This window comes from Saccopteryx leptura, chromosome 3 (assembly GCF_036850995.1).
Source record: "Saccopteryx leptura isolate mSacLep1 chromosome 3, mSacLep1_pri_phased_curated, whole genome shotgun sequence".
Classification (NCBI taxonomy): Eukaryota; Metazoa; Chordata; class Mammalia; order Chiroptera; family Emballonuridae; genus Saccopteryx; species Saccopteryx leptura.
In genome coordinates, this window is record NC_089505.1 from 105,604,258 (window position 1) to 105,748,436 (window position 144,179).

Here is a 144,179-nt window from a genome sequence, read left to right on the forward strand (position 1 = left end):
GATAAGGAATGTACCTACCTATATAGTTTAAGTTTAAAAAGTTTGGCTCTCAAAAGAAATTTCAATCGTTGTACTATTGATATTTGGCTCTGGTGACTAATGAGTTTGCCAACCACTGGCTGGGCCCATAGTAGGTGCTTCCATCAGTTAGAATGTGTTGAGTATAGAGCAGCAGAAAATCCAATAAAAATGGCTCAAGCAATGGAGCCATGCAATGACTGTGCACACAAAGATGTCTGGAGAGATGTAGTTCTAGTTAAATACTCAGTGATGCCAACAAAGACCTAGAGTCATTTCCACTTTCCTATTTATTATTCTTGACTATATTGGTATTTTTCTTAGCTTACTGCCTCATGGTTGCAGGATGGCTGCCACAGCTCCAAACATTATGTCTCATCTACAGCATTAGAGTCTAGAAGAAAGGAGTGGAATATGGCAGAAAAAAAAAAATTTCCCAGAAGTACTCTCCACCAGCAGATTTTTCAACACACCCAAAGGCCAGATCTAAGTCACATGCCCACTCTTAAAACACTCTCTGGAAGAGGCTTGGCTTCACCTCAGGACTGGGAAGGCCTACCAGGTCTGAGATGATTGTTACAGAACAAACTTAGAGTTCCAAGAGGGGGTGGCTGCTGGGTGGGCGGCAAGTTGTGTCTACTGCTCTCTCATCAGCGCTTACGGTTGTGTCCCAGACCATGTGTGCTCTGGAGTAGTGTCCAAGCCTGGGCCCTGGAAGCAGAAAGCCCTGCTCTGATCTTCTGTCCCCTGCAGGCTGTGTGATCTGGGATGTACTTGACTCGTTCTCAGCACAGCCTTCCTTCATGCGGAGTGGGGACCGTAACAACACTTGCTGTTATGACATAAGATCATGTGTGTAGGTGCCTGGTGTAGGGCGTGTGACCAGCTGTTGGCTGTTGCAGCGATGAGCCATCTGTAACAGTCCTGGGGGTGACAATAGCAAGAGTATCAGTTCACACATGTGAACACCTCTTACGTGCACTGGGCGCCCTTTACTGACACTCACTCACTTCATTCTCAAAACTACCATAAAAAAAAGAGTGGTTCTCACTCTCATTCTCACAGCCGAGGACACTGAGGCTCAGGGAGGTGACCCCAAGTCAAGGAAAGGCAGATGGGGCTCCCGGATGGTCAGACTCCAGCCCCTGTACTCTGACCCATTGCACTATCTGGGAGGAGTCAAACAAGCAGGTGCTCGGGCAAACCCTCCCTGCCCTGCTGACTGTCGCCCAGGTCCAGGGGGTGGCTGGGGTGACCCCTCTCCTGAGCCTGCTCTCTGCCCGTCCTGGAGCTCCGGGACCCAGAACCTGCCTGAGGCATGGGAGATCTGCCCACTGTCCTGGCTGCTCCTCCTCCCCAGGGTGATGAATGGACACATTCTGTGTCTTTGTTGGTGGGGGACACATGTCAGGCTGGTGTCCCTGTGTCTGGATGATGTATTAACAACTTGCATTCTTGGGGAAACAATCTACACTTATGCAGAACATAAGCATATGCTGACGATGGATAATTACACCGCACATTTATAGATTTCTCAAATACACAAAACCACTTCTGACAATTAAACACCTACAGGTATATCATAGTTTAGTAACAGCACACGAGGGTCCTGGCCAGCACCACAATGTAAGCTTGGGCAGCAAATGTGTGCATAGGGCTGCTGCCAGCCTGCCACTCAGACCTGTATCCATAGCCACTGTTCCTAGTCTTCCTGGTCCTGTGGGCTTCCCAGATGGGGCTTGTGGGAAATAAACCTAGAAGAGACATTGAAGACCAAAGAGAATGGCTTCCTCCTGTTCCAGATGTGGAACCTGAGACCCATTCACCCATTCCCTGTTTCTGCCAATAGTTTACTGAGGGCCAAGTGCCAGGCTCTGTTCTAGGCATGAGGAATCCCACTGCTGTTCTATGGGGGGGAAGGCAGACAACGCCAGGTGGCGATGGCAGTGAAGAGACCTAAAGTGGGCGGGGAGAGAGTGATAGAAAAAGACTTGGGGGTGGGGCACGTGGGGAGGAGGCTGTCCCTGAGCAGGTGACACTGAGCAGAGAACTGAAGGAGGTGAGGGTAGAGCCCTGCTGGTCCCTGGGGGAGACCATGTGCAAAGGCTTGGTGGCCTGGGTGGGGGTGGGTGGGGGTGGGGTGAGGGGCTGAGCCTGCCTGGGGAGGGTGTACCTTCCCCACTCTCAGTCTCCACGCTGAGGGCAAGGGGAGCAGAAGAAGGTAAGGGTGAGTCTGTCTTCAGGGCCTCCTCGGGACATGGGAACTGGATAACTGAGGACAGTCCCTGGTGGTCAAGGTGCTGACGGCGGGCGGGGATGTTGCAGCAGCTGAGAGACGCAGAGGCGATGCCAGGTGGACCTGACAGGCCCGGGCTCAGTTCTTGTGCTGACGCTTCCTTTTTCAACATCCTGAGCCCGTTTCTCCATCTGCACAACGGGGAGCTTGGCGTTCATAATGTCTTCCCCATGGCACAATGGATGCCACCACTGGGCCATGAGCTGGAAGGGCCTGGGATAGGTCAGCCAGGGACATCTCTGACATGTCTGCCCCCGAGGGTTAGGACCCACTGCCCTGTCCTGCTCAGACACCCAAAGGTACCCTACAGCCTGCTGGAAAAGTCCCAACTCCTTCTGCTATGCTAGCAGGGCCCTAGGACTGGGGCGCGCCTCACTGTCCCCCACCATCTCCTCCATTCCCCTGCGGGCCTTCCTGGCCAGAGGGCAGAGGAAGTGTGGCTCAGTGGAGATGGAAGGAAAGGTTCACTTTGGAGCCACTCTGTGCCCAGCCTGTGCCACCACAAATTCATAGTCCTTCTTGAGACTGGCCCTGCTCCCACCCTGCCCTGAGAAATGGGAGGCACAGGGGTTCTAGGGAAAGAATTTCAATTCCCATGTCTTCATTTGAGGCCAGAGTTGCTGCTGTCTCTGCCTCTTGAGCTTCATTCTTTATTCATCTGTTCATCCACTCAACAGTATTTACTGTGCATTGACTCTGAGCCCAGCTCAGTTCTGGGCTGGTATGCAGCAGGGACAGATGCGACCCGCCCGCTGACATGCTGACGCTGCACCTGCTCGGGGCCTGCTCTAAGCCCGTAGGCGATTCCGGCAGGCAGGCCCAGGGTTAGACGCTCCAAGAATTCCTTCTAGTCCTGACATAAATCTACCTATTTATCTCATCTTCATCTATACGTTTATCAGTTACAACAGGTGCATAACTTCCTGTCTGCATCGTCCACCCACCACAATATTCAGGACACACAACCCCCATGAAAGAAGCCTCTACTTTTCAGACGAGGTTGCTGAGTGATCCCAGAGCTCCTAGCAGCAGTGCTGACTAAATCCAGGCCCGTATTTGACCTCTGTCTCACTACTTGCACCTCGCTGTGCCCCAGAGACAGCCCTGCTGTTTCCAAGGTCTAGTGGTGTTAATAGTCTACAAGTCCAGGAGGGTCCCATTCTTACATCTGGCTGTCCTTCTAATGTAGCCCTTACGTTATGATTGTGACAATTATCTTATGCTCTGCATTGCTAATCTTCAGTGATTTAAGCATATCATTATCCAACTGCACTTCACATGCTCCCATTCTAAAATCCTGTGAGTGCAGCTCTGAGTGAATCTGTGAAAAGACGCCCCATCCCCAGAATGCACAGCCAGTCCCTCAACCTGAGCCCCCCTGTTTCCCTCTGAGTCCTGTGCATGCCATCCAAGGCCTCTCTCTTCTCTTATTTTTGGAGTTTATGGCTGTCACATAACATTATTAGCCATGACAATGACAATTAGAACAATTATGCTGGGTCATAAACTTCTGCAGGATTTAGGGCTGACAGTGAGTTTCTGGAGCTGAGGTGGCCGCCAGCCACCCCAGTGGAGCCGGAAGGGCCTCTAACAGGCGGACAGCGTTGGGCAGAGTCACGAAGTGATGCTGCCCCTTTGGAGCAGCGCTTGCCTTCATTACTGGGGGTGGGGGGCTGCAGGGAGCCCACCAGGCCAGGAGGTCCTTGGCTGTTTGGGTTCCCGGATCCCCCTCCCTTCCCTCCTCTGATCTCCCTGTTCTGTCCCCTCCCTGCTCCCAGGACAGCAGCTCACCTTTTACCTCTGGGGGCCTCTCCTGGAGGATGTTGTTGTATTTTGGTTTCAAACCCTGATGAAAGAGACTCGGTATCTGTTCATGGTCCAGAGCCCCAGTCTTGGTAGAGGGAGACTGTGAGTGTGGCTCATTGTTTAGGCCACTTGCTTTGGATGGCCCTGGTTTTACCTGGTCTTTACCATTTCCTTGCTGTGAGATGGTGGGCAAGTTACTTAACCTCTCTGAGCTGCATCAGTTTCCCTTCTGTATCATGGGCACCATAATTCTGTAATTCTGAGTACATCTGGTGGTGGTAAGGATCTGACAAGATAGAACAGTGGGAGGCAGCTTCTTTCCTTCTTTCTTTCTTTCTTTCTTTCTTTCTTTCTTTCTTTCTTTCTTTCTTTCTTTCTTTCTTTCTTTCTTTCCTTCCTTCCTTCTTTCTTTCTTTTTTCCAAGTGAGAGGAGAGGAGATAGAGAGACAGACTCCTGCATGTGCCCTGACCAGGATCCACCTGGCAACCCCCATTTGGGGCTGATGCTCTAGTTGTCTGGTGCCATGCTCACAACCGAGCAGTGGAGGCTCCATGGAGCCATCCTCAGTGTCTGGGGCCGATGTGCTCAAACCAATCGTGCCATGGCTGTGGGAGGAGAAGAGAGACAGAGAGAGAGATAGAGAGAGAGAAGGGGGAGGGGAGGGAAGCAGATGGTCCCTTCTCCTATGTGCCCTGACCAGGAATTGAACCTGGGACATCCACACACTGAGCTGATGCTGTACCACTGAGCCAACCAGCCAGGGCCTAACAGCAGGAGGCAACTTCTTGCACTCACACAAAACTTGCAGGCAGCACTTGGGGGTGGGATCCTCTGGGAAAACCTGGGGTCACTCTGTGCCTAGGATTCTCACCTGTAATATGGTGACTATGACAATCTCTGCTGCAGAGGACATTGTGAGAACTCCACACCTTAATGTGAGTTAAATACCTGATAAACAGTGAGCCCTAAATACATGCTAATTGACATTGCTACTGTCATCGTCGACATCATCATCATCAACATCATCATGCAGGCAAACACCCTTGTCTTGTATGCGTATCAAGCCCCCAGCACAGGTTGGGCACAGCCAAGGCTGACACTCAACAGTGCAGGAAGAGCAGGGACTCGGGGACAGACGGCCTGGATTCAAGGTCCTGCTCCAACACTTCTGAGCTGTGTGAACCTGAGTTTCTAAACCTCTCAGCACTTCAGTATTGTCATCTGTAAAATGGAGGGGATAGCAACAGAGTCTCCTTCAAAGGATTGTTGAAATAAGTAAGTGGACCAATGTCCACTAAGTGCCGGCTTTTGTTATTCCAGCCCCAGGGGAGTGTTGGCAAAGAGCCTCTTAAAAATCTCCCTCTCCACCACCACTGCACTTAGAGATGAAGAAACTGAGGCCAAGAGACACTAAATTAAACGTCTGAGAACAAGACAGTAGATGGCCGTGCTAAATTATGCAGGGCGGACAATTAGAGAACAAAACGGTCTATAATAAAGGGCTAATTGGGCAGAACGGATGCCAAGCGCACCAGGAGCTGGAGGGGAGGGGAGACCAGCGCAGCCGGGACGGGCGGCCTCGGCCAGAGCCCAGGGACCTCGTTAATAACACTGATTTTTTTCCCTTTTAATGTAAGTAATTATTATTATTACTTATTGTAAAACACTTAGAATGTACAAAATAGATATGAAACACTGACTTCTCACCTACAAAGATAGTAGCTGATACCTTTCTTTTTTCTTCTTCTACTTACACATGAGGACATATTTTCTTTCTTTTTTTAGTGTGGAGGGAGGCATACAGGAACCAACAGACAGGAAGGGAGAGAGATGAGAGGCATCAACTCATAGTCGTGGCACATTAGTTGCTCATTGATTGCTCCTCATATGTGCCTTGACCGGGGATTCCAGCCGAGCCAGTGACCCGTTGCTCAAGCCAGCGGACCTTTGAGCTCAAGTCAGCAACCATGGGGTCATGTCTATGATCCTACACTTGAGCTAGCGACCCCACGCTCAAGCTGGTGAGCCTGTGCTCAAGCCGGCGACCTCAGGTTTTGAACCTGGGTTCTCAGTGTCCCAGGCCTAAGCTGTGCCACCACCTGATCAGGCAAGAACATATTTTCATAATTGATTTTCCATTGGTGTGACTGTTCTGATCATTCCCTAGCCACCCCACCCGTGAGGGAGGGCTTGCCTATCCTAAATACAATGAAGTGATTAAACATGCAATAACTGTGACTGGACAGATGAGAGGGACAGCACATGCACTCACAGCCTGGAGGAGGAGGATGCTACATGCCACGCAGGACCACAGGAGGCTGGCCCTCAGGAGCAGCGGGACCCGGCAGGGCTGTGGAAGACGGCCTTTGTAGTAACAAGAGGGTGAGGTGCCCGTCAGTTCCTGGGAGAGAATGTGAGTGGTTTGCGTGAATAAGTTCACACTGTCGGGTGAGGATCTGGTGAGGCCTGGCTGTTCTAGGTGACAGGGGACCAGTTGGGTGGGGAGACTTCCCTGCTGGGTGAGAGGCATATCTGCTGGAGCAAGGAAACTCCGACAGGCCTCCGAGGTCCTGTGAGGTACAAACAATGTCAAGGCCGCACATGAAATTTTAGAACTTACAATACGGACTGTCAGGATAAGTAAGCTGGGATATGATGTGATAACCTCCTCCCTGCCCTGAAGCCACAAAGGTTATTTCTTGCTCATGTCACATGTCAGCTGTGGTCAGCAGGGTGGGCTTTGCTCACCGTGGACACTCAGGGATTTGGGCTGACAGAGGCCCTACTCTCTTCAGATGTCAGCATGTACACATGTACACGTGTGTTCCCATGGCGACCTCAGCAGGGGCAGAAAGGACAGGAGCACACATCTTAAATGCTCCCTCCGGGAAGCAGCACTCCCCACTTCTATTCATGTTCATTGGCCAAGAAGTCTCATGATCACCCCTGACATGAAGGTGATACGGACGTGCCGTTCTCCTGGGGGCCCCCCGGGGTGAACTGGGTGCTGGTGGACCCACCTGCGTCCTCCACATGCCTTACATACAGATTAGGGTCTTTTTTACTGAAACTCTGGTCTGACCAGTTTTCCATCTTATTATATATTCTTGGAAATAGTCCATTTAATTAATGCTCCATGAGTTATTTGACTAAACTCCCACTTTAAAGATATGGATGATTTCAATTATTGAATTCTTATGAATAATATTGCTATGGATTTTATTCCTGAATCTTTCTTCTCTAAGGAGATGCTCAGTAAAATAAGATGAAGTTTAAACAACTAACAATACTGAGCATTAATGAAGTGAATAGTCCCAGGTTCTGTTTGCTCATCCTTCACGAAACCCCAGGTCCAGAATTGTCTCCCCGGCTCCAGCCTCTCACCCTGGTTCCAGCACTATCTCACCTGGGCCGGGACCTGGTCCCTGGCCCTGCAGGGCTGGCCCTGCTCTTGTCACTCTTCCTGTGAGACTCAGGGCAGAGCTGTCTCTTCTCTGCTCCACATTTATGGCTCCTGCCTCACTTGGGTACAGTCCACCCTGACAGTGGCCCCAGGCCGTAGTCTCCAGCTCCACCCCCTACCATCCCCTGCCCCCATCGCTCCCCTCCAGCCCTCGGACTCGTCCTGGACCTGAACCTTTAGCATGTTCTCCCCTCAAGGCCTCACCCTACCCCTTCCCTCCAGTTGGAGCCTCCTCCCCATGTCTACCCTCCTCCCACCTCCCCTCACTCATGTTTTTGTCCCAGTGTCACCTGCTCCAACAGGCCTGGAAGCCCAGGCCAGTCTGGTTCCACTCACCTCTGCCACTTGCATTCCTCTCGTTCAATATGGGCCAGTCAGTCACAAAGGTCTTTCTTCTGCTACTTGGGAACCTCTGAGCCTTTGCACGTGTTGCTCCCTTTGCCTGGAGCATCCTCCAGGACATCTCACCTGGCTGACTCCTATGTGTGTGTCATATCTCAACACAGAAGTGTCACTTCCTCCAAGAAGCCCACCTGAATTGCCCCCTCAACAGGGTAGGTCTCCTGTAGTCTTTAGGTAGTTATTGCTTTCATTTCAGCCCGTCCTTTTTGAATGGAAACTTTGCAGGGCATTGACTGTGTCTGTCATAGTCACTGCACACCCCAGAACCTAGGTCTTACTTGATACAGAGCAGGTGTTTAAACATATTGGGGACTTGCCCTGTCCAGGGACCTGTCCAGGTAAGTTGAGTGGGGGAAGGAATGATGAGGACAGGGGATGGGGGGCAATGTAGGACAAACCCTACTTTTGCTGGAGGATGCAAAGGACCTACCTGCTCTGTTCACAGCTGCCTGAACCGTCAGGACAGGGCAAGAAGACACAGCCCTCCACAGACAAGGCCTGATGGGCACTGGCTACTGGGCAGATGTGAGTAATGAGGTCACGAGCCTTCCTAACCAGGCAGGGCTGCTGGTTCACCAGGAAGTTCCTCATGGAAACTCTCCTGGCTAAGGGAGGGCAGTGGGCAGCACTTTGATCTCAGTCTCCTCCCCATCCTCAGAGCATTTGGGGCAAATTAAGCCGTTCTCCCAACATGGCCAAGACTCGCATCTCTGCTCATAGCTGACAGCAGGTTCCTCTGAGCCCCTCTGGCTTTACGCTAAATGGTCTCTGAGTTTTTGCTGGCGTTGGCCCAATTTTTGTGGGCAGGGATCTCAGGGGCCTAGGGCTCAGGGCCGGATGAAAAATAATAAAGAAAAACTCTCACATCACAGGGGACAGTGAAGATGGTTTATTATGAAGTGAATGGAACTAACTCTTAGCTAAAAACTAAACCACTAGCTCATATCACCCCCTGTAATCACGCTCATGCATGTCCGCCTTTTTCTTTTTTCCTGTTTCCCTCTCTTCTTTATACTTTTCTCCCTCTTATTTTTTTGCTTCCCCAGGAGACATTATTATTATTATTATTATTTTTCAGCATTATTTTTATGAATTTCTCCCAGGGCTAGATAAGGAAGAACCCCAGCAGAGATGATAATGTAGCTTTTTTCACAGGAACCAAAAACGCCATTTTCAAATTGCAGAAAATGACTAGAAACTAGAACGCCATTAATACCAATTACAGCTGGAAATGAGGGAGAGGTTTGTTTTATCTTCCCTAACCAAGGACTCTTACAACGAAATAGTTTACACATTCCAGGACATCCAGGGGCAGAACAGCTTCTGTCCTGGGGTCCTCTTTAATAACATTCTTCTTTTTTCTTAAGTAAAAAGTGAAGAGGCAAAGAGTCAGACTCTCGCATGTGTCTCAACCAGGATTCATCTGGCAAGCTCCCTACCAGGTGATGCTCTGCCCATCTTGGGCTGTTGCTCCATTGCTCAACAACCAAGCTATTTTAGCACCTGAGGTGAGGCCATGAAGCCATCCTCAGAGCCCGGGGCCAACTTGCTCTGATTGAGTCATGGCTGCAGGAGAGAAAGACAGACAGAAAGATGGAGGGAAAGGGTAGCGAAGCAGATGATTGCTTCTGTGTGCCCTGACCAGAAATCAAACTTGGGACATCCACATGCTGAGCTGATGCTCTACCACTGAACCAACCAGCCAGGGCCTAATAATTTTCTTTTAAAAAATAAAACTAAGCAGAAAATAACCCTGACACTTCTTTTCATACATTTTAATAAATCAACATATTGTCGGGCATACCTGGAAAGCTAACAGATATTCTGTTAAGATCCTTCCCTGAGAATTCCCCTAGAATTCCTATTGGTTAAAGAAATGTAAAAAACCTCAAGACAAAGAACCCAAGGGCACTTTCTCTGTGGAGCACACCCATGCCTTTCTCTCTTACTCTATGGCAGGGGTAGTCAACCTTTTTATACCTACCGCCTGCTTTTGTATCTCTGTTAGTAGTAAAATTTTCTAACCGCCCACCAGTTCCACAGTAATGGTGATTTATAAAGTAGGGAAGTAACTTTACTTTATAAAATTTATAAAGCAGAGTTACAGCAAGTTAAAGCATATAATAATAATTACTTACCAAGTACTTTATGTCGGATTTTCACTAAGTTTGGCAGAATAAATCTTTAGAAAACAACTTACTATAGTTCAATCTATCTTTTTATTTATACTTTGGTTGCTCCACTACCGCCCACCATGAAAGCTGGAGCGCCCACTAGTGGGTGGTAGGGACCAGGTTGACTACCACTGCTCTACGGGTTCCTACGACTTGCAAGGAAGGGAGCAGCAGGCAGCGGCAGCTAGTCCTGGACTTACTCCTTGAACTTGTCTCCAAGATCCCCTTTTCTTTCTGACTTTCTAGTGATCCAAAGCAGCCCTACCTAGGCTCTCCCCTCTTGCTTTTTCTGTCCTAATCCCTTCCTTCATTGCACTGTCCCAAACTGTAATAAAATACTCTCAACATCACCTGGGCTCATGTTGTAAAATCTTTCCTGCATGAAATCAAGAACCCACACACTACTAGCCAGACAGAGGCACATCAACCAGCTCCTGGTCCAGTCTCTGCCTGATAACATGACTGTAGTCAAGACAGTGTGCTGGAAAGCAAACCAGTTTTTATTCATTGAGCAACTGTTATCTGCCAGTCACTGTTATCTCAGCCTGTCCTTACAGCAATCTCTTCTTACAGTCAAGGAAGCTGCGGCTCATGGCTCAGGGCTGAGGTCACTCAGCACCCATTCTGGGTGTCTTGGTCTCCCAGGGAGGGTCTAACAGACAGTGACATCACTCAGCCAGCTCTGTCTCCCCAGTATAGACTTGCACTCTGCTCAGGGGACAGTATTGTTACTGCTGCTGTGATTGTCATAATGAACAACCTTGTTTCAGCAACAAGAGCCATAGCTCTTCTTCCTTAATGAGCCTACCAAGGGACTGCTACTGTGTCTCTGCTCCTATGATGACCTTTAACACTGTGCAAGGTAAGACTTGGCCCTGGAGACAGATATGGATCCGTGAGGCTAAGGATTTCCCAAGAGCACCAGCAACCCACGGGCTGAACCAGGACATGAACCCAGGTCTTAGCCCTTCAACTTTGCTGGCCTTAGATACAAGGTAGTGTGATTTCAAGAAAGGGAGAAAGGCCATGTCTAAGAGGTAAGTAGAGAAACTGAGAAAATTCCGCTGCAGAAGGAAGCTGGAGTCAGAAGAGCAGAGTAGCCAAGATGAACCCAGTAAGAGAGGGGGGTGGACAGGGCTGCCGTCTCCTTTCATGCCAGAGACAGACCCTGGAGCCGGTCCTGGCCCCCTCCCTTCCCTCCGCCTCCATTTTTCTTTGTTTAACTAGACAGAGTGTGTTCTCCTGTTACTTACAAGGAGCCCTGACTCCATGCCAAGGGAACCTGTTTGTTTGTTTTTTTTAATCTGCATTAAAGAAAGCTCCGTGTCTAACAGTGAGTGTTTCTCAGAAAGCCTTCCTAAATAACAGAAAAGAGGTTTTTGCAAACCTTTATGGAAATTAAACCTGCAATCTGGGCACACACTTGTTTAACAAGTGATAATTAACTGCCGACAATATAATTTCAGCTGGGATGCAAACATCTTTTTCATTAAAAAGTAATTGAAGCTCCTTGCGTTGGGGAGTCTGGTCGCCTCTGCGGAGCTTGGCCTCTCTGCCGAGGGTTTCAGAGTTGGACTTGAGGGTTCGCTGCTCCCTGACAGGTGGGATTTGAGCCCCAGAAGTGATGCTGGATGAGATGGGTTTTCTGGGCCCCACAGACTCTGGGAAAATTCCCAGGAGGGGCTCACCAACCCCACTCTTACTAAGGGTCCTTCTTCTTTGGGTGTCCCGAGTACAGAATATACCTGAGACCCTAGGGTCGAGACCCTGCACCGACTACAGCTTCAGCATTTTGGAAGGCACTTTGGTCTCTGCAGCCCGCCCCCCATGCCTCAGGTCCTGTAGGGTCCTAACCCATCCTTCATTTCACAGAGGAGGAAACTGAGGCTCAGAAAGGTGGAGTCACTTGCTCAAGGCCACACAGTTGGTGAGACACGAACTCTGTTCTGCCTGACTCCCAATCCGTGCCACCCCACCCCATCTCCAGCTCCTTTTCTCTAATGCACTCATCTATTCTGTGCTTCAGTTTCCTCATCTGTAAAATGGGGATAATACTAGCACTCTCCTTATGAAGTTGTTTGAGGATGAAATAAGCTGATATATATATATATGCATATTATCTATCTATCTATCTATATATGATAGATAGATAGATAGATAGATAGATAGATAGATAGATAGATAGACCTCACATATATATTTACACACACAAATCTTAGAACAATGCCTGGAAAATACTCTTGGAACAGTAAGCCTTCAACACATGTTAAATATAATGCATAGTAATTATTATTATTATAAACTTCATAGAATTCAATGATTAATATTGTTACCATCCTCAATAATTACTAATAGTATGAATTATTAATATTAATAACATCAGCTAAATACTATTATCAATTATTTAATAATTAACATTAATAATAACGGCATACTAACGCACTAGGTACATTTCTTTCCTCCAACCCAGAGTCCACATGGTCCTGCCCCTTTAATATCTGTGTCCCCTTTGGGACTCTGTCCAGATTTCAGCAGCCGTTAGTGAGGGAAAACTGAAAGGGACCATGATGCTGAGTGTAGGGTGAGGAGCTGCTTCCTGGTTCTTGAAGGTCTAAGTCCTCTGAGAACAGACATGTCCGTTTTCCTCCGGCTAGCTTCACAAAACCCCTGCGTCTGTGACCCACACTCAGGTGCAGCCAACTGTGAGCTGTTGGAGCATTTTTGTCTCCATTGCCCTTCCCTGGGTCTTCTTAGGGGTCTTCAGAATGTACGCCCTCTCCCGCCACACCAGCTACACCGAGCCACGCCTTGTTCCCAGAACATTCCATACCCTTTAATATCTACAGCCTCTGTATATACTATTCCTCTGCCTGGAAAGCTTTTCCTTCCATTTCTCACCTGGTGAAATTTTATGTGCTGAGGCTCAACCATAACCTGTCTTTCCTGATGACACCTTGAGCCCAAGGTCTGTCTGCCCAGAGCACAGAACAGACATTTCCTCAGGTGCCCAACTCAGTACATGGACTGTGAATTAGCACGAGCTTTATAACACCCTTACGTCAGCTTTATAGTCTCCCGTGGAGGCTCAGGGAAGAGAACCGACTTGCCCAAAGTCACATATCTAAAGAGTGCTAGAGCCCAAGTGCAGACCCAGGTAGGACCAAACCCTGGGCTATGGCTAGAACCCCAGGCTACCTCCTTTCCACTTTAGTTCATATGAATCCCTATGGTTCCTGCTCTAAAGGCTGTAGGATGTGGTGCCCCCATAAGTTTGCGCTCATATCTGTCAGATGAAGAAGTACATGGAGCTGCCCGTGCAAGCCCAGACCCACACAGACACAGGAACACACCCCAAACACATCCCTGTGGGTGAAAGACATTGGAAGGTCTTCATATTCAGAGGATGGGGGGAGATATTGATTAGCTTTAGACTGTGCTATATCTAAATACTATAAATACATTTCTTTCATTTAAGGTGGTTAATAACAGGAGAGAAATAGAATGCAGACTTCTGGAACCAATAAAAGGTTAATGAAGAATACTTCATGGATATAATGGACGGAAGAAAATGTGTATAAAAGACAGCAAAGAAAGAAGCAAAGGAGGAAACCAGGATGGATAGAAAAGCACAATGAGAGGAAAGAATCTGACTCTGCTCTTTATCACCTTGTAAGTTCAGCAAGTGGCTCTACCCCTTTGGGCCTCAGTTTGCTCATCTGCAAACTGGAGATAATGGCCCATTTTGTTAAAGGGTTATAATAGCACATTCTTACTGGGAGGATTAAGTGCAGCAAGCACCATATAAAACGCAGGTGCTGTCATCTCCTCACAGTCTCTCTGTGCCAGGCACAGTCCCGTGTGTGTCCTCCTCACCATCTCGCTTACCCCTCACCACAGCCCCGTGAGGTGGGCACTGCTGTTATCATTCCTGTACTGATGAGGAAAGAGCTCAGAGGTGAGAGGCTTGCCAAGATCACACAGCTGGGGAGTGGCCAAGCCTGGACACAAACCGGAGTCCTCTGACCCTGAAGCCACTTGTTGACTCTGGAACTTTGAGCAGCTGACATCACCTCTCTGGACCTCAGTTCCCAATCTGTGCATTGAGGGTCACAGGGCGGTCTAAGGCTGGGCAGAGATGAAGCATGTGAACCCTCAGCACCTTTCCCAGCACAGGGTGACTGGCCAATACGGCTGTTATCGTCTGCACTGCACCGACAAGGAACCCGAGGCTTAGACAGGCCGAGAACTGATCTGTGCTGACCTGTAGGCGTCAATCAGGCTCTGGCTGCAGAGTGAGCTCTGGGAGGGGCTTGTCTGTCTGGTTTCTCTGATTTATACATAAGGCTGACCTGGAGAATGAATGAATGAATGAATGAATGAATGAATGAAGTGTCCTTGGGTCCTACTCCACACATGCATTATTCTCATAAGAATGTTTCTTATGCCCAGGGCCATCCTAGCAGGAAGCAGCTCTGAGAAGCCTCATGGTGGCAGGACACAGACCAGCTTGTCATTAGGACAAACAAAGCCACCTGATGTCCAGCTGTAGTTTTCTCCTTTGAACATATCACCACCTGACACATTTTATACTTTCACCCATGGTCTGTGTCCCCCAGCTCCATAAGAGCAGGGACTTTGTTCACTGCCAGGTCTCACGTGGTGGGTGCTTGGAAACATCCGTTGTTTGTTTGGTGTTGTTGAGTGATGTCACTTCCTGGGCCTCAGTTTCCTCATCTGCACAATTGGAAGATGACACGCCCATGTGGCTGTTGTGGTGGCATATACAGACTCTGCCCATCCTGTCCCCAGGGCAGGGTGACACAGGCCTGGGCCAGTGGCTGCTCCTGGGCTTGTGTAAGAAAAGAATATTATGGGCCTCACAGTAATAATAAAGCTTTCATGACAAAGCTTTCTGCAGTCATGCTTTATTTTATCAGAAGAATAAAAGATCATCAAACTGGTTCAAGCAGTTCATCAAGGACATTTCCAAAAGGGTGAAGAGGCAAGAAGCCTCTCTCCTAACAACCACCGTTTTATCTTTATTCTTTGCTTTGCCGAGAACAGCAGCAACCGCACTGTGAGTGTTTGCAGTGTCCCAGGGGCTGCGCTGTTTGACCCACGTCCTCTCACTCACACCTGTGAGAGAGGCACCATCTCCCACGTTAGTGACGAGGAGTCAGAGGTTTGGAAGGTGAGCTGAAACCTGTGTAGGGAGTGGCCCGGCTGAGACCGTCTGGGTCTGTCTGACTCTCTTAAAGGACCCTGTTCTCTGTTCTTTAAATACTCAGAAACCTCTACTCCTTTCCTGATCAAATATCTACCCTCCCAGGAGTCAGAGCATCGCCCGACAAAGACATTTTAAATGCATGTGTTTAATTGTGTAGAAGGAAACTTGATCTCACTGCTGCTTATTTCTTCTTTAATTTTTGTAACTTTTTTTGTCTCTAAGGGCAATTTGTGAAGATTAAGGACAATTTGAGGAATGTAGCAAATATATAGAAGGGGATCCCCAGCTGCCCAGACACCTGTGTCATTGGAGGTGTCCTTGGCTGTCTTGGAAAGATGAGCAGGGATCCCTGCTCCGGTTTCTGATGAGCCTGCTAGGGCTGCCTGGTGAACTTGGATGTGCTGGCAGAGCAGAGCCTGGAGGAGACCGAACTGAAACAGCCCCACTGGGCCGATCCCCTGTGGCTGACCAATCGGGATGGTCACTTGGTCAATGTGCTCAACACCATCATTGGAGATGGAAGACAGGCAGGTCCTGGAACTGGTGGAAGGTCCTCTAGGTGAGAGACCCAAGCTAACTCAGAGTCGTGTGGTTCCCTGGGCTCAGGTTCCTGAACTTGGACCAGGGTGCTGCTAAACTTGGCTGCACAGAATGAGTGCTGTTCTCTCCCCTCCTGCCCCTCATTGCTGATGGGATGGAGTCCCAGGGTTTGGGCGCTGTATCACTGGTTCCTGCTTCCCTCTCAGGCTGGTCACCCCCCCACACACACTACTGCCACAGTCAATTCTATCAGGGATAACTGGGGAGGGGTTGGCTGTCACCCAAATGGTCAAGAAGGTCAGACAGACAAGGGAATGACAGACTCTCCATTGCACCTGCAGGTGTGACCTTGTTTGGTCCCTTAGAGAGAAGGGACAGTTGTAGTGAGCTGGATGACTTAAGAATCAGACTCTAAATGCAGGAAGAAATTCTGGAATCGCAGGTGTGTATATGCAGAATGTAGTCCACATGGAGGACAGCAAGGCTGGCACTGGACCTTTGGTCAATGCAGGAGAGGGGAGCCCCAGAGATGTGATATTCTTTCATGTACTTTCTTCACCCAGAGCAGAATCCCCATCCCTCATCAGAGCCCACTGATACTTAACTTTATGCACAATCATACCAGCTTGTTCGCATACACGCCAGGCCCCCAGGTATTAATTAGAGCAGCACACAAGGAGTGGGAGAGGGGCTGAGACAGACAGGCACGGACGGAGTAAAGAGAACAAATGGAATCTGGAAAAGCATTGGAAATGGAACAGCTGTGATAAGCTCTGTTGTGGACATTGCTGAGGGGCCGTCTGCTTATCAGATCTCGAAAGCGGCTTAAGTCGGCTTCTACAACCCATACTTCACAAGATCCCTTTGATCTGCCCACCACCTTTCTGTGAGTACCTACTGCCTGCGGGCACTGAGCCCTCACTGAGGTCCTGCCTTCAGTCTGAGAGTGGGGGGGACCGCGGGTCAAAAGGAGACCCTTATCCCATAATGATGTGCTCCAGCACGAAGTGGGGACCATGAGACACGCTGACCAGAATAAGAGTCCCCGATTCCCCCAGGGAGGCTGCGAATTAGGGAAACTGACTTCTTCTTGTAGGGAAGGGACTGAGGCCCAGATGGGTGGGTGACTTGTTCAGTGCCAACGGCAGAGGATGGGACTTGTGAGTCCCCAGACTGAGTCCCATGGACCACATGGCCGTCTGGCAGTTTCACAGGATGATCACAGCGACAGTGCCCACACAGCAATCTTTCCCTTGTGACATTAATTACTCCTTCTGGAGGTTAATGTGCGAGGAGACAGTGGAAGTAGTTATTTTAATGGTGATTATTAAAATCATGCTGGGCTTGTGCTACACGACAGGAAATTATCTGTGACCTAATTGTGAAGAAAACGTAGTCAACTCCACTTAGCTCTTCCCACTGGACCCTGCTGATCCTGGGGTGTGGCTCCTTCCGCGCCATCGTTAATCATCGCTAAATAATGTCCTTCTTAAATCCAAACTGAAGTCACTTTAGGAAGCTTCTCTGAGAGGAACACACAGATTTGCCAAGACCCTGGCCCAGGGGTGGGTAGAAAATTCTCCTCAGAGTTGAGCTTTCTGCTCTACCAATACTTCCCCCTGAAGTCCAGCCGGAACGCATCGAGCCACTTATCCACGTGCACGTGTACCCAGTGATTCTCTGCTCACTGTTTCTTATACTTTACGCCTACTCATTCAGTCCTTCACATCCTCAGCTTTTTGCCTCTGTTTATTGTTTCTTTCATTTATGCCTTCACATACTCATTCCCTTGTTAATTTATTCCTTATTCCATTCCTTGGGTCACTCATGCCTACTTCCAGAAGACGTGTCCTTTTATTCAATTTTCCTTCCATCGCTCATTTTATGCTCAGCTCCTTGCTCAGTCATCAGGGATTTTTTCTTTCATTGGTTCATTCATTCACTCATTCCTGAATGTGCTCATTTATTTATCGCCTCCTTCATGCATTTGTTCATTAGCCTTTGGCTCATTAGTTTCCTCAATGGTTCACAGACTTTCCAATTAATTAACTCATTCACACCCCCATTTGACAAATAAACATCTTTGTTCGTGTGTTCTGCGTGCTGGGTGTCCGTCCAATGTGACTTGTTCCCCATCCACCCCCTCCGGCATAATCTTGGCATCTCAGTAAAAAAAAACCCCTATTCTCTTTATAAACACACTTTTTACTATGGTATAGTGCAAAATGTACATAGAGGAGAGCACACACACCATACACGTACACATATAAGATCTCCCCAAAACTGGACACACCCACAATGCCCCTGTGCCCTTCTGTATTTCTCAGTTATCATCTTAGTTTTGGGTCCCCTGGCAGCAGAACCTATGACAAGAGTTCAGGGCTGGAGATTATGTTGGGAGGTAAAGGAAACAAGGGCAGTGAGGAGATGAGACGGGGAAGGAAACCCTCCAGGAAGGGCTGTGTTATCACTTCCGTTACCACTGTGGGTGACCGGAGGGTGACCGGCTGGGAAACGAGGAAGCAGTGTGGAGTCCATGCATCACAGATCTACCCACCAGGATGGTGGGAGAACTAGGTATTGATATACAGTACTAGTGACCCTGGCATTGGTTGAGGGCTCTTCCCAAGGCAGAGGCATTATTGCTCAGATAGTTAAGTTCTGCCACTCAGGGCATCAGGGTGGGATTTGGTAACCAGAGAAAGACACCACTCTCTTCCCCCTAAGCAAATGCAGGGGCTGGTGGTTGACAGTTGATCCTGGACTGAAGTGGTTAAAGCAGGATGTTCAACAGTGGCCTGTTCATTTTGGTCATCCCTCCCGCTTCCTCTCCGGTTGGGCTCCATTTGGACTTATTCATTATCTGGTTCGATTCAGAAAAAATCTTGGACCCCAACTGGCCCAGTAGCTCTATTTTATACATTGGGGAAACTGAGGCTAAGGAGAGGAAGCAGTAGTTCCAGATCACCCCGCAGGCAGCAGGGTATAAAACCCCACTTAGGAGTCTGGTCCTGCCCTGCTCCTGCTCAGATGTGGCGTGCCCTCTGTGCTCCCGGGTGTGTGTGTGTGTGTGTGTGTGTGTGTGTGTGTGTGTGTGTGTGTGTGTGTCTGAGCTCACCTCTCCATTCTCTCTATTCTCTCTCAGAAACATTCATAGAGAACAAAGCCAGCCAGCAAGCAGAAAGTGCTGCCTTTGAAAAGCTGAAGGCTGGTTTGCCCTGAGGCTGTCTTTGCTTTTTAGAACCCCAGCCCCCAACACACATACTTAAAAGCCACATTTGCTGATTCAAAGTGGCTGTCAGTCTCACACCAAAAGAAACATATGTAATCTCTCGCCCGTGTGAACATAACACGCTATTGATGTAATTACATCCAGTTAAAATTTCATCCAGAAAATATATCACAGGGGGAAGGGGTTTGAACTGGGAGAATTTAGTTACCACGTGGACTTTGATGCCATAAACTTACTTTATTTAAATAGAGAAGAGGACATAGCCTTTAAAGGTTACCTCCTCCTTCAAAATGCATGAGCACATGTTGAACATGCAAAAGGTTCGTGTTTCTCATGTATCTAATCCTGCCCTCTTATCTTTCTCTACTGCTGTGAAGACCTCATCTTTGGTACAAGGGACTCCCTCCTGTAATTCATCATCAGCAAATTTTTTTGCAGCCTCAGAGTTTGTCTTTATCTCCTTGGAGAGACTAGACACAGCTACTGGGCCAAGAAACATGAGGCCAAGCAGCTGAGAGATTCCAGTTCAGGTATCTGATCTCTATCCATGTACTACTGATGACAACTACCATCTCCTGAAGACCCACTGTGTGCTAGGTGCTGTGCTGGGTGCTTTCGACAAACATTCATAGCAGCCCTGCAAAGAGGAGGTTTCTTCATGCTCCCACCATCATCTCTTACCTGGATTATGGCCAAGTTTCTCAATTGTCTCTGATGCCACAGCTCCGCCTGCCTGTCACCTGCCCTATCCCAACTGATCGTCCACCCACCCTAATTTGCTATCTCTGAACACAAGAAAACCAAACCAGCCTTGTTCTCAGAGTGAGTTTTGGCCACTGAGCAAGCAGGATGGGTGCTGAGCTCCTCCCTGATCTCTCTGATTTGGGGGTGGGGGGTGAGTGGGGATAGGCAATGAGTTGTGCGTGGCCTGGCAGCCTACTTCGGCAGGAAGAGAGCGCATTCCAGCTGGCACCTCATGACTGGCAATGGCTTCAGTGCCCAAGGGGAGACCAATATCCGCTGGTCAAATAATCTAAGGAAATTTGGCCTTTGGGTCATCCTTGGCCCTTAGGCCAGGAGTCATGAGCAATGGCTCAACCACCAGATGTATCTGTGACAATGGGCATCTTCTTCCTCAAGGCCATGTGATTACTAGAATAACAATAACAATCACCATTTGTGAGCATCTATTTCACTCATTCAACAGCTATCTATTGAGGACTCACAACCTGTTGGGCAAGAGACCCCCGCTAAGCTGGCAATGATGGAGAGTCCCTGTTCGGCCCACTGTCTGTCACCAGGTGAAAGCTCCCCTTTCCCGCTCCAGCTTCCCCTGGTGCTCCGTGTCAGGCACTGATTCCCACCCCACGCCCATCATCGCTGGTCTCTGATCTTTCTGTCTCCTTGGAGACTGGAACTGGGTGGGGAGGGGAGGGTAAAAGGGAGACATATCACAGAGCCAACTGAGGATCTCCTTCTTGTTTCTTCTCCTAAGAAGTAAGTTTTACATGTGGATGAAAGAAGGGCCGCCACATGCTGAAACTGACAAGCTCATGGGAGGCCTGCATGGCGGCCTGGCAGACTCAGAGACCTAAAGTAACACAGGACGGTCTGCAGTGAAAGCTTTCTAACTAAAAGCAGTTTGCGATGTGTAGTCATGTCTTACGGACACCTCTGTCATTTTTCTCTAACAAGGGTCAGGGCTTACCTTAATCAAGCCTGTCTGTTGCCTCTTATATCTACACTAATGTTACCTCACAACATGCCTTTAAAATATAAGGGTGGCTCTGGCTGGTTGGCTCAGCGGTAGAGCGTTGGCCTAGCGTGCGGAGGACCTGGGTTCGATTCCCGGCCAGGGCACACAGGAGAAGTGCCCATCTGCTTCTCCACCCCTCCCCCTCTCCTTCCGCTCTGTCTCTCTCTTCCCCTCCCGCAGCCAAGGCTCCATTGGAGCAAAGATGGCCCGGGCGCTGGGGATGGCTCTGTGGCCTCTGCCCCAGGCGCTAGAGTGGCTCTGGTCGCAACATGGCGATGCCCAGGATGGGCAGAGCATCGCCCCCTGGTGGGCAGAGCGTCGCCCCATGGTGGGAGTGCTGGGTGGATCCCGGTCGGGCGCATGCGGGAGTCTGTCTGACTGTCTCTCCCTGTTTCCAGCTTCAGAAAAATGAAAAAAAAATAAATATATATATATATATATAAGGGTAATCTTCTTTTCCTGCCCCCCCCCTCAGGGCAGGAATCCCACCAGAACAAAAAACAAGAACCCCCCTCATTGTTATTATTACCATGTTAACTAACTATTAACTACCTTGTGTAAATAAAGTTTCAGTATATACAGTTTTACTTTTTATCCACTCCCAGACATTTCCCTGCTTCACTTTCTCTTGCCTCTCTAATCCATCATCCATCAATTTCATGTAACTCCCTTATGTTATGGCATCCCCTTTGATTCTGATGTAGAAAATAAGTGATAAAGCTGCCATTTTCCAGAGCATTTTCTCAGTCTGTTGAGACTTTGCTTCCCAGCAATTGTCGACAGTTTGGCTCAAATAAACTCATAAAAATTCTTACAGGTTTGGACGTTTGTTACATTGACATACACAAATTAATTTAAGCTCAGCCCTCAACTAAAAAATGAAGAAGCCGATTAGATTCATTTTCTTAGCTTGTTCAAGTCTAGGATTAATCTACTCATCAACTTAGTTCATCAGGAGAAAACATGCTTCTTCAGGAGTTTTCTAACTGAAAATAAATGCCTCATTAAGTTAAACGTATTAGCTTAAAAACAGTATTGCTGTCAGACAGACTAATGAATGTCATTATATGGAATATACAATAGTCTTCAGAGGGACCCATCCTGCCATTAGGAATTCTCTGCAAATGCGTTCATTATCAGCTATTGGACAGGGACAGAACCACAGAGAGTGGGGGGACGGGAAGGAGCTGGTTTGGAGTTGTGGCCAGTCCTGGAAGCAATGGATTCCGTCATCTTTGAATGTTGTGAAGGTGCATGGTGGCCAAGGGAGGCACCATGTGTGACATGACTCATTGTTGGGTACAAGGGGAGGAGGCTGGCTTAGCTTCTACAGAGGAGGAAGGGCAAGAAGGTCAGAGTTTGGGCATCAGAACACAGGTTCTAGTCCCAGGTCATTACCTCACAGGGGGCGAGGCTTGGTTTCAGCCAGTCTTCACTAGGCTGAGCGCTGGGCTGGGCACTTTCATATGCAACCCTCGCAGAATACCAGGGAGACAGGTCTTTTGGCTCAGGATTACATATGGGGAAACTGAGGCCCAGAGGAACTAAGTGGTCAGCAGTGTATGGGCGAGAGAGCTGAGGCTGAGACCCAGGCTGGCTGACCCTGGTGGAGATATTGTCCTCCAGCCCCGCCTTACCTCTCCCTCCTGTGGTCTGTCCTCAAAGCCCTCCCCACTCCACCCTCCAGGGCCCGGGAAGACCTTAATCACAGCTGTGCTTGGAAGAGCTCTCTCCATGACCACGCAAACCCACCGCGGTATAAAGTGAATCAGGGGGCTTAGGAGCCAGGGAGACCTTGATTTAAATATGTTCCAGGAACACACCTGCCATAAGCCCTGGGCCAGTTAGTGCTCTGAGTCTCGGTTTCTTTACCAAAAGAAAAAAAAATGGAAATGGTTACTTTCACGCTACAGGCTTGTGATGATCAAATGAACTAATAATAAATGGAAAGTTCCTGATGTATAGTAAGTAGGTGATCCTACTGTGTGCTGGACTCCTGGTCCATCCAGCTGGATTTGGTCAGGCAGTGAAATGCAAAGGGGCAGAGATGCCCTCACCATGGTCTCCCAAACCAGGGCATTCACATCCAAACGGGGGGAGATGAGACTAAGACATGGGAGAGAATCCAGAATTCGTATTTACAGTTATCCAAACTCTTAGCCTACCTTCCGCATCTTCCTCACCATTGATTTGTGAGGGAATGAATATATGTGAGGCATGTGTCTGAGCCATCACGTTGAAGATCTCATTTGATTCAATCATAAAACAAACCCTGAGAGGTGATTATTATTAGTCCATATGTCCAGTGAGGAAACTGAGGCTCAGAGTTGCTGAGTGACTGCTTGGGGTCATACAGCCATAAGAGCTGGATTTCACACCCATATCTGCCTGATCCAGTGGCCATGATTTCCCCACTGGCCACCGTGCCTCTCATACCAGCAGATCCAGCTGGACAGCGTATGTTCCCCCTGCAGACTACAGACATCCAGAAAATGTTTGCTGTTGTCCCTCCCCCCACCCCGTACCCTGAGGGCTCTAAGGTTGGATGCATCTATGGACAGGAGACTGAAGACCCATGAACTCTCCCCAGCCTTGCCTGTTTAGAGGCAGGCTCTGCCACCACGTGTCAGCACAACACCTGTGGTGACTCCTCTGACCCAGAGCCTGTGCTCCCACCTCGCAGAGCGAGCCCAGCTGTTCACTCAGGGGTGTGAGCTCCCCGCACTGTGAGTTCTGCTCTCTCCTGAGGTGGGCTCTGAGCATGCCGCTGAGCGCTGTGGCTGCAATTTAATTGCAGGTATTGAATGGTGCAATGTTGTGTTTAATTCTGCTGAAAGTATTTCTGCTAGTATGTGTTTAGCACCATTCTCCCCTTAAGTTTTTCCTTAAAGAACTGCACCCTGCTTTGTCAGAACAGATAAAAAGAGACGGGAACCCCAAGCTTGGTCAGAGGAGAAGGTTGCGTGAAGGATGTGTGATGAATAATGCTGAAGGCAATAGGGTTGGTTGTTGAAACGGGAGGTGAAAACCCCTGTAGAGGCAAGAGAGTTATCTTCAAATACAAGAATGGCTGCCACATGGAAGAGGAAGTTACCATTCTCCATGTGACCTGAAAGACTTTTCATTCCTTAAAGCTGTCTTGAGATGGATAAGCTACTTTGACGGATGGTGAGTTCCCCGATCTTGGGGGGGTGTGCAAGTAGGAGTTAGATGACTACTTGTTGAGAGGCCTAATATGAGGACTACCTGGGTTTGAATCATGTCACAGCTTTTGTGTGCTTCATGACAAATGATTTTAAGTCTGAGCCTCTCAGTTTCCTCTTCTGTAATAATGTTACTTACTACACTATGATGTACTGCACTATTCTGTGGTTTAAATAAAGTAACATATGTAAAGCCTTTAGCACAGGGCTGGGAACCTAATAAGCTGCCAGTGGCTGGGCTAGGAGTTGATCTTAATTCTACAAGGTGTCATTTTTATTGCTGGGATTCTGACATCATATGAAGCTTTGGGCCTTTGTCCCTTTCCAGCATTCAGAATCTTTGAAAATCATGCCATTTTTCAGATGTTCTAAAATTAGAGGAGTATCCCTTCCTCCCCTTACCCTCCATGGCCTATAAAAATGGTCTCTGCTGGCTCAGAATGCCCGCTGATCCCCTTTCCCGGAACTGAGGTGACATTTTGGGTTTCCTTGACTCCCACTGCCCCTGCCCAGGTAAGAATTCCCCGTACTCAAACCAACCTTGATGGAAGGAGAGGGGCTCTGGGAACCAGAGGCAGTTCTCTGACATAGTCACCACATTTGAGGAACACAGAACCTTTGAGGATAATCCGTGAGGGCCCCTGTTGGGCAAACTAGTTTGTAAAGTGTGTTTAGATTTGCTAGCTTGTATGTTGCATTGGCTTGGGGCAGCGCCATATGTGTGCGGTCTATGGAAGGTTGCAGGTGCTTGCCCTCTGGGCAGCAGATTGCAAATTGGAGATTGCCTGCCTCCATGGGAGGGGTGATGATTTGCTAGTGTTTGCCAGAGAAGGAGTATTTCCATTGGCCTGTTTGGCTGGGGAGTGCTGAGGCTGCTGGGGGCCTGTGATTCCGGGGAGTCCGGAAAATGACTCCAGTGAGTGCTGAGGGGCTGGGGAGCCCTGAGAGAGAGGGAAGTGACTTTCCCTGCCTGTCGATCTTCCCTGCCTGTTTGCTCCTCCGCCGTATGAGACTCTAATAAACGGAATTGGCCCACCATCCTCTGGCTCCACAGTTCCATCTGCCCGAGTCCAGAGGGAAGCTGCATGTGCACGGCCGCGGCGCCGGCCTCTGGACGTACAGGCCCCCTTTTCATCACACGGGGCTGATTTATTCTCGGATGAGTCTCCCTTAATCTTCTTCTCCAGATTCAGAACTGAAGTTTAATTTCAGCCACTGGGGGGAAAAATGAAACATCAAGACTCATAAAACTCCTGTGGAAATTCCACTTTAGGGCCCCCCGGCAGAACAGCCCGCCAGCCTTCACATTTCTTGGTCTTTGTCAAAGGCCTTTCCTTTAGCAACTGGCCACTTTTCATTTGTTAATAGATTTAATTTCCGCAGATGCTAGGTGTTTTCTTGGAATTGATCTTCCTTTGAAAAATATGCTTTGGAGACATGAAGGAGCCATCAGAGGGCCTTAAATGAATCACACTTGAATCAAGCGGAGGAGAAAACAATGCACTTTGAAACGTGCGATACAAGGGAAACGGAGCTCTGGGGCGCTTTCGGGGAGGAGGGTTGGCGGGGGGGTAGGGGGTGGGGGGAACTGCGCGCGCTGTTCGCTATGGGAACACAAGTCTGCATCACTGTCTCAGCCCTACGATGCTGTTCTGTGAATAAATGTTATTGGACACACTCTAATGAAGGAACAGGAGGCAGAGTTGCAGGTGTCCTCAGGGGGCAGCCTTCCTTGGTGTGTGAGGGGATAAGGACAGGGCACCTGCAGGGTCTGCAATCACTAGGAGCCCTCTGTGCATGGAGCACCCGGGGCTCAGAACCAGCAAACTCCACCTTCCCATGACCAAGGCCAACCCGGCTTCCGCTAGAGTCAAACATGCCCTGGCACTGCTGCCGGACCCGCCCTCCTCAAGCCCCGCCCACCCTGTGGGTAGACAGAGGGTTCAGCTGGGGCTTCTTTGCTGTGTCTCGGGTACTCTTGGGTCCCCTCTTTCTGGTTGCCAGATGGTTCCCAGCCCAACTTGAGTTCAGCAAAGAAGAGAGAACTTCCCTACTTTAATAACTGATAGAAACTTCTGGGCCCAACTCCCACTTGGCCCCCCAAAAAGATTGGAATTTCACCAAAGAAATTCTGGATATTATTTTATCAATGAAAGGGGGCAAGGTTGGTGGGAACAAACACAGATCTCTTCTTCTGAGTTAGGTTTAGGGGACTAAGAAAAACAAGCATCATCAGAAACCAACGAGAAAAGGAAAAAATCCCACTAGAATTTACAGGACACGGCAAATCTCATTTTATCCTCTCAACAACCTAATGACTTTCAGATCTACTTTTACCCTGAGTTTACGATCCCATTGTCTTAGAGCCGGGTGTACCTTTGCGAGCCCTTGGTCATGCCCAGACCTTGGATTCTAATACAATTCTCCAATAAAAGGAGCCACAGGTCCTTAGAGAAATGGCTGATTCTAGCAATGAGGAAGGGACTCTGTAAGATGAGCCTGGAGCAGCTCTTAATGCAAGGAGCAGGTGCTCAAAAAACAGAACTCTGGCCAGGGACATGGAATCTGGAAAGAGATCCCAAAGTTGGACCATTAGTTATGGTTCCGACCCCACTTTAAAGTTGACCCCACTTTGAACTTGTTACACATCTACACCACCGGTGGGACGTTCTTCGAAGTAGTCTTTGCGGAAGACACTTGAACAGTATCTAGTACAATTCAAAATATGCCTATACTTTGACCTAGCAATTTTCCTTCTAGAACTAGTGATTCTGAAAAACTCAAGGATATGCAAGGAGGTTCTCTATGCAGCGCATTACTTGTGATAACAAATAAAACAATAGAGACAATCTAAATATCCATCAATAAGAGATTGGTTAAATAAATAATGGTGCATGCATACTACTGAATTCTAAGCAGTCATTAAAAAGATTGAGTTTGGTCTACATGCACTAACGTGGGAGGATCTCTGTAACATAGTTTTGAATAAAGCCGCTGAAATACATGAGCAGCTTGATGCAAAGGCATTGTACCCATATCTCTCTTGGTTTGTACACTAATATATGTCTGCAAGGATGTGTACCTTTGTTGAGAGACCCTGGGGAAAATTCTGACTTAGTCTGAGACTTGTGTGTCCCTTTGCAAAACCATTGGTGCATTCGGTTCTCATCCTCTCTGTCTGCTCAAGAACATCCCCCCAGCATCCCTCCTTCCCTCCTGCATTATCTAAGTTCACTCTCCGCTGGTTCACTCTCATCAGTGTGCAAACATGCCAGTGTTTATTTCTACAGCCACGAAAAATAGAACATACCCCCAAAAATCCCCAAACTCTCTTCCTACAAACACATTTCTTTGCTTTATCTTTACAGCCAAATCCCTTGACAGCATTATCTAAACCAGTGGTTTTCAACCTATTTACACTTGGGGACCGGTGAAAATAGAATTATTTTGGGGACCACTAAGGCAGAAATCACCCTGAGCATAAGTGAATTTGACTGAGATCATTGGGTCTGTAATCTTCATACAACATCAGGGTGGTTAACTCTTTCGTGGACCAGCACAAAATTTCTGATCTAGACTCACAGTCTCCTACTTCTCGCCTTTAATTTTCTCTTAACATTCATATCAGGATCTTATCCCTGTTCCTCTATCCGAAACTGCTGTTGACCAGTGACCAGTAGCCTCTGTGCTGTTTCCAGTTGTCATCTTATTCAACCTATTACTCCCTCCTCTGTGAAACCCTCACCCTCTCCTCTGTGAAACCCTCACCCTCTCCCCTCACCCCCTCCTCTGTGAAACCCTCACCCCCTCCTCTGTGAAACCCTCACCCCTCCTCTGTGAAACCCTCACCCCCTCCTCTGTGAAACCCTCACCCCTCCTCTGTGAAACCCTCACCCCCTCCTCTGTGAAACCCTCACCCTCTCCTCTGTGAAACCCTCACCCCCTCCTCTGTGAAACCCTCACTCCCTCCTCTGTGAAACCTTCACCCCCTCCTCTGTGAAACCCTCACTCCCTCCTCTGTGAAACCCTCACTTCCCTCTGCTCCCACCTTCTCCTGGTTTTCTTCCTGTCTTCCTGGCTGTCCCCCTCAGTCTCCTTTGCTGATTACTCCGTGGCTCCCTGATCTGTATATATATGCTGTCCCTGGGTTTTGTCCTTGGTCCTTGGGCCTCTTCTTCTCAGCCTCCCTTCTCACTCCCTTGAGGACCTCATCAGGCTCATATCCATTACCTGTCAAACATATAATGATGGTTCCCAAATTTACATCTCAGCCTGGTCCACTCCCTGAATTTCAGGCTTTTACACCCAAGTGCTTATTCAACATCTCTGCCCGTGTGTCCAACAGGTATTCAACACATCCTGATAAAGGCTGACTGAGACTTTAAATCAACATAATCCATCCACAGGGTCTGTGGGAGGAGCTAGTGCTTGTGGGAGGAGTTCTCTCACTCTATGTCATCATAAGAACGACACAGGAAGAACTCTATGCTTACGAGAATGCTCTGTGGTTGTAACAGCCCTTCTTCTCAACTTCCATGTTTGCATGCACTGAATTGCAATTTTTCTCTGAGTGAACTGTTTTTGGTGATGAAATACCTCGATAATATTGTTTGTCAGTAGACTATCCCAACTGAAGTCCTGTGCTCCACCTGCCTTGTTTCCAAAACTCTGTTCCACCATCTGTCTCCCTTGTCTCAGTTGAGGCTACACCATCCTTCCAGTTGCTCAGGCCAGAAACCAGGAATTCAGCTTGATCTTCTATTTCTCTATGACACATGTCACATCTACCAGCAAGTCTGCTGGTTGTCTTTCAAAACATTCCCAGAACTTGGCCACTTCTCATCACCTCCACAGCTACTCCCTGGAGGTTCTTCTATCCCAGTCACCACCCTCTGTCTTGAATTATTGCCATGGCTTCTTAACTGCTCTTCCTGCTTCCTCCCTTTACCTCTGGGTCAGCTCCTTACAGAGAAGCCCTCTGTGATCCCAGTAAACTTGTCAGCTCATGTCTATGACCTATTCAGAATCTCCCCGTGGACCACCCAGCCCCATGTGAACTGAGACCCCCACCCTGACCATCTCACTGACCTCATTCTTACTAGTGTTCCCTGCTCCCTCTCTATGTGGTTGCAATCAGACTGTAGCCAGAGCTGGAATGGGGGTGGGCTGGGAGCACCTGGTCATTATCCAACATCCTTGTTTCTTTTTCTTATAATCCCAAAGTTTCTCCACGGGATCTATTTGGGTGAATGGGTTTGAACTTTCTCACCATGGTAGCCTTGGAGCAGTCAGAATATTTAAATGACAGCTCAAGGCTCCAGCATGAGGATTTCCCCCAAACCAGACAAACATTTCCTTAACTTTTAGGACCTAGGACAGAAGTTCACACAGGGCTGCTTCTGCTTTACTCCATTGATTGGCCAGTAACTAAGCTTACCCCAGATCTGAGGTGAAGCGACACAGACCCTATCCTTCTGATGGAGGAGGGTCAAAGAATTTGCAGACATATTTGGAAACTGACACATATGTTGTCCTTAAAATCTTGCAAGACTTTGCATGGTCTTCCAGGATGAAGTCTACCTATCCTGGAGAATGAAATGATTGCAAATGCCTGTCTAAAATTCACTTTGTCTAAAAATTATGTTCTGATCTCTGGTTCCAACCAAGATGGGGAGACCTCACTCACCCCAGGCCCTCCTTCTGACAACTAAAATCTCTGGATATCATGTAACCAACACTTATAGGAAGATTCTAGAAAAAGGAAAGAAGAAGGCAGACTGTTTAAGATCTCAAGATTTTAGGAACACGCAGTGAGTTCCCTATAATGTCCGGATGCCCCAGACAGAGTGCTGCAGAAGCCGCTAACCTAAAATAACCAACAGGCACAGACACAAAACAAGCTCCAAGAAAAGTCAGTTTTCTCTCGGCATGCAACCAGGAAAAGGGTCTTCTCGCAGAACAGAAATTACTCCAGCCAAATGCCAACGGGGAAAAGCACCCACACCAGGGGCAAGCAGGAAGATAGTCCTCCATTCTCCCCACACACCCACTAAGTAGGTGGTGGTGCTGTGATCCCCTCACTGGGGGTGTCAGTAGGCCTGGTGGAGAGCGAAGCCTTTGCCTCCACCCAGCATCAACAGGATTGAATGAGATAATAAAAAGCATGGTTAGTCAGCATTGCACCCACTTCCCAGGCTCAGCAGAGAACAGTGGGGAGATAAATACACATTGAGCAGCAATGAGACTCAATGAGGAAGTGTGAGGCAGGGCCAGTCAGCCCTTTGGGTCTCTCCCACCTACCCTGGTGTCCGTGACCCTGGGGTTCAGTGAGAAGCTGACCTTCCACTCCCACCTGGAATCAACAAGGTAGAACGGGGGTGGTTCTGTGAGAAGATTAGCTGCCACTTCATGTTCCATGCCTTGTGTCAGCAAGGACAGAATGGCAACTTCAAACTCTTACATGGGGACTGGAAACTGAAAGTTTCCAGAAGATGTTTTTTGTCATTTTTTTTTGTTTTGTTTATTTGATTTTAGGTTCTTTGGGGTTTTCCATGTAGAAAATTATGTCACCCACAAACAGAGACAGTTTGATTTCTTCCTCTGCAGCCTGTATGCCTTTATTTATTTTTCTTGCATTATTGCACTGGCTAGAACATACAATACTATGTTGAATAAGGTGAAAGTACACATCCTCACTTCTCTCCAACCCTTAAAGGGAAAGCATTTGTTTTTGACCATCAAATACAATGTTAGCTGTTGGGTTTGTCATTGTTTTAGTAGGTGATCTTATTACATTCAGGAAGTTTCCCTCTATTTCTACTGTGCTGGGTGTTTTTTAAATGAATAGGCATTAGACTTTATTGAATGTTTCTACTCCATCACTGCACACCTATCAGAATAACTGAAATAAAAATTAGTGATAATTGCAAATTCTCAGGAGGATGTACCACTTTGTACACTGATGGTGGGAATGCAAAAGGATACAGTCACTGGAAACAAGAAAGGTAATTTCTGCAAAAGTAAACCAATTCATACATAAGCGGGATTTGCGGGTGCTTCTGTTTAAATACGACTCATTTAATATGTGTTGTCGATTCATAAGTATTGAACTCATGGCCAACAGCATTATACCCCAGGCCTCAGTGAGGCTTTATGTAACACACACATTTTTCTCCCTAAGGCACATCACAGTCCTCTTGTGCTTAGGAACACTAGAAAGTCCTCCAGCAAAATTAACAACAAAAAGCACAAAAATGTACCAACGTGGCACTAACTAGGGGAAAAGACACTTGTCTGCAGTATGTGCACAGAAACAAGACAGCAGTGCATCATCATCTGTGCCTTCAGCTGGGACCACGTGCAGGGGGCAACTCAAATTTTTCACTCCTTTGCACATGTCCTTGAATGACAACTAAAGCACCATGATAACTGATTTGTAGGTTAAAACACATTTTAGTGAGCATGAAAAATTTTAAAGATGAAATCCATGATTAATGAAGACTGACTCATTGGATAGGTATTGAGAGAGAGAGAGAGAGAGAGTACCAGAGAGGGGGAGGGCGGGAGGCTGGGAGGGAGAGGAGCTGGGAAGCCAGCTTCCTGAGTGAGGGCTATTTTCAGCTGAAAGAAATTCTATACTTTACCAAAAGATTTGCCAAAGGCTTTCCTTGAAGTGTTGCGCTCTTCATGGGCCAGCGGAAAGGGATTTGGATTTACAAACAGTTTCTTTCCACTTTGATGCAAACCTGGAGAGCCTGTTCAATTTCTGTTGCAAGTTCTGTCCAGCTCAACCAGAATTTTCCTGTTTCTGCTAGGCACCGGCGCTTTGCTTGGCAGTGTGGGGAAACACCGGGGAGTGAGGTAAGGTCTGCGTCCACAGGAATCTGGTGCTGTTCACTCTCTCCCTCTTTTGAAAAAGAGCCTTTCAGAAGCTGGGCCAGGGGCCATTTAGCGAGACTCTCCTCAGTCCCCAAATCAACCTTGACGCCAGACTGCAGAGGCACCTCCGGTCTCAGGGACCCATGGGGTATCCTGAGGGGCTCACTGGCAGGCAGAGGAGCAGCGGGAGGGAGGAAGGGAGAGAAAGCTTTCTGTCTCTTTACAACCATCACTGCGGGTACTGCACAGAGGGGACACCTCATGAGCGTTGTTTTAGGTTATATGTTGATAAGATGGTCTCTGAAAATATGTTTACAGGAAGTACATAGAAGCTTGTGAGAGCACATTTTAGTTACATCACCTGGAGAAGGTCGATGAGGAGTGAGTGGTGCCTTTTCAGAGTCCTGGTTCCCCACTAACCAGGCAGGCATGCTGTAGTTGACCTTACTTTTAGGGTCACCCACCGCATTTTGGGACCTGCCAATTGTATTAATTGGGCAAACAGAGAAGTATGTTCCTGGCAGAGGGAATAGCATGTGCAAAGGCCCTGAGGTGGGGGGGGGGGGAGCATGGCTAATTTGAAGCCCTTTAAAATGGCCTGTGTGCCCAAGGTGGAAAAGTTGGGGGAGGCAGCGGTGATGTCAGCTGAGGCTGGAGAGGGAAGGGGCCAAGCTAGGCTGGAGTTGTGTCTCATCCTAGGAGCAGTGGGAAGCCATGGAAGACACTCTCCGTGTCCCTCCCCATTGCTCAGAAGGAAATGAGAGCGAGGGGGGCAGGCAAAAAGGTGAAGGCAGAGAGCTCTCCCACTAATTCATCTTCTCATTTAGCCATCTGCATGGAGCATACCCATATGGTTATGTTTTATTCCAATTTTCCAAAGTTTGGGGCCATCATTCAGGCCTGTCAACTAACCTCTTTCAATTTTTTTTTTCTTCCTAGAAATTGTTTTGTTTGAAGATAGTAAAGAGCCTGGGATCAGAAAGGCCCGACTCTGGACCATCTTACCCCTCTCTCACATCCCCCTCCCCCCATATCAGGGTGAGGGGGGCCTGGACTCTGGCCAGCAGGAAAACAAGCAGGTGTGGAATGGGGGGTGGGAGGAGGAGCTCGGGGCAGAGCCCAGGCCCAGACGCGGGCCTATCTTAGCTTAGTGGTTAGTCCTGGAGGCTCCAGGGAGGTGGGATTCAGAGGAGACCCAGGTGTGCAATGGAGGATCAGCGTCACAGGAGTTTTGGGGACACGGCAGGGCCCAAACGTGGGGCTAGAGCTCAGGGGCTAACTGTGAGGAGAGCCCTGGGAGTCCTGGGCAGGGATATACATACCACAGACCAGGACTTGGGCTGAGGCCCAAGTCAGCACTGCCAGCAGGAGAGAGGATGTGCTGCAGCTGATGTCAGCGCCCACCTGCACCAGAGGCTCACCAACCACCAGGCACTGAGCTTGCGGCTGCGTCAAGGGCTGGACTACAGCTTCCTGGCTGCTCCAGGGCAGGGCTGAGCCCACCCATGGCTATGCAGCAGTCCTAGGGTGGGACAGGACGGGGCAGAGGGAGACAGGACCCTCGATGTCCACATACGTGGGCCTGAGAGGGGCTTAGGCTGGGGCTCGATACTGGCCACACTCACAAGAGTGAGCAACTATTGAGTGGTTTCTGTATACCTGGCGTGTTACTAGGCACTCACATATTTTATCTCACTTAACCACATGAGGTAGTAACTGTCTTTATCCTTGTTTAACAGACTAGGGAAATGAGACTCAGAGAGGTGAAGTCACACTGCATGTAGCAGGTCTGTTTGGCTCCAGAGCTCAAAGTTTAACCACTACCCTGTGCTTCCTTGTGACTGAGTGGGTAAGAGTGTCCCCAAGAGGCAGAGAGAGAGGGACAGGGCAGAGGACAGAGCCAGGTTTGGCCTTGGATCGGTCTGAATCCCAAACCAGTGCTCATGACCATAGTGGTCTGCCCTTCACCTCACACATTTCAGTGGCTCCATACCCCTTCTCAGTTTAGTGCCACCTCTTCAGTGATGCTTGCCTGACCGCCCAGGCCGATGCGGACAAGCCCAGCTCAGAGTTCTCCCAACCCCACACGTGTCTGGCAGCTGGACCCCTCCCCCGGCACTGCACTCACCTGTACCCGTGGGTTACTCACCTGCCAGGCTCAGAGCTCAGGAGGACAGGGCTGCTGCTTATACAGAGCTTACACAATGCTCCCGGTGCTGAATGAAGGAATGTGCGTGCGGGTAAATGAGTGAGTGCATAGAGGGAGTGAGTGAGCAAGTGAGTGAGTGAGGGAGCGAGTGAGTGAGTGAGTGAATGAGTGAGTGAGTGAGTGAGTGAGCGAGTGAGCGAGTGAGCGAGTGAGTGAGTGAGTGAGTGAGCGAGCGAGCAGGTGAGTGAGTGAGTGAGTGAGTGAGGGAGTGAGCGAGCGAGCAGGTGAGTGAGTGAGTGAGTGAGCGAGCGAGCGAGTGAGTGAGTGAGCGAGCGGGTGAGTGAGTGAGTGAGTGAGTGAGGGAGCGAGTGAGTGAGTGAGTGAATGAGTGAGTGAGTGAGCGAGTGAGCGAGTGAGCGAGTGAGCGAGTGAGTGAGTGAGTGAGTGAGCGAGCGAGCAGGCGAGTGAGTGAGTGGGTGAGTGAGTGGGTGGGTGAGTGAGTGAGTGAGCGAGCGAGCGAGTGAGTGAGTGAGTGAGCGAGCGAGCGGGCGAGTGAGTGAGTGAGCGAGCGAGCGGGTGAGTGAGTGCGAGCGGGCGAGTGAGTGAGTGAGTGAGCGAGCGGGCGAGTGAGTGACTGAGTGAGCGAGCGGGCGAGCGGGCGAGTGAGTGAGTGGGTGAGTGAGTGAGTGAGGGAGCGAGTGAGTGAGTGAGTGAATGAGTGAGTGAGTGAGCGAGTGAGCGAGTGAGTGAGTGAGTGAGTGAGCGAGCGAGCAGGCGAGTGAGTGAGTGGGTGAGTGAGTGGGTGGGTGAGTGAGTGAGTGAGCGGGCGAGAGTGAGTGAGTGAGTGAGTGAGCGGGCGGGTGAGTGAGTGAGTGAGCGAGCGGGCGGGTGAGTGAGTGAGTGAGTGAGTGAGGGAGTGAGTGAGTGAGCGAGTGAGTGAGCGAGCGAGGGAGCGAGTGAGTGAGTGAGGGAGCGAGTGAGTGAGTGAGTGAGTGAGGGAGCGAGTGAGTGAGCGAGTGAATGAGTGAGTGAGTGAGCGAGTGAGCGAGTGAGCGAGTGAGCGAGTGAGTGAGTGAGTGAGTGAGCGAGCGAGCAGGCGAGTGAGTGAGTGGGTGAGTGAGTGGGTGGGTGAGTGAGTGAGTGAGCGGGCGAGTGAGTGAGTGAGTGAGTGAGCGGGCGGGTGAGTGAGTGAGTGAGCGAGCGGGCGGGTGAGTGAGTGAGTGAGTGAGTGAGGGAGTGAGTGAGTGAGTGAGTGAGTGAGCGAGCGAGGGAGCGAGTGAGTGAGTGAGGGAGCGAGTGAGTGAGTGAGTGAGTGAGGGAGCGAGTGAGTGAGCGAGCGAGGGAGCGAGTGAGTGAGGGAGCGAGTGAGCGAGTGAGTGAGGGAGCGAGTGAGTGAGTGAGTGAGGGAGCGAGTGAGTGAGGGAGGGAGCGAGCGAGCGGGCGAGTGAGTGAGTGGGTGAGTGAGCGGGCGAGTGAGTGAGTGAGTGAGTGAGTGGGCGAGTGAGTGAGTGAGTGAGCGAGCGAGCGGGTGAGGGAGTGAGTGAGTGAGTGAGGGAGCGAGTGAGTGAGTGAGTGAGTGAGGGAGCGAGTGAGTGAGGGAGCGAGTGAGTGAGTGAGTGAGTGAGTGAGCGAGCGGGTGAGTGAGTGAGTGAGTGAGTGAGCGAACGGGTGAGTGAGTGAGTGAGTGAGTGAGGGAGCGAGTGAGTGAGCGAGCGAGGGAGTGAGCGAGTGAGTGAGTGAGTGAGAGCATTAGACCATGGAGAAGTGAAGAGCCCACGGCAGCCGTCTCCTGTCCTCCTGAAATGTTAGCAACAAAGGTCACCAACCCCACAGTGATATGAAGGGGTTCCAGGGACTAGAAACGACATGAAAAGGTCTTTCAGTTCATCCCCTTCCATCCCAGCAAGAAAGCAGCGTCATTGTGAGTCTTTTAAAAATAACTGTATTCAGACAAAAGTTGTATGCTATAAGATTCAATCTTCTAAAGTATACACGTTAGTAGCTTTTAGTATATTCATCGAATTGTGCAACCACCATCTAATCGCAGAACGTTTCCATCGCCCCAGAAAGAAATCCTGTTCCCGTTAGCAGTCAGTCCCCATTTCCCTTCTCCAGCCCCCCTGGCAACCACCAATCTACTTTATGTTTCTCTGGATTTGCCTGTTCCACACATTTTATATAAACAGAGCTGTCTGAGTCAGCTCGGGCTGCTGTAACAGATACCACAGCCTGGGGGCTCCAACAACAGAAATATATTTCCCACAGTTTGGGATGCAGGGAAGTCCAATATCAGAGTACCAGCAAGCTTGGGTTTTGGTGAGAGCTCTCTTCCTAGTTTGCAAATGGCCACTTTCTTCCTGTGAACTCACAGGGTAGAGAGAGAAAGAGAAATCATCTCTCTCATGTCTCTTCTCAGAAGGGCACTAACCCCATTCAGGAGTTAATTACTTCTCAAAGGCCCTCACCCCCAAAGACCATAATATTGGGGTTAGGCTTCAACATATACTTTTTGAGGAGGGGGGGATTTGGTCTATAGCAGGAACCATATACAATGTGTGATCTTCTGTGGTGAGCGCATAGCACAATGTTTCAAAGTTAATTCGTGTTGCAGCATGTGTCGGCACCTCATTCCTTTTCATTGCTGAATGATATGCCATTGTGTGGATATACTATATTTTGCTTATCCACTCATCAGTTGATGGACATTTGTGCTCCCCCCCCCCCGATTTTTACAGTTAGGAATACTGTTTCTATGAACATTTGTATACATGTTTTTGAGTAGACATACATTTTCATTTCATTTGGGCATACATTGAGGAGTGGAATTTCTGGGTCATATGTTACTCCAGGGGTCAGGAACCTATGGCTTGCGAGCCAGATGTGGCTCTTTTGATGGCTGCATCTGGCTCTCAGACAAATCTTTAATAAAAAAATAATAACGTTAAAAATATAAAACATTCTCATGTATTACAACCCATTCATTTCTTACCGCTCATGTTCATGGTTGCGGGCAGCTAGAGCCAATCACAGCTGTCCTCCAGGACAACACCAAATTTTTATTGGATAATACATAATGTACACGGGTCGTTGTGAGGTCAGGAAGTAAACTTCGCTCCTTTTAATCAAGAATTCAGCTAGCTAATTGCAGAAACCCTTTTGATGAAGAAGATGGCTAAAAGAAAAAAAGATGAGGAGTATCGTACTTTTCAGCAGGAATGGACAGAGGAATTCACCTTTGTGGAGAGCAGTCTTCAGTGTGTCTAATACGCAATGATAAAATTGCATCGATGAAACAGTCAAATATAAAGCAGCACTTTGACACACACTATACTACATTTGTATTGAAATATCCAGTGGGGGACAGCAGGAAGAAAGCATGTCAAGAGCTACTGTGCAGAGTGCAAGCTAGTTAGCAGCAACTCCGTGTTTGGACCCAACAAGGTGACTGGAATTCGGCTAGCTTTGCTGGTGCTTTAGCAATTGTGAGAAACAGAAAGCCATTCACAGATGGGGAGTATGCCAAAACATTCATGCTTGATGTTGCCAATGAACTTTTTGACAACTTTTCGGATAAAGACAAGATAATCAAACGAATAAAAGACATGCCTCTATTGGCAAGAACTATTCATGATCATACTATCATAATGGCAAATCAAATTGAGGCAACACAAGTAAAGGACATAAGTGCAGCACCATTCTTTTCTCTCGCTTTGGATGAGTCTACAGATGTAAGCCATTTATCCCAGTTCAGCATGATTGCAAGGTATGCTGTCGGTGACACACTACGTGAGTAAAGTCTTGCTGTTTTGCCTATGAAAGAGACAACAAGAGGGGAGGATTTATTCAAGTCTTTCACTGAGTTTGCTAAAGAAAAAAATCTACCTATGGATAAATTTATTTCGGTGTGTACTGATGGTGCTCCATGCATGGTGGGGAAAAACAGAGGATTCGTAGCGCTTCTTCATGAACATGAAAAGAGACTTATCCTAAGTTCTCACAGGAGGCGCTTTGTGCTCGGATGTGTGACAAGCAGCTTGGTGAGGTGATGTTGCTGGTCATTCGGGTGGTCAACTTTATTGTTGCCTGAGCTTTAAATGATCGCCAGTTTAAAACACTGCTGGATGAAGTTGAGAATAATGATCCTGGTCTGCTTCTGCACAGCAATGTGCATTGGTTGTCAAGAGGGAAGGTGCTCAGCCGTTTCGCTGCTTGTCTGAGCAAAATCTGGACTTTTCTCAAAATGAAAAATGTCGAGCATCTTGAGTTAGCTAACACTGAGTGGCTCCTGAAGTTCTACTATCTTGTGGACATGACTGAACATCTGAACCAGCTCAATGTGAAAATGCAAGGTGTTAGAAATACAGTCTTATCCCTTCAACAAGGAGTGTTTGCATTTGAAAACAAGCTGGAACTCTTCATCTCTGACATTGAAACAGGTCATTTACTAAAAACTGGGAGAGTTTAAAGATGCATGCACAGCAAGTACCCTGCTCAACATCTTGATCTCCAGCAGCTAGCAGGCTTCACATCTAATCTCCTGCAGTCATTCAAAGTGCACTTTGGAGAATTTTGTGAGCGCACTCGTCTTTTTAAGTTCATCACCCATCCACACGAGTGTGCAGTGAACAGTGCCAACCTGAGTTACATCCCCGGTGTCTCCATCAGAGATTTTGAGCTACAAGCTGCTGACTTGAAGGCCTCAGACATGTGGGTGAATAAGTTCAAGTCACTAAATGAAGATTTGGAAAGACTTGCACGACAGCAAGCAGAGTTGACGAGCAAACACAAGTGGGGAGAAATGAAAAAACTTCAACCCGCGGACCAGCTGATTGTCAAAACTTGGAAAGCGCTTCTTGTCACATACCACACACTGCAGCTTGTGAGTATTGCTGTACTGACAATGTTTGGCTCTACGTATGCATGTGAGCAGTCTTTCTCACATCTAAAGAATGTTAAGACCAACCTACGATCATGTTTAATGGCTGGAAGTCTGAATGCCTGCATGAAGCTTAACCTCACCACGTATCAACCAGACTACAAAGCCATCAGCAAAACCATGCAGCACCAGAAGTCGCATTAATGGTAAGAAGTAATTTATTCATCATTGGTTAGCAACAGCATAACAACGTTATTAAAAAGAATTCAGAGACTTATTGTACTTTAAATGTGTTGGTCTTACATAAAATGCACACATTTACTTGTATTTAGTGTTAAACATATTGTATGACTCTCACAGAATTACATTTTAAAATATATGGTGTTCATGGCTCTCTCAGCCAAAAAGGTTCCCAACCCCTGTGTTACTCTATGTTTAATTCCTCAAGGAAATGTCAAACTATTTTTTGAAACAGCTTTGCTATTGTACATCCTCACTAGCAATGTGTGAAGATTCCAATTTATCTACATCCTTGCCAACACTGTTATTATCTGCCTTTTTGATTGTAACCAATTTACTGGCTGTGAAATGGCAGCTCATTGTAGCTTTGATTTGCATTTCCCTAATGATTAATGAAGAACATATTTTCATGTGGTTATTGGCCACTTATAGATCTTCTTTGGAGAAGGGTGTATTGAAAACCTTTGCCCTTCTTAAAAATTGGGTTATTTGTCTTTTAATTGTCGAGTTGTAAGAGTTCTTTATGTTTTCTACATGCCAGTACCTTATCAGATATATGACTTGCAATTATTTTCTCCAATTTTGTAAGATGTCTTTTTACTTTTTTTATGGTGTCCTTTGAAGCACAATTTTTAATTTAGATGAAGTCAATTTATCTTTTTTCTTTTTGTGTGTGTGTTTTTGATGTCATTAAGAAATCATTCCCTAACTGAAGGTCAAGAGATTTATGCCTATGTTTTTATTAAGAGTTTTGTATTTTAACTCCCAGATTTGGTCCTTGATCCACTTTGACTTAAATTTTGTCCCTGGTGTTCAATGGGGGGTCCAACTTCATTCAAATGTTTATCCAGTTGTATCAGTATTATTTGTTGAAGTGACTATTTTTTCTCCATTTAATTATCTTGGTACCCTTGTTGAAACCAATGTCATATATATGTTATTTTTATTTGTAGATATGATATTGTTTTTGATGTAATTGTAAATGAAATTGTTTTATTAATATCATTTTCAAATTATTCATTGTAGTGTATAGAGAAATACAACTAACTTCTGTATATTAATCTTGTACCCTGCAATCTTGTTCAACTCATTTATGAGTTCTAATAGTTTTATCCTTTAGTATTTTCTATATTTAAGATCATGTTATCTGTGAAAGGAGATCATTTAATTTATTTCTTTTCGGCCCTGGTTGGTTGGCTCAGTGGTGGAGCGTCGGCCTGGCGTGCGGGGGACCCAGGTTCGGTTCCCAGCCAGGGTGCATAGGAGAGGCGCCCATTTGCTTCTCCACCCCCCCCCCTCCTTCCTCTCTGTCTCTCTCTTCCCCTCCCACAGCCGGGGCTCCATTGGAGCAAAGATGGCCCAGGCGCTGGGGATGGCTCCTTGGCCTCTGCCCCAGGCGCTAGAGTGGCTCTGGTCACGGCGGAGCGACGCCCCGGAGGGGCAGAGCATTGCCCCCTGGTGGGCAGAGCGTCGCCCCTGGTGGGCGTGCCGGGTGGATCCCGGTCGGGCGCATGCGGGAGTCTGTCTGACTGTCTTTCCCCATTTCCAGCTTCTTAAAAAAAAAAAAATTAAAAAAAAATTTATTTCTTTTCAATATGGATGCCTTGGTTTCTTTTTCTTGTTTAATTCCCATGACTACCCCTGCCAGCACCCCCTGGGGCCATGTCAAATAGAAGTGGCCAGAGTAGATATTCCTGTTTTGTTCTTGATGTTAAGGGAGAAAAATTTACTCTTTATGATTAAGTATAATGTTACATGTAGATTTCCCCTTTATTCTGTCCTTTATTAGGTTGAAGAAATTTCCTGATATTCTAATTTTAAAGATAAATTTACTGAGATCAGAAAGGTTAAAATACTTTCCCAAAGTCACACAGCCAACAACCACAACAAGAACCTTGATTTCCAACGGACACAACCATCATCAGCCACAATAACTGAAGCAGCCTGGCAGCTGCAGGCATTGCCCACTCAGCATGTGCCTGGCCCTGTGCTGTGTGCATTGTATCATTTCATTTAATCCTCACTGCCTCCCAATGAGATGCCTAATTTTATTTCTTCATATTTAAAAATTTTATTTATAATTCCATTGCATCTTATTTCCTCAACATAAAAGTAAATACATGTTTTTAAAAATCATTTGAATATTAGATAAATCTAAATACTAGAAAGTGACAGCCTTTACTGTCCCACTCCTATTATTCCCATTTTACAGATGAGAAAACCGAGGCTTGCTGTGCTTCCTACAAGGTGAAGACTTATTCCCAATAATCACACAGCTGGGCTCTCTACTTGCCTAATGTGACACCAGCAACTCAACAAGTTGTTAGGGAAACCGAGGCCCTTGGGAGCTCTCGAGAAGCTGGAAACAACTGGTTTACCTGAACGGACTGTTTTTCTGCTGGGAAAGTGCCAACAAATCAATATTCAATTGAACCACCTTGTATGGTGGCCCACCTCTCCACTCAGGGATGACAGAGAAAAACAGTCTTGATGAAATCTAAATAAAGGTCTCCTAAGAAACCTGGACGAAGACAGGTGCAGGCAGTTCCTAAGGAGTCCATAAATCTGTGGCTGATGAATTACCTGTGCCTCTGCCACCAGCATCCTGGCTCAGAACAGGAGTGGCATAATGACTTCTCCGGTGGTGGTTATCTGGAGTGAGCTGGTCCGTTTTTCTCTTTTATTACCATTGAATTTCAGGGAAGTGTCTGTGGAAGGCCTGTACCCACCTTTTCTAAATGTTGAATTTATTTGACCTGGTGAGTGGGGCCAGAGCGCGCCCTGCCGTACAGAGAACTCAGTTCCTGAGCCCGCCTGTCTGGAGGGTCCCCCGTGGGTGTGATGGGTGGGGGGCCGGACAGTCCGCCATTCATAACCATCACTCCCATCAGTGGTACCGTCAGTTCATTTTCCTTCCCCTTCCTCCGATCTCTGGATAGGCGCAGCCAAATCTGAAGCACCTGTGAATGAGTTGAGGCAGGGAACTCTCTGGAGTGCTCTCTGGGAGGGAGCATCTCCAAAGGAGACCCCAGATTCCTGGAGGGGTGAATATTTTATGTTGGCCCAGGTGAGACTCCTCCCTGGAAGAGAACACATTGGGGTTCCGAGTGCTTGACTCTAATGATACTCACATGGCCAGTGCTCTCCTCATCCCTGGCAGGGTGGTGCGTGCCTCTTGCAAGGTACCTCCCCCACTCCTCATGAGAGACACCCTTTGACAGATGAGACAGTGAGGCACAGAGAAGGGGAGCACCTTGCCCATGGGCACAGAGGGAGGAAGTGGTTTCCCTGGAGTTCCAGCTCAGACACAGGCTTCCAGACACGGTGCTCAAATGCCCATCCACCGTCTCCAGTTTCCCTGCAACCAGGACCGGCTGAGCCATGTTGTCATCTGATCCTTTATTGACTCACTGCAGCTCTGGCTTGTCAACTAGGTGTGGGTGTCGCAGGCTAAGCCCCCACCTGACTGTGAGCTCCCTATAACAGGGATCACGCCTGTACCCCAGCCTGGCATTTCTCATAAGGGAGGAGCCAAGCAGAGAGCGGGGATCTAAAGCTCTTGGTGGACTAGAGACTCGGGAGGGACTGGACAGCTTCTGATGTTCTTCCCAAGGCTGGGATTCTGGAATTCCATACCCGGAAAGTGAAGAAATGGGGCAGTGGCCAGCAAAGTCAACTCTCATGACCCACTTGAACTTCCTCCTCACAGCCTTTCACACTTGGTGCTGCAGCCCCAAGTGTGAGATAGTGTCCTAAGTAAATGTTTCAGAGCCTCTGGCCTTCCAGGGTTCTAAACTCCATAATAGAATTAGATGTTGACCTCTTCCAGATTGATTGAAAAAATGGCCTCAATTTCTCCCCCTTCCTTGTGTCCATATTAACAGCTCCTCCCATTAAGAGGTGGAGTCTCTTCCCCATCCCTTGACTAGCACTGGCCAACAGAATGCAGTGGAAACAGTCACGTGCCAGAGCCCACCTGCCGTTGTGCCTGTCTCTCCGTCTCAGAACCCTGTCTCCTCAGAACACTATCTCCACTCTGAGAACAAGCCCAGGCCAGCCCGCTGAGGAGTCCCCGCTGTCCCAGCCTACCGCCAGCCACCCTGTGCCAAGCCACAGAAATGGGGTTGCTTAGCTGACCAGCACCTGACCTGGAAGACATGAAGAAAGTCATCCACAATGGCTCAGAGGGGCTCAGCCTGAAATTTGATCCCCAGAATTGTGAACAAAAGAAAAGTTTTTGTTTTAAGTCGCTCCATGTTGGGGTGGTTTGTTGTACCGTATTGGGTGACTGATGTGCCGGCTCTTTATGTAGAAAGCTTCAACTACCAGGAAGTGTGGCCAGTTGCCTTCATCAGCATGTTATTAAGATACAAGAAATAAGAACCAGGTAACAGTAGCTTAAGCAGCTAGAAAGAACATTTATTTCTCATGGACCAATCCCAGTGTCGGAGTCCTGAGCTAACAACATGTGAGAGACCCAGCTTCCCTCCATCTTGTTGCTTTACATTTCCTAAGCTATTGCTCCATTCACTGGGAAAAGACAGCTTGTCTCCATGGTCACATTCCAGCTAGCAGGAAGGAAGGTAAGAGAAAGGTGTGGCCTTTTCTTTTAGGACATAGTCCATAGGTTACACACACACACACAAACACATGCACGTGCACATATACACATGTGGGCGTGGCTTCTGCTCATGTGCCATTGACAGAATTTAGTCACATGACCACATTTTGCTGCAGAGGAAATTGGGAAATGTAATTGTTCTGGGCAACCATGTAAGCACCTGAAATTGGAGGTTCTATTACCAACTGAAGTAGAGAAGAATGTGACGGGAGCAGCTACTAGGCTTGGCTGTGAGCAGAATGCATAGTAGGGCAATGTTTCTGGGAATCGGGTGGGGCTGGCAGTGGGAAAGGGAAGGAGATAGGTCTATTCCATGGCTTCTTCATCTTTCCTCTCTCCTCAGGGCCTCCTTTCTGCTTTCTCGACCTTGACACTGATGTGTGGTTCTTTTCTTGCCTCAGTGTGGATCTCCTTAAGTGTCCCCTCCATCACTTCTTAACTGGAATGCCCCATCCTAGTGAGGACACCTGAAACTATAGAGAGTATCTCTCATGAAGGTACCATATTCCCCTGTAGGAAGCTTATCCATGTCCAGTGACCACTGTGGAAACTCGGCATTCATAGGTTTGCCCAGTCTCTACAGGCAGCTGCTCTGTGTTGACACTGTGCTGGGTACAGGGAATGCAACAGTGAGTAAAAACAGATGTGGTTCTGGAACTCCCTAAGAATAGACTAAAGCAAGCATTGTATCCTTAATGCAAATGTATGTGAAACTATAACTTTGTGTTGAGTAATATTGTCCATAAGGAGTTCAGATCAGGGTTCTCTGAAGCAAGGATGGTTGAACTGGAAGATGAACAGGAGTCTTCCAGTTGAAAAGAAGAGCATTTGAGCATTCCAGGTATAGGGAATTGTGTATGCAAAGGCCCTGGGGTGGGAAGTCAGCATGTTCAGGGGCAAATGTGAGTGGGTCAGATGATGTAAGGGAGAAAGGTTGAGGTGAGGCTGGGGTGAAAGCTCTTTCAACTCTCCTTTAAATATAGCCAGGGTTGAGACTCCCATTGAAGGTGTGTGTGTGTGTGTGTGTGTGTGTGTGTGTGTGTGTGTGTGTGTGTGTTACATGGGACTTTGGCTTCTTGGCCAGCTATTCTCTGGTACTCTAATTTACCGAGGGGTTGGGAAGATTCAGAGCATCCCGGTGTGTGTGGAAAAGAAACCAGAGTAGAGCATGTGCCAGGCCACGATGATCAGACCTGTGGCAGCCATTCAGGAGGGTGTGGCATGGCGTGCAGCAGTTGAGACCTAAACTCTCTAGAGTCAAGATCCAAATCAAGTTTCTTCCACATACTTACTGTGTAACACTGGGCATATTACTGAAACTCTCTGTGCTTCAGTTTGGTCATCTGTAAACTGGAAACAATAATATCCACCCCACAGTGCTGTTGTGAAGATGCATAAGATAATACATGTAGAATGTTGAGAACAGGGTCTGATGCAGACAAGCTCTTGGTATGTGCTGACTCTTGTGATCTGCCATTTCTTTTGGTCTGGTCAGCAGTTTTTCCCTTGGGGTCAGGCCCGTCTCTCACTTCTGTCCACTTCACCCTTAGACTGAATGCTCAGATGAGCAATGTATTTCCTTTTAGTTTCAGCCACAATGTGCTGGGTTTCTTCTCTTGCAAGTACACAGGCCAAGCCCACTGCTCCAGCCATCCTGGTTCTCTCCTAGTCCTGGACCTGACTCCCCTACCCCAGCCCTGGTGAGTGGCCTCTCAAACATGTTCTGTATGTTTCTACCTCTGTGCCTTTGTTATTGCTACTACCTCTGCCTGGATGTCGTGTCCCTTATGCTCTTGGCCTTCCCCAGTTCTGCATGTCATTCAGGGCACCAGCGCGCATGAACCTCGGAGGCAGAGCACAGAGGAAGGAAATGGACTTGGAGTCAGTGAGGTGGGGTTTCATCTCTGCTCCCCTCTCACGTGCTGTGTGACCTTAGACTTGTTATTTAACTGCCCCAAACCTTGGCTCATTCATCTCACACATGGAAACAGTAACACCAGCTATACAGGGTTCTAAATGCACTGAATGGAATAATTCATAAGAAGGGGCTGGTGCACAGTGGGGGCCTTATAATGGCCAGGTGACGCAGTCAGTGCTGGGCTGACAGAAGCCAGCTCTGCCCTCAGCACGTCACCTCCGGAACAGCAAACAGGAGCCCGGGGTGGGGGGGGGGGAATCTCACCCAGCAGCCTCGCTCTGGGAAAGAGAAATAGAAAACTTTCTAATTCCAAAGAGTAAATGTCAGAGGCTTTGGAAGGCTTCTGAGGTTTTGAAAATAAATACTCGGTATGGAAGGAAAGGAGGGAGGGAAAGGGAGAAAGCCGGGGAGGGCCAGGGTGAGAGGCAGAGACGGGGTGACAAGCCTGGGGAGGCAGAGTGTGAGGGGGGGCTGGGCTGCTCTGCAGGTGCCTCCTTGAGGCCTTGGGGAAGGTCCAGACATTTTCTGGGAAGGGGGGCAGAGGGCCTGACCCTAACGAGGGGACTCTGGTGGCACTGAACAGAATGTGGGAATGATGAGTCACCTTCTTCAGATCTCTCATACAAACTTCATTCTGTGAATCTAACAGGCTACAGAAGGGCTAGTCAGAAGCCCTCCAAAACCCCAGGTCTCCAATCTGAGTCTTCCTGAAAGTTCTGGCCCCACCTCTGAGTGCTAGGTGCTCACCAGTATGTCTTGTCACACCTAGCGAAGCTGCTTTGTCCCCTTGTTCATGTTTCATGGTCATGTGCCACTTGCGGTAAAATCCTGCTGAGCCCAGAGCTTGCATGGACCCGGAGGCACTTTGTCCCCTGCCCCAGACCCTCCCTGCGGGCTCTGGTTCACCCCGATTTGCTCCTCCCAACTTCTCCACATCCATACATGAAGAAGGGATCTGGGGGGGTGTGGGAGGCTCTGCCCCGTGGCATCATGTTAAACGAGACCACAAGAGACCCTGAGGGCGATGAGAGACTCATAGCCATGGGGCTGGGGGGCGGGTTGGGCCCAGCCTAAGGCCTATGTTGGTGCTCTCCAGGCTCCTCATTTAAAGAGATATTTAAAGAGATAATTGGGCTGGTTTTGGAGGAGCCATGGACAGGGTAGCTGGTGTGTCTCCTCTGCCTTTTGTGGGGTCCTTAGAAGCATTTAGAAATAGGCACACAAGTACCACTGAGCACCAGGGGCTGAGAGCAGGTGGCTGGTTGGCCTGCTGGTGTACATGACCCTCCAAGTCCAGCTCACCCAGCTGGCTCCGTGGACAGGGCCATGTGCACATGGTGGCTCCTGCCTTCCCTGCCTGCGCCTTTAGCCCTTCATGAAGCAACATCTCTGGGTGCTGTCAGAGTCCTGCACTCGGCAGGGATTGATGACCAGGACACTGGGCCGCTTCCCTCTTCTTATCCCCTTCTTCAGTTGTCAGACAGGCTGTGAGGCCCTTAACTAGGAGGATTTAGAAATACAAATAGGGTGTTCACCCTCAGGGTGAACGGGTAGGCTCTGGTCTGATGGGGAGGGGGGGCCTAAGAGGACAAGCATAATGCAGACTCCGATGCACCAGGGTGGGCGGGTGTGAATGAGTCTGTGTTAGAGGCACCGAAGTGAGGCGGTTCCAGGTCAGAGGCGTGTCTGCTGGAGACCAGGCTCTGACACCCAGCATCTGTGGGATCCTGAGTCAGTTATTTACCTCCTTGAGTCTTGGTTTCCCCTTCTCTCCAATGGGAAGCATGTTGGGACTTTGGGAGGAATGAATTACTTAATGTAATTGAGTGCCTGGTGCACAGTAGGTGCTTACTATCCAGTAGCTATTATTTATGCCTTCAGTGAGCAAGGGTCTAGTGAGCCCCTGTCATGTGCCAGGTCCTGCTCGGGGAACTGAGAATTTAGTGGTGAAGAAAAGCCAGATGCAGTCTTTGTCCTCACACATCTGAGAATGTTAATCAGAAGCCCGAATACGAATCACAAACAGGTCTACTCTAAAGGGGACAGCGGGATCCTAGGGGTGCCAGGAAGATGGAGAGCAGAGAGTGAAGGCAGAGATATTAGAGGTCAATGGACAAAACTGAATGCCAAGTGGGTGATGGGGGAGAAGAAGTGTCATGGATGGAGTCCAGGCTCCTGGCTGGGCCAGTGGGGGGAGCAGTCATTCATGGGAGGACTGAGGAGGGTGCAGGTTTGCAGAGGGAGTGCATAAGCCTGGTCTTATTCAGGTCGGGGTTGAGACTTCCCACCAGCTGCAGAGCTGGGAGCCAGGTCTTGCTTTACCAACCTCAGGCTGAGATGTCCTGAGGATCCAGGAGAAAGGCCAGTCCTGACTTCAGGGGCCCACACATGGAGCACTGTGGACCATCACAGATGTAGGGCAGAGAGGACCCCTATTCTAATGGGATGTGAGGAGGAGATTGGGTCAGATTTTCAGTGTCACCTCTGGGTGAGTGCTAGAGGATAAATAGATTCACCGAACAGAGAAGGGGACATATGGAGGGTGAGGGGCCAGTCTGCAGGGGCCCATGTGCAGGGGAAAGAGCACTCTATGGTCAGGAGGTTGGGAGGGGGGACCATTAGGGACACTGTGGCCCCGGAATCTGGGAGGAGGAAGCCTCAGGGCAAGCTGGAGCCACAGGAGTCAGAGCGGGAGGGGCCCGAATGCCAGATGTGAGCTCACATTTCAGTGGCAGGCCACGGGGACCCAGTGCCCTTTCTTGTTTTGACAAGAGCGTGTGCTCCGGGCCCCTGTGCTTTGGAAAGATACCTGGGTGCAGAGGCTCTGGCAGCAAAGAGAGCAGGTGCAGCCGAGAGCAGGGCAGCCACAGCGGAGATGGCAAGAAGTGGGTGTGTACGAGCAGCCTCAGGGAGACCGAGAGGACCTGGGGCCTGTGAAGGATGATGGCCATCGTTTCAGATGACAGGCTTGGCAAATGCAAAGGTGAAGGGGAGGGAACAACATAGGGCACTTGGAGAACACTGGGTAGAAGCAGAAAAATGAGAACACAGGCTTCTGTCCAAGTGTGGTTCAGTTACTACTCACTACGTCCATGGAAGACTGAAGAAGGTTGGGAGTGAGCAGCGTGTGTGTGTGTGTGTGTGTGTGTGTGTGTGTGTGTGTGAGAGAGAGAGAGAGAGAGAGAGAGAGAGAGAGAGAGAGAGAGAGAGAGAGAGAGAGAGGAGTGTAGATATATACATAACCCTGGGGCTGCCATTGCCTTGCCCTGTGCTGTTCCCTCCATGAATTTCCATGTCTGAGGTTGGGGGACAGGTGCTGAGTGCTGTCCGTGGTGCTGCTTCCTGGCATTTCCGGGAGGTGGCAGATGAAGCTGGTAGCCTTATAATCTCTGCCTCGCCCAATCAAGCTGCCTGGTTCCCCAGGGGCTGGTGGGTTCGCTGCCTGCCTGCTTGCCATGCAGGTTTTTTGAACAGTAGAAATAACACCCTCCTGTGCCCAGGCCAGGGAAAAGAAGGAGCAGGACAACCCCCCCACACCAGGGGAATTCTGTGTCAGAGACTTAGGGTGAGTGAAGTCAGCAGGAAGCAGTCTCAGTACAGCTATATCCGGATGTCACTTGACCTTGGCTCCCAGTCATCCATGCTTTCTCTTAATATGCACTGATGTTCCTGTTTCCCCCGCCTCTTGATAGTTGTCCCTTCAAAGGTAGTTTTGGCAGGAAGGACACTGGCTCGGGGATTCTGACTCGCTCTGGTGAATTTCTCTGTACTTGGGCGGGAAACTTGATCTCTCTATGCTCAGTTGTCTGGTGTAAAAAATGGTATGAGAGCCTGTGCTCTTGCAGTTGTATTATGCATTGTTTCACTCCTACCTCACCCTCCATCACCACAAACCAAGTCTTACTACTAGCTCCAAACAAACTTCACCCAGTTATTCATGGGTCCCTTCTGTGTGACATCCTGTGACAATCAGACTTGCACTGTCCCCTGCGGGAGAAACCCAGAGCTGGTTCTTGGTTGCCAGAGGGCTCAGTGGATGCTTGGATCCATCAGATGAAGTTGCTCTGAGAAAGCCACAGAGGGAACCACACAGGCCCAGCTGGGCTGGCAGACTGATACCCTAACATACTGAAGGCACAGTTTTAAGGACCTGGGTTGGACATTAAGACCCTTGGCTTGACCAAGGTCACACCACAAATTCTTGGCAGCCTTGAGCCTAGAACCCAAGTGTACTAATGTCCAGCCAAGTTCCCATCTTATCACAACCATCTTTAGCTGTGGACCCTGGCCCTGGTGCCATAGCCCCTCCTGGCCTGGTGGGAGAGGGAGAACCGTAAGTGGCCTTGACCTGCCAGACCCAGAGTCCAGCTGAACTTTGTGACCTTGGTCAAACCACTTAACCTCTCTGGGTCTCAGTTTCTTCCTTGTTAAGAAAAAAGCTGGCATTAGGCTTCCTTTCACACTACAGTTCTGCCCCTTATTAATAAGAATAACTCAAAGATACATTGATTGCTTACTATGTGCTAGACATCACACTAAACACTTACAAGTTTATGTCATTTAATATATATGTTAAACAGATGTACAGTAATCCAATTTCTATTATTGCTCCCAGTTGCTCCCAGATAAGGAAATTGAGGCTCCCAGAGGTGAAATAATGTGCTCAAATCCACACAGCTAATTATTGGCAAATCAAGCTCTCCCATGTTCTGTGGGACCACCCACCCTCACCCCAAACTTGGGCATGTCCTGAACCTGCCTTTAAAAGGCTATATTTCCCCAGAGAGGGAACCACTTCATTACAAAGTCCCCCCTTTGCAAAGACAGAACATGGAGGCTAATGAAACTCACTCAGTTTCGATATCACTTTGGAAATCGATGGGCTATGATTGTGAATCCAGCGTCTGTTAACAGCTGCCTAATTTTAGCTGGATCTTTGCAGGCTGCTCACTGGGCTTATCTGCTCTCATGGACTGGCACAGCGGTTCTGAGAGCATTATTGATCTTTTGACTCGAGTGTGCTCATGAAACACAAATCTCCTGTTACTCAGAAACCCATCTGCCATGTGGCACAGGAGAAATGCTACCAGGAGAACGATGGCCAGGGTTTCATTGTAAAGCCTGCCCTCTTGCACCGTGTCCCTCCCACATCTTTCTCCACTTTGATTCTGAACCCATGGTTCAGACCTGAAAAATATATGCTTTTTACTGCTTCAACTTTGTCACAGAGCAATAGGGGAAAGGCATCAATGAGGTTTGAAAGGTTATGGGCGAGCTCCCTGTTACAAGGGCCCTTGTAAGTGAGTTAGCACTTATTCTAGGAGGGGAATTCATGGGAGGGTGACTCAGCACTCTTGTCTTGGATCACTCCACCCAGTGGAAGTGGCTAAGGCCATGGCAGGGGAGGATCCAGGGCCCCAGAGTAAAAGCACGACCCTTGCATAGGAACAGCTTCTACTAGGCAAAGTGGGCAGAAAGTGTGTTGTCACATAGACTGTCTCCAAGCAAGGGACTTCCCAGAAAACCAGCAATGAGAAAATGCCAGCCACCTCAGGGACAGACGCTTCTTTGAGGCTGGACATCAGATCTGAGCAGGGAAGGTTCTGAGGGTTCAACCCTTTATTCTATGGATTGGGCCCTGACCCCCGAAGAAGGGAAAACAAGTTGTTCTAAGGCCACACAGCAAGTTGGTGGCAGAAAGTAGACACTGACATCCCTTACTTTGTGGTCATTCTCTAAGAGCAGGGCCAGAGCTTTAATGTTGACAGTGCCAGTGTTCATCACAGATCAGTGAATGAGTGAGTGAGTGAATGAATGAATGTATGAATGAGGCAGTCAATGTACTATACGTGGCAGTGATGCAAGTCTGTGTCCAGCAAGGGTCTGGAACCATGTGGCCTGGGTTTAAATCGAATGAAAAGTTCACCACTTATTGTATGACCCTGGACAAGTAATTGGATGTCTCTGAGACTCAGTTTTCTCAGCTGGAAATGGGGTTATGCTAATAATATCCACCTCATAGGGTTGCTGGGAGGATCAACTGAGAAAAAGCAAGTTCAGCATATAACACAGCACTGCAAATATAGCAAGGAACTAAAATAATAGTTATTCGCACTAGAATTATTTGACATCAATAACCTATTTGTTTTATTCTAAGATGTCAACTATCAGAAGATAGACCATTAATTAATTTGGTAACAGCTCCTGAAGGGGAAAGAAAGCAGAAAGAAAGATGAAATTAAATGTCTAGATCAATTGAAAGAAGCATTTTGTTTGGGGAAGTTGAAAATGTATGCTCCAGAATTGAAGGGATGTGCAATTCATGTCAAAAGGTGTTTCTAGGCTCAGATCCCTGGAAAGCTCCCACTAATGGCCGCAGAGGGAGAACACCGGGTTGTGTTGCTCAGGATAACCGAACAGAGTCCGGCACTGCCACCAACTGGCCTGTGACCCATGGGAAGTCCCCCCCCCCTCCCCGGGACTCAGTTTCTTGCCTGGACAAGGAGCAGGTGAGATCAGATGATCCCCTCTAGCCCTGGATCTGGCAGAAGAGTGAATTGCTTTGCTTGATCAGCTGCAAAGGTGAGGGCTTGTGGGGGTGGGGACTCCTTGTCCCATTCAGGGAAGGGGACAGGGTCAGAATCAACCTCTCCCAGTGACCTGCTCCTTCCTTCAGGCCCCTGAACAAAGAGCTGGTGAGCAGAGGCCACTTTCTAGGCCTGGGACTTTGGGCCTCCTGAGGGCAGCAAGCCCGTTTTCCCACCCCGCCCCACCCTGCGTTTTCAGGAGCCCCACCCACCTTTTGGCGGCTATACCCACCTCCTTCTGCATCCTGGACTTACAGGATTTCTGGACAGCAGACCATGTGAGCAAGCAGACCCTGGCTAAGTTAATGCCCCCACTTCAGGAGCAGCCGGGGCAGCCTGTGAGGGGGTGGGCAGGAGAGGCAGGAGGCCAGGAGCCGAGACAGAGAAGGAGAAGAGCTGACGGACCCCCAGAGCGGGTCTGTTGACTGCCATCTGCTTCGAGTTACCTTTAAATAGGAGAAAATTACACTCTAATCCCCTTTATCTCCAAGCAGTGCTTCTAAGAAAAGAGCACCTTGACATTTTAGGAGGAAAAGATAGGGAAAAGATGAGACACGTAATATCCAGTATAAACCGAGGATGAAGAAATTTCAATGAGCTCATGGGCCAAACCTCCTTAATGTCTTGAAAAATAAAACCAAGACAGAGTTTGGTGGTGACAGGGAGGAGAGTAGTCCGGGAGGAAAGGCCGGGCTGGCGGGAAAGGGAGCGGGGGCTGGTTGGCTCCGCTGGGGTAGGGGTTCTGAGACGTGCGGCTGGGGTGGAGGTTGGGGAGTGGATGGGAGAACTCTGGGGCCTGGCTCCCCAGAATCTGCACTTGTTAGCCCCGTCTCGGCTTCCTAACCCTTTGCAAATTGGCTCCTGGCCCACATTACTGGTGAAACTCTTTCCACGGTAAACTCTCAACAGCAAGTCCTCACCTTGGCCCCCAGCTTCTGCTCTCGTCCCACTCCCAGTCCTCTGCCTGGTCATCTGTGACCCTCTGCCATCCTGCATCAGGGCACTGTGTCCCTCGTAGCCTGTCCCTGCCTTCACCTCTCCGCAGCCCATCGGAAGGTCGCCCGCCGCCAGGCCTTTCAAGACACTTACATGTAAAAGTTAACCTCCACATCTCACTGAATGACAATTTAACCCCCTGAGTCCCAGAAAGTCATCTTGATGCCTCTGTTTCCTTCACATTTCACAACGAACCCATCCACCACCTCATTGGCTCCATTTCCACATAGGTCCAGAATCTGTCCCCTTCTTGCTGCCTGCATTGTGACCACCCTGGTCCATGCCACCATCATCTCTCGCTTAGATAACTATAAGAGCCTCTGAACTGTTGTCCCTCCCTCTTCCTTTGCCCCCATGCTTGAGGCAGGGGGAGGGTGGTCCTGATAAAAGTACGGCACCTCGTGTCACCCCTCTGCCTCTAAACCCTGAGGCCTCTTATATTCCTCTCCACCAACATGCTGCAGGGCTCCCTATCTCACTGAGGCCCATGAGGACTTGTCCACTGGGGCCCGTCGGTGGGTCTCTGTCCTCCTCTCATGTCCTCCCTCTGCTGCATCTTTGCAGTGCCCTGCTCCTCCCTGAGGCTCCAGGAATACCTTTGTGTGCCCTCAGCACCTGCTCTTCCCACTTCCCCATCCGCATAGCTAACTGCCTTGCCTGCTTCCGTCTTTCCCTCACCTCACCTCACCTTCTCATCAGGCAGCCCTGGGCTACGTTATTTTACACATCATCTTACCCTGGGTTTCTTAACCCCCTTGGCTTTGCTTCACTTTTTATTTTTTCCTGGTGCTTAACTAAGACGTACTTCTTTATTATGATTGTTTATAATCTGCCCCTCCCTCTTAGAATATCCCCAGAAAGAGAAGAACATGATTTGGTTTAACCACAGTATCACTAGGACCTAGAATCAAGTCTGTCACACAGTAAACCCACAATAGAAAATTGTGGAATGAATGAAAGAATGAATGAATGCATGTGTGCCAGACATCCGGGTCCTGCTCCGGGTCAGAGCCTGTGCTCAGAGCCCACCAGTCAACCGACTTCACGGTATTTCAGGCTCTCAGCAGAGGAAGGAGGCTGGTGCTGGAGCATTTCCTTGCCTGATAGAAGATGGACAATATTCTCTCCCATTTTTCATCCTCTATTGCTGTGCCTTTCCACCCTCTGTCATTAGCTAGACCAAAGTTAATTGTCCAAATAGCACAGGACAATTGGCCTCAGCCCAGTCTTTCTTGTCACAGGGTCTGTCTCCGCCTCAACCCTACCCTGCTGATGAGGACCCTGCGTGTGGGCATCGGTACCGGATGCTCCTGTCTGGAGGGCCAGGGAAGGAATTAAAGCTGGCAGAGGCCTCCTCTGGAAGCTGCCATTCCTGACTTCAGTCCCGGCTCTAAGATGTCAGCACCTCAACTCAGCCAACTTGACAAGCTTCCTGCTCCTCTTGCAAACGGTGAGACAACAGCCTAACGGACATGTCTTATTCCCTGGTATAACAAGAGATGTAGTTTCTCTGCCACCAGCAGGCCCATTTCAAAGTCACTTAGGCCTCCAACTGCCAGTCTGTGGCTGGTGTGAGCCACGACTGATGGCCATGCATGGCATTGCTCACATGTCCTGATGTCTCTGGGGTCAGCCACGTCTCCCCTCCCTCCTGGTAGCATGAGCTTATCTCTCTGCAGCCACCGAGGCCTGGCTCTCTCTTCAAATCTTCATTCAAGCCTATTAAGGAATCTGACCCACTACCGATGCTGGGCACCGAATTAAATCCCCTGAGTCTGAATGACACACTGGGGCCTGTTCCTCCTCCACTGGCTCTCACTCCGCTCTGTAGGGTGAGCTGGGGTTCCAGTTGTGTGTAAGGAGCCCATGCAGCAAAGGAGGACATGGAAGAGCAAACCAGGCCCTGGATCCCAAAATATCAATACAAGGGAGAAAAACAAGACTCAAGCCACGAGCTGAGTTGGTCTGGGTTGCGGTGTGGCTGACACTCCAATACCCTCAGATCCTCCCGGAGGCCTCTCTTCCCTTCTCCCAGGTCGGCACATACCAACCATTTCTGGAATCTGCCCACCTCTCCCATCTGTGTGGCCATTATCCTGGTCCCTGCGTCACCATCTCTCTCCTGGGCGGCCCAGGGGTGGTCTAGCTGCCGCCCCTGTCCCCTGTTGTCTATTTTCTGCACGGGCAGCCAGTCAGACCCTTCCCATTCCTTGAATCTCCTTCAGTTAGAGGTGGCTTTGCCTGTGGCTTTAGTTTGAGAGCCTGTCTTTCCCTGGGGGGGGGGGGGTGGAGGCAGCAATGTGGTTAATGCACCTCGTCAGTTCACGGGTTAATTGGGGTCCATGGTTGCTCAAGAAGCTTTAAAAGGCCCTGAAATCAGTTTCTATATGAAAATAAAACCCTTGATAGAGGTTTTCCCAGGTTTGACAACAAATCCTAAAAATTTATAGGACAATTCATCAATAATGAATTGCGGTGATGAAAATAAAATGTTCTTAAACCATCAATAATAAAACAACAATTTCCATCAAACTCTGCTAGAGGAAAGGCTAAATTATCTTTCTGTCCTCTCTATAGAAAATGATATCGTAAATTATTGCCGTAAAAGATGTAACCTAAGAGGACGCAACCCAAAAATGTAAAGAAAAAAAATGTTCCTAGAGGTGTGTCAGGATGTTAATTCCAAAACATATTTTTATTTGGCTCAATTCTGGAATATTTTTGGTAATTTTCAGCTTTTGAAATCTGTAATTTATTGTGATTTCTTTTCTTATTTGAAATGAATATTAAATTATGTAGCTAATTTTAATTCCTAAATCTAGGCTTTTCTAAAGAGATTGCTCTTAATTATATGTTTTGGGCCCCATGAAACATGGACCCACTGCCTTCCAAGGCTTCCTACTGCACTCAGGATGAGAATGCTCAGCCCTGTGGTCTGATTCCTTTCTGCCCTCTCTGACTCCCCGCCCCAACCTCCCCCACCACCACCCCCCCCCACCCCGCCACCATGCTGCAGACTCATGCGTCTTCTCCCATTTCTCCAACTGCTGTATCTCCTACCTGGACCCTCCTCCCCTAATTTTTCCTTCTGTTTTTTTCTGGGTTTGCTCAAGGCCCCCTCCCCTGAGAAACCCTCAGAGATAACCCCCTGAAAGTAGGGCCCCCTACTCATCCCACCCCACCTTGTCACTGCTCTCCCTCTCTGCTTTAATTCATAATGCACATGTCTATCTACCCGAAGGTATAATGTCCCTCTGCACTTCCTGTCCCCTTCCCCCAACCCAGGAGCAGTGCCACGTGAGTGAGTCCCAGGAGGACAAAGTCATGTCTGTCCTATTCATTGTGGCCTCCAGTACACAGAACAGTGACCAGATCACAGTAAACACATCATGTTTATTTGCTGACTGATGATTCCCACTCCTAGAAATTTATTCCATGGCAATTATCAGAAAGGAACACAAAGGGAGGTGAGCTTCTGCTAAAAACCATGGGAATCAGTCGCATCTGAAATTTTGCCTGGCTCCACCAATTAAATAACTGCTGTGTGACCCTGAGCAAGTTCCTATCGTCTCTGACCCTTGGTTTCCTCATTTGTAAATGGGGATAGAAATCATACCTACTAGAGAAGAAAGCTTGAGGCTCATATAAGGTCATGTATGGAATGTGCTTAGCACAGAGCCAGGCATGTGAAAAACTTGATATATATCACCTATTACTGTATTCCATGATGCTCATGATAATGCTGCTTAGAATTGCCTTAAATCTGAGAAAGCCCAAGTATCTAACCAAAGGGATTGTCTAGATCTATGTCGCCATCCAGCTGACGTGTGATGCAACGCCAGCCACAAATACAAGCCACGTACAGGGTGGTGTAAAAGTAGGTTTACAGTTGTGAGTACGTGGAACAGTTTATTCTTGTGTTATTATTTATTAATTATTGTATTATTTTCCATATGAGCAACTGTAAATCTGCCTTTTCCCCACACCATATATCACTTTAAATTTTATACTAGGTACATAAAAAAAACCATAAAAAGAATCATGACATTCTCAATTTTAATAAATATTTTGTTTAACCCAATAGATCTAAAATATTATTTCAACATGTAGGCAACATAAAAATTATTAGTGAGATATATTACATTCTTTTTTTTCTTTTCTTTTTTGGTACCAAGTCTTCAGAGTCCGGTGTGTATTTCACACTTCCACATGGCAGTTTGGGCTGGCCACATTTCAAATGCTTAGAACCTCCCCTGTGCCTGGCAGCTACCGCATTGGAGAGTGCAGGTCTGGGTAATGTATCGTACAACTTTAAAACATTGTACAGCCGTGAGAAAGCCTGCTTTAAAAATAATATTTAATCATGCAGGGAAAAGCTCACTAAATCAGATTAAGTGAAAAAGATAACATACAAAACCAAATAAAGTATGAACCACTTTGTTATACATAAATATATGCTTATGTTCACTTGAGTGTATAAATTAATGTGCATACTCTAAGGAAAGACAACAAAATCTTACCAGGATCATCTGAGAAGTTGGAGTTACAGTGATCTTAATTTCCCCCTTTGTGATCTTTCACTATAAGCGTGTGTTAACTTTTAGAGTCAGTGGAAGAATAAAGTTATTTTTACGGTGTTCAGGGTGTGTGCAGCCATCTCATGCCATGACCTGACTACAGCAATCATTTGTGAATGAGTGGTACTCCATTAAAGAACTGACCCCTATTCTTCAACTTTCCCCACATTGGCGCACCTGCTATGTGACTGTAGCTCCTTCCACAGATGGCAGAGTGAGCCTTGGCATCCTGACATTGTGCTCAATTCTTGACCTTTTTTAGTCAATGGAATGTGGGTGGAAGTGACAGTTGTCAGTTCTGAGTCTAAGCCTTATGGGGCATCACATGTTCCTGTGTGCCCTCTTGTTCCTCTGCCATTGCCATGAAAAGAAGATGCCTGTTCAACCTACTGGTCCCACAAGAGTGAGAGACACATGGATCAGATATGCATCCAGTCTGTGACTTAGACCATCAGCTCTCACATTGTAAACATGTGAGAAATATATACCTATTGCAGAATGTCACACAGATTTTTGGGACTGTTTGTTACAAAGCTCTAGCTGACTAATACATTGCTGCTTGACTGTTCCTCATGTACTTAACTCTAATCAGGAAGGCAAAACTTGATGAAAGTTATAAGTTAAAAAGTTGAAATCAAGAACACTTTTAAAAATTAAAAAATGCAGTTTTCAATGATCACCAAGGCACAAGAACCCAGCCATAACCTCAGTGACCTGGCTCCATTTCAGGCACTTTTTTTTTTTTTTTTTTTTTTTTTTACTAAGATCTAAAGTTACAGAGGACAAATTTCCTTATTCTTAGGCATTATCAATTCCTGGGGATGCCAAAATGAAACCTCCAAATTTCTCAATTTGAGAATACATTTTTTTCCTTCTTAGAAAAATCATGCAAAGCCATTGCAGAAAATACAGACAAATAGAAAAAAAACTCCACTCTTAATCCCATCACCAAGCTTTACACTCTGTCAAACACATATATACATGATTGCATGTTTTTTGTTTTTGTTTTGTTTTTTTGTATTTTTCAGAAGCTGGAAACGGGGAGGCAGTCAGACAGACTCCCGCATGCGCCCGATCGGGATCCACCAGGCATGTCCACCAGAGGGCGTCGCTCTGTTGCGACCAGAGCCACTCTAGCGCCTGGGGCAGAGGCCAAGGAGCCATCCCCAGCGCCCAGGCCATCTTTGCTCCAATGGAGCCTCGGCTGCGGGGAGGGGAAGAGAGAGACAGAGAGGAAGGAGAGGGGGAGGGGTGGAGAAGCAGATGGGTGCTTCTCCTGTGTGCCCTGGCCGGGAATCAAACCCGAGACTTCTGCATGCCAGGCCAACGCTCTACCACTGAGCAAACCGGCCAGGGCCTGATTGCATGTTTTTGTATGTTTATATTTTTCTACAAAAAGGAGCGCATACTATACATTCTGTTCTATAGTTTCCTGCTTAAATTTATTGTCATAAACCTCTTCCCTTGCCATTTAATATCTTCTTCTGAACCATTTTTAAATTGTGGAATTATTGCCTAGGTTTTCATTGAGTGGATGAATCATAAATAACTTTACTTAATTCCTATGGTAATGTGTATAAATTCTATCCCATGGTTAGCTATTATAAACAACATCCTATATATTAGCCCTTTGTGTATATCTCTGATTTTTAAGAGTTAATTTCTAGCAGCGAATTTCTGAATTGGGGTTGTACATACTCATGAGGCATCCTATCTCCAAGTGTCCTGCAATCTGTCTGACAGGACGTATTTGAAATTGCTGAACTATGTGATTATCTTCCATCCCAAAGGATTTCTGTTGAGTCCACGCACCCCTGGGAAGAAGGCCCCCAGTCAATATCATCCCAAGTGCCGTAACTTAAGCACATCAGATCTGCCCAATGGAAGAGCAGGTCACTGAGAGAAACAAGAGATAGGAGAGGCCAGTTCTGAGGGTATTTGCGTGGAAAGAGCCAGAGAAATGGGTTAAGGAGTATGCATTTAGGGTTCAAAAGGCAGGCCAATAGGTGGTGAAAGACAAGAATCTCAAATCCATGAATACAGGGTCCCAAGGCCTCAGAATGAAATGTGCTCCCCTTGATCTGTTTCTCTGCACCCTGAGGCTAGGGTAGGGCATCAGCAAACACAAGCATGAGCTTGAAAAGCCCTGTGCACAGGGGAACTGTGAGCACCACCATATTGATAAACCCAAGCTGACTTCTTGGAGGATGAAAGATCACATGGAGAGAGGCACCAGCCACCCAACTCATCCCAGCTGTCCCAGCTTGGGGCCCATGTAAGTGAGTGAGGCCACACCGGAGACTATCCAGTCCTGGTGGAGCCCATCCAGACAAAACAAACTGTCCAACCAACCCAGAGTCATGAGAAATGATATGTTTGTTGTTTTAAGCCACTATATTTTGGGATGTTTTATTATGCAGTGGAAGCTGATTGATACATGAGAGAATGGATGGGCTAGATTACAGGGGGCCTTCTGTCTGGCTGGGGAGTCTGGGGTTTATCACTGTGGTTATAAGGGAAGACGCTGAGACACAGGCTCAAATCCCAGCTGTGCCATTTATCAGCTGTGGGACCTTAGGCAGTTCATGTCATCTTTCTGTGCTTCCATTTCCTTGTACGCTACAGGGGGACAATGATACAGGTAAACCTTGAAAAATGAAGGGGTTAGTGGCACGGATCCCCCCTTCCACAGTTGCAAATCCATGTATAATTACAGCAGGCCTTTCTCACAAACAGATTCCTAACTGCAGAGACAAAATACAGTTGACACTTGAACAACAATTTTTCAAAATCCATGTATAAGTCGATCTGCACAGTTCAAACCTATATTGTCCAAGGGTCAACTGTACAAAGAGGCTATTAAGAGGATTGCATGCCTAAATACTTACAAAGTTCTGAGGATGTTGCCCAACACAATGTGAGAGCGCCGAAAATGCTGGCTTCTTATCATCAAACTGATGGTGAGACTTCCCGCCCTAAAGTTCAAGCCCACAACAGCTGACTCAGCCCCATAGTCTTGACTAAGGGGACCTCTGACCTGGGCTTTTGACCCTGCCTGTAAGGTGGCTAACCATTCTAGTGCACCCAGGACTATCCTGATTTTAGCACTCAAAGTTCCTTATCACAGGAAACCCCTTGGTAATGCCAGATAAACTGGAACAGCTGGTCACCTTACCTGCCAGGCAACCCTGCAGTCCAAAGACATTCTTGTCCTAGCTCCTCAGCCTGCCCAGGCCCATCCAACTGTCTTCAGATGTCACTGTCCTCTCCCTTATACAGCTGAGACCCAGTTTGCGAATAAACATGTGCAGCACACACAGTGCCCCAGGGAGAGTGTAATTCCACATGTACATGAGCAGGAGCCGTACTGTTAAGTCGTTTCTCTAAACACCTGGGGCCTTTGGGTAATGGCTGTGCGTAAATGGAGCATCAGAAGAATTAGAGATATACCAGTGTTTCTACGACAGGCTGTTTGGCTTTATGAGAAGTTAGTACAGCACTGAGTCATCTCCAGTACTGAGGGGCCACCCAGTCTGCTCTGGGACAGGGAATAGAGACTCTTTGTCTTAGCTCACCCACCTTCAGAGCATGGGGTTCCCAGGGATGGGGTGCCTGAGGGTGGCCTCCTTTGTGGACCTAAGAATGGGGGACATGGAACAAATCAGTGTTCTAGGGGGACAGACATGAGTGATGCAGGAATCGGGGTGTATTTACCTTTATTCATCAAGTCTTTATAACAAATGCCCCCTCTTATGTATTTGTTCTTCATGGGGGTCCGAGCCAGACCTGTTGCGACAATAAGAAGAGCGTCTCATCCTTTGAAGGCCTAGGGGAGCCTTGGGCACTGTGGACCCAGAGCAGGCTACAGGACCCCCTCTGGTCTAGACCTCAGTGGAGGGAGACCAGAGGGCTCAGCCTGGGCCAGGCTCACCTGTCCGGAGCAGGAGGCCCAGCAGGGCCGTGCAGCTGAGTCCTGCGTCCTCCGAGAAGATGAGTGTTTCCCTGGAGTTGCCTCTGTGTGCTGATGTCTTGAGGAGCCACAGGGACCAGTGGCTGTGATAATAATGACAGTGCCAGCCACACTAACAGTGATAGCGACCTTCATTAAGTGCCAGCTGTAAGAGGATGCAGCACCGACCAGACACGCGCCTGGTGGCCTCTGCTGCATCAGCAGTGCCCTCCAGGAAAATGGCAGCTTCATTCTGCCCCCTGGGGGAGGGGATAATTGTGAGCTGGGGCCTCTGGCTGCCCCATGCCCACCGCCTGCCCCAGGGCCCTGAAGAGTAATATCTCTGCTCAATGTGACCCATTCAGGGCACCTGGGCCAGGAAGTGTGGAGGCTGGGGGGCAGTCTGGCTGGGTGTGAATCCTGGCCTGACACCAGCTATATGGCTTTGGAAGTACCTCCACCTCTTGTCCTTCAGTTTCCTCATCTGTAAAATGGGAACAGTAGTAGTTCCCACTGTCATGGGAAGCTATGAAGATAAAATGGGTTGATTTATCAGTCATCCCTTTAGAGAAGAGTGTGGGCAATCTCAGGCTGATGGAGGAGGTGTGGCCATGAACTTCATCTACTTGTGTGAAGAGCTCAAACTATAGCCACTTTTGCTAGTTGGTGCCATCCTCCCTCTGGCCATAAAGAATTACATTACTCCCATGTGTCAGTCTCCCCTTTATCCCTGGACCCCCCAGATAGATCAAGCATCAGGTCTGTATGTGGCTGAGCCTGTCTGAGGATGGCTTTCTCCATCGAAAGACCCAGAAGCTAAAATGACAAGTTAGTTCACCTTCTCCCTTCCACACACCCATCATACATTGTGAGTCACAGATAGAATAACTAATAAACCCTTACATCAACAGGGAGGAAGAGCAGAGTGACACAGCAGGCACTGGGCCACACAATCTTGACATCCCAGTGGGCAAATGTTGTCAAGTTCTGCCACTGCAGAGTCAAGGACAGTCCTCAACTGGGCCTTGTTCTGCAAGGTCTTGATCGAGCATCAGGCGGCAGGCTCACCCTCTGAGTCCTTCCTCTACCTTAAGAAGCAGCCTGTGTTTGCAGCCAGGTATCTTTCCCAACCCATGTCTTCCCCTTGGAGCATCAGAGGCCTGGCCCCTTTGGTCCAAGCTGATGTGCTTTTGCTGATACAACACACTTTATAATTTTGTGGTCCTTCAATGCACCGATCACATTCCACTCCATCCAACAAGAGGCCCATGCAAGATTATTTTCAAAACATTCCTGTCCGTTCTAAGGCTGTGCTCAGTTGCTTTAGGCTCATGTGCTTAGGATTCTTAGAAAATCTTTTCTCTTGCTCGGAGGGTCTCTGAGTTAGTGCCTTAAAAATTCGGTCTTTAAAGATCCTACAGCCTCAGCCTAGATTTAATCTTTGGCAACCAACCTTGTTTCACTGAAAATTTTTTACAGGTTGGGGAGACAAAGGAAAAAAAAAAACAGTTATATTTCCAATCCAGCAAGGCCTGGCAATACTCTGATTTTCTTTAACTTTGACTTGAGAATCGAACAGTCTTTCTTCAGTTTGCCTCTGTCTCCTGTGCTTTGTCACAGATAAAAATCTAACGGATGTTTTCACCATGCTGCCTGGAATTATCTTGCCAGGGTTGGAGGGTTCATTGGAGACATTTGCCATCTTCCAGGTCCCTATCAATCATTCTGCAGTCGCATAAAAAGGGTCCTTGCTTTTCAAACCTTCTGCAGGAGTTTCCTCTGTCTTGCATCCCTAACAGTTTGCTTGCCATTTCTTCTAGACTCTGCTCACAGGCTTCTCGCCACTTCCCCACACCTCCATGGTGTCAGTTCTGCTGTGTTCCATTGACCCAAGCAAGCGACAAGCCCAGCTTGTATTTCAGGTCACAGGGGACAGACTCCACCTGTTGACGAGAGAAGCTGCCAACTATGATGGTCTGTTTTGGCCTTTTCCCACCCAAGGAGTCCGTAGGCAACACTATTTTTTAGTTTATTTAAGCATTGGGCATTGATCGCCAGCAATGGCTCCCTCTCACGGCTCCTGAATCCCCTAGTGGTCCCCAACCCCCGGGCCATGGACCGGTACTGGTCCATGGGCCATTTGGTACCAGTCCGCATAGAAAGAATAAATAACTTACATTATTTCCATTTTATTTATATTTAAGTCTGAACGATGTTTTATTTTTTAAAAATGACCAGATTCCCTCTGTTACATCCGTCTAAGACTCACTCTTGATGCTTGTCTCGTAAGTTCGACAATTATATTAAAAATACCACAGTTTTTACGCCGGTCGCATAATTTTATTTTGTGCATTTATTCATCCCATCCTAAAGGCTGGTCCGTGAAAATATTTTCTAACATTAAATCGGTGCGTGGCCCAAAAAAGGTTGGGGACCACTGCCCTAGACTGAGGTTTTTGATGGTGGAGCCACCCCTGGCTGGAGAGTACCGAGCCTGCGGAGCCCTGCCACCAGTTTCCAGACCCTGTCCCCCACTGTGTTGACGTGTCCCTCTAAGGGAATCGCTGGTTGTCACTGAATTACCCCTGAGCAAACACTCATTGAATTTTTATCTGGTACCAGGGACCCTACTTGTCATAGATGAAAAGAAAAATTAAACATAAAGTTGAGGTACCTACTTGCCAAACACTGACACGGAAGGTGATGATTTTAATTCATTTGGAGTCTCAGGGACACAAAATTACTTTTCCTTTCAAACCTGCTTTACTTTTTTGTTTTAACATAACCACTGTACTATTATTCTACCCATCCAACGTAACAGTAAGTCTTTAATTTCATCAACTATCCAGACAACATTCCATTTTCCAATGGTCTAATAATTGTTTTGTTTTTGTCTTTTTTCTACAGTCTGCTTGACTCAGGATTCAAATAAACTTGTTGCATAGTGACTGGTTGATAAGCCCCTTACTTCTCTTTTAATCAGTAGTTTCTTTTTTTTTTTTAATAAATTTTTATTGATGTTAATGGGATGACATTAATAATTCAGGGTACATATATTCAAAGAAAACATGTCTAGGTTATTTTGTCATTAAATTATGTTGCATACCCCTCACCCAGAGTCAGATTGTCCTCCGTCATCCTCTGTCTAGTTTTCTCTGTGCCCCTCCTCCTCCCCCTAACTCTCTCCCTCCCTCCCTCCTGCGTCCTCCCTCCCCCCACCCCTGGTAACCACCACTCTCTTGTCCATGTCTCTTAGTCTAGTTTTTATGTTCCACCAATGTATGGAATCATGTAGTTCTTGTTTTTTTCTGATTTACTTATTTCACTCTGTATAATGTTATCAAGATCCCACCATTTTGCTGTAAATGATCTGATGTCATCATTTCTTATGGCTGAGTAGTATTCCATAGTGTATATGTGCCACATCTTCTTTATCCAGTCTTCTATTGAAGGGCTTTTTGGTTGTTTCCATGTCTTGGCCACTGTGAACAGTGCTGCAATGAACATGGGGCTACATGTGTCTTTACGTATCAATGATTCTGAGGTTTTGGGGTATATACCCAGTAGAGGGATTGCTGGGTCATAAGGTAGTTCTATTTGCAGTTTTTTGAGGAACCACCATACTTTCCTCCATAATGGTTGTACTACTTTACATTCCCACCAACAGTGTATGAGGGTTCCTTTTTCTCCACAGCCTCTCCAACATTTGCTATTGCCCGTCTTGTTGATAATAGCTAATCTAACAGGGGTGAGGTGGTATCTCATTGTAGTTTTGATTTGCATTTCTCTAATAACTAATGAAGCTGAGCATCTTTTCATATATCTGTTGGCCATTTGTATTTCTTCTTGGGAGAAGTGTCTGTTCATGTCCTCTTCCCATTTTTTTATTGGATTGTTTGTTTGTTTGTTGTTGAGTTTTATGAGTTCTTTGTAAATTTTGGATATTAGGCCCTTATCTGAGCTATTGTTTGAAAATATCAGTTCCCATTTAGTTGGCTGTCTGTTTATTTTGATATCAGTTTCTCTTGCTGAGCAAAAACTTTTTATTCTGATGTAGTCCCATTCATTTATCTTTGCCTTCACTTCTCTTGCCATTAGAGTCAAGTTCATAAAATGTTCTTTAAAACCCAGGTCCATGAGTTTAGTACCTATGTCTTCTTCTATGTACTTTATTGTTTCAGATCTTATATTTGGGTCTTTGATCCATTTTGAATTAATTTTAGTACACGGGGACAGGCTGTAGTGGAGTTTCATTCTTTTGCATGTGGCTTTCCAGTTTTCCCAACACCATTTGTTGAAGAGGCTTTCTTTTCTCCATTTTGTGTTGTTGGCCCCCTTATCAAAGATTATTTGACCATATATATGTGGTTTTATTTCTGGGCTTTCTATTCTGTTCCATTGGTCTGAGTGTCTATTTTTCTGCCAATACCATACAGTTTTGATTATTGTGGCCCTATAATATAGTTTAAAGTCAGGTATTGTAATGCCCCCAGCTTCATTCTTTTTCCTTAGGATTGCTTTAGCTATTCGGGGTTTTTTATAGTTCCATATAAATCTTATGATTTTTTGTTCCATTTCTTTAAAAAATGTCATAGGAATTTTGATGGGAATTGCATTAAATTTATATATTACTTTGGGTAATATGGCCATTTTAATTATATTTATTCTTCCTATCCAAGAACAAGGAATATTTTTCCATCTCATTGTGTCTTTTTCTATTTCTCTTAGCAATGCCTTGTAGTTTTCATTATATAGGTCCTTTACATTCTTTGTTATGTTTATTCCTAGGTATTTTATTTTTTTTGTTGCAATCGTGAAGGGGATTATTTTTTTGAGTTCGTTTTCTAATATTTCATTGTTGGCATATAGAAAGGCTATGGACTTTTGTATGTTGATTTTGTATCCTGTGACCTTACTGTATTGGTTTATTGTTTCGAGTAATCTTTTTGTGGAGTCCTTTGGGTTTTCGATGTATAGGATCATATCATCAGCAAAAAGTGATACCTTTACTTCTTCTTTTCCGATGTGGATGCCTTTTATTTCTTTGTCTTGTCTGATTGCTCTGGCCAGAACTTCTAGCACCACGTTAAATAAGAGTGGAGAGAGTGGACAACCCTGTCTTGTTCCTGATTTAAGGTGGAAAGTCCTCAGTTTTACGCCATTTAATATGATGTTGGCTGATGGTTTATCATATATGGCCTTTATCATGTTGAGATATTTTCCTTCTATACCCATTTTGTTGAGAGTCTTAAACATAAAATTGTGTTGTATTTTATCGAAAGCCTTTTCTGCGTCTATTGATAAGATCATGTGGTTTTTGTTCTTTGTTTTGTTGATATGGTATATTACGTTAACCGTTTTACGTATGTTGAACCATCCTTGAGATTCTGGGATGAATCCCACTTGATCATGATGTATTATTTTTTTAATATGTTGTTGTATTCGATTTGCCAGTATTTTGTTTAGTATTTTAGCATCTGTATTCATTAGAGATATTGGTCTGTAGTTTTCTTTCTTTGTGCCATCCTTGCCTGGTTTTGGTATGAGGGTTATGTTGGCCTCATAAAATGTGTTTGGAAGTATTGCTTCTTCTTCAATTTTTTGGAAGACTTTGAGTAGAATAGGAACCAAGTCTTCTTTGAATGTTTGATAGAATTCACTAGTATAACCGTCAGGGCCTGGACTTTTATTTTTGGGGAGGTTTTTAATAGTTTTTTCTATTTCCTCCCTGCTGATTGGTCTATTTAGGTTTTCTGCTTCTTCATGACTCAGTTTAGGAAGGTTGTATTGTTCTAGGAATTTATCCATTTCTTCTAGATTGTTGTATTTGGTGGCATTAATCAGTAGTTTCTTCACGTTCTTTTCATATGTTCTTAAATTTTATTTTTGTCATTTTTGTCTTGTAATCCTCAGAACAATAGCTGAGGCAGCAGCTACTGTGGGCTCACAGTCCCTAAAACCACCCAGGGCAAACCCCAGTGACCAAACCTGGAGATACTCCCTCAGCATCCAGTGGTTTAAATACAGACTATAAATTAAAAAACACAAAAACACCAAAAAAAACTTTCTCTTTTTGAAACTTTGAGGATTTGGGGATTTCAGGTAAGGGGTTGTTAGAGAGTGGATATTTGTGTCCCTCTCAAATTCATATGTTGAAGCCCTAACTCCCAGTGTGATGGGATTAGGAAGGAGGTGGAGCCTTTGGGAGGAGGTTGGGTTTAGTGAGGTCATGAGGGCGGAGCTCCCATAATGGGACTAGTGTCCTCATAGGAAGAGGAAGAGAGAGCAGAGCTCTCTCCTTGCTCACACAAGTAAGAGGTTCTGTGAGCAGATGGCAAGATGGTGGCCATGTGCAACCCAGGAGGGAGGTCCTCACCAAGAGCCTTAATCTTGGTCTTCCCAGCCTTCAGAACTGCTAGAAACAATTGTCTGTTGTCTCAGATGCCCAGCCAATGGTATTTTGATATAATAGCCCAAGCAGATTAAGGCAGATTGTGAACCTGAATCCTTCTCCAATGCACAGTTGAGGAGGCTGAGACCCTAAGGGGATAGCAGCTGTGAGGTCACCCAGCTGGCAGGGGGCAGAGACAGGATCCACTGTGCTGAACTGCCTCCCTGGCACCCACTATGTCCAGGTGTAGACACGTGGGTTCTAATCCTGGCTCTGCCTCTAGCTGAATGTGACATCAGGCTGACACTTCGCCTATTAACTCCACTTTCTCCAAGTACAGGGCAAGAAATGCTGCAACCTCTGGACTGCAGGAGGACTCTGGCAGGGCGGGTGGGAAAGGGCTGATGTGCGGTAGAACCCTGGGATTGGACCTTACCTTGTCACTTGTAGGACAAGAGTATGTATGAGCACTTCATCCCTAACCCCTGCTCTTCCTACCCCCAGCTCTGTCCTCAACTCCAGGGGCCTGACTTGCACGGGAGACCATAACTTGCAAGTCCAAGAATTAGCCATCCCTTCTGTCCTGTCCCAACAGCTGCCCCTTGAGTGCTCTTGTAGTGGCGGGGGAGGGGGTGCTAAGGAAGGGGCCTGCACAGGATCTACGGTGGGCTCGAGGTATTTAGGATGGGAATTCCAGGAGCCTGGACAGGCTGGCACAGTGCAAGACAGGAGGGGCAGATTCAGGGTGGACATGTCTCCTGGGTCCCGGGGAGTCCGGATGCGGCTATGAAGTCGTGGGAACACACGTGGCCAGAGGATGGAGACTCAGGGCAGGGCTCCCTTGCAGCAGAGCTAAGGGCGGACTGCCTTGAACGTTTGCCCCCCCCACTCCCTCCTCTGTCCTCCTCACCCCAGGGCTGCCAGAGCCACTCCCCTCCCCCTCCCCCTGCCTTGCTCCTCTCAGCCTGGCCCAGCTCTGCATTCCCGTCTGCTGGGCTCTCTGCTCTGCATGGAGTGTGGCTGATGGAACTTTATCAAAACATCTAAATATGAGTTTTTCCTGCGTGTCAACCCTTCATCTTCTCACCGCACCACTCCTTGAGCGTTTTATAGCTAGGGAAAAGGGAAAGAAAAAAAAGGCACCCTGGCGTTTATTGAGATAAATTGTGAGAGCCTGCAAGGCTGAATTGTTAAAAATGCATCTTCGCCTGCTGCCAACGTCATGAATGCAGCTGATAAGTCAAGTCTCCTTTATCTTCGTGAAGTGTCTCTTGCACAGAGAAGGGGCTTTCTCCCCACCTCCTCCAGCTCGCCGCTATTCAGCTTGCCGGAGATCTGCAGCCCCTCATCCATCCTGAGATTCCTCGCACAGCAAACTCCGAACTCCTTTTGCATTCTGTTATGCGCAATGCGCTGGAACACTTGTGATTGATTTTTTCCTTGTGGCCTCTTGTGGGAAAGAGTGAAGGGAGTGACACTTGCTGAAAGTCAACTATGTTTGGGCACTCTGCCTGAGCTATCAGTGAGCTGCTATGAGTAACACCTCTTCAATGCGTGGAGGCCTTGGACAAGAAGCACTGATTTTATCCAGGAGTCTGGGGCCCATCACCGGGGCTGGCTGGCCCAGGGGCACCTAGCTCATGTGTCTGCAGTCAGCGGGTGGTCAGCGAGTGGTCAGCGAGGGTGGGCAAACCTGGCTTTCTCCTGTGCCTGGGGCCTCGGCTGTTGTTCGTGATTAACTGACGTGGCTCTGGTCCACACGGCTGAGCCTGGACCCACATGGAGGTCATGGGATCTAGGGGAGAGAGGGATTATGGTCCCTAGAAGTTCAGGTGCAGAACTGGCACAGTGCCGCTTTTGCAAATGCTCTTAGTCAGAGCAAGTCATAAGGCCAGATTTCAAGAGGTGGGAAAAAGACTCCACATCTCAATGCAGAGAGATATAAAGTCACATTGCAAAAGGCCAGGATAGTGGGCAAGGGCACTGAGAATAATTGCGTCTTTGCAAACAACCCATCTCACTCACATCATAGCATTGAATCTTTGGAACTGCCCTGTGAGGGAAGTTATTAACCCCATTGTTCAGATAAGGAAATTGAAGCTGAGATAATTTTGTTTGTTCACCCCCTTATTCCTTCTCTCTCAATTGGGCATCCCAGTGCACGGAGCACTGATGGCATTGGGATGTAGCTGTGACCCAAACACAGCTAACATGGGGGGAGCTAAGGATACCTTAACAGACCCAGGATATGACTCTGAAGGCAGCAGAGGTCATAGGAAGAGCACGGGGCGGGATCTGACTCGGGCCTCCCAGGCTAGCTGTGTGTCCTCAGGCAATGCCCTTCACCTTTCTGCACCTCAGTCGCTTCCTGTCTATGGGGAAGCATCTCTGACCCTCAGGGTGGGGTGGGGAGTGAGGAACAGGGGGAAGAGTGCCTCCCGAACCTTGGGGCCCAGAACTGTCTCTGCTGTTGTCTTTCACTCCACAGAGGTTTCCTGAGCTCCCACAACGCACTGGCCCTGTGTCCCTGGCCCTACGTCCACCACTCTGATCCACCCAAGCCTGGGACACAAGATGGAATGCTATGGAAGCAGGGACCCTGTCTGTCCCGCCACTCTGTCACCGGTACCTAGGGCACCTCCTGGCATATGCCGGGCACTCTGTATACATTTGTTTAATGAAATATGGAAATATGGCTATTTTATAGACACGGAGGCTTTAATCCAGGTATGAAGGGTTGCAAATTTATCAGAATAAACCCATCAGTGAGTGTTTCCTGGGTGCTTTGAAAGGGACTCAGGTTGGGCATGGGAAAACGCTGGAGGCAGCTCCAAGGGTTTCCCAGCCAAACTTGGCTTAGCCCTGATCCTTAGATGGGCATAATGGGTCTGGGAGGGACAAGCAGAGGTCACATGGGGGTCCCAGGAGATCACGGCCTGGAGGCAGGACTTGGAGGAGGGTGAGGCTGGGGCCTCAGCCCAAACCCACCCTCAGCAGGAGTAAACCCAGACCCGTCCTCACATTGGGGCCTCTGCTCTCTGCAAACCTCTGGGATGGAGATTTCTCCTGTTCCCGGCATCTCGAATGTACTCAGCTTAGTGTGAAATGGCCCTCGTGAGGAAAGATTCATTCCAGAAAGCCCTTCTGAGAAGCAAACTCTGACCAGTTCTCACATCTACCCGAGGCACAGAGCAATTTGTACTTGATTAAGTAAAATGTTATAGGTCACAGTGTGACCATTTTAAATCTTTCATCTTTTCTACTTTCCTCGCTTCTCACAACCTATTAATTTTCAATTTTCTTCTCTGCCTCCTGTCCTCACTCTGCGTCTATGGAGCAAGTCCCTTGGTGTCTCCATCCTCCCTCCCTTCCTCCCTCCTTTCCTTCTAGTGCTTTTGATCCCGCTGTGAATCCTGCAGCGGCCAAGGCCCCAGAAAAACAACAAAACCAGGGTGCCAGGGTGTGAGATGGACAGAGCCCTGTCCTCCCAGAGCTCTGGTCTGCTGGGAGAACGACAGGAAGGAGGCTAAGACGTGACACCTCTCCTGAGTCACTGTCCCTCACGGGACCCCAGGAAGGGTGTGGGGAGCCCAGGACATTACTCAGCAATGCTGTCCCAGCCATGCTCCCAGGGCACGCTGTGGGGTCACAGAGACAGGTGACTCATTCTTCACATCAAGGAGGCTCCCTGGAAGAGATCGCACCTGAACTGAGTGTTAGCGGTGCGACCCCTCACGCACAACTAGTGTGTGGCCGTGGGACAGATGCCAGGACAGACCAGGTCAAGGCCATATTTGTTAAATGGATGAATAAGCAAATGAATGGACCTAACCCAAACTCTCCTTTTGTCTCCATCACTTAAACACTCCAAATGCCTCTACTGCTTTTGGCATGAAGACTTAAGTCCTTAATGTGGAATGTGAGACCCCACACTGTCTGGCTTGTGCCCCCTTCTCTTCCATTCAATCCTTACCCTTCGACCACACGGGTCTGGGAGATCTTTGTGGTTGCTAAGAATCCTTCAGCCACTGAACCTTTGCACGTGCTGTTCCTGTGACAGAATCCCTGCTCCCGCCTCAGATCCCTGCTCGGGCATCTCCTCCTCAGGGAGCATTCTCCAATCTCCCGTAACCCTACCCCTAGTATACGCTCTCAGCACCAAGAGCCCCCTTTCCACAGCTCACACTGTGGGATTTTACATTAGTCTCTGTCTCTCCTCTAAAATGTGAGCTCCCTGGGGCAGGGTCCACGGCAGGTATGCTCAATTCCCCTGGCACAGTGGTTGCAGCATAGCAGGCGCTTAACAAATGTGTTGAATAAATAAACGAATATTGTCGCTGCAGTCTCCCTTTGTTGGTGAACTTGTACTGAGTCAGGCTGCCCACCAAGGACTGGGATCTGTCTCTGGCGTCCCCACAGCCCGGTGCCCACCTCAGGGTCTGCACCTCACTGGCATCAGTCAACACCAGTGAAGGGAGAGAGGGCGGGTTGGCTGGAGGCAAAGGGGACATGAGATTTAGAAGAATTGCTGACCCAGCTTCTGGGCCATTCTGGAAAGCAGCTGGTGCAGAGAATGACCTCGTCTCCCACCAGCGCAGGCATCTGGCTCCCAAATAGTCCAGTCTTCTCTGGCCACCTGCACACGAAGACCCCACAGAGCAGCTGAGCTGGTGTGCATTTTCATGCCCCATGGAGCTGTTTTGTTTCTGCGGCTCATTATGGGAAATGGGCTGTGAGCACAGCTTCAGGGGAGAGCGGGGAGGAAAATGGACCAATTTCCCTGATTGTGGACCTAATGGGGGATTCTTACCTTCTTCGTGGGGTGCTGCTTGCATGGGGAATTTGCAGGGAAATCCCGGGCCTGTGGGCCGTGGTGCAGTCCTCGGGCTGATGAGACATTTTGCAGGGATTGTGTCTGGTGGGGCCGACTGGCTGATGAGATGTGGTCTAACGGCCTCATCACAGTGCCTGTGAGACCATTATTCCCTTACCAAAGATGGGCAAGGATGCTGCCATTCTTCTCCTGATTAAGAGCACCTGAGACAGAAACCAAGTGAACAGAATGTTCCAAGTAGCCCCTGCTCCACCCAGCCCACCACCCTCTTCCTCTGAGTCACCTCCAGCTCTGCCCTGAATGCAACTCTACCTGCTCTGGAGAGAGGTCCCCAGGGCACCTACTCAAGGATGACCTCAAACTTTCTCATGGGGAATTTCAGATCCAGAGGCCTAAACATCTGAGGGCAGCAAACTGCAGGCTACTCCTCCTTCCCCACGTGCTCTTGTCTAGTTTGGCTTTCAAGGCCCAGCTTAGGCTCCCCTCCTCCAGGAAGACCGGTGGCTGAGGCCCCGGTGCAGGTGGGTGAGGATGAATCCGTCTGGGACAGACCCATGAGAGCATTAGAGGGACAATGACTCCAGGTGTCCTTCTTTTCCAGAGTTTTCCCCATTCCTGACTCGTCCCGCCAGGCCATCAAGTAAAACGCAACCTGGGTAAAACGTGCCCTCACGGCCGCCAATTAATGTCAACTTGTCATAAAATTTTAACAGTTCGCTAATCAATATGTACGGGCAGCCTGTGGTGTTCTCAAAGTGAAGGGTTAGGGAAGTAGACTGCCGCCTGCAGGTTAGTGTGTTAATAACGTCCCCGTTCCTGCCTGTTGTTTTTGAGTAATTACCAGGTGCCTAAATGTAACTCTTGTGCATCTCAAGTAATGCTCTTATAGTCCACTCATGGTTAATTAACACGACTTACCGGCAGTGGTGCGGTTTGTGTCTGTGTCGAGGGATGTGTGTTTCCCACAGTCAAGCTGTAGGAGGGAGTGACTGACATCCAGGAAGAGGGGCGGAGCTTGCAGCCTCCTAACAGAATGGCTTCTGTGTGAATGACACAGTGAGTCTAAGAATAAGGGCCAAACTCAGTGGATATTGCCAGAAAGAAGGGAGAGGGAACAGAGAAGGCAGCAGGTCCTGAGGACAGAGTTCTGCACCCCAGCCTGCTACGTGTGATAAAAGAGGGTGCAGAGGGTGCAGGGATGGTGGGGTGGGGCTGTTCACAGAGAACGTGGGGGCTGATCTGGGCCTGAAATGTGAGTAGGAAATTCCTGGATCGACAAAGTAGAAGTGGTCCAGGGCAGGGGCACCGCGCAGGCACAGGGCCTGGAGGCATCCGCCGCGTCTCACTGAGAAATGAGGGTCAGATGTTGGGGAGCCAGTGTGGAAATGTGACCCATTTCTGGGCACTTGGCTAGCAGGGCTTTTGGAAAAGCTTAAATATATTTAACTCTGTTTACAGTTTTTAGAGCCAACTGCCTGATATTGAACAAATTACTTAACCGTCCTGTGCCTAAGTTTCCTCATCTGTGAACTGGGGATAATGACACTGGGCTGGGTGAGGAGTAAACCTGTGTGGAGTGAGTCAAGGGCACCTGGCCCCTACAAGCATTATGGGAATGGTTGTTGGGATTGATGCTGATTGGGTGCCCCAAGCCTGTGGGTCCCTCTAATCCTCAGAAGACGAGGAGGGTGCCGTGGTAAGACCACTGGTCCTTTTGAAGAAACTGAATCCCAGGAGGTGAAGTGCTTCTTCGAGGTCACAGGGCTGAGCTGGTGAGCAGGGAGCTGAGATCTGTCCCATCTGTCTGACTTCGGAGGTCAACCAGTGCCAGAGCAGTGTCTGACCTGTGGTGGGCGCTGCTCTCCCCTCCCACCCCACTGGGGAGGCTCCCAGAGCACCAGCTCTGTGAGCCCAAACTCTGAGGTTCATGCAGAGACCCCCAGATGCTCGTGGAGAAGGGTCATCTATGTCCCAGACCTGCTGGGGACCCTCTACCTCCTGCCTGGTCCCACCTTGCTGGAAGCCCCTGAGCCTCAGCACACAAAGGGTCTTCCCACTCGGTCCCTCCTCTATCTGTGGGGCTCCCTGCAGCCCCAGGACAAGCTCTGACTTGCAGGGAGTGCGAGAAGGGCGCCTAAGTTAAAATCTGCGTCTGGATGAGCTCTGCTGGAAGAATTAATTCGCGTACACACAAAAAATCTCCCACAGACTTGTCTTCTAGCATTTATCCTGGAAACTGGAACATGCAGATAAGGCAGCGCCTGTTGCTGGAACCTCAGAATAAATTTGCATTCTCTAAGCCACAAAGAGCGGCATATACACCCATGTTATAAGCCAGGAAAAGGGGAAAATTCACACCCAGTTAACAGAAGGTTCTGGCAGGTGCTTCTCCGGTAACAAAGTTCACCACACTGACAGCCTTCACATCCTCGAGTCTTAAATTTCCACATCTACACTTAATAAAATCTTAAAGCTATTAAAGCTCGAGTCAGAATTCCAGGATCTTAGAATCAAGATTTTAAACTTTTTTTTTACAGTAACAGAATCTTAAAACTATAAAATACTGGGTCAGAATCATACAGAATTAACCTCATGTCAGATCACAGAATCGTAAGATTTCCAGGACTGTTAAACATCAGCTTGCTCAGATGTTCAATCCACAGGTAAATCCCCTCTGTGGTGTTCTAACAAGTAGCCTCCAGGGCTCAGATCTTGTCCTATGATCACCTCCTTCAGGAAGCCCTCCTGACCAGGTCAGAGCCCCCACCATAGGCTCTCATGGCTCCATGTGCATTGCCCTGTCAGCTCAGCCACAGGTGCCATTTTGCATTTATTCTCATAATTATATCATGGAGTTTGTCTCTCCCCCTCCACCCATTTCACACATAGTGAACCCCACAGAGGTGGGTTTGGTCTGCTTTATTTATCACTGGACCCACTGCCCTGGCCTCACTGTGTACCTTGAGTGAGTCACTGCATCTCCCTGACCCTCTGTTTCCTCATCTATAAGACAGAGAACATTATAGTCTCTAAACAAGAGTCGGGAGGCCAGATCGAAATGGACTCCTTCCAGGATCCAGCACGTGGAACCCAGAAGAGTGAAAAGTAAGGGAGGTAAGGCAGGGAGGACTGCCTTGGTCATGCTGTGGGAGAGACCCAGATTGCTATGCGGAGAAGGCACTCCAGTTGGAAGTAAGCGCTTCATTACTGAATAAGTTTTCATAAAATTGATTGCATTGCTAGTTCTCAGCATTTTTTAATTGCAAAACCAATTAGCTTTCTGGCAAAGGGGGGGGGGGAGGCAGAGCTCAGATTGGCTTTACAAACTCTGTCTTTTATGGTGGCCACTGCAGGAAGCCCAGGAAGGTGGGCTATGGCCGTGGCAGGGAGGCTGCCCCCATCCCCAGGGCAAGAAATCTCTCTAGACTCAGGGGAGCCTCGGGTTGGGCAGCCCGCCCCACCCCTGAGCAGGCAGGGGGAGCCCGGGCTCCAGCCTCCTAGAGCAGGCAAGCCAAGAAGCCACGGGTCAGCCAAAGGAGTGGATGTCCCCCAGTGATGGCCAGAAGTGGCCCGGCAGCAACGGCCCCTCTCCCAGGACCCTGTTCCTTTCCTCATCTGACTAGGGGTGTATTTCTCCCAACAAAGTTGGCTCCACTAAGGCAGGTCTGCCTTGTTCACCCTTGCATCCCAGGCCTGGAACCTGGCACATAATATAGGGCAAATGAATGATGGATAAATTAAGGAATAAAGGAAAGAATTTTAGCTTGTTAGAAGAATTTTCATAGCCAAGTTGACCTTGGTGGGTTGCAGCCTCAGCAGGAGAGGGCCTTTGCTCTGTTATTGGGAGTGGTTTGAAAGATGCTGGGAATCCACTGTAGGAGATTAGATGGAAGAGATTCAGACATTGGCTGGAGGGGTATAGTTGTATTTCTGACCTTCAGCCTTCCCCTTCATGACCCTTCTCCTGCTCTTTAGCCCAGAGATTCTGGATTCATTCTGTCTGATAGAGGCAGGGTTTTTGTTGTTGTTGTTGTTTTTGTTTTTATTTTTTATATCAGTCAAGTCCACCTGCCACCCCTAACTAGCTGGGAGCAAACAGCTTGCCTCTCTGTGTCTCAGTTGTGTCATCTGCAAAATCGGACTAATAATTTCATCAGCCTCTGTGGGCTTTAGAAAATGGATAGGAAAAACTGCTTTGTGAAGGAACACACACATATGCGTGCGTGCACACACACACACACACTTATTAAAACTCTCCCAGCATCCCCTGCTGTCCCCAGGAATGCACACGGTAGGGCTGCATCAGAAATTCTGTTGGGAATGGAGCCAGACTCCAATGGCCAAAGCGCAGTACCATCCCCATGAAACCTCTTGCCCAAGTCATCCAAGGCGAGGAGTAGAAGGCAGAGGGAGTTAGGAGGGGGTGGGTGGGCTGAAGCAAGTGTTCCATCACCCCTTTCTTGCTCTCTGCTTCAGCTGCTGAAACAGATTTCAGATCAGGACATCTCGCTCCATCAGCGCAAGCAGTGGATGGGAGGAGGGAGAGAGGATAAAGTGGGGTGGGGCAAGTGGGGGTGTGGGGGACTCCTCCTGGGCCATCACCGTCATGCCACTGAGCAGCCAGGCCGGGCCTGGGAGGGAGAGTCTCCCAGGAACCTTAGGCTGGGCGGGAAGAGGGGCTGGCAGCTGGAGGGCGGGGCTAGCAGCTGGAGGGCGGGGCTGGCAGCTGGAGGGTGGGGCTAGCAGCTGGAGGGCGGGGCTGGCAGCAGCGAAGGCCCAGACTGAGAAGTCCTGGAGTAACGATTCCTCCTGCCTGGTGTTTTCTGTCCGCAGATGTTGGAGGCAGTAGCACTCAAATGAGCCGCAGCCTTGGTTACAGGCTGCCCCTTGGCTGTCCAGCCCTAGCCAGTCAGCTCCAGCTTTGGGGAGACACACGGATGAACCCTGAGGACTCTTAGCGAGGCAGACCAAGACAAGTGGAGTCACTGGACTTCCTGCTGGAGAGCTGGGCCTGGCTTAAGTGAGGAACCCTGCATAGGAGCCACCAGCGGGGGTGGGTTTCTCTCCTCCCCAGAGGCAGATGTGAAATCCCCAGGGGCCTTGGGCAAGGAATTTTCCAGGGAAGCTGTCAATGACCTCTCTTCGTGCCTGCCTCTCTACCCAGCACCACGCCAGCAGCACATGGTTGGGGTGAGAGAGTGGGTGCAGAGGCCACAGACCTGGGTCCTAGCTCTGCTTTCACTATTTACCTTGAACAGGGAGACGCTGCCTCACCTTCTGGTTTGTAAAATAGGGTGGCTGATACAGCATCAGGGAGGTGACATGATCCACAGTGGCCACACCCTCTGGCAAGCTTTTAGTTCTTTTTTCACAACCAGCTGAATGCCCCTGAACCAGGAGACTAAGCGCCCAGCCTCAGCCCTGCCTACGTCAGCAAATCGGAAGTCAGCCAGACCCGGATTCGAGTCCTGACCCAGTGTCTGAGCTTTGTGACACTGAACATATCCGGTACCTCTCTGTGCCTCCCTTTCCTTCCTGTGAGATGAAGATAACACCCCGAGGTGCAGAGATGCTGTGAGGCCAGTGTGTGCTCATGGCAGCGCCCAACCCCGCCCAGTGGGGGCACCGCCTCCTCTCTCCTCCTCCCCTTCTCTTTCTTTCCCTCCTCTTCTCCATCTCCTCTTCCTTCTTCTCCTCCTCCTCCCCTTTCTCATTCTCCTTCATCATCTTCATCTTCTTCCCCTTCCCTCTTCTCCTCCTTCACCCCCAACTCCCCTCCTCTTCCCTTCCGCCCTCCCTCTTTCTCCTTCCCCTCCTCCTCTCCCCTTCTGCTTATCTTTCACTCTGCACATATTAAATTTTATGTATTTGAGACCATAACGATTTATTCAGCATTCAGGGTTTTTTTTTTAACTCACTATACATCATCAGCATTTTCCCACATCACTGAAGATTCCTCAAAAGCGTGATGTTAATAGCTTTGTAATTGTACCTCATTCCGATGCACCATAATTTACCTCACCATCCTCGCCTGGCAGATACTTAGAGGATTCCAGGCCTCTTATGCACATCAGGTTGTGATGAACGTTTTGGGCCCCGTGTGCCTGAGCCCCTGACCACGTCCTCGAGACAGATCCCTGCAGAGGAATCATGGCGTTGGGAGCAGCGATGTTTCTCGGGCTCAGGGTCTCTATCATCCAGTTGCTTTCCTGAAAACTGCCCTGATGGGGACACCCTCTCCCCGCCCAGCAGCCCGCAGGGACGCCTGTCTCACCACCCACAGCCCTGGCCTGTGGCGCCAGTTTCCCAGATACAGGACCATCCATCACATCCAGTTCCTGGGTGTCCAGAAGCTTCATGACAAGGACAAGGAGCAGCCTGAGTGGCAGCTCAGGCAGGAACTCAGAGGTGGTTCCATCCCACCTGCCCTCACCTGCCATGGCTCAGCCCTTTTCCTCTGGTTTTCCATTCATTCACCTGTTGCAATAGTCTCCCAGCTGGTTTCATGTCTCCAGTCCATCAGCGCCCAGAACAGAGCCTGATGTCCAAGAGGTGTTTAGCAAATATGTGATGAAGCCTGAACTACCAAAATACTCTTTAAGTACACACACACACACACACACACACACACACACATTTTGTCACAGCGTTGTTCCCTTCTTTGTCCCGTCACTTACATTTCTTTCTCCTCGCTGCCTTGAACACCAAGACACTGATTCAAACTTCTTATCTGTAAAATGGAGTTGCTGAGGATATCAGCACCTTCCACTGAAGAGAGTAGAGAATGACGGTTAAGAATATAGACTCTCGGCCCTGGCCGGTTGGCTCAGTGGTAGAGAGTCGGCCTGGTGTGCAGAAGTCCCGGGTTCGATTCCCGGCCAGGGCACACAGGAGAAGTACCCATCTGCTTCTCCACCCCTCCCCCTCTCCTTCCTCTCTGTCTCTCTCTTCCCCTCCTGCAGCGAGACTCCATTGGAGCAAAGATGGCCCGGGCGCTGGGGATGGCTCCTTGGCCTCTGCCCCAGGCGCTAGAGTGGCTCTGGTCGCAACAGAGCGACGCCCTGGAGGGGCAGAGCATCGCCCCCTGGTGGGCAGAGCGTCGCCCCCTGGTGGGCATGCCGGGTGGATCCCGGTCGGGCGCATGCGGGAGTCTGTCTGACTGTCTCTCCCCGTTTCCGGCTTCAGAAAAATACAGAAAAAAAAAGAAAAGAATATAAACTCTCAAGCCAGATTGCTGGTGTTTTAAAGCTACTTAATCTCTCTTTGCCTCAGTTTCCCCTCAGTAAAATTGGGATAGGCCACCTCTTTGGGTGACTGTCGGGATTAACTGAAGTGCTGCACAGGAAGCATAAGAACGGTGCCTGCGGAGAGAAGCACCGTGTAAGTGAGTTTGAAATGCTGCTTTCTGCATCTAGGTCACAGCCTTGCAGCCTATGGCACGGGGTAGAGAAGTCTGCTCACCCACATGTGGGTCCCCCTCCTGCTGGGAAGAAGGAGTTCACCTGTCCATCCGATCCCCTGAGTTATTATGGTTCCTGCGGCTGCTCTCCACAGCGGGCTGTAAGCAGAAGAGATGTGTGGCACCCCCAGGCTCGAGCACCAAGATCTGGCGGAGACCTTCCTGCATCTCTCTCCCTTCGCCGGGCATCACAGAGGGGGCCTTGCACTCTGACACTGGAGCCATGGAGGCAGTCTGAATCACCACGTCTCTGCATGGACAACAGCTGCCCTGGAGGGCCGCCGGGACCTGTGCTGGCATTGTTGGGGAAGCCAAGAAGATTTGGGGTTGTCCCTGCAGCAGAGCCCCGCTTCTCCTGATATCTACCAGGAGTCAAGTTGGAGCATTAGTGTGTGACTCGGCCCCTGTGGTGGCTGTAAACTGGCCTCAGTGGAGTGGAAGCCACTCAGTTGCAACCTTCTGCTACGGGAAATAGGGATCCTAATGGTTACATTTCCCATGTTTTTAGGAGAAGCCAGAATGAGGATTCTTATTTAAAAATCTGGCAGCTTTTAAGTATTAGTAATTAAATCAAGGTTGTTGTTTTTTTTTAATCCCTGATTTTTTTAAAAATTGTTTGACTGAGCCAAACAAACTCTGCTTGCAGACAAGATGTGCCCTGAGGCCACCTGTCATGACTCCGGCCTACATGTCCAACTCTAAGCTTCTTGGCCTGTCCGCAGGGGGCCCCTCTCACAGCTTCCTAACCCCAGCCCTGAACTCTGGCTGCACTCAGCCACTGACAGGTCACCTACCTGGGCCCTGCTCATGCTGTCCGCTGGGGACAGTGCGGTGCCAAGGACAGGGCATGGCCTTTGGCAGCCATGCACTAGATTGCCACCCAGATCACCACCCTGTGAGAGCTGGGTGAGCTCTCTGAACATCAGTTTCCTCTTCTGTAGAATGAAGGTCAACATAGCTACCCTACAAGGTGCCCTAGAGAGCTTTATAAACATAGTTTCCTAGGGCCTGGCCCAGGATGGGTGCTTGGTCAAAGTGAACCTCCTCCTCTCCCTGTGAAGAGGAAGTATCTGCAGCTGCTCCCTTCACTCCACTCACTGCCGTCTAAGACTCCCAAGCCAGCTTCCTTCGCCGCTTGTTCACAAGGATCACCCCTGCATTGCAGTCTCACATCTCCGTGGCCCCTCCCCACCTGCCCCTCGCAGGGGTTTACAATAACTGATCTCTCGCATATATAATCTCATCTTTATTTCTGCTTCTTGGAAGACTCAGACTAGTGGTCCAAAAAAAGAGTGGTCCAAAAAAAAAAGAAGAGGCAGTGAGAAGGTCTTTGGGACTGGCTCACCCACTCCACGCAGAGTAGAGGACACATCCTGGTGGGAATTCTGGGCACAGAGCGTGTTTGGCATAAAGTGGCAGCTCGATTGCTAAAGGTTTCATCTGTTGTTGTCTGGGAAGATGTCCCAAAGGAGGAGCACCCGGTGGCAGGTGTAGTGATGCAGGTATTCGACAGACGGGGGTTGGGCAATGCCTACAAGACAGCAGAGTTGTCCGGGTACTTCCTCTACCATCAGCCAAGGCAACTCTGACAATTTCACTTTGTCGAGGATGGAGCTGCTAAGTTGGGTTTGCCTACTGCAAAGGGGTCATGAGAGACCAAGGGTGCGCGTGAGAGCCAAAGGGCAGGCCGCCTGCTGCGAGCTCACAAGAGAGGCCCGTGTCCCCTGGACTGGAAGAGCGGACTTGGCTGAAAAGCACTCGTGTATCTAACCGTCAGAGGCACAGAGCTTCAGAGGCGTTCCCATGCTGTTCTGCCCAACCCAGGTCTGTTACACATAGCCCAGGGCCTCGATGGGGAGAACCCGGAATTCTGAAACACAGGACAAGGACATTTCAGGATACTGACTTTGCAACCCTCCCCAAAGCTTCTGGGCTTGCAGGGACAGCCTCCCCTTCCCTAGGAAGAGCCAGAACTTGTGCTGTGCCGAAAGGTGTCGCATAGGTCTCGCCAGCCCCTCAGGTAACAGGTGTGCTCTGGGAACCTGCCCCGCCTCCTCTTACTGCCGCCAGGTGGAGAGATGGGTTTAAACCCCAGCATAACCTAGCTGGCATCGTGCTGGGCCTGGAAGAGACCATCCACCAAAAGAGCGGGAAGAGTTACTGAACGTGTCCTCGTAGGAGCCAGGGGTGTGGACTGTGAGAGTGCTGACCAAGGGAGCCGAGTACACGGCTGAACAAACAGGACTCCTTGACTTGGGGAGCTGGGGGGCACACGGACTTAATGCTCTAGCAGGGGCCCGAGGGATGGCCTCGAAGGTGTGATGGCCAGTTCTGAATGAGGAGGCGCTGCCTGAGTCGCCTTGGCGGGTGTAGAGGCCAAGCAGAGTGGGCAGGCTGGAAGGAACTATGTCCCATGGGAGGACCCCAGGGACACACAGTTCAACAAAGCCATCACGAATGCACTGGGGACGGGCTCTGAGAAGCCCAGTGGGGTTCTCCTCTTGTCTGGGATTGAAGAGGCCCTGAAGGAAGTGATCGGCTACTGGCACATCCAGCCAGAAGCAAGGAGGCTGCCGTTCCCAAAACGACCATAAGGTCAGAGCGACGGCCATGGGGGCTGAACCAAGGGGAAGGTATGGGGATGGGACAGCCAACAAAGGTGCTGCTTGACATTTCTAACCAATGCAAGACAAGAACGGACAGCCAGGTTATGCACCGCCACTCGGCAACAACACAGAACAGAATTAATTATTGATATTTGTAACAACTTGGGTGAATTTTAAGAGCATTATGTTCAATGACAGGAAAAAAAAAAGCCAATCTCAAAGGGTATGAACAAACTCTCTGATTCCACTTATAAAACATGCTTAAGACAAACTGTTGAATGGAAACCGAATCAGCAGTGGCTAGGGGTTAGGAGCGGCAGGGATGGGGAGGCCAGGTGTGACTTCAGAGGGATAGCACACAGGAGATATCTGGGACAATGGATTGGTACCAATAGGTAGCCTCAAAAATCTACACGTGTGATAAGAGAGTATAAAACTATGCATACAAATCGCATTAGTGTCAGTTTCCTGATTTTGATATTGGACTGTAGTTATGAAGGTGTAACTACCAGGGGAGAGGACTAGTTGAAGTTTATATAATCCCTCCTGTACTTTTTTTTTTTTTTTTGCAACTTCATGTGAATCTGTAATTATCATAAAATAAAAAGTTTTTAAAAAGACAAGAATGGAGGAAGTGGCTTAAGCAGGCCCCCGAGGAGATGTCATTACTTGCTCAGTTATTACACCTGAGCCAATTTTCAGATCTGGAACCTTTATATGGACGCGGCGGCCAGGTCCCTAGACAGAGACTGCAACACCGTGGCTTGTACGTATACACCATCACCATTTTCCCAGTTCTCTCCTAAAAACACTGGCAGCTATTGTTTCAGGCGACTGTCCACCAGGGAAAGAGGATAGCCAGACGTTTTGAAGACTATAAGTGGACACAGCGTCTGAGTTGACACTGGTACCTGGGGACTCAAAGTGTCTCCATGACCCCCTCCTTAGAGCTGAGCCAATAGGAACAAGGCGTTAAATGGTATTCTGGCTAAAGTCTGGTTCCCAGTGGGTCCTCTGGGTCTGTGGGCCCATTTAGAGGCCCTTGCCCCAAGCCCAGTGTGAATCATTGGAACTAATAAGCTTGGAAGTTGTGATAACCCCAAATTTGGGCGCCTGTCCTGAGAGTAAGAGCTATCATAGTGAGAAAGGCCAAATGAAAATCTCTGAAACCATCCCTTACACATGCCGAGATTACTGTCAAAAACAATATCACTTCTGGGCTGGAGGATGGCCAGGACTGGTGTCATCATTAAAAATTGAACATACATACTGTCTCTATTATGTCTCTATTTAATCTGCAAGCTTGGTCCCCGAGGAAACAGATGACTACTGGAAAAGGATCTCAGACTACTCCAGGCTCAGCCAGGTAGCAGCTTTGATTGGAGGCGATGTGCTGGACATGTCTCCTTGCTAGAACAGACTAAAGAGGCCCCAGGTAGTTGGTATGTGGTATTATCTTAGGGGATGTGTTTTTTCCGCTCCTGTTAGAAAAGAGGGTAAGGAAAGCTCATATACAGATGTCACGGGTAACGATGTTTGTTTATAGCTCTGCCACTCTGGACTCTGCAACTTCAGACACATTTGCCCAATAAATCCTTGCAACCAAATTAAGACCAACTTATCCATGCTCTTGTCAGGATACACAACAAGGGTCTCATTGAACTGCAAGTTACTGCTGCCCCCAGGGCAGTCTGGAACCAGTAGGCAAAAAGAGGGTTCGCTTTGATTGGCAGGAAGAGGGGGCACAAGAAGGAAGAGGTAGAGCCCAGGTGATCCCTTGTAACCCTGTTGTAATTATGAATAAACAGGTGCAGCCCTCTGGTTTGAGAAAGATTAGCAAGGGCTGGGTGCCACCCCCCCCCCCCAGGAATAAGGCATGTCGTACTACTAGGCAGGAGGTGACAGCTGAGAGCAAGGGGACTTCAGTAAGTATAGTGGAGGAGGGCAGTGGGCATCAGTTAGGACCCCAAGATCAAATACAGGGGATGGGGCCGTGCTTGGCATCGCAAGCCTTCCTCCCCTGCGCTCCCTGTTCCCTTCGGGAAGTGCAGCCCTGGGAACCAAGGAGGAGCTGTTTCCCAAACCTGTGCAAAGAGGGTGAACTCAGGGCCCAAGGTGCAGACTGCTGCGCCTCTGCAGATGCATCTCTCAGATCTCCCGCTGCCCGAGCACGACTGACCGGAGACCTGTTGGCTGCACTCTGAAATCCACCGAAAGAAAATGATTCTCACAGCCCCTTAATGCCCAGTTTGGCAGGAGGGGCTGGGCTGTGCCAGTGAAAGAGAAAGGGGGAGCAGTAAACAGAGACCAGAAAATGCAGAGAGGGGAGTGGAATCACCCCAGGCTCACTGACAGCAACGACCATTTTCCCATCCCTCTCCAGTGCGGTGCCCTGTGATCTTGTTCAAATTCCTGCCCCTCAGGACCTCTGTGTTTCCATTTCTGCAATAAGTTGGTCTTAATTTGGTTGTAAGGATTTATTGGGCAAATGTGTCTAAAGTAACCAGAGCAGGACAATGACAGCTCAAAAACATCAGCTGTTGTCATCGAGACTCTGCTCACTGTGGGCCTGGCTGAGCCCGGGGGCGGGGGTGTCTCCATTCTGCAAAGCCCCCCACCCCCCAGCAGTGTGCTGCCAATGGATGCACGTCCTGCTGGATCCCTGGGGTCTGCAGTGGCTCCGCCCCCCTCTCCCTTTGCTTCTCCCACTTAACAAACAGCTTCACTTAAAAAGCCATCTGGGAGGATGGATGGCACATGGCACATTTTGTAGAATAAGTTTTCAGGGAGAAGAGCCAAGAACTTAAAGGCACAGCACTTACAATTCCAATCTTTTAGGCCCCATAACTCTGACCGCTGGAGAATTGTGGTTCTGTATTATAAATTCCTCCTCCCCCACCGCCCAGTGTTCTGGGCTCCATCTGCATTTGTCTGGGAGTGGGCCTGCTCCCAATGTCCTGGCTGATTCCCTGCCTCAGGATAAACTCCCCTCCTTTAGCCAGGAGGGACCACAGTGGGGCTTTTCTAATCAGAGACACTCCTCTCCTGTGCCGTCTCTGTCCCCCCCTGGGGAGCTGCCCCCTATTCCTACTGGAGTCCTGGGTGAAGCTTTGTCTTCTGCAGAGACAACAGGTTGGTGCCCTGTAAAGGAGAGATGTGTCCACGGTTGGGATAGGTGGGTGGCCCTGGGGAGCAGTAATGAGCTCCCTGTCACTGGAAGTGTGCACAGTGAATGGATGAGCACTCAGCAGAGAGGCCTCGTAAGAGGCAAACTAGCCAGATGGCTATGAAAGCCCAGGCTTCAGAGGCTGAGAGGTCGGGGATGCATCCTGGCCACACTGCCTGCAAGGTGTCTAATGATTTATGCTCATTGAACCTCAGTTTCTTAATCCAGAAAATCAGGCAAAATAATAGTCCCACTTCCTAAGATTGTCATGGTGACTAAACGACAATGTGGGCAAAACACAGCGCAGATGCAAACTATCAGTACTAGGACAAGGGGGGCAGAGGGGAGGCTGGGTTGACACCTTGAGCAATCTAAGATTCCAAATTGCTGTAGTTTTAGAAACCTAAGACTGAAATCCAACAATTCAATTATCGTAAGATGATAAGATTCCCTAAGATTCTAAGGCCTTAAGAAATCATTATTTTATTCTTCTACCTTCCTAAGGCTTATTAGTAATCTGAGGCTATATGCTTCAAAGAATCATGCTCTGAACCCACGTCCCCCCAGCTGTGTACCATGCATATGACGGACAGGGGGAGTTTATCTCTGTCCTGCCCCTGACTTCAAATCTTTCATCTTTTTCCCCACAAGCCTCTCTATTCTGCTGGAGTCTACCTTTATTAAAACAGCCTTAACTACTGGATCCTTTGTCTCAGATACCCCAGACCCCTCAGTGTTTCTGGACCCTCTGTGCACCTGTTCTTCTCCCTCCCCACTGAACCCCATAACCTGCCTATTGAAATTTCCCTTTCAAGGTCTAGATTGCAAGTAGAACTTCCCAGAGGCTTAGTTCTCTTCCTAATTGAAATCAATAATCAATATCCCGCTTGGTATTTCCAGTGAACTTGGTTTAAGTCAGCAACAGAGTAACTACCACAGTCTGACTCATTATTGTTGTTGGGGAGAACATCTGACCTTCATTTTATGTCATACTCACCTCTGGTGTCCTTCCAAGACCCCTCCATGCTCTCCAAGGAAGGAAGAAGTATGGATCTCATTGATCAGAGGTGGGACAATGACTGGGCCACACTCACTAGTGGGCGGGGTTACTGCATAGAATACTATGGTGCTGGACTGGTTCTCTCCCTTTCCCCCCTCATCTCCCACTGCCTGCAGCCAGAAGGCCAGTCAGCTCTTTGGACCCAGCCGGGGTGATGCCAGGGTGGGAGAAAGCAGGAGGTCTCACTCAAGCCTCCCTTTGACCTCTAGGACTACATTAAGCCATGGTGCTGTCAGCAAAAGAGAATAATACACTCCAGCGATTTAGACAAAGTATTTAATGCAGGGAACTGGAACTGAGAATCCAAACAAGGGATGATGAGGCTGCCCAGAACTCAGTGATAACAAGAAGCAGCTGCCACCTGGGGCTGAAAGTTCACAAAGACAAGGAGGTGGCATCCCAGAGCTTAGAAGCTGGGATTATCAGTAGGAGTCAGAGCCACAGCGAGCTCCACCCAGGTAGCCCTGGGACCATGGGGCAAGGGGTTGTGCAATGGGAGCCAGGATCACAGACAAGAGGCAGCAGCTGCTGAAAAGGCCACCTGAAGTCGTCTGCCTCTGAACATGACTTTTAAAGTCATTTGTTCATTCATGCATCGTTTGACAAATATTCACTGAATCGCTACTAGTCTGAGACTATCTGCCGGTGATTGAGCAGGGAACACAGCAGACATAAATCTCTGCCCTCTTGGAACTTAATTTCCAACTGGAGGAGATCCAAGCATGGTCAACATACGGCCCGCGGGCTGAATCTGGCTCGCGTAATGAGTTTATGTGGCCTGCGATCAAATTTTTAATATTCTCTGCTACTTTAAAATCTCAGCTATTCAGAAGTGGAAGCATCTTTGATTATTGGAAATCGAGATATTTAAGAAGATAGTGACATGCGGAAAAGAATTCTGCGTATGACTAATCAAAGGTTAACTTCCAATAATTGGTCGAAAGGATTCACGATACTTCTTTATTTTTTTTAAAAAAATTCCATTATAAAGATTTACAACTTTTATACTCGTCTAGTACTCGATATGAACTGTTTGACGTTTAGCGACGATGTGAAACCTACATTCTTTTAGGTGGAGTTTGCCAGTGCGCACCCAAGGTCAAACAATTTGTTATTTTTGTGGTCAAGTGTGTTGAATCAAGTGGCATTGTAGCATAGACAATAGCTGCAGTTGATAACTGAAAACGTGTCCAGGCTGTTTGTAAAACGAAACAATTGTGTTATTTGCTGTATAACCCCTTCAAGCTTTTTCTATTAATTAAATATTGTTTCGATTGATTGTGATACAGTTTAAATATTTATATGGTATGTAATTATATTTTTATTAAAATAATATTGTATATTAAATTATTTCACTCACATTTATTCATAAACAAATTACATAATAAAATTTTATTTACTTAAACGAATCATTTTTGTATTTAACATTTTTTAGTTTTAATATTTCATCCAACCCGTGAAAAAAGTTTCCTTTCTAATCTGGCCCTGGGGCAAAAACTGTTGGCCACGCCTGAGATAGACAGTACAGAGCTGTGATGTACCAGGTGGCCAACTCCTACTCATTCTTTAGGTCTCAGGGCAAAAGTGGTTCCTCCAGGGAGCCCTCCCTGAACATACTATCCTCGCCCAGACAGTGTGGAGCTCTCTGTACCTCCTCCATCAGGCAGGGCAGAGGATTTCCAGTTTTTGCTGAGGGCTGGGGTCCACAGAGTAGGAGGAGAGAAGACCTGGGAGACAAACCGTAGTCATTCCAAGTCCTCCCTTTGGCCAAGCCTTACGTCTTTCTCCCCTGGGGCCTTTAGGGCGGCCAAGAGCTCTTTCTGCCCGAGACATGACTCTATAACTGGGGGTGAGAATGGTCCCCTCTCTTTATCATTGCCCCTTCTCCCGATTATGCAGTCTCTCCTTGGGAGGAGGGGGGCTGCTGTCCCCTGAGGGAGGCCTCAGGGTGTCTCCAGGCAGGCTCCCCACCCCCGCACCCCCAGGAGGCCCAGCAGCCTCTCCCTGTTCTCTCCTTTATCTGCAGGATGCAACTCAAGAGCCACAGACTCCAGATGCCATGCTGGCCTCTCACCCCAGCTCCGTGGCCACTCTGTCCAGCTGGCCTGTTGGCTATACTCCGGAACTTCTTCCAGACAAATCCCTTACCCCACGCCCGCCCATCCCCAAGGTGGGGCATTTCTACCTCCAGGACACTTCTTGGATCTGCTCACTGCTGTCCATTTTCCTGGCCAGGCCACCGCTCTGGTTCCAGTTGCCATCGGCTCCTGCCTAGATGTCCCTTTTCACCTCCTCACTGGGCCCCTGCTCCCACTCCAACCTCCATGGAGGATCTGGGGATTGTTTTAATAAACCAATCACGTCAAGTCACCTCCCTACATAAAACCCTTCAGTGCTGCTCATGAGGCCTTGAGTAAACCCAGCCCTGCTGGCCAAGGCCCAGAAGGCTGCATGGGGTCTGGCTGCTGCCTCCTCCCCCTCCTCATGCTCCCTCCTCATCACACTCTGCCCCAGTGCCCTCCTTTAGTTTCTCAACACTCCTTCCCACCCCAGGACCTTTGCATATGCTGTTCCCCCTCCCTAGAACACTCTGTCCCCTACTAGTCAGATAACCAGCTCCTCCAGGCCTCAACTTAAATATCAGCTTCTAGGATTTCCTCAGCTAAGTTAGTCCCCTTCCTTATCCAACCACATAGCATCACATATGGCATGCCTGGCCTCATCCCTTATAGTTGTCTGTGTGATTTTTCCTTGAAAGGCCATGTGTCCCTCTGGACTGTGAGCCCCAGGAGGCCAGCAGCTGGCCTGGCTTGTTCATTTCCCACCTCTGCCCCCAGTACCTACCGGCACATAGTAGGTACTTAAGATATGATCTGGATGAGTACCTGGAACTATAAGAATAAGAAGGGAATAAAACAATAAAACGCCCATGTCCCTTTAAGTAGGCCAGAAATAACTGTGAGTGTTGTTAATTGTTTTTATTTGGAGGATGTTGGTTTTCATTTTATTTGATCTTTTAATAACTCACACTGCATAATCAGCTGGTAATTACAACTTCCATCTCTGGCTTGTGCTTCCCCAACTCCGGCTCAGAGGACTGGAACCGTTTCATATTTAATCAATGTTTGAGCCAGAATGCTCTCCTGGGAGCAAGCTCATGTCGAAGTGTAGAGTTTAATTCTCAGTGATGTTAATTAGAACAGGAAAACAACCTGAGCTCAGAGCAGGGCTACCATGTGGCCCCCAGGGACAAGAATGGGAGGAATGGGAGGCTCCGCCCACTTGCTTGCCTCCTCCCAGCGCACAGCCGCTGAGCAGAGCATGTACCCCTGGTGTGCCCATTCCCCATCCCCACCTGGGCAGGACAGAATTGACTGCCCCCCACCCCCCGCCCCAGGCCTCAGGGCCTCTGCCAGGCAGGATAGCAACTAGTGACCTGAGGGCCAATCAATACCTGCAAGTCCCCTCAGGGGTTTTCTGGAAGGATCCAGGTGGTGAGAGCAGAGGGGTTTAGTGGCAGATTAGGGCATTTCTAGCAGGTCAGTCTGTCCCCTCTCCAGAGGAAATAGGATCTTTCCTTAATCAACCACCATCTGCCTCTCCCTGTGCCCGCCTGCCTGTCTGCCTGGGTCTGCCCGCTCCAACAGAGGGAAGGGTGATGGAATGACCCAGAGTGCTGGCCTGAGTCACCATCACACACACATTTTACCCTCTGGGAGCATCCTGGCCTCTCCAGCCTGGACTGTGTCACGTTCCCAATCCACATCTCCTTGTGTGACTGGAGAGTGAGCTCTAGAACAGTGGTCCCCAACCCCCAGGCCACGGACCGGTACTGGTCCATGGACCATTTGGTACCGGTCCGCAGAGAAAGAATAAATAACTTACATTATTTCCGTTTTATTTATATTTAAGTCTGAACGATGTTTTATTTTTTTTAAAATGACCAGATTCCCTCTGTTACATCCGTCTAAGACTCACTCTTGACGCTTGTCTCGGTCACGTGATACATTTATCCGTCCCACCCTAAAGGCCGGTCCATGAAAATATTTTCTGACATTAAACCGGTCCGTGGCCCAAAAAAGGTTGGGGGCCACTGCTCTAGAATAAAGGTCTCTTTCTTTACCTGTCATCCCAGCATCTAGCCCAGTGCCCAGCACGGACAGGTGTTGGTTACGTGAAGAGCTAAGCAGAAAGCAGAGCAGTATATCAGGTGACAAAGAGGTAACATTATTGGGGCCAGGTCCACACTGGTGCCAGCAGCAGGTTAAAGGGGGAATTGTGCAAACCCATCTGACTGAGACATTTCTCAAAGTGGCTTCTGGGAGAAGGGACCTCACCTCATTCGCTGAAAGCAAATCCTGGTCCATGGGGAAGCATTCTAAGTGTGTTCCAAATTGGTGAAAGCATATGACACGGGTTGTGGAACATGAAATGCGTCACATGGGAACTGGGCAGAGCCACAGAACACTCATCCTTCCATCTTTCAAGTGTCTTCACTGTCACACTAGCCAGGGGTTCCCAGAAAAGCTGAGCATGATGGTAGCATGCATTTATTGAGCGCCTGTGGTGTGCCCAGAGCTAGCCCTGGACCTCACATTTATTAACTCATTTAGCCTTCACATCAGTCCTTTGAGAGATGTATGTGCTAATGTGTCATCCTCACTTTAAAAACAAGTAAGCTAGGGCACATAGGTGAGGCCAGTGGCCCAAAGCCTCACAGCTGGTGAGTGCGTTTGAAACTTGGGCTCCGGAGAGACTCCAATCTGATTTAAACAACAGCCTGGTGACTCTGGGTCTCTGTCTCAGCCTCCCACCTCGCATCTGGAAATGGTGTCACGGAGACACGTCCGGCAGGACTCTCCCGTGAACTGCTGGAGATGGCATTTGGTAAATACTTAGCTTTGGTCTTGGCAAACAGACACCACTCAATAAACGGGGAGGCCCATCCTCTTTCTCTATTTTTTAAAATTTTATTTATTGATTTTTTAAAGAGAGAGGAAGTTGGAAGAGGAGGAGGAGAGTGAGAGAAAGAAACATCAATTTGTTGTTCCACTTATTCATGCCGTTATTGGTTGGTTCTTAGATGTGCCCTGACCAGGGATTGAACCTGCAACCTTGGCATGCCAGGATGACACTCTAACCAACTAAGCTACCTAGTCAGGGCAGGGCCCATCCTCTTTCAAGCAGAGACATCACACTGGTCCACAAGGATGAGAAGGCCTCCCAGGCACCAGGTGAAAGCCATGACATCATAGCCAGAAGGACTCCTACGTCACTGAGGCCAAGGCCTTCCTTGCAGAACGGAAGACAGAGGCCCGAGCTGGGAATGGAGAGTGTGCTGCAGAGCAGAGACTGGAACCTTAGTTCTCGCTGATGGAGAGATACCTCCACCCATGGCTGGGGTTCACATGCTCCCTTCTAATACTAACTTTACGTTTTCATGGAAAGAGCAAGAACCATGATCCCACATAGCTCTTGGCACTGGGTCAGAGGCTTGCCTTGTCCTTGCAGGGAGGAGAGGAGCAGGACTCCTCTCTGCGGGGCGGGGCCTGGAGGCTGGGGCGTGACTGGCAGCTCTTCTGCTACAGAACCAGTGAGCTGAAAGGCAGGGTGGTGGGGGCACCAGGCAGATCAGTGTGGCTTAGGCAGGTAGTAAGGGGTGGGTGACCATTAAAAGAGGAAACAGGGATAGCAGCAGGGGCTGAACCCCAAGGACCTTGCAAGCCACGTGGAAGATGTTGGCCTTGTGTCTGAGTGCAGTGGGGAACCCTGGGGGATCAGAAGCATTGGGGAGCCCTGGTGGAATGTGCACTTTATAAAGATGATGATAGCGCTACAAGGGTGGGCTCCACGCAGGACTGATGGAGACAGGAACAGTAGGAGGCAGGGGATGTTGCATTAATTCAGGCCAGACACAAGGGTCCCTAGACAGAGGCAGGAGCAGCCAGGATGGACGAAGGGCCTTGTTTGGAGATAAAACAGAGGTGGGGGCTGAGTAGAGAAGACTTGGTTCTCATCAGATGTGAGTGTTGGAGAGAAAGCAGAAGGGGATGTGATGACCGATCTCCAGCTTGAGGAGTAACAGGGACCACCTGGAAGCCCCTTAACTAGAGCACCACTCACCTCTGGAGCCCAGGGAAACAGAGTACAATCCTGCCGATCCTCACCTGTCCCAGGGTAACTCGCCAAACGTCTCAGCAGGCCGTCCAAAAGAATCACGGGACAGACAATGACCACGGAAGCCTGGAAACTTCCCAGCATCCCCTGGGCCCTCATTCCTCCCACCTTCACACAGCAAAGGAAAAATTCCATTGAAAAGGAGAGTTTGATTTGAAGAAAACAGCTTCGTTATGGTGATGTGCTTTTACTGTATTAATTACCTGTCCTCCATCCACTTCAACCTGGGCCGTTTATTTAGATTTATAGGGATAATTTAGATTTATAAGACTAGTTATTATGCAGTAAGTATAGAAAATGCCAATTGCTTTTCACGAGCAATATTTATTGAAATATAAAAAGGAAAATACAGAAAATTTAATTGCCCTTGAGCATCGCTTCAGAGCTGACAGGAGTCTAGGAATGGGGTGGATACACCTCAGTTCACAAGACAGTCTCATCCCTCCTGGGCCATAATTTTGTCCTCTCCGTGCTGTTCATTTAAATGAAAACCAGACATCACACCATGACTGAGACACAGAACTGCCCGCCATGGAAGGTGCTGTCTGGCGCTGTTGTCTGTGTCAGTCGTACAGTGAAGGACGAACGGGGGGCAATGAGGCATGGCGGAAAGAGCACTGGACAAGGAGTCCAGCAGGAGGAGCACTGGACAGGGAGTTAGGAGCCCTGGGCTGTAGTCCAGCTCCCATACTGACTTCTTGGGGCAGATTCATGAAAGACGGGAGGCTGCGGCTGGGTGGTCTGATGCGCTTTCCAGCCCTAAAGTTCGACAAATTTGAAAGGGTGCTCTCACCTCTGGATGGGGGATGATTACTCAGTTCCTGCTAGCTGTCAGGAGCCGTGGCTGTGACTTTCCCTAAGTCTCTCTGCCATACACCAAGCCCTCTAGTCCCAGAACCTGAGGGGTCATACTGCACAGCCAGGTGGCCTGATGGACAGTGTGCTGGCAGGTGTCCTTCCCAGTGAGAGCAGCTCCAAGCCACGGGGCAGCGTGGAGGGAAGAGGAAAGAGCGGTGAAGGCAGGCTCTGGGCTGGGGGTGGCCATGGTCCAGTTGCGGAGGCAATACGCCTGGCTCCCAGAAGCAAGATTTGGGGGATCCGGGGAGGCTGGGAAGGACGCTTGGGAGCTGCTAGTTGTTATCTGCTCCAACCCCCTGATTTCCAGAGAGGATCCCCACAAGGTCCCACAGCCCGGTAGTGACAAGGGGAGAGACCTCGGGTCTCTGGCCAGTTCTGCTGCCTAAAGACAACTTGACAAATCACTTAAAATGTATGTTTTACTTCTACTAGAACTTCCCTCCCTAGGGTCTCTCCTGGGGCCGGGCACAGTCACCAGCACTAGACCCTGACACTTCCTTCTTGGTTTCCATTAGCCAGCTCTTCTGCTGTGCCCATTCTGTATAGGCTTCGTGGCCATAAGCAATCAGCAGATGGGGCTGCAGGAGCGCCTGGGGGCTGGGAGGGGGTCTGCCTCCCAGGACTATTTCCATGATGTGATAGCAACATTAGCAGTACTCACCAAGAACCAAACACCTCAATGTATCAGCCTGTCTAATCCTGCCAGCTCCCAGAGGAGGGAATTGTGATCCCTTCCTGATTGATCTGAGGTGTCTCAGAGAGGTTAAGTGCCTATCTAAGGTCACACAGCTAAAAAGCTCTGCCTCCCGTCCCACACTACCTTCTTAGCTGGTCTCCCTACTACTTGTCACATATGTTCCCTCTGCAATTCCTTTCCTAAATATCCTCTACTCCACAGCCTGCTGTGGCTCTCACCGTGCTACCAGAGTGAGTCTTACCCCCCCCCCCCCCATGCACACACCCTTCTGTGTCTGGCTCTGACCCTTCCAAACTCACCAGCCTTCTCATCTCTCACCGCACACTAAACAACAAACCAGCCCACGAGCCTGGGGTTTCATGGCTCCGGTCTTCGTAGGAGCTGTTTTCCCCACCTGGAAGCTGTCCCCTCCAGCAGTGGCCTCCCTTCCTCAGTGCCCCCACAGGGCTCAGGTCACACCTCGGGAACTCTGGCCCCATGTGGCTGTGCTCCAAAGGAACTTTATTTATGGACACTAATATATAAATTTTATGTAATTTTTAGGTTTTACAAAACAGTCTGTTGATTTTTATTTTGTCAACAATTTGCAACTTTAAACATTATTCTTATCTTGCAGGCCATAAAAACATGGCTGGCTGGATTTGGCTCCTGGACCATGGTTCACCTGCTTCTTCTTTGCGCTGTGAGCTCCTTAAGGCAGAAATTGTGTTTCATTCAGTTCTGTATCTCAGTAAGTACTTGTTGAGTGAATAAATTAATTTACTGTCAATCTACTGGGAACACATCCGAGGCATCCATAGTCACTCTCTGATCCAGAGAAGCCACCAGAAACAGTGTGGGAGAAAAAAGGGCTTCTCTGCTCCTTGCACCTTCCAATCTCCTATTGATGCCTCCAACTAACCAGATGTAACAAGAAGGCTGCTAGCAAAGGATGCTGGGCAATGTAGTTTCTCGGGGGTCCAGCCTTACAATATAGAATAGAGGAGGGAAGAGTGGGAATGGGGCTGATATCAACCAGAAAAATACTGTTTATCACCCCTTGACTGCTCAGATGCATTCTCACCTTTCCACCCATTTTCCTGAATAACAACAGCTTCCATAAACAGCAACTGCCACCTCCTGCTTCCACCAATATGATTACCCCTCTTGTAAATGAACACATCCTTTATTCTTTCCCAGAGAAGAGAGACACTAAGTTCCATCCTCCACTTTCTTCAACTCCGGGTGATGAGAATTCTTCTTCCAGTTTCATTATCATTTCACCCGGATATTCTTTTAACTGAAAAACTGCAATGATCTAAATCCTTATAAGAGTGTCTAACATAGAGTAGTAGAGAAGAAGAATGAGAAAACATAAATGGTATCTTAATTCATTTGATCCACTGTAACAAAATTATCATAGACAGGGCAGCTTATAAACAACTGAAATTTATCACAGTTCCAGAGGCTAGAAGTCCAAGACCAAGGCATGAGCAAATTCTATGTCTAGTGAGAACCTGCTTCCTGCTTCACAAATGACCTTCTCTCTGTCCACATGTGGTGGAGGGGGCAAAAGAGCAATCTGGGGTCCCTTTTATTAGAGCACTAATCTCATTTATGAGGGCACCACCCTCCTGCTAATCACCTCCCAAAGGTCCCACCTCTTGATACCATCACATTGTGGATTAGGTTTCAACATAGATTTTGAGGGATCACAATCATTTAGTTTACAGCAAATGGCTAATGTATATAAATATCAAACAGGAAAAGAAAATATTCATAATTGCCAGTGTCCTTATTTCTATAACTGAGCAACAGGTAATAGTTAATATTTATAACTTCGTTCTTCTACCATCCTGTGGTCCGCAGATAGGGTCCTGCTTGGCCAGGTATTACCTACCTCATGGTAATTTCAACCTTTCTCCTAAAAGGTTGGAGTCTATGGTGGGCCTGCGTTCATGGGGTTGATATGTAGTTTCCCATTACATTCAACTGATTCCAGAAAGTCCCTGGGTTTCAAATGTAGAAGTTCCTGCACTTTTTTTGTGCAACCCAGTTTGCGTTTGATAATCAGGATGCATCACCCCATGCGGAACTCTCATTGTCTGTTGGTTCAGTCACAGGAGGAGCCCAGATTGGCTGGGCGGTCATCTTAACTTCAAAGGAACCATCGCCGTGTTCCTTAGTGGACATAGTCTTTCTTTGGGAACCACTATATTTAAATCATCAGAGCTTAAGTTGCAAAGACAGGAGGCAACGTTTTGTAATGGGCTATTAGACATAAAGGGAGAGAAAACACTCCCCCTTCCATCCCTTGATTCTTGGACTGCGATTTCTGGCTAAGGGAAGGGCAGGCCGTGTGTTGGTGGCTGGTTCACAGGATGTACCTTATCCTGTAGGACCCCACCCAGAATTGACATGGTGATCTATTTCAGGAGGACCTGAAATTGAGTCATCATCGGGCCATTCTGTCATTCAACTGGGGTAGCTGCTGCCAGAAGAAGCAAGGAGTACGGTGAATTCCACCGATGTAAGTCCATTTCTCATGTCTTGTTCTGGAAAAATCAATTCCTGAGATAGAAGCAATGCTGCATGGGACATAATAATAGTAAAAAAAGATATTCTGTAGATTCATAATTAGAAGAGCTGGAAACATTACTGTCTATTCCTTAAAGATAAATGCCAGCCTCTTCCTGATGGAGAGAATACAAAGTGCCCAAATAGCTGGTCGGTCATCCCAGGAAATGTCACCATATAAAGAGCTCAGTGTTGAACTCTGACATTGAAAGATTGGGCACTCATTAGCGGCTGTAGCCAGATTAGGTTTGGTAAGAGAAAGTCCGCATCACCAAGCCCAGGCGCAGCCTCTATGTTTACTGTCAAAAGAAGGTACCAGGTCTTTTGAAGGTCTGGGGAAGCGGGCCAGCTCACGGTCTCAGGATGGCCATCTTTTCAACTGATAATTGTTTGCATCTTCTGCAACAGTGACCTTTGTACACTTTGCCACTACCTCTTCCACAAATGTCCCTGTCACCTTTACCCCCACGTTGGACCTCCCATTTCCCTACATGGGGCCAAATTTTAGATTCTGCCCATGAATCAAGGCAGGTCTTTGTCTCTGAATCTCCTAACTCAAGCCACGTGAATGAACAGAGGTGCCTCTTGAAGTTCTGCCTCCTGACAGAACATCCCCTCCATCTCTGCCTTTCAGGGACACTCCTGAGCAGGGCTAGGCTGCTGCAGTCACCCACTGGCACTGGCACAAGCATGTCGTGGACAAGCATCCATAAGCCAAGCCAACGTGTTTTCTGCTTCAGTCCCTTATCTTGGGGACTTCCCATGGCCATGGACACGAGTAGAGGGAAAACTAGCAATGAGGCAGGAGCGGGTGCAATGCGGTGAGCTCCCTGCTTGTGCAACTTACTTGCACTCTTTTTTTTTTTTCATTTTTCCGAAGCTGGAAATGGGGAGGCAGTCAGACAGACTCCCGCATGTGCCCGACTGGGATCCACCGGCATGCCCACCGGGGGGCGATGCTCTGCCCATCTGGGGTGTCACTCTGTCTCATCCAGAGCCATTCTAGCACCTGAGGCAGAGGCCACAGAGCCATCCTCAGTGCCCGAGCCATCTTTGCTCCAATGGAGCCTTGGCTGCAGGAGGGGAAGAGAGAGACAGAGAGGAAGGAGAGGGGGAGGGGTGGAGAAGCAAATAGGCACTTCTACTGTGTGCCCTGGCTGGGAATTGAACCCGAGACTCCCGCACGCCAGGCCGACGCTCTACTGCTGAGCCAACCGGCCAGGGCCTACTTGCACTCTTAAAAAACTTTCTTGAGGCCAAATTGTACAGACTCCTTGCACTTGAAGCTGGATTATTTTGGTGTTAAGTCCAACCTTCTGCCTTGTTGGACCAGATGGCACCTAACCCATGACGGGCAGCTTAGGTCCAATCACTTGTTCCACGATCACTTGTTCCATGATGTTCAGTCTCTCTGGGGCCCGGAAGCAAGGCAGGACTTGCTTTGCGAATAGGGAACAATCTACAAAAGAAGGCATGTTTTTACTTCAAATAGCTAAGGGTTGTCATGACTCTCCTAGCACTTGCCGCAGGCTTGCTCCAGCATCCCCGTCTGTCACATAAATGCATGGGATCATTAGATCTCGTGGGGCAGCAGGGCCAGGTGGCCAAGCAGGCTGGGCCCGCTGCAGACCCTTTTCTCACTCAGGGCTCTGCTCAGAATTGTCAGTTTTACACGTTATCAAGTGATTTTGAGTAGAGGCAGGTATTGTGAGACACAAAAACTTTCCTTTCTTAGTGGGTGATATATCTTCAAATTCCCTGTCTCACTGGACTCTAGAAACTTCACCAAAGGTGACAAGCCACAGACAGTTCCTGGGGTTTATTTCTCACCCATCTGATGTGCATGTAGCTTAGTCAGGCATTTAAAGTGCTGACGGCTTCCTGATTAACATTTTCAATCTGCATGATGTCATCATCTGTTGAATCAGAGTGATGTTTCCTGAGATACCAAAATGACCAAACTGCCTCAGACTAGATCAGGGGTCAGGAAACTTTTGGCTTAGAGAGCCATGAATGCCACACATTTTAAAATGTAATTCCATGAGAGCCATACAACAACCCATGTATGTTACACATTATCCAATAAAAATTTGGTGTTGTCCCGGAGACAGCTGTGATTGGCTCCAGCCACCTGTAACCATGAACATGAGCAGTAGGAAATGAATGGATTGTAATACATGAGAATGTTTTATATTTTTAATGTTATTATTATTTTTATTAAAGATTTGTCTGTGAGCCAGATGCAGCCATCAAAAGAGCCACATCTAGCTCGTGAGCCATAGGTTCCCGACCCCTGGATTAGATGGTGACAGATCAGGAGAGTTGAGGAAGCCCTGAGGCACGACACCTAAGTGCCCCATGCCTTCCAGGTTAAAAAGGTAACTGCTTCTGGTCCTCATCGCAAATGAGTATGGAGAACTTAAAGCATTTGCCAGCTCAGTAACTGCAAACAAGTCTTGACCTTCCACAGTGCTAGAGGCTGTGTTGTTCTCAACAGCACCTGCAATGGAATTCACTACCTGATTCATTTTATAAGAACTATTTTCTAAGGTGTAGCTCCCTTTAGCAAGTCAGGTGGGGGTATGAGTGGAATGACCACCACTGAGTTTTTATTATTATAGGATCTTTAAGAAATGAAGGTGAATTTCTTCAGACAGAAGAGGGGCGGCAGCTGCTGTTGACAGCAGGCTCTCGGGGCGGCGCAGTGGAGCAGGCCACTCAGGTTCATCGGAGTTCTCATGTTGATTCTCAAAGTCTCTCTGTTTTCCAACAAATGCCTTAACTTTCACCTGTGAAAATGACAAGGCGGTGAGTCCCGTTTCTCTTGTAATTCTGGAACTCACGAGAATAAATTTGGGGTCTGATTTTCAGCTATATCTGTCCTGTGAATACCAAAGATAGGAGATCCACGCAGAGTCACCATAGGAGGTCCCCATTTCGGTGACCATGCGTCAGATTGATAGGTTAAAGCCCTGAGTTTGTGGATTTCTTTCTGTAAACTCTTCAGTACAACCATAAGTCACCATCACTCCCGATTCCTTATAAATAGTCCTCAGTATAACCAACCTGGTCAAATTAACTTGGCCTACCTAAAGTTTTGTCTTCAATTGACATTACACAAACCACATAATTTAAGTAATTTTGATCATTTTTGATCATTGAAGTAATTTCGGTGTCACTGCATCTCAGGAAATCCCAGAATCACATTTTTCACCAGTAATGAGGCTGTCACTGCCTTGCAGACAACCAAACCCAAGTCTCATTCTTTCTTTTTTTTTTTTTCTTTTTCCTTTCCTTCCTGTATTTTTCCGAAGCTGGAATTGGGGAGGCAGCCAGACAGACTCCCACATGCGCCCAACCAGGATCCACCCGGCATGCCCACCAGGGGACGATGCTCTGTTCATCTGGGGCGTCGCTCCATTGCAACCAGAGCCACTCCAGAGCCTGAGGCAGAGGCCACAGAGCCATCCTCAGTGCCCGGGCCAACCCTGCTCCAATGGAGCCTTGGCTGTGGGAGGGGAAGAGAGAGACAGAGAGGAAGGAGAGGGGGAGGGATGGAGAAGCAGATGGGCACTTCTCCTGTGTGCCCTGGCCGGGAATCGAACATGGGACTCCTGCACACCAGGCTAACGCCCCACCACTGAGCCAACCAGCCAGGGCCCAAGTCCCATTCTTATTGGTTTATTTCCTGTGCTTATGCCTGGGGCCAAGCGCTGTAGCATTCGGGGTTCATTTAGGGAAACCATGAAGAAATTTCAAACTTGAGAGATTTGATCCTGGGGAACTGCCTGCAATTGCCTTAAAAGAGCTGAAGGAACAAAAGAAGTCGAGACAACACAGATAGAGTCGGTGACTTCAGGAAGCTGCTGCCATTCCTAGGAGTGAGGTGCTGTTAGCAGAGCCGAGGACTGTGCTTTCTGCTGGCTGGGCTTGAGATGGGGCTGCTGTTTACTGGGATGTTGCTGTCGCGATCATTTATCCAACAGCTGCCAGAGTCACCCAAGCCCTCTGCCAGCTGCCAGTGGAGCAGCAGAGATGAAACATCTCCCTTCTGGATAGGACAGAAAACAAGACAGAAAGAACACCCAGTGACATCTCCCTGGATAGCACCTTCCAGTTTTCTTCTGGTGCCTCCTGTTGGCCACAGGTAACTGCAAGCCAGGTGACAAGGGAGCCTGGCACATATAGGTTGCAGGCATCCATAGGACACAAGAGAGCAGGGATGGAGAGAAGAGAAACAGCAGATAGACAAATGCTCTATGGCTTCAGTTTTTATAACAAAAATAAATGTTTGAAAAACAGCTCTGTTACTTATGAATTGTGTGACCTTGAGCAGGAACTTAACCTCTCTGAGAATCAATTTCCTCAGACAGTAGCATCTACTTCATAGGGTTATTGTGTGAGGATTAAGAGAGATGAGTTATGTGAAAGCACCTAACACAGAGTCTGGCATATAATAGGCTTCATTTTTACTCAATGACCTTGAACTAGTGCTTGGGCCTCTCTGGGGCTCTGTTTTCTCATCTGTTAAATGAACAAGGGTGGACTGAAGGCTCCCTACATTCCTTCCAGATGTGATGAGCTATATGGCTATGAATCAGCCTTAAATAAAATGAACAGGTTGGAACTGGTGGGAGAGGTTGGTGGAAGGTCTGGCTGCTGGGGAGGAGCCCAGGGGAAGAACCAAACGGTGGGATGAGAGGCTATAATTGTGTCTGAATGTTCTGGGCTGCACATTTTGCTGGAGAGCATCTTCAAATGACAAACAGATTATACCTTGGTTACCTTAATGTGTCTTATAACTCTTGGCTAATGTTGCCCTTGGCAGGAACAACTGCAGTCTCTATTCCCTTTGATATGCTCACTCTTTCAATACTGCTCACACTACAAGAGACTGCCTGGGGCAGCGTGTTCTGCATCCTGCGGGAGGGAAGCAAAGCAGCCTTGTATTAAAGGCATTGTGAAGGTTAGATTTGGACACTCTGGAGCCTTTCAGGAACCAGCACACCTGAATTTCTAGAGTCTTCTTGTCTGGGTTGGAATAAGGTCTCTTGGGGCTCAGGTTCTGAAGATGGTTGAGCCTGATGGTTAAGAATATGAAACTTTTGAGACAGGCAAAGATGGATTTGATGTCCTGCTTGGCCACCTGTTGACTAATGTCATTAACTTCGCTGAGATTCAGTTTTCTTATTTGTTAAACTGGAATAGTGATAGATATTTTTTTTTTTCTGAAGCTGGACCGAGGAGAGACAGTCAGACAGACTCCTGCATGCGCCCGACCGGGATCCACCCGGCACGCCCACCAGGGGGCGATGCTCTGCCCACCAGGGGGTGATGCTCTGCCCCTCCGGGGCGTCGCTCTGTTGTGACCAGAGCCACTCCAGCGCCTGGGCCATCTTTGCTCCAATGGAGCCTCGCTGCGGGAGGGGAAGAGAGAGACAGAGAGGAAGGAGAGGGGGAGGGGTGGAGAAGCAAATAGGCGCTTCTTCTGTGTGCCCTGGCCGGGAATCGAACCCGGGACTTCTGCACGCCAGGCTGACGCTCTACCACTGAGCCATCCAGCCAGGGCCGTGATAGATATTTTTTATGTCTACTCAGTATCTCCTCCCTCAGTGTCTCCTCCTGGATGCCCTGCACCCTGACTTTAAGAAACTACCCATCCTCATTATTCAGATGACACAATTCCAACAAGGTCACCTGTCACATCCCATACCCTAACTGTAACTGCACAGAAACTTCATTTCTTTAATCGGACCTTTTCTCCTTCTTTCCTTTTGATTCAACCTGGCCTCATCCATCCTAGGAGTAGCCTGCCTCACCCACCTCCCTCTCCCTTGCATGTCAGTAAGCCCTCGGGACAATCAGGGTTCGGGTCAGCATCAAATAATCCTAGGAACGAAGCCTCAGGTCTGTTGACTGCAGAGACTGAGTTTTACTCCAACTCAAGCTCCAGACTCAGAAAAGCAGAATGACCATACTGACCTTGTGAAACTAGACAGAGAGACGCTATGGCTGACATCAGGACCACATGCAATTACCAACTACCCTCTGGCTTAGCACCAATCAATAGAGACCATGATCCTAACTTCCTTGGTCACCATGATTAATGATTTTTCTCTTATATAACCCATGCCCTAGAAGCCATAAGGGAGGAGGTCTTAGAGCAATTGCTCACATGTGACTCTGGGTTTGGCACCATTTCCTTAACTAATAAACCTGAACGTTCTTTGCTGCAAGCTCCTGTTTGTGTTTGATTGGGCTTTGATGTGCACAGGCGAATGAACCCCTTTCATAGTGTGGATGATTAACCAAATTCCTTTCTGGGATTATTATATATGTGGGCATGAGAGAGAGCAGCAGTCTTTCCCCTCTAGAGTCACCAAGTGGAATGATAACCATTGGAGCTTGGAGCTGCCAATGGTCATGATTCTCACTTCTCCTCCAGCTTCTTCTTGAAGAAGTCTAGCAGCAGGGGAGAAGGAGGCCCCACAGAAACTGAAGCCCAATGAGAAGAGGCAGACAGAGAGGAAGAGAGAGAGAGACGGGGAGAGAGAGAGAGAGAGAAGGAGAGAGAGAGAGAGAGAGAGAGAGAGAAGGAGAAAGAGAGAGTGCTTTACCGACCTAATTGAAGTCCCTGCACACAGCTCTGCCTGAAGCTATTTGTCCCCATTTTTCCACTTCTATGAGCTGCCCAGCTTCCTATTTGGTTAAGCCAGTTTAAGTTGGGTTTCTGTTATTTTCAACCAAAGTAATTCCAATTGACACACCTACTTCTTCAGTATGTTGTCAAGATTAAATAAAATTATTGCAGTAAAGAACTTAAAACAGCCCATAGTACATGCTCAGTAAACACTGGCTTTTACTATTGTTCTCGTAGTCATTTGTCAGTTTGTCTCATTCATGACTGGCTGATGAGTCCCTGTGGCTCATGACCTTTGCATGTGTTGTGTTTTGCACCCCAAACACTTCTCCCAGCTCTTTACATGGTTTCTTGTCATCATTCAGGTCTCAGCACACATGTCCTTTTCTTCGAGGGGCTCTGTCCCTGTCCACTCTAAGTTGGCCTCCTCCTCTCTCTCTCGGGCACTTCCCAGTATATTTCCTTCCTCCAAGGTCTCACAGATTATAGTGCTTTGTTTACTGCCTAACTCCCCAATCAGACTATGAGTTCCCAGAGGGCAGGAACCATGTGGATCCTGTCACTTCCATGTCCCCTGTGCTAAATACAAAGTCTGACACATGCTAGGCACTTGTATCACTCAGCTTTGCCGTGTAACAAATTCCCTAAAAGTTAGCGTCTAAAACAACAATTGATTTCATTCATGTCTCATAGTTTGGTTGGAGGTCAGTTACTATAGACAAAGCTTGGTTGGTGGATATCCTACAAGTTGCAGGTCTGGCTGACCTTGCCTCCTTGCTATGTACTGAGCTCAGACCTGCCACATATGTTGCTAAGCCAGTCCTCATGAAAACTCCACAGTAACACCAGCCAAACACATCAGCCCGGACCACATCAGCTGCTTGAACTTTCTCTCGACCCTGAACCAGGCTGCCATCTCAACACCTATGCTAGCCAGGCTCAGCCCCATACCGTTTCACCATCAGCTGTCTCCCCAGTCACAGGGCCTACACACAGTAGGCTTGCAGAAAACATTGCAGGATGCCTCATTGTCTGCTGGGTCCTCACATGGTGGGGGTGGCCTGAGTCAGCAGTCCAGGAGCTAAGTTTCTTTAAGGAAAAGGAAGTATGTCTCAGTTCTAAGCTTACCTGTTCCTCTCACCCTGGGGTGGGAAGAGAGAGCCTGCTCAAGCATGCCACTTTCTGCTTGTTTCATAGTAAACACTATACTTTCTTGGGCTGTGCTTTTTCTCTGAATCATTCTTTGCCCTCTCTCTCTCTCCCCAGCATCATTTTTTGCACTCCTCCACTGTGCAACCTGAAATCCCCTCCCAAATAAACTACCGGTACCTAAGTCCTTATTTTAGTTTTGCTTTGCCACACTCAAAGACCATTGTCTCCTCATCCATTCCTCTCCAAGGGAGTTAAGTGCTCTGATTTCCATTCAAACATTCTTCATGACAGACTTTCCTGTGCAAGACTGAGCTCCTCAAAGCTAAGCAAGTGTCCTCGTCACTGAGAGCATTACTCCAACAATAAGATGGCCAATACATTTTTCTCAAATGAATTAAAAAATGAATGAATGGAGAAAGAGTTGCATCTCTAGGGCTGGATGTCTATTGAGAAGTGATTTACACCAACGTGTCTGGCTCTGCCAAAGTCGGTCTTCTCATGCCATATCAAAGGGTCTATATACTGCACCCTCCACCAGCCCCGGAAGGTCTTCCCTCTGCTGTCCCATTCACTGTCCATAACACAATCATCTCCATTCAGCCAGGACATCCTCCTGCTAAGAAAAGTCCTCAGATTCAGCAGGAGGTTCTGACTCCAGTTAAATAAAAGGTAAAGAACAGAGTGAAATGCTATTATCATATGATATAATTCAATGCTGCCTCCCAGTAAATGTCACTCTGGAGAGATAGATTTGGCCCAGTTAGACTCCAGGGCTCATTCAGAAGCACTCGGACAACTGCCTGTTCACAGCTGATAAGCGCAGCCCCAGGAAATGGTAATTTCAACATCAATTTATTGAGCCCGCATGCATAGGTCAGGGTTTCCAGTAGGAGGAATTAAGTCATTGTTGGGGAACTGAACTGACTGCTGCCAAGCTGAGATCAGCTGAGTTGCACAGACCACATCTGGCTTTGATGCCCCTGAGGACAGGATTAGGGAAGTATTCTATGGGCATCCAGAATACCCTGGGGACTGACACTCAGCACCTGGTCCAGCAAAAGGACAGTCTCCAAGTGAGAAAACTGAGGCTTCACGCATTGAGTCAACAGCAGACCTGGGACTCTGAGCCTGAATCCAGACAGCTTCCACCTCACCCACGGCTTCTCTGAAGAGCAAGCTGGGTAGGAATCATAATGAAAAGACAGACAAACAAACAAACAGAAACCTGGACCCACTCACAGGCTGTATGACTGCAGGGGGTGATCTGGTGCTGGGTGCCTTGCCAAGCCACTTCCCTTCTCTTGGTCTATTTTCTCATCTGTATAAGAGGAGGTTGATGATTTCTAAGATTACATCTACTTCCCAAAATATGTTACCCTGGACTTCAGGTTTCTGTCTTTCAAGTGCACATAATGTTTTACTTCCTACACTACTGTAAGGATTATACCCATTCCAGATGTTCCTTGGCATAGTGGTGTGAAATAAACCCTGGGACAGTATTGTCCTGCTTCATATATTAGAAGCAAAGAGATGCTTGAAGTAGAGTCAGGACCTCATTTTGACTGCTAGCAGAAATAAAGGGAATGATGTGTTAGTTCCCAGGTAAGAAGCTCTAGAACCAGGTGAGGGTTCTCAGGCTGAGCTATAGTGCTTGGAGTCCCTGGAAAGCTCTCTATACAATGAGGGGAATCTTTAAGATAAAATCCCCTGCGCTATCACAGCAAGTTGATGAAATTACAGACCTCAGAATGTCTGTATAATCGGGACTTGTAAGTTCTGGACTGCGGGCAAAGAGCTGGATGGAGGTGGAGGTGGCGGGAGAGATGCAAAGGAGGAGGGGCAGGAACCAGAATAGTCTCCTTTCTGTAGTGCAGAATGTCCAGAGTATGAGCTCATGGGTCAGAAACACTTGAAATCAAATGCTAGATCCATCGCTCATTCGCTAAATAATTGAGGGAAACTCAACTTTTCTCTACCTTAGTTTCCACATCTATAAAATGGAAACTGAGAATGTTACCTCTCTCACAGGGACCATGGTGGCAAAGCCCTTAGCACCACACTTAGCCTAGGTTATTTTCTGTAGTGGAAGCAACTGCAGCAGAAGTAGTTGCTGCAAATCTACCGAGTGATGTGTTCCTTAAGGATGGGATGCAGAGTCCATCTCGCTGACTGTGGGGACAGCAGGAGAAAAGGCTATATTTTTGGAGAGGAACAAATGGGTTGGCCTGAGCAGAGTGAAATGTGGAGAGGCACAGAGATCCAGACCATACAAATGAAGGAGCGCAGTTAACAACTTTTGATTATGTTAATGATAGCAGGAATTATTCATATCAGTCTAACAGCAATTATATTAGTGGGAAGAAGAGTTATGAATCTATGTTCTAATGGTGGCTGTAATGAGTATTGTAATAAGAAGCTGAAGGCAAATTTCATCTTGTAGATCAATCAAGAAGAAATTTAAATGGAGAATTATGAATGAATCATTGTCCTGTGTACAATTGCAGATTAAATGGGTGCAAATGTTAGAGCAATGAGAGAGGGGAATTCACACAGCTCATTCTGACTGTGAATGACTACCCAGTCAGGTAGGCATTCAATAGCATGTGAGGCTCAGAAATTAAAATGTTTTCAAAAATTCTACAGAAATAAATAACAAAACCCAGCCCTAAACTCAATTCAGTATGACACCAGAACTCCATCTACTTGTTCAAGTTAACCAACTTTGAGTCTTTATCTATAATTATTCCTGGTCTCCCCTGTCCAGCAAGAGTGGGTATCATAATGGTTCTTTAGAGAGGGATGTGAACATCCAGGGAGAGAAGAAACTGCCTTCAATTCTTATGGTATATATAGGATATATAACCAGAAATTATAATTTGCAAAGTTATGAGGCCAGATTGCCTTTAAAATGGGAGAAAACCCACATATATTAATACCAAGGTTATAAAGTTCTTATATAAATGGTGGTAATTTCTGGAATGGCCTTTAGAAAACATAATGTGCATCCTATAATTTTAAAGATAAAGAAACTGAGGCACAGATTGGAAAGATGATTTACCCAAGGTCATGGCATGAACAAACGGTAGGAGTCAGGGACTAGAGCCATATATTTCCGAATTTACCCCAGGGCTTTCTCCACCATGGCTTTATATTATTCTCTGGACATTTGTAAATATATGGTGATCTAGATAACACATTGAGTAGATGCAATGACCTGTCACTATCTGGGCTTTCCACGTGTCTGGACACCATTAGCCAGAAATATCAGATTATCATTCCTGGGCCTGAACAGTGCAGACATTCTCCAACCTTTCATTGTGGGCGTTTCTGTCCATGGTGCTGAGACCGGGTTAGCATTTCAACAGATGAATTCCCAGCATAAATGCCCAAATTCTGTCCCATCCTCTAAGGATGAATGGAAAATAGAGGAGCTAAGTACTACTAAGAATTGGGGAGTAAATTTTTTAGTCAATGTTATTATAAATACATTACACTTTATAGGCAATAAAAATGAACACATTTAAAATGTGCAGGACAGTAACTTTGGACAAATCTATACACATATGGATTATACAATTCCAATAAAAATGTGAGTAGTTCTTCCATACCCCTTTCTCCATAAATCTCTTCCCATCTCTCCCTGTCAGTATTGTTAGATATGATGAGTCAGAACAGGCACAAGGGATGGTGGAACCACCGAATGGGACCAGGAGGATCTGAGAAGTCTTCTTGAGGAGAATGAGCTTTAATCCAATGTGAGTAGCTGTTAGTCAGTCAAAGGGGTGGTGGGCAAGAGAACTCCATGCCTGTATTTTGGGTTGATATGTTGACTTATGTGTCTAACTATCTTTAGCTTTGTGTTTGTAGCGGAGAAAAGTACTTATCTTTCTGAAATCATATCTCACCTAGATGTTATTATTTTCAAGTCATCTAAGTTCATATCTTTGTTTATGAAAATAACAGACAACCCTTCTCCTCGACAATCATGATTTTATGCTTCAGTAGCTACACCAATGAGGAAAGGGGCAAAACCAACCTTATCTACACTCCATTTGGTAACAGGGAGATGAGCTGGTCTGCTGAAAAGTAGAGTAAGTCACATCTGCCACAATAAACCTTAGAAGACTTTTGGAAAAACAGACCCAACATGGTTTCTGAGAAATTTAGAAGGGTTGTATACATGTAAGTACACAGATAGATGCATCAGAACATACATATGGAAGCACATTAACATGGTTGCCTACATGCAGATGCATTTTCCCACATTTACATATGGCCACACACACACAGATACACATATGTTTGTACACCCTCTATCTCATATCAAGTGAGTCAACAGATGGAAAAGCTTATGATGCAATCAAATGCCCTCAACTCCATAAACTGTTAACTCCAGGTAGGGGTAAACCATAGGAACTCAATCAAGTCATTCACTGTGAGTTTGGGCAGTCACTTCTACATTGGCTCCTGTAGATTCCTTATCTGTAAAATAGGGATGGGAGTGGGTGAAAGTAAGGATGGGATTGGATGAGTCCCTAAGGCCTTTCCAGTTCTCATACTGAATAAGTTAGGACTGTCTCACTTGTTAATAGAGGAGAATAATAGAATCTTGCTTGACTAGGTTACATGTAAAATGCTTAATGCAAGGTAGGATTAGTCTTTGTAATCTTAGCCATTCTAATATGTGAATATATTAATATATCACACCATCATTTCATATGAAGTTTCCAAATGACTACGATTGTTGAGCAAGCTTTCATGAGCTTATTTGCATCTACTTTGATATATTTACTTTGGTAAGGTATTAGTTTAAATTTTTTTGTCTTTTTAAAAACGGGTTTGTTTTCTTTTTTAAATTTTATTTGGAAAGTTAATTTTAACAGACTTTTCTTTTTTAAGTTTATTGGGGCAACATTGATTAATAACATTACCTAGGTTTTGGGTGAACCATTCCATAATACATCGAAGCCAAGATATGGAAGCAGTACAAGTGCTCATCAGTAAATGAGTGGATTACAAAGTTGTGGTATTACATTTACACCATGGAATATCCTCAGCCATAAAAAAAGAAGAAAATCTTACCTTTTGTGACAGCATGGATGGACCTGGAGATTATTATGCTAAGTGAAATAAACCAGTCAGAAAAAGACAAGTATCATGTGATTTCACTCAAATGTGTAATCTGGTGAACAAAATAAACTAACAAACAAAATAGAAACAAAAAAATAAAATCAAAACAGACTCATAGATACAGAGAACAGACTGACAGCTGTCAGAACTAGGTTGTTTTTTTACATTGAGTTTTGAGAGTTCTTTGTATACTATGGATTCATATCTTTTAGCAGACATAATATACAAAGATTTTCTTTCAGTCAGTGGCTTATCTTTTCATTCTTTTTTAGAGGTGTCTTTCAAAAAGGAGAATATTTTATTTTGATGAAGTTTGATTTATTAGCTTATTCTTTTTGAATTTTTATTTTGAAGTTTAAGAAATCTTTGCCTAAGCCAACATCATCAATTTTCTTATGATTTTTTTGAAGCTTTATAGTTCCAGGTTTTATATTAAGTATTAGTCAAAGTTTTTCTTTTTTGTATATGGATATCCAATTGTCTCATAACTACCTGTTGGGAAAAAACTAACACTGTTCAACTGACTTGTTTTATACCACTGTAAAAACTCAGGTGTCTGTATATGTGTGGATTTATTTCTGGGTTCTTCTCTACTCCATTGACCTGTTTATCACTCCTGATTCCAATATTGCCAATATTAGTCTTGATGACTGTAGCTTTATATAATTGGTCTTATAATCAGGTACTGTTAGTCTTCCAACTTTGTTTTTCTCTTTAAAAGTTGTTTTGAATATATTAAGTCTTTTTCCTTTACATGTAGATATCAGAATCAGTTTGTCAATATCTGTAAAAACACTTTGGGTTTCTTATTGGGATTCGTTAAATCTATAAAACAATTAGGAAAAAACTGATATAGTGTTTTATAGTTTTCAGTGTTTCAAACTTGCATATCTTTTAGCAGATCCTTCCCTAAGGATTTCATATTCTATGCTATTGTAAATGGTTTTTCTTTTCTAATTTTTGTTTCTGATTATTTGTTATTAGGATAGATAAATATACCTGATATTTATATATTGATACTGTGTTCTGAAACCTTGTTAATCTCACTTATTAGTTCTAGTATCTGTTCTTGTATTATAAATTCCATCAGATTTCCTACATAAGTGATCATGTTGTATGTGAATAAAAGCAGTTTTGTTTCTTTCTCTTATTACTAAATGATTTTTTTCTTGTTTAATTGCTTTAGCCAGAACCTCTAGTACAATATTGAATAGAAGTGGTAAGAGCAGAAATCTGCCTTCTTTCTGATTTTAGGGATAAAGTATTGTTTTTCAAAAGTATGATGTGAGCTATAAAGTTTTTGTAGTGTCCTTTATTCCATTAAATAAGTTCACTTCTATTTGTAGCTAGTTTTTATAAAAAATGAGTGTTAGATTTTATCAAATGCTTTTTATGTATCTCTTAAGATAACATATAGTTTTTCCTTTCTCTTTTTGAGTTTATTAATATGATGAATTACATTCATTGATTTTTAAATGTTAAAACAACTCTTCATTCCTGGCACAAATCCCACTTAGTCATGATGCATTACCCTGGCTTTGATTTGTTATAATTTTTTAAAGAAAGTTTACATTGAATTTCATGATAAATATTGGTTACAGTTTTCTTTTCTTGTTATGTCTTTGTCAGGTTTTGGCATAAGAGAAATGTTAGCCACAAAAAAATTTAGTTGGAAAGCATTCATCTTCATTCTGAGGGAAGACTTTGTATAGAATTGGTTTTATTTTTTCCTTAATCGATTGGTAGAATTCACCAGTGAATCCATCTGAACCTGGATTTTTCTTTTGGGGAAGATTTTTAACTTCAAATGTAATAGATTTACAACTATTCATGTTATATATTTCTTCCTGAGTAAGCTTTGTTAGTTTATGTCTTTCAAAAAATTAGTTCATTTCTTCTAAGTTGCCAAACTTAATAGTGTAAAATTATTCATAATATGCCCTTATTATACTTTTAATATCTGGAGAATCTATACTGATGTCTCTTTTCTCATTTCTGATATTTATGTCTTTTCTCTCTTTTTTTCTGATCAGTTTGTCTAGAGGCTTATCAATTTTTATGATCAACCAGCTTTTATTTTATTGGTTTTCTCTATTATTTTTTCCGTTATTTAGTTCATTGATTTATACTCTGATCTTAATTATTTTCTTTCTTCTATTTACTCTGAGTTTCCTAAGATTGAATCTTAGATTATTTAGGACCTTTTTATTTTCTATTATAGGCCATTAGTGCTACAAAATGGTATTAGTTAAATAAATGAACATAATTTATTTTTGTTGAATACCTGATTGCTGTGCAACTATTTGCATTTTTACAAAGAATATATTGACAAGCCAAAGAAGGGAAGCTCCTGTGGTGGAATTTCATGCACCAGTGAGCTGGGTCTGGAAGTTTCTTTTATTGTTTAGTGCCTGGGGAAGGAAGTGGCTGTCAGAGCAGGTAGAATCTTCCATTCATTGCATCCCAGGGCAAAATTAGAAAAACAATCGCATTTTCTCTTGAAAAGACATGAATGTGTCATGGAGACAAATGTGTTTCTCACTGGCTTTCTGGAGGAAGAAACATCCCTAGTTCAGCCAGGCCTTCTTGCAATGGTTTCAGCCAACAGGACACTCCTTCCTGATGTCCCTGTGGGTTGTGCCCTGGCAGCTTCTAGGGTCATCATCTCAGCTCTCTCATCTCACAGATCTCACAGCTACCTGTCATTCCAGCCTTGTCCAGATGGGAGGAGCCTGATGTTATATGGGAGTTAAAAGAGTCACATTCCACACCTCAGACAAATCCATGTGAAACCCAATGGCTTGCCTGCTTCTTCTGAATGAATTTCAGGCCCCTCCTTACTCCCGGGGTCCCTCCCAAGTCCTTCCATCAGGCCCTTCTTGTGCCCCAACTCTATGCACTGACTGCCTCTCTGCCCTCGATCCCATGTCCTCCAGCCCCCCACCCACTGTTCCAGAGCCATCCTCCACAGCACAAAACTGCCTGGGTCCCTCCCTGCTAGAAACCCTTCCCAAGCTCCACGGTGTCCTTCAGACACAGTCCAAACTCCTCAGCACTAACCCATTGGGACAGGAAACAGTTTGGTGGCTGCTTGAGGGTCAGGTAGAAGGTCGACAAAGGGGTACAAGGAAATTTTGGAGCTATGAATATGTTTATTATCTTGATTGTGGTGATGGTTTCATGAGTTAAAATTCTTCAAACTAGACATTTTCAATATGTGCATATTTGTGTAGAGTAATTTTACTGCATAAATCTGTAAAAACAAACAAACAAAAGGTTAATATCCCCAGAGCCTCTGAACATGGGGACAGGCTTCTTTTCCCTAATGCATGTGTGACCTGTTCGTGACTCTGTGAAGAAGGTTGGGATGTCTCAATGGTGACATTCAGAAACCTGACAAATATTTAACTCCATTTGATTCCACTCATTGCTTCTGCCAGGAAGATCATAACATTCTGACACCTCTGAAAAGCTTGATGTCTCAAGTAAATATCAAGGTACCACTGAAATGCCAAGCAGGACCCCACCTGTATGCCTGAGCTGGCAGTACCATAGAAGGCCATCTTGTCCTGAGCTTGTCAGAGAGGCTGCTTCCCATGGTGGGAGAAGTGAGGAGACTGCGGAGGTCATGGAGAACCTGGACACATCACCAATTCTGCTTCCTGTGTCTTAAGAGGAATGCTTATTCATGCTCAATGTGTGATTGGTTGAAAAAACAAATTCACCTGATTGGTCCTGCAGACTGGAGGCAGCTGTTGATTGGCTTCTCTTGTGATTTGCTTGCAGCAGCTACAGAGAGCTGTCTGATTGGTTGGCTGTGATAGATATCTTCTTCTTTGACCCTGATTATTCTAAGGAATCAACCATCCTATTCTTTATTCATTCTGTCTGCAGCCCACGAGGCCACCTAGCAGAGGCCTGGAGATCACCTGGGCAGAAGCACAGGCTATGTCAACCTGCATAGCCTACTCCACTGGGCCTGAACAATTGTGTGCTAGCACCTAGATCTGGCTCTTTCACTCATACTGTTTCTGGCTGGACCCCTGTTGGCATTTGGGGTTGGGATCCTTGGTAAAATGTCACAGCAATTTAGAATTCTAGAATCATAGAGCCATATAATTTTAGAATCATAGTCTGAGACACTTAGAATTCTAGAATCTTGAAACTCATTACTTCAATAAATATTTTATGAATGCCCCCTTTGAGCTGAGTACTAATCTGGGTGTTGGGGTTACGGGGTTGAACAAGACAGGGACAGTCTCTACTTTCATGGATGGTTCATTCTAGAATCATGGAAACTCAGAGTTGAGAGGCTCATGAGAATTTTTCAGCTTTACTCTTCATTCCTCCCAGAGGGGAGGCCACTGCAGAATGCAGCAGGAGTGAATTAAACCCTGCTAGAGGCTTCGAGAAACAGGCCTCGAGCCAATAAGGGGCCTTGCTGCCTGCCTGGTTCCCGTCATGCCTCTAATTGCCACCCTTGCTGCCTCTACTGACTTTGGGGATACTCACTTGTGGCTTCAAGGTCACCCAGGCTTGGGCACTGAGGGGCCTCTATATTGGTCATGGAAGAGACATTCAGGCTGTTGCTGTCTCATGTGACCTCTGTGAGGGACCAAGTTCACCCCCTGCTGTTCAACCTGGTCCTCCAGGAAAAGGCTCCCTTGGACGGTTCTGATAACCAAGTCCACCTTTCTCTTTTAACAGTACAGAGAAAGATATCCTTGGTTCTGCTTTCAAACTTCACATAATCACTAAAACAAAATTAACTTTAATGTTTACCTTTCTTAGTTATCAGTGTGAGATTTTATTTTTATAAAACAAAAAATAAATGGGCTCTGTCAGACAAGTCAGCTTCAGGGACTGAAATCATGTTATGTGGCTAACTTACTTTTGTATATTTCATTTTGCAGAGTGGTTCATATATACAGTTTTTAAAAAAATAGTACAGAGAGACTGCTAATGAAAAGTAGTGGTCCTTTGCATTTCTCACCTGAGTTGTGCTTGTCAGAGGCAACCAATTTTAATTTGTTTAGCGATTCCTCCTACTGATTTCCTCATAAAGCTAAATAATATGTTTGTACCACAATCTCCTGGCTTCCAGGCATGATGAATAAGGCTTTAGTTCATTTCTACACCAGCCCATCTCCCCTTCTGCTAACATTATTATATTTTTAGTTCTTTTTTTTTTTTTTTGGTTACCTTGAAAACATTAAGTATTAGAATCATACAGCCTGACCGGGCAGTGGTGCAGGGGATAGAGCATCAGACTGGGATGCGGAAAACCCAGGTTCAAGACCCCAAGGTCGCCAGCTTGAGCAAGGGCTCATCTGGTTTGAGCAAAAAGCTCACCAGCTTGAGCCCAAGCTTGCTGGCTCAAGCAAGGGGTTACTTGGTCTGCTGAAGGCCTGCGGTCAAGGCACGTATGAGAAAGCAATCAATGAACAATTAAGGTGTTGCAATGTGCAACGAAAAACTAATGATTGATGCTTCTCATCTCTCCGTTCCTGTCTGTCTGTCCCTGTCTATCCCTCTTTCTGACTCTCTCTCTGTAAAAAAAAAAAAAAAAAAAAGTATTAGACTTATACATTTACTTCTGCAAAAATAGCATTACAAGTTTTAAGGTAAAGGGGATTAATATTTATTGGCCCATGTAACCAGGAGATATAGGGGTAAAACTCACTTCATTGGTGGCTGCTGCTGGGGCTCTCTCATGTGACTTCAGTCTCTGATCTCTGCTTTCGTTGGTGCTGACCTCATTCTCAGGCAGGCTTTCTCCACATTGTGGAGAAGATACATTAAGATATTTGGGTCGGCCCTGGCCGGTTGGCTCAGCGGTAGAGCGTCGGCCTGGCGTGCGGGGGACCCGGGTTCAATTCCTGGCCAGGGCACATAGGAGAAGCGCCCATTTGCTTCTCCACCCCTCCCCCTCTCCTTCCTCTCTGTCTCTCTCTTCCCCTCCCACAGCGAGGCTCCATTGGAGCAAAGATGGCCCGGGTGCTGGGGATGGCTCCTTGGCCTCTGCCCCAGGTGCTGGAGTGGCTCTGGTAGCGGCAGAGCGACGCCCCGGAGGGGCAGAGCATCGCCCCCTGGTGGGCAGAGCGTCACCCCTGGTGGGCGTGCCGGGTGGATCCCGGTCGGGCGCATGCGGGAGTCTGTCTGACTGTCTCTCCCCGTTTCCAGCTTCAGAAAAATACAAAAATATATATATATACAAAAAAAAGATATTTGGGTCACTTGCAATGAAAGCTTTTTCCTAAAATAAGCCACATTCAAAGATCAAAGCCTAAGGGAAATGAGTCCTTGAACTAAGAAATACAGTTTGTTCACCAAGCCCCTAATCACACAATCCTGTGATGTTGTTATTAAGTTCTTACTTTGTGCCAGGCCCTGGGTACTATAATGTGAGCCAAGAGCAGCACAGTCCCTGAAAACATGGAGCTGATAATCTAGCTCATCAGGCAGATACCAAACAATACCTTAAATTAATGTGAATTTCAGCTGTGATAAATTTTATAAGGGTGAGGAGTGAAGTGTTATGAAGGCATATAGATAAATACATTTGACCTTGTTATAGAAAGTTAAAGAGAACATCCTGAAGGGATGATGGCTGAGCTGGGATTAAAAGGTGAGGGGTAGATTGGGGAAGGTGGGGTTGGCAGAACACTACAGGAAGAAGGAACATCCTGTACAAAGTCCTTATGATAGGAAGAAGCATGTTGGTCAACTGCTGACTTCTAATAAGAAGCAATGGAGGCCAGAGGGCAGTGGAATTGAATCTTTAAACCATGGTCAATTGAGAATTCCATCTCTAGAAAAAAATATCATTCAAGAGCAAATCTGAAATAAAAACATTCTCAGGTAAAAGAAAACTAAGGGAATTTGTTACCAGTAGTACTTAATTATAAACAGTACTAAAGAAAGTTCTTTAGGCTGAAGGAAAATGATACCAGATGGAAATGCAAATATTCAAAGAAGTAATGAAGACTTTCAGAAGTGATAAATGTGTGGGTTAATAGAAGAGACTACTTTTCATTTCATTTTCTTGAAAATACACTATATTCTTTAAAGAAAAAAATGTTATTGCATTGTGGAACTTATAATGTAGACATATGTAATACATATAACAACTATATCACAAAGGGTAGTGAGGGAGGGCAGGAAATGGACTTACAGAGAGTCAATGTTAAAAGTTAAGGGTGTATTTTGTCATCTTTATATTAATCACTTTTTAAAAAACTAATGCAAATAGGTTTAGCTAACATGGCAATAGATAAATAAAAATTAAATTCTAAAAGCTAGATTCAACTAATTCAGAAGAAGGCAGAAAAAAAGAAATAAGTCAACAACAAACCTAGAAGAGATGAACATAAAATCAGGAGAAAAAATGCTAAGCCTTACTCCAACTGCATCATAGCACAGTTATATTTAATGTTCATAGACCAAACATGTTAATAAGCAAAGACTCTTTTTCTTGTTTTCTTCCATTTGTTTCTCACAAACTATTTCTGCTCTAGGTGGTGGATAAGGGCATGGTTCTTTCCCACTAATGGAAAGAGGAAACACAGCTCAGAGAAAGAGAGGCAGTGACCTGCTTGGGGGTCACACAATGGGTGATAAAGGGAGTCCTGAGTGGGAACCTCCTACTGGCCTCCCCTGAGATTTGCTGCCCTCCCCCTCTGTTATGAGAAGAGTTGGTGTGGTCTGGGACTTCCTGGCTCTGCCCTGTACTTCACCTCTGCTGAGACACAGCACTGAGGGGGTCCAAGTTCCACCTGAATAACAAATAGAAGAGAATATGCCTCAGGCTGGTAAAGGGGAACTGAACTTGTTGAGGGGACTCAGTATCCAGACAGGCAAGGATATGAGAGTGGGGACCAGCTCCCTTAGGATGAGCTCCTGGCTCTAAGAGAACCCAGCGAGGAGACAATAAGGAAAATGACAAGGATGACAGCAGTCACAAAAGCATGGGGGCCCTGTGTTGGAACGTATAAAGAGTTCAAGCATCTTTTATGTGTTTGAGTCCCCACCAAAAGCCTAACACATTAGTACAATGATCCCATTGCACAGATGAGAAGAGTGAAATCTAAAGGGAAAGTAGCTCCAGAGGGATGCAGGGCCATGATTTGAACCTGAGCCTCTGCCTAGTGCCCTGTGCTGGGGCTCAGGGAGTGGGCAGGGCCTGTCCTGCGGCTTGGAGAACTTGGACAGATGTGACCAAACAGTAGTCTAGAATAGTAGAAATGTCAGGTAGTCTCCAAGTGAACCCATCACCCTTTTGGCTGCCCACATTCCTTGTGCCATGGATAGAGTAGGGTCTTCTACAGTGTGGGACCCACGGTATGGCCTCTTGCCCAGGTCTGATGTGGGTATGAAATCCAGCCCCACTTTACCTGCCAGGCTGTTTGACTGGTTCTGCAGTGGGGAGGACAAAAGGGGCTGAAACAAGCTACTAGGGAGAGCATAACTTACAGACCCAATGTCAAGGCCATGAATAAATGTCCAAAATTAGAGTCCCAAGGATGGAATGAGCCAGAGAAGGGGTCCGGGGTCAAGATTGCTGTCCAGGTGAGAGGGTATAGATGTGGGCCTTACCTGGCTGCCCGTCAGGACTGAAGCAGATTTGACAGGCCCACACCTGCTGTATCATTTCCCCAAGTGACACAATTTGAACTTGAGGCCCTGAGCACCGGTTAGAAGCGGGTAATTCCAGATAGCGCTACAGCAAACAATTCAAGCCCACACCTTTATGGCCCCATGAAATTGCTTGGGTTTACACACACACACAAAGCCATATTTCACACTGCAAATGAGTACATTCTCAGGCACCACAACTTCCCAGGAGTTCATGGATTTCCTAGAATTATCACTTTTTTCAAGATCTTCCATAAGAGACAAGAATGAGCCAAAGATACTGTCATTTAAAAGAAAACAAAAGGGAGAAAAATAATAGCTCAGACTGTGGAAATTTTTTTAAGGTGTCTTAAAGGATTGAATGCATTTCTCCAAACTGTCAGCAATGAGCCCCTTGCCGGTGAGAAGGGAATAGAGAATGTGTGCAACCAGAATTGTTCAAAGAGGCACAGAGCAAAACTGTGACATGTTTGTGTTCCTGTCATTAGCCAGGTGGAGGAAAATAACTTTCAGTGGGATACTCAAGGCAAATGGACAGTTTTATGAGCACAGAGAACCCATTTCTTCAGACTGAGTTTAGGTCAGACCTATCCTGTCAAAGCTGGACAGAGAGACATGTGATGTCAGGGAGGCAGGAGAGGGACAATACAGGTATTTGCTACCCCAGTCCCTACCTCCTGCTCCCTTGTGACCTGAGACAGAAGACTGTCACTCCACCTGCTCACTGCACCTCCCCAGTTTCTAGTTTCTGAGATCTGTAAGTAATAAAACAAATGGAGATACATCCATACAGTGGAATACATGCAGTTGTATAGATCAGTGGTTCCCAACCCCCGGGCCACGGACCGGTACCGGTCCATGAGCCATTTGGTACCGGTCCGCAGAGGAAGAGTAAATAACTTACATTATTTCTGTTTTATTTATATTTAAGTCTGAATGATGTTTTATTTATTTATTTATTTATTTATTTATTTATTTATTTATTTATTTATTTTTGATGTTTTATTTTTTAAAAATGACCAGATTCCCTCTGTTACATCCGTCTAAGACTCACTCTTAACACTTGTCTCGCTCACGTGATACACATATCCGTCCCACCCTAAAGGCCGGTCCATGAAAATATTTTTTGACATTAAACTGGTCCATGGCCCAAAAAAGGTTGGGGACCACTGGTTTAGATGAACAAGTTATTGATTCACATACATATAGGAGAATATGGAACCTTTACACAAAGATAATAACACAGTGAGGGGTATACAACAGATGTTGAAGTAAAATGTATGATAGCACTAGCATGCAGTAGGAGGGAAGCCTGACTTCAGTAAGGTTCCCAAACTACACATGAAAATATCACGTAGGTAGACCTGGTTAACGATCTATGCTATAAACCCTAAAGCAGCCACTAAAATAACAAAACAGAATATTGTCTCTGTTAAGCCCACAGAAGACAGAGCAGAATCATAATTGATACTCAATCCAAAAGAAGGCAGAGACAAAGGGGACGGTATCTAAAGAACAGACTGAATGAGAATAAATAGTGAGGCGGTAGATTTAAGCCTAACAGCATCATTATAATGGTCTTGTTCTAGGGAAGTAAACCAAGGCAGGCACAGAGAGGGAAAGGGGCTGGACCAGCTACGCAGCCTGCGGAGCCTGCTCTCATAACTTTCCAAGGACCATGCCCCTGGCCCTATAGACCCTGGAAACTTGGTTTCTCAGAATTTCACCCTCTGCCAGATACCCCAATCTACATGAGCACAGAGCTGGATGGGGCCACAGAGATGATCTGTTCAACCCCTTCATTTCACAGCTGGGGAAAACTGTGGCCCTCGGAGGGGAAGGAGCTTGTTCAAGGTCACGCACCAAAGTAGGAGCCCAGCTGGGATTGTGACTCAACCTCCAACCCATCCAGCTGCCAGGCTCCTCATCACTGCTTCCAGATCCTTCCCTCCCCCCAAACAGTAGTCCCAAACTGCTGTGGCAACACCTGGCCCCTGATTTTCTCTCCTGTCCCAGCAGACATTAATTATGAGCACTCATCATTGCATTATCTAATCATCTCGTAAACGCTCCCAGGTGTTTTCCGGGAGACAGTTGTCTGGATGATTTTCCTCCTTGCAGACAGGTTCAGAGTCATCTGTCTCCCATCATCGGAAACACGAAGCTCTGACAGCATTGGCGTTGGCTTCTTCCCCGTCAGAGGGCTCCTGGCCATTGGAGTTGGGCAGCCCAGTGGAGAGCACTGGTGCACAGTGGGCAAACGGGGGCCTAGAACAGGAGGGACTTGCTTGAGGTCACAGTGCAGGGTAGGAGCTGAGGCAGAACCTGAACTCGATCGCTAGGCTCCTGAACCTGCTCTTTTGCTGCAGCCTGTTGGCATCTGCTGAGCCTCACCTGTGACCGTGAGACCCATTTCCAGGTGTGTGTGTGTGTGTGTGTGTGTGTGTGTGTGTGTGTGTGTCGTGATGTCAAGGTCACCTTATTTCTTCCCCATGAACATGAAGTCATCTGATTTCCTTTGAAAATAGCTTTATAAAACAAATGAGTCACATTCCTTGTAAAAAATAAATAAATAAATCCAATTGATAGCAAACTAGAAAGAAACTAAGACTCTAAAGAGCTCTCCAAAGTAACACTGTTAATGTTGGGGAGGGTATCCTGACCCTCTGTGGATTTCTCCACATCCTGATCTCCTCCCCCCCTCTATGAAACTGGGCACCAGTGGGGCTGACCTGTCTGAACCACATCAGGGCTTCATAGGCTGCACTCTGTGGGGATCAGCCAATGGGAAGCATTGCCAGCAGACAGAGGAGGGAGGAGAGGAAGGCTGGGGTATTCCTTCCTGCTTCCTCCTGGATCCCACTCTGTCTGCAGCTCTTGAGCCCGAGGGGCAGGGACAGGGACAGGGACCAGGGCGGTTCCTGAGAAAGGTGCCCCCAAGGAATCTGGGCCCGCCCTGGCTGCCAGCAGGGATATTGCGTGGGCTCTGCCTGCAACACAGGCTAGCCTCCTGCTTCTCAGTTGGGTACTAGGGCCCTGTCCCCCTTGAGTCCCAGCTAGAGGGATGGAGCTTTAGCTGTCTCCCCAGTTCCTCTGTCCTCTCCCCCACTTTCCTCTGGCCCAGGACTCTGTTTCCCACTGACAGATCTCCAGGAGAAGCTGACTGCCTGCCTACACTTCACTCATTCTCTGAGCAGTATTACTAAGCCCCAGGCTTGTGCAAGAAGCAGGCAGTCATGGTGGGGAACAAGTAGGTGATGACGGAAATGGGGTCTCCTACACTCACCAGCTCCTCCCTCACCTGCCACCTGCCTCACCGTTCCCTGCATTGTTCTCACTGCATGCTTCGGGGGCTTGAATTATGGAGAATATCTTTATTTTCCATCAGTCTCCCCCACTAGAGTGCAAATGCCACAAGCGTGACATTGAGTCTATCTAGTTCACTTCCGCGATCCTAGTGCCTACAGCAGTGCCTCTGGATGCTTAGTCCTAATGCTCAATAAGTATCTGTTCCGTATCCTGACTAAATGCCAGAGCTCCCCATCCAGAGGGGGATGCAGTAGGGGGACAGCAAATGCTCAAGTAATTGGGCAGACAGGGCATTTAAGGGGGTGTAAGGGAGGCGGGGCCTGAGCAGGAGGAAGGACATGGAGGAGGAGGACCTGGTCAGCACTCACGCACTCCTGCATTCATGAGCCATTTCCAGTGCCTCCTATGCACCGGGCCCTGCACTGGGGAGAAGCGCTGGGCCTGAGGAGCTCTCAGGCGAGTGGAAGGTGCATCTGCCATCAGGGTGGAAAGTGCCAGGTGGGACGCGCAGTGACTCCCACTGGAGTAAAAGCCAGCCTTTATTGAACTACTGAATTTCCTCTTTGGCTAAAGAAACTTGAGTTGAGTTTTTAATACTTTCAACCAAAAGAACCAGGCTGCTGCTTTAACCAAGGAGGGAATTCAGTAGTGTGTAGAACTGGGAAAGGTGGTGGGCAGCAGCGGTTTCAGGCACAGCTGGATTCGGGGGCTCCGATGCTATCGCTGGAATGCTCATGCTCCCTATCTCAACATCTCTAGTTTTCTTCTGACTCTGTGCCAGAGTCTTTCTATTTGCTAATGGACTTACTCATGAGGTGGAGACGTGGTGGGGGAGCGGAGTCATAACCACTGGAGGCTCCCAGCGAATATCATCCCATCTAGGGACTTCACTGGGAAGAGAGAAGGCTCTCTCTGATAACCACAGATAAAGTCCCAGTCAAGGGTGCTGATAGGCCTGATTAGGGTCACATGCTCTCCTTGGACCAGTCAATATTTCCTGGGGGAATGGAGAAATATGATTAGTTCAGACTAGGCTTGTACCTGTCTCTGAGAAGACAGGCAGGATAGGATCACTGATTAATAATCAGGCCAGAATATCAGGGCCTGAGGGGTGCGTGAGGCTCAGTTTCCTGAAGGAAGGGTGGTGGGCGTGATGAGGGCTGAAAGCAGAGGGGGAAGGGATGCTGGATGGGTCAAAACAGCACGTAACCCAATTGCAGGAGATGATCTTATTCCCTTTTATAAAGAAAATAACCGAGGATCAGAGAAGTTAAGCAATTGGTATGAATTAGCAGGAGACAAAGCAGAACCCTGAACCCATTCTCTGCTGGACACGAATGTCCTGTGTTCTTAACAGCTAAGCCACAGTGCTTCCCAGGGGCCCCGGCTTCTGCAGCCTCTCCAGCGCTCCCGAACCTGAGTTCCAACAGGTTTAAACTTAAAATTCCAGTTCAAACAGGAAGATTCTCAAAGCTCAGACACTCAGGACCTTCCCAGGCCCCAGAGCTTACAAATCTAATCTTCGCAACGGGTTTCATTGGAGGCTCCCTTTCCTTCCAGACCACGGCATGCAGAAAAATGCTGCTCCCGGCAAGTTTGCCGACTGAGCAGTGCTGAGAGGGAACACATCAAAGACTAGACACCAGGATGGCGTTGCTGGGAGCGACATTCGCCTGGAGATACAGGGTGCATGAAGGTGGCTGCGGCACAGGCTGTTTGACACGTGAACATACTGTCCAGTGAAGCGGACAGCTCAGATGCTCACACAGCCAGAGCTTCCCTAAGCCTCCCCTTCCCCTCGGCCACTTCCCAGCAGTCGGACCTCCGTTGGCCCTCCTGCCAGTCCAGCCTGACCATTTTGTGTCGGGGCGATTCACAGCCGTACAGCTCATCAGGGCTGGAGGGAGCCACTAGTTCAACCCCATTCACTTAACAGATGAGAAAATGGAGCCCCAGGAGGCCCAGCAGTCACTCAAGGTCAAGAAGTTGGGATAACCCTGATCCTGATAACATCAGCCTCCAGACCCTAGCCTGGACACTTCCACATACCTATTCAAACCTCATATAAACAAACTCACTCTGTAGGGTGGATGTTACCATCTCATTTTACCTGTGGGTAAACTAAGGCTCTAGGAGATTAAGTGATGTGCTCAAGGGAACAGAGCTGAGTTTCCAACGGTTTTGATGAGCACCAGAGTCTAAGCTGAACTGCTGTGCAGGTCATCCGTCCATCGCTGTGTGCACTCTGCTCCATGACACCACTGTGTGATGCTGGAGCCCGGCTAACTCTATTTCCCAACCCCCTCGCCCGCTGGTCTCTGGTTAGCCCTGGGCATCGGAAGATGGAGTGGAAGATTGACAGGTAGGAGGGGGAGAAGCTGGATCCCCCTCTTTACTTCTGGAAGAGGTACTGGCTGCACCAGGGGTCTGCCAGCTCTGCTGCCCTTGGTGGCCGATAAATATATGATTCACCAGAAATTCCAAATGCCCTTTTGTTGTCCCACCTGGGACACTCACTGACCTCACTCACCCTTATTTACTGGATAATCGCCCCTGAGACAGAAAAGTTCCAGGAAGCTGGTCAACTGCCCTAAGGAGGAGCGAAACAGTAAAACCGCAGAAGGGAACATACCAGAACTTCTGACTCAGTATCTCCCAAACCTTATAAAATTCGCCTCTTAGTCTGTACTGGTGCCCTTCTCCCCGGAGAAGTGTCTGGCAGGGTTCCTTTCTTCCTTTCAATAAAGCCTGTTACTCTGGTCTTTTCGGACCCCCATGGATTCCAACAGTGGCTCTGGCGACCACGGGGTCAGTGGTGACAGCAGCAGCGGTGGCAGCAACACCAAGTCCCTCCTCCATGGCCAGCAGGAAGAGTGGCCCTGAGGTCTAGAGCACCGTCTCCCTTCCTTCCCTGGGTCACCTCACCTTCCTTTTCTGCTTCTCCACACTTCATAATCAGCTCCCCACAGTAAGCCCCTCTGTTTGCAATTCCTAGTGGAGTTTCTGGGTTTTTTGCTTTTTAGTGTTTCCCCCCCCCCCCCAAACGATCCCTGGATGATACAGCACTGGCTCTCAGCAGCGAGAGCAGGAAGCAAACCCTCATGGGTGGAGTTTGGGGCTGGGCTGTCGGCCTTGATGAGGGACCACATTCACTGCCAGGGGACAGGGGGACTGTGGTGCTGCATGGAAGGCAGGGATGTTCAGTCACTGAAATCACCCCCTGTGGTTGCCTGGGACGAGGTGGCCACTGAACTCTGGCCTTTGTCCCACCGGTGGCCATGCCTGGCTCCGAGGTGGTAATCACGATGATTGTAGGAATGAGGAGGGCGCTGGGTACTCGGGACAGTACTGGTGAGCCTACAAAAGGAAATGATGAGCATGCCATTTAAACTCTTCCCTCGAAGCACGACCAACAAACCAGAGCTCTTCCAAGATTGCCTTCGGGAAGCTTTTATGTTTTGTAGCCATAAGGCAGATACAAATAAAAAGCAGACCTAAAATTTAATCCTGTCAACTGTGCAATTGCGGCGTAAATTGACCTTACCAGCTCACTGCCTCCTCTGGGAAGGGAAAAGGCATCGATGGGGAAGTAGAGACACAGCCTAAACGTGAGGTACAACCCTTGGGGGCCTCTCTGAACTCTAAAAACCAACTCATTTCTCGGGCAGAGTGCTCTGTGGCTTGGCCTGACTGCCCCCTGCAGGGAGGCGGACCCATCACTTTGCCCACCTGCCATCCTGCAGATGTGGCCCCTTCAGAATCATGAAAGTGGAACTCCCAGGACGGCAGGCTGTATGAGCAGAGAGAGAGACAGAGACTGGGACAGAGAGACAGACAGAGACTGGGGAGTCAGAGACAGGACACCATCAGCCCTGCCCCTCCTGGTCTGAAGCTCTCGAGACAAAGGTACACAAAAGTGAGGTGGGCATCCCAAGGCCACGGTCAGGCGATGCTGAGGGGGGACCAGAACCCAGAGCTCCAGAACCCCATTCTGAGCACTCCCACGGAGCCTCCCAGCCCGTGGGCCTGTCAGCCCACAAGCTGGTATAGAAATGGCTCAGACAGAGCCTCGCATCCCCATACATAATGTGTGTCTCGTTCTCGGTGTGATGCCTGGTGCTGTTGAGATGATTAACAACGGGAAGATGAAATTGCCATCCACACAGTAAGAGAACAGCTCCTGAAGTTAGACACCCCCCACCAGCACCACCACCTTAAACTCCCTGCCAGCTCATACACTCAACACAAGGGTAATTAAACTGTACATATTTTCTTTTGTAATACTTCAATAAATATTGCCTGTGAAAATCAATTGGCATTCTTTTTGTACTTAATGCATAATAACTGGTCTTATAAATTTAAATTATCCCTATAAATCTAAATTAAATGCCTAAGTTTCAATGTATTAAGGATACTTAATTAATAAAGTGCTAGCACATAACCACTACTCATCTGTTTACTTGAAGCTGGCTTTCGTTTTCAAAGCATGTATTTCTCCGCAATGTGTGGGTGGAGGAAGGAGGGAGCCCAGGGCCCTGGGCAGTTGGCTGGCGGCTGTGGGCACTCCCCATCTTCATGGTGCCCTCCAGAGCTCCCTGGGCCTCCCTTGTGTCTGGCCTCCTTCAGCCCCTGGCCCACCCCCCTGTCGGTACTTGAGAAGAAAGTGGCCAGGGTGGCCTGCAGGTGGAGGAACCTTGGGCAGGTAAGGAAGCCTGGCTCAACCGCTAGTGTGCTGTGTGATCTTGGAGAAATTGTTTGCCCTTTCTGGGCCTCAGTTTCTCCTTCTCACTGTAGGAGAAAGACTAGTTCCCATATGGAGGGTTTTTCAGCAGCTGTGGGAGGAGTCGTGGGGTGTGAGGAGTTTGGCTCATGACTTACAAGCAGTGTGATCTTGGCCAAGTGACCTAATCTTTTCGGGCCCCAGCTTCCTGGTCCATACACTGCGGGTGGTAACAGTGTCTAATTCATGGGGTTGTGATAAAATTGAGATGAGGTAATGCATGTGATGGGCTCAGTTCAGTATTCCATAAATGTCAGCATACTGGAGATGCTCAATAAATAGCTGTTGGAAAGATGAGTGAACCCACAGCATGACTTGCTCAAGGGCGCAAGGGGTCTTAGTCCAGGACTTTCTGCTGCTGCCTCAGATTTCAGGGAAATGCCAGGGCAGGGGTGTGAGTGGAGCCCCTGAGCTTGTCCCACCCTCACCCCCATGCAAGGTCCCATCTCTGCCAGGATTCAAGGCTCCTTGGTACATATCTGGGCCAAGTTCTGGATACCCTCTCAGGATCATCTGTGATGAAGATATTGTATCTGCTCACAAGTTAATTTATATTGCTTATTGATATTTCTGGCTTACTTTAGCTGTGTCTGTTTTTATTTGTTTAAAGTAATAGATGCTATTTGATGGGAGAGGCAGGGTCTAATATTCTGTGATCACAACCAGAGCTCTGTGCTCATATGGTGGGGACATCCCCTTCTGAAGAGGGCAGGAGATAGGGCCTCCCATCACTCCCCACAATTCCTGGGCTGGGAGGGCGTTCACTTATCTGGCATTGAAGAAAACTGGGCACATGAGCAGGCACCAAGTGAGTCTGGGTCTGGTGAGTAGAGGCAGAGGGTTCTGGGGGTGAATGCAGGGCCATCCGAGTGGAGGCACAGGGGAAGACAGGCTTGGATGTCCCTGTGTACTCAGCGGGCGAGACAGTGGGGCAGCAGCCAGGTCTGCCAGACCAGCCCCTGGTCACAAGAGAATGGGGACAGTCCGGACATGCCCTTCCCTTCTCCCTCTGTTGCCTTTGCTGCCTCTTACCGCTGTCCACACCTTTGTCAGGGAAATGATCTTTTCTCGCCCTGAGATTTCAGCACCTTCACTCCTAACCACTTTGCCACACTGCCCCAGACATAGCAGATGCTCAATAAATATTGCTGAGTACATAGCATGAGTTGCTCAAGGACACACGCACTAAAGTATTTCTGATAATTATAGGTAAATTATCATTAATTTATTAAATTTCTACAGATTTCGTTTTTGGAGAACTGGCGTCTGAGAGGCTGGATTCCAGAAAGAGGTTTTCACTGACGTGAGGTAACCCTGAGGAAGAGCGAAGCAGATTCGCAAAAGGTTGGGGACCTGGGGGTGGGGTGGCAGAGGCTGCTGAGGAGGAGGCTGCGGGCTCCGAAGGCCAAGCGGAGGCACTTACGCCCCGAGGTGAGCTCCTGGCAGGAGGTGCTGCGCCGGGGCCACGCCCGAGGCCCGGCTGGAGGAGGACCCCGTGGCCCTGTCTCAGCCACCACCCCAGGAGACAGAAGAGCCCTGCTCCTGTCCTGGCCCTAGGATAAGCAGCTGGACATCAGCCCAAGTCCCCTGGGTCAGTTGGGAGCCTCATTCTTGCTCATCCCTTAATTTTAAATTCATTTTTAAAATTAAATTTGAAGCAGATTTGAGGCACAGCTGTGGGATGCAGTAGCGAGCCATCCTGCTTTCCCAAGGTCGCTCAATCGCATGGGGGAACGCAGTGTCTGATGGTCACACAGCGGTGGAATTCGCACTCTCCATGAAGAAAACAAGTGTAATGTGTTTGTGTCTATATGTGCACACAAGTATGTAAATGTGTGTTGCAAAGGTGTGCACACATGCATACATGTGTGTTCACATGTGCGCGCACGTGTGTGCCTATGTGCAGGTGTGTGTGCGTGCACGTCTGCGTGCGTGTGCGTAGGCTGGGAGGTCGGGGAAGCGTTCTCTCTCTCCCTCTCCCTTTCTCTCTCTCTCTCACCACACACACACCTCTTCAGACTGGCTCATGGAGTGAGATCAGTGTCTTCCTGGCCTTCTCTCCTTAGCAGCACTCCCTGCCCTCTACTCCCCCCTCCCCCACTCTGCTGGGGAACCTGGCCACTGGCCCCAAGAGGTCCCCTGGACACTGCAGGGTGGCCCCTGGGCGGCACTGCAAGGGGAACCTGGGTGAGGCTCTTTGCTAACTAAGCACAAAGATCCGGACAGAGGGAGATGTGCACACACCTCCCTGCTTTATAACTCCCTTCTGTTTGTGACAGTAGGACAAGCCCTGGACTCCTGTTCTCTGTGTTCTGTTCCCTCCCTGGCACTCAGCAGGCACACAGTGAGTGTCCACGTCCTGCAGAGGCCCGCGCCTGCCCGCAGCTGCCAGGGCCTGGGTGGGGCTGGTGTGGGCTGCGCGCGCTCCGCGGCACACCCCCGCCTCCTTAGCCACAGCAGGGCACGCACATTCACAAAGCTCTCTGTTTTTTAATTTATCCACAGAGCTCTCGATTTCATTCAACCAGAAGTATCACAGACTTGAAAATCCATTAGAGTTCCAATAAATAAATACAAACAGAAAAACAGTGCCGTTTCCCTCCCGATTCTCTGTTATCGACCCAAGCATTGTGCCCACTTGTCCCATCATCTTAAATCTCCACCTCCCTGTCTCCTCCGGCTGCCCTCCCTCCTTGACCACCGTGTCCACCTCTTAAAAAACAAAGGAATGATTGAAGAGCCAATACCGGAGAAAACATCACCTGCCTTGGAGCGGGACACAAAGCAGCTAAGAAGGGATGCGCCTGGATGAGCCGCAGATGGAGGGCCGAGCTGGGCGGCAGCAGCACGCGGCCGCGTGCCCACAGTGCGCAGGGAGAGCCACTTGCTCACTACAGACCCGGGGCCAGTTACTCCCTCGCCACGTGCCTCAGTTTCTCCAGTGTAAAATGGAGATAATACTAGCACCTAGCTCCTAGGGCTGTAATAAAGCCGGAACGCACTTATTATAAAGCTAGGACGAGGCATGCAGGAAGCACGTCATCATCTTACTGAGCCTTCTTGGACACTTTCTGTGTTAGGGGTTAGCATTCCCATTTTACAGATATGGAAAACTGAGGCTCAGAGGGAAACCACTTGCTCCAAGTGCCGTGCTGGGCTCGGAGCTTATGAGTACCGCTTGCATGTGGCTATGGCAGTATGTTTACTGAGAGCTCACTGCACATCAGGTGCTGCGCTCAGCCCCCTAGAAGCCTGTTTCATGCTTGTGCAATCACACGAGTTCGGAACTATTACTGATAGCCCCATGAGAGGGATGGGAAGACAGAGACTCCTAGAGCAGAAGTCACCTACTCAGGGGCACCTGGGAGCTTGGGGGGAAAGCTGAGGCTTGAACCCAGATCTGCTTGACTCTGGATGCCAGAGCATTGACCATCCATTCATTACTCAGTTCACTCGTTCGACAAGAACTCTTTGAGCATCTAGAGTGTGCAGGTAGTCTTCTAGGAAGGGGCTCTGTGGTGAACGGGAGAGATCCAGTTCCCGGCCCTGATGAAACTGATTTTGCCATGTGGGGGTGTTGAGGAATAAACACACTGGGAACTGCAGAAAATAAGGCAAGGCTGAGGGCAGAGAGGGGCAGGTGGGCAGGGCTTTAAGTATCTTTGAAAAACAAATAGAATTATACATTTTTCATTAAGAGGGATCTTAGCTGTCATTGTCCACACCCTGCTGACTGTAAGGAAGTTTGGGGTTTATGTTCTCACTTTACAGAGTCAAGTGATTCAACCAAGACTACCCGGTGACTGGCCCTGGCCAGTTGGCTCAGCGGTAGAGCGTCGGCCTGGCGTGCGGGGGACCCGGGTTCGATTCCCAGCCAGGGCACATAGGAGAAGCGCCCATTTGCTTCTCCACCCCCCTCCTTCCTCTCTGTCTCTCTCTTCCCCTCCTGCAGCCAAGGCTCCATTGGAGCAAAGATGGCCTGGGCGCTGGGGATGGCTTCTTGACCTCTGCCCCAGGCGCTAGAGTGGCTCTGGTCGCCGCAGAGCGACGCCCCGGAGGGGCAGAGCATCACCCTTGGTGGGCGTGCCAGGTGGATCCCGGTCGGGCGTATGCAGGAGTCTGTTCTCTCCCCGTTTCCAGCTTCAGAAAAATACAAAAAAAAAAGACTACCCAGTGACTAATGGAGTGAGGGGATGTCCAACCAGGGACTGGCTTCCCTGGGACAGTGCAAGCCTCCATCAGGGCTAATTGATGCCACCATGGACCACACTTTGGGAGCCCATTGTCTAGAGGGGGAGAAGGACACATGAGGTTGATGCTTTCATAGAAGGACTCTGCCTGGATGGGGTGGTCTTGGAGGAGAGATCAGGGAAGGCTTCCCAGAGCAGGTGATACTTGATTTGGCCCTTGAACCAAGAGGGTGGTTTTCCCAATGAAACTGGTATAGGGTGGATGCAAGCCATCCCGGAGGATGCATCTAGAACATTACTGAAGGTCAGGGTCAGGATTTCAGGTGTTAAACGAAGTGGAGAGGTGGGACCTGGTGGTCAGTGCAGGGCAGCTCCTCATTTCTGGATCCTGATGGCTCTTCCCCAGACAGCGTCTGAGAACTGAAGGAGTTAGCCTACAAAGTGCAGTTAAGGGTGCCTGGAGCCTGTGCTCGGTGACATTAGTGACCCATGCAGGGACAGAACCCAGAGGCAGCAGGTTCAGGGAAGGTGCAGGCTCTGAGCCCAGAAGGCAGTGGCCCCGGCCTGGCTCTGGTCTCCTACCTGGGCCCCCATTTCCCATCTGTAAGTGGGAGGTAGGTTCACTGATGGGCTGCTGAGCACTAGAGTTTGGAGCAGGTGTCCATGTGATCATTGTTTGAGGGCCTGGCAGCAGGAGGAACCATGGGGTATGCGGAGTTGGGAATTATACTAGAGGTTGTCAAGAGAAGTTTACCTCACACTGAAAGGGTGAGGTGGTGTCAGAAAGACCCCCCAGGAAGGTCTCTGTAACCCCAGGCTGTCCTGGGTCCCAGAGAGTAAAGATCTTAATTAAAGGGTGGAAACTGCTAGTCCTCTCAGATGACTTAAGAAAGGACACAAAAGCAAAACCAAGGTCTTGGGTAGATGAGATTCTGAGTTTTCACACACTTCATCAGTCCAGAGATGTGTTATTATTCCCATGTTACAGATTAAAAAACTGAGGCTGAGAGGGAAAGTGACCTGCCCAATGTTACATAGCCCATATTTGAACCGAGCTCGGTCTTCCCCATTCTGTAAATCTGCCCAAGCAGGACAAGCATCAAGTTACCCATCTTATGAAATCCAGTCCCTTCCCTGCAGGGAAGCCTCTAGCGGGAAGGAGATGGTATGGCATCCACGTTGAGCACTAATCTCATCACTGCTCCCGTTTTCTTATAACTGCCGACTATACTGATAGGTCTCTGGTACGGAAGCACCTAGAACCATAACTCTGAAGGACATAACATTGTCCAGGCTGAGCACACCCGCATACACCCCAGTTCTCTCAGGCTGTGACCTTTGAAACCAATAAGGAAGCTGAAGCTCAGAGAGGTTGTATAAACTACCTGAGGTTGCACAACAGGTTAGGGGCAGAGTCAGGCTCATACTCTTCACACCCAATTTTTAGGCCACTGACACACTAGCTCCTCGGGGACTTTGCCTGGCTTTAGCCACACTGATGTATACCAGCAACTCCATGGCCCTGCTCCTGCCTGATGTTTCCCCCCATGGGCTGGTCCGTGGTGGGCTTTCATAAATATTTATTGAACAGTTAAAGAGATAAATCAGGTGTCAAGCCCTTTATATATATATATTATCTCACTTAATTCTCACCATTACTTTTTACAGCAGGAGAGGTGAACCCCATTTTATAAAGGTGTGGAAACTAAGGCTCAGAGAGAGGAGACACCTTGGCCGAAGTTCCAGAGCTGGTGGGAGTCACCTTCTCCTTCTCCCCACTCAGCCTTTTCAAGTCCCAGTCGATCTCCCGCCTCCACATGAGGTGTCTAAATTCTGCTCTGCTGTGTCTGTGGGGCCCAAAAGACTCAACAGGAACCAGCCCTGAAAACCTCTATCACAAGCTTTGCTGGGTCGTCTGGTCTTCAAAGGGAGGAAGGTGGCCTACAAAGGCTCCTGTTCAGTTCCTGGGCTCCTGCCCTGGGGTTTGCCTTTAATGAAGGGAGGCCTCTTCCTCCCTTCCTCCCCCCCCCCCCCAGCGGGATCTGAGAATGTGGCCATGAGCTCACAGGGGACTTGTGCCTGGTTCTGGTTTCGCCCCTGCAAATTGGCGTTATCAGACTCAATATCATGCTCAATTTGAGCTCCGTGTTTTCCAAGCTTAGCAAAGCAGATTTTTCCTCATTAATCTGCATTTATACTTAAAGTCAGTGCACCAAAGTTCAACCCTTTTGACTTAGTTGAGTGAACATGAAAAGGTCAAAAGACTTTTTCATAGTTAGAAAGAGAAAGCGGCTCCCTTTTGGGCTCTCAGCTGCCTCCACCCAGCCTTCCTTCTGCTCCTCCAGGTCCTTCTCTTCTGCTGCTCTGCCCCTCGATCCCCAAGGCTGTGTCGGGAAGGGAACAGAGCTGGCGGTGGTGATGGGGAAGAGGAGACAGAACTGCCTCATGGTGATGGGCAGCCTTGGATCAGACAGACCTAGATTTGAGCACTTTCTCACTTCTTCCAGGTAGAACCAGGAGCAGGAGATCCCATATCTCTGAGCCTTGATTTCCACATTTATAAAACGGCCGTGAGTACTGTACTTACTCCACAAGCCTGTTATAAAGATTAAATGAGATAATACACATGAGTTATTTAGCAAAAGGGAACTGATCACTGAACTGAATTGGGTGAACTATAATTAAGATGTTAAAAAGCTCTCCACTGAGTGCCAGGAAACGCGGGTTGTCCTGAGTTGGCCATGATGGTGACTAATGTTACTAGTTTTGGGGCAAAGGGGACAAAGAGTCTGGTTTTTCATCCAGGAAATGAGGGGACTGAATTGAGCCTAATCAGAATACAGAAGAGCTGGGAGGACCACTGGGAGTGATATGTGTGATCCGTGGGCGAACAGAGGTCTTCAGACCTCACTCACCCACGAGAAAGATCAGCCACAGTCTCAACCACAGTCACTCAGCTCCACTCATGGGGCAAAGTGACTCAGGGACTGTGGAAGCTGTAAAGGACCCCGAGAAAGTGTTTCAACCAGAATAAAAATGAAAACAAATCAAAATTTATGGAATACAACTAAAGTAATAATTAAGAGGAAATGTATAGCACGGAATGCCTGTACTAGAAAAGAGGTCTTCAATGTTTTCTTTGAACATATGTACCCTGATTTATTATTGTCACCCCATTAAAATTAATAAAAATGTATTAAAAAAAAGGTCTCCAATATATCTTAAGAAACTAGAAAAAGAATAGAAAATTAAACCCAAAGTGAGAAGATAAAGGGATATTATGAAGATGAGAGCTAATTTTAGTGACAGTGAAAATGAAAAAATAATAGAAAAAATCATGAAACAAAAGCTGATGCTTTGAGAAGATCAATAACATGTTAAATATATGCCTGGAGAGATCAGTTAAAAAGAGAGAAACCACAAATTACTAATATCGATAGGGAGAGAGTAACATCACTACATATTTTACAGCTATTGAAAGGATAATGAGAGAATGTCATTAACAACATTATGACAATACATTTGGCAACTCAGATGAAAGAGTAAAATTCCTTGAAAGACTCAAACTGCCAAGCCCACTCAAGAAGACACAGATAACTTGAACGTCCTTATGTCCCATCAACAGGTTTTGAATTTGTAGTTACAAACCTTCCCATAAAGAAAAGTCCAGGACCAGATAACCTCCCTCATAAATTCTACCAAACATTTCAGAAAGTAATAATATGAATTCTACAGAAATGGTACTATTTCTGCAATTCTAAAAATAATACCGCCCCATTCATTCCACGAGGCCAGCAATCATCCTGATACCAAAACCTGATGCAGACATTGCAAGAATGAAAGGCTACAGACCAAGGACCCCTAAGAATGTAAATGTAAAAACTCTAAATAAATAAAATGCAGCGATCTATAAAAAGATAAAGCATCATGACCCAGTGGGGGTTATCCCATGAATACAACATTGGTTTAATATTCAAAAATCAATCAAAGAAGTTCATTGTCTTAACAAATTAAAAAGGAAAGGCCATCTAACCAACCCAATAGATGCAAAAAAAAAGCATCTCACAAAATCTAACATCAATTCCTGATAAAGAGCTTCAGCAAACAAGGAATAGTAGGGAACTTCCTTAGATTAATAAAGGGCGTCTATGACAACCCTGGAGTTAGTGTCATACATTATGGGAAAAGACTGAATGCTCTCTCACTAATACCAAGACACAAAATAAGGTTATCCACCTTCACCTCTTCTATTCAGCCAGTTCAATGATACAAGAAGAAAAAAAAATTCCAGACTGGTAATAAAGAAGTAAAATTACCTTTTCTGGTAGGTGATATGATCATCTACATAGAAAATCTGGTAGCATTTATCAAAAAGCTACTAGAAATAGTGCATTTAGCAAGGTTGCATGATACAAAATTAATGTATAAAAATCAATTCTAGGCCCTGGCTGGTTGGCTCAGCGGTGGAGCGTCGGCCTGGCGTGCAGAAGTCCCGGGTTCGATTCCCGGCCAGGGCACATAGGAGAAGAGCCCATTTGCTTCTCCACCCCTCCCCTCCTTCCTCTCTGTCTCTCTCTTCCCCTCCCGCAGCCAAGGCTCCATTGGAGCAAAGATGGCCCCGGTGCTGGGGATGGCTCCTTGGCCTCTGCCCCAGGCGCTAAAGTGGCTCTGGTCACGGCAGAGCGATGCCCTGGAGGGGCAGAGCATCGCCCCCTGGTGGGCAGAGCGTCACCCCTGGTGGGCGTGCCGGGTGGATCCCGGTCGGGCGCATGCGGAAGTCTATCTGACTGTCTCTCCCCGTTTCCAGCTTCAGGAAAAAAAAAAAAAATCAATTCTATTTCTACATACTAGGAACAAGTAGTCAAAATTGAAATTAATGAAACAATGGCATCAGCAATAGCATAAAAAAATGTAAGATACTTAGGGATAAATCAGGCAAGAGATGTGTGAAAAAACATAAACCCTGAAAACTGTGAAATATTGTTGAGAAAAATTAAAAGAGACCAAAGAAATATAGAGATATAGTGTGTTCATGATTCACAAGATTCAATATGTTAAGATGTTAATTCTCTTTAAATTGATTTTTAGATTCAATGCAATCTTAATTAATGCCCCAGAAGCCTTTTTTTTGTATATGCTTACAATCTCATTCTCAATCCATAAAAAAATTCAGAAGACCTAGAATAACCAAAATGAATTTTAAAAAAAGGGACAAAGATGGAGGACTAACATTACTTAATTTCAGATTTATTATAAAGCTACTGTAATCAAGACAGTGTGATAGAGACATCAAATAGAGAAAAAGATCAATGGAAGAGAACAGAATCTAGAAGTAAATTTATACATATATGGACACTTGATTTTTGACAAAGGTAAAAAGATAATCTTTTTTTTTTTTGTATTTTTCCGAAGCTGGAAACGGGGAGACAGTCAGACAGACTCCTGCATGTGCCCGACCAGGATCCACCCGGCACGCCCACCAGGGGGTGATGCTCTGCCCATCTGGGGCGTCGCTCTGTTGCGACCAGAGCCGCTCTAGCGCCTGAGGCAGAGGCCACAGAGCCATCCTCAGTGCCCGGGCCAACTTTGCTCCAATGGAGCCTCGGCTGCGGGAGGGGAAGAGAGACAGAGAGGAAGGAGAGGGGGAGGGGTGGAGAAGCAGATGGGCGCCTCTCCTGTGTGCCCTGGCCGGGAATCGAACCCAGGACCTCTGCACTCCAGGCCGACGCTCTACCACTGAGCCAACCGGCCAGGGCCGTTAAAAGACAATTTAATAGAGACAAGAGAGAATTTTCAAACATGATGTTTATATGGTTAGAAATCCAAAAAGGCAAAATTAAATGTAAAATCTAAAACTATAAACTTTTAGAAAAAATCATGAGAGAAAATATTTATAATATGTGATTAAGCTAACTGCCTTTATTACCTAGAAGATTTTTAGATAGAACACTAAAAATATAATTCATAAATAAACAAACTGATGAATAGGACTTCATAAAAATGTAAAACTTACACTCTTCAAAATGAAAAAAAAAACAGTGTTAAGAGAATGAATAGACAACTACAGGCTGGGAGAAAATATTTACAAACATGATCAAGCAGTTGTATACAGAATATTTAAAGAGTTCTGGCAACTCAACAATAAAAATACAAACAACTCGATTAAAAAATGGACACAAGATTTGAACACACTTCACTAAATAACATATACAGATGGAAAATAAGCACATGAAAAATACTCAGTGTCATTAATAATTAAAGAAATGTAAGTTAAAACCCCAGTCAGATCCCAACATGGCTTATCTGAAATTAGAAAGACTGACCATTCCAACTGTTGGTGAGGATGTGAAGAAACTGGAACTCTCATACCCTGCTGGTGGGAAGGTAAAATATTATAGCCACTTTGGACAAAGTTGGGCAGTTTATTTTTTTATTATTATTATTTTTTTTTTTTTTTGTATTTTTTCCGAAGCTAGAAACTGGGAGAGACAGTCAGATAGACTCCCGCATGCGCCCGACCGGGATCCACCCAGCACGCCCACCAGGGGGCGATGCTCTGCCCCTCCGGGGCGTCGCTCTGCTGCGACCAGAGCCACTCTAGCGCCAGAGGCAGAGGCCAAGGAGCCATCCCCAGCGCCCGGGCCATCTTTGCTCCAATGGAGCCTTGGCTGCGGGAGGGGAAGAGAGAGACAGAGAGGAAGGGGGGGGGGTGGAGAAGCAGATGGGCGCCTCTCCTGTGTGCCCTGGCCGGGAATCAAACCCGGGACCTCTGAACGCCAGGCCGACGCTCTACCACTGAGCCAACCGGCCAGGGCCAAGTTGGGCAGTTTTTAAAAAAGTAAAACTTATGCTTACCATAAGACCCAGCCATTCCCTTCCTAGGTATTTACACAAGAGAAATGAAAACTTGCATCTTGTATATAAAATTTCATAGCAGTTTTTAATATCTAAAAACTGAAAACAACACAACTGTCTATCGATGGGAAAATGGACAAATAAATTGTGTATTCATACAATAGAATATTACTTCATTATAAAAATAAATAAACTCTTGATATACACATACACACATAATAAATGAATCTAAAAGGAATGTGTTAAGTGAAAGAAACCAGGCAAAAAGAGTACATCCTATTTAGTTCCATTGACAGAACATTCTAGAAAAGGTAAACTAATCTGTGGTGACGGAAAGCAGATCAGTGGTTGCCTGGGGAGAGGGGAAGGGCTTTCAGGTGAAATGACAAAGGAGCAGGAGGGAAATCTGGGTGATGATGGATATTTTCATTATCTTGACTATGGTGATGGTTTCATGAACGTATACACATGTCAAAACTTATCAAATTATCACTTTAATTATGTCTTCAACTATGTCACCATAAATATGTTCAGATTATCATATGTCAATTATACTTCAGGAAAGCTGTTAAAAATAGCCACCGCAATTGACAAGCTCGGCACAGGAAAGAGCAGGTCTCCCAACCAGGGAACCAGGGAACCAGGGAAAGCCAGCCTGGGCCCTGAGGGTTGGGGTCTTGGGGTTCAGCAAAGAAGACAGAGACAGGTGAGCTGGGGAGAAGGGAGGGGAAGCAGGTGGTGTCACAGAGTCAGTGCTCCAGAAGGAGGGGGCGTGGCTCCTCATGTCATATACTTCCCAGCAGTTCTAGAAACGGTCATACCTAGGAGCAGCATGAATGTTAGTGGTGACCTTGACAAGTCAGAAAGCTGTAGTCAGTGAGGTGTAAAGGGTGCCGGGTCAGGAGGTGGGGAAAGCTGTGCTCAGGGATGAAGAAGAGGGAGGATGGGGCTGCAAAGAGCTGGGCGGGGGGAAGTGGGGTTAAGGGAGGGTGTATGGTCAGGGAACGCTGCGTGGCCATACAGGTTCTCACTGGATTCAGGCAGATGGTAAAGAAACAGTGGAGCCAGAAAATGGTGGGCCATTCCGTTTATTAAAGTCTCGTAAATGTGGACAAGGAAACAGGCAGAGAAGACCACTTCTCTTTCTCTCAGGGCTCCCCAACCCCCGACTCTGTCTCCGGTTCCACAACCCTGACTCATTCTTCAGACTCACGCTCCTGGCTCACCCTTCGGATTTTCAGCCCCCCCCCCCCCCCCCCCCCCGCCAGCCTCAGCAGGGCTCCCAAGCCCCTCAGCACTCTCTTTTTCTCTCTTTCTCCCTGAATTCTCCCTCGACTCTTCAGCAAAACAAGTTGTGGGGAGGAGACCTTCTCCAGCAAACAATGGCCCCTCCCAGGGCAAGCACCCTGCAGCCTTCCATAGACTATACACACACCGCGCTGCCCTGTGCCAATACAACAATTAGGCAAAATAGAAGCGAGCAAACCTGTTACAAACTTGTTTACCCAACAGAGGGCTTCTTATTTCTTTGCAGGCCTTGCCAGGCCTTGCTTTGCACACGGGAGGTCAGAGCTCACTTTGTGGAGGTGATGAAGATGACCGCACAGAGGAAGTGAGGATGGAGATGGAGGGCAGGAGAAGATGGAGAGGGGGGCCGGGGCAAGTGGAGGCTCGACCTTTGCTGCAGCAGGAATATGACTCTAAGAGATTTCGGGGGTTGACAGGAAAGTAGCTGTGATTATAGATGTGACTATCAAAGTCAGGGTAACCAGGTGCCAGCAGGGCACGCCTTTGTCCCTGGAAGAACAGATGGTCACTGGCTTGATCTGAGGCCATTGATGACCCTCAGTCCCAGGACTCCTGCAGCTGGGCTGCTCTGTGCACCTGGCTGGGTTGCTTTTATTCTGGGTTATTTCACGTGCAAACATCAGGTCCCCCCCCCCCCCGGTTTCTAGAATATGCCCCCACAGTAGGCATTTTTGAATTAATAGCTTTATTGCAAACTTGTGGCATGAGGGGAGAGCATAGACTACACCCTCTCGCTAGTGCTCTCCTTCTGCACACAGCAGAAGCTCCATCTGGGATGGGCAGTTGAGCCTTTGGGCTCCGCAAACAGGCAGATCTGGGTCTGATCCTGGCTCTACCACCGAGCAGCTGGGATAGTGTCACATACCATCTGAGGAGTAAAAAGACATGATACATCTCAGGTGCTAGCAAGGTCCGGGACATGTAGTAGGAGCTCAAGTGCTCAAGTAAGTGCAACTGCTGGCTGCACCTGCAGAGCCTCCCCTGCCCCAGGTCCTACGCCTGGACTTTCCTCTCCCCCACTTTTCTGGACATCTGACTCCTGTTTCTTTCTGCTCTCCAAAACCAGATTGAAACTCACATCCTTGGGGAAACCCTCCCTAGTTTACCTTGCTTAGAATGCTGCCTGGCAGTCTGGCAAAAGATGGGGGAATGCAATTTGAACATTTCACAGGCTTAGATTCAAATCTGTGTCCTTCCCTCACTAGTTAGGAGGCCTTAGGCCCTTCAACTGAACCTGTTTCCTCGTCTACACAAGGGGGACAAGTGCTCAGAAACAAGTGAAAGAACTTTGCAAATGGCAAGGGGCAAATGACTGCTCAAATGCTGGTTTGTTTTCTCATTTTCTCCAGGTCCCCTTGGCAGCGCGAGTGTCTAACCTCTGCTTTCTCTTTGGTTTGGTGAGCACCCACCGTGCAGAAATAGTCCTTCCCAGGAAGGGATCAGCCTGGAGTTAGAATCTTACAGTCTTGAGTGTGAGTCAGGCTCCTGCCGTGGCCCATGAGCACCAGCCCCTGCAACCCTCTCTGCACCTCCGGGCTCGCCACTGCCTCTCCTCGCTGTGCTCCAGCCACTCTGCTCTGCCGCAGCCCCGCAAATACCGCTTACGCTGTGCACGCCACTCCTTCTGCTGGAATGCCCCTGCCCGGATGCATGCCCATGTACACATGTGCCAGCTCACCCCTCCTGCTCTCTCCCTTCCCTTCCCCTCTCCTCCCCTCCCCTCCCCTCCCCTCCCCTCCCCTCCTCTCCTCTCCTCTTCTTACCAGTCAGCTGCCTGGTACATACTTCATGTTCACTTAGAGTCAGCGACCTCTCTCCCATCTTAGACTATGAATTCGTGGAGACGGAGATAGTGCCCGTCTGACTTAGCTTATGTCCCAGGGCGCCACATAAAGTTCAGCCTGTGGTTTCTGTGGAATCTCTACCCACTTAATAACTCATTGTCTAGGTCACAGCTCACCATGTGACCCTGGGCTGGTCTCAACTTATCTCCACAATATTGCGCCCTTGGCAGTTTAATGAAGGGGCTGGGATGATAGTCTCCTGGGTCTTCCCTTGCTTCTGCCCTTGACTTTGAAGGCAGCCTCTGGACATGTGGAGAGAGCTGCTGCCCACAGTCTGATGATGTCAGCAGGACAGGCTGCGGGGAGCCCCTGTGCCCCTCATTATAAATAGCTCCACTGTGAAGCGTTGGAGCCACCCTCCCCTAAGGGCAGCAGTGGGTGGCCAATTACTCTCAGTGTGCAGAGGGTCAAAGAGGGGGTGTCAGGTCTGAATGAGAGCCATGGCCCTGGAAATAATCCACTGGCCCGTCTGGGAGAGAAAAATGGGAGGTCATTTAAGTCACTGCACTGGGCAGGGGCTGCAGCCTCCAGACAATCATCTGTGGCCTGAGAGTGGAAGTAATGGATGGTTCTGAGATTCCAATTATCCTCGGATCATTCAAATGACTTGGAATGAAGAGCTGAACTGTATGAGCTCTGTCCTGTTCGGGTTGGGATGGGCAGAGTGCCACCTCGGCTTGCTGGTCTCCAAGCCTCAGAATGAGACACTGCAGGGCTGTCCTGGGCACTCACTGAGCTCTCGGCTCCCCGTTGGTCTGGTGAGTACTGCTGGGGCCTGAGTTAGGGGGTCCCTGGGGGGAGAGGCCCCAGCAAGTCCTCCTGGACCCCTGGTGGCTGGAAATGCCCATTTGGTAGATCTGAAGAGAGAGCCAAGGGCAATAATAAACTACAATGGCTAGCAGCGCCTGGCATATAGTGGCCTCTGCGTGGGCTGGCCAGGATTCTGGTGGTGTACCTTGTAGTAGGTAGGAATCAACTCATACAGACAAGAGGAGCTATAGAGTGGACATCTACCAGAATCCAAGGATGGGAGACAGAGTAGCATTAGAAGAAAACAGACTGAGGAAATGACCAGGACCCTTTTCTTGAATGGAAGTCTTGATAGCTGCTCACAGGTCCTGAGCACATACATCTCCATTGGAGAGAACAGTGTAGAAGGAACCGATGCCCTCAATCCCAGCCTGATTTCTGGGAGGGAGAACCCACCTGGTCCAACATGGATTGGTTTTCTGTTTGTCTGCTCTCATCTCTCCTGCTCTAGTTGGAGGCAGGTCAATCAGCAGGAGAGTGGCCTCGGGGACGCCCTGTGGGTGGAGAGGGACTGTGAAGGGGGTTGTTATGAGCTGGATAGATGCTGTGAAAAACACCAGGCCCTGTGCTAGCTCTGAGGATGCCGGCCGAAACCTTGAGAGCCTTGCCTTTGAGGAGCTCCCACGGCGTGGGGACACAGACAGGTACCCACGTGTGACCAGCACAGGATCAGGGAAGGTGAGTACCTGCAGGGCCCAGTGGGGTGAGAACCCGGCTCTGAGGTCTGTCTCCTCTGCCCCTGCCCTGTAGACACGGAAATCCTCCGGGAGAGGCGGAGCGAGCCACGCAGCAAGGACCTGGCTGGACCAGGACTGGACACTGAGTCTCTGGTACAGACTTGGCTTTGGATTCAGGACCCGAGGCGGCCGGGAGGCAGCTATTCCTGTGGCTCTGCTCCAGCAATGAGACCCCCATCAAGCCAGGTCTCTTCACAGCTGCTCCAAAGATCCAGTATATTTTCAGCCACAATCTTGAGCCTGGGAGGGGAGCAGGAAATGATTCATCCTCTTTCTCAGACATGAAGGCAACCCTGCATTTTGAATATCCACCTGGGGTCTTCTCCAAGGGTCTGGACGACACATGAATCACCGGAGGGAGGGCACGGATTATGTGATTTGCTGAGGCTGCCAGCTGCCTCCAGACGGAGCCAAGGGTCCCCAGTGTCAAGAGCTGAGAGGGGCCTCAGAGCTTTCTCTGTCTCTCCCATTTTATAGAGGAGGAAACTGAGGCTCCGAGAAAGGAAGGCTGGACCAAGGAAACCCAACAGAGGAGGGAATAGGATGCAGGAGTGTGAAGGGATGGAAAGAACTCAGTGTACTGAGCCTTAGGTCCCCCATCTGTAGAGTGGGGTCTGGTCAGATGATGTGTGATTAAGATATGACACGCCCCCTCAGAGCGTGGGGCACAGAGCAGGTCCTGCACATCTGACACGGGAGTGGGGCCACGGTGAGGATGCCGTGGTGCTCTCTGTCCGCATTTCCTAGTGTGCTGCCCTGTCTGCACTCTGTGACCCTGCTCTGCCCGCTCCCCCAAGGTAACTGGATCAGGGTGAACATCTGATGGACCAATTTGCCTTACGAATCTAAAATTGGGACTAAGAGAAGCTAGTTGGCTCCGTTGGTTGTTTGAGCTGATGACAAATAAAGTTCGAGTCTGTGGGACACTGAGAAAGGTAGATAATACAAATGCCATGAGAGAGAGAGAGAGAGAGAGAGAGCTTATGCTCTGGCTGCTGCCCCCCTCCCTGGTCCGGGTGCCTCTAGATTCTGGCTGCATTCTTTGACTTTGGCATCTGAGAGACCTGAGTCCTTCTA